This window comes from Epinephelus lanceolatus, chromosome 4, assembly GCF_041903045.1.
Source record: "Epinephelus lanceolatus isolate andai-2023 chromosome 4, ASM4190304v1, whole genome shotgun sequence".
In the NCBI taxonomy this organism is placed as follows: Eukaryota; Metazoa; Chordata; class Actinopteri; order Perciformes; family Serranidae; genus Epinephelus; species Epinephelus lanceolatus.
The window spans coordinates 28744439-28854474 of record NC_135737.1 but is presented as its reverse complement, the minus strand read 5'-3'; the positions used below and the strand labels follow the sequence as shown (position 1 = coordinate 28854474).

The following is a 110036-nucleotide window of genomic DNA, read 5'->3' as shown; positions in this document are numbered from 1 at the left end:
GCACACTTAATACTTTCATATAAACACCAGGGACCACAATAAACTTCCAAGAATATAGATATGGTTAAATTAATAACTAATTCCAGTATAATTAAAACAGTATAATTAATCATATCAAGTATGAGACATCAGTTTGTTTGTCTGTTTGCAGACAGAGAGGGATAACCACAGTGTTGTCTGCAAAATGTGGCTCATTTTTAACTACAAACCAAATTTACCTATGGGTACAAATAAATAAGTTTTTATCCCAACTCATCAAATATAGCCTCTTTGTCAGTGGGATTTCACATCTACATATGATGCACTGTAACCTGAGTCTGTTGTTGATGTTCTGGGACACTGTGTCAGTGTATGCTCGGAGCGTGCGTTGTGTCTTTTAAAAATACCCTCTGTTTTCTGCTCGTTAGATTCATACAGTCTTTTTCAAAATACACTTACAATGGTAGTAAAACCCCTGGTTTTTATGTTTATTTCCTCGTGCAACGTTAAAAGAAAACATCATGGTTTGGCTTAAAACTCACATGGGAAGCAAACAGTGGGCTCCCAGGTGAAGGTCCGGGGTTTCTTGAACCCATTCACCTCCCCACACACTTGGACTTTCTCTTTTTATTACATTGCTACTTTACAAGGTGATACACATTATATTGCTGCAAAAGTTGGCTTTGTGCGTCGGTGTCTGACTGAAATCACTGACAAAGTTATGGTATTTGACGAATTCATAGTGAGTACAGGCTGAAACAAAATAACCTTACCCCATGTTACCACAGAGCACATTCAGTGTTTCACAGTTCGGTCTCATTTCTGATTGGTGCAGTCTGAGATGTTAGAAGAGCCCCTTGTATAAAATAATTTCATATCTCCAAAATTTATCCTGGGAGAAAAACTTTGACAGGTATGAGACAGTAGTTTGTCCTTTGGCAGGCGAGGGATCACAGACCATGTGCATAATGAGTTTAGCTGTACTGTCTCATTTCTGTTTGGTGCAATTTGAGATGCTACACTTGCCCCTGGTCTCCCCTATATGGTAAAAGACATTAAAATGACAGTAAGGCATAAAAGATGAAAGCTGTTGAAATGTTAGTTTATGTGTACTGTAAGTGGTGAAATTAGTTGATTGCAGCTTAATTTGAAGTGCTGTGTGCATCTTAAAGCAGCTGAACTAATGAATAAATATCTATTTGGTTTTAAATTTAACAAATCTGTAACAAAAATTAAACCTACAGCATTAAACTGCAGCTCCATAGTGACACTGTAGTATTTCTGTGGAACAATATCATGAGCCTTCTGCTTATGTAACAACAATATAAGCTACTTCTGAAGGATGCAGATCATAGGTCACTGGTTCTCCCAGGAGAACTTCAGGGAACGGCAACATGAGTTCATTATTTCCAGCTGGCACAACAGGAACAGAGTTTACAGTCACCGCTGAGGCAAAATGCCTGCCCTTAATGTTTGTTGTCATTGCAGGAAAGAGCTCTGCCGACTCATTCACATATCGTATCATATTTTAGAATACACTAAATCTGATGGTTCCTGATTCGTTTTGCCCAGTGGAAGAAATCTTGCTGAATTGAGATGCAGCAAGACTCAAACCTGAGATACTATCGCTGTATGCAGCTCACAGCAAACTGATCTGGCAGGACACCCTAAGCCAGGTGGTTTCCATCAACACACAGGATGAACTGCTGCTGCCGCCACTCTGGAATGCACTCATATAGGAAAGAAAAATATAGGCAAGACACCAGATCTTTTAACACATTTTATTTTGTTACTGAATGAAGCAAATAATTGCTGGATTCCGGGAACAAGTCACAAGTGTGTCGTGGAAATATAAAAAGTGCAAAACCACACTGTTCCTCCTTATAAAAACAGTTTTAAATAAAGATGAAGAGTATCCCACGGCACATAAGACAAGGTCTGACCCAGCAAGGCTCAAAGACAGTTCTTACACAGCACCGAGTGAAGGAACCGTAGCCAGCAAACATCATATTAGTACAAAATACAGTACACAAATACAGAAAGAGATGGAGTCACTTGGCAACAGCGCTCATGAACCTTTGGTCAGTAAGCCTTTTTTTTTTTAAAAGCAGCTCAAGTAAATGAAGAACAATGGGAGCCTACGCATCATAAACACTCCGTCTCTCCCATCAAACAAATTATTCTGTATTGCAATTCTAAACAGTGAATAAATGCAAAAGCAAAGGATTGTTCTTGTTTTATGTTCACACATTCCTGATAACAATAAAGCTATGAGTCAAAGCATGGTGCAAAAAATCTTGAATAATCATGTAATGACAAGTTACATAAATGTAAATAACTGCTGCAATGAGACTAAACATGTGAAGCCGACTAAATCGCTCTATCGCAGACAAATAATTAAACATAACTTTGAAGTAAAAGGCAACACTGCTTTTCCCGTGGTTTTTAAACATCCTGTAATGAATGAAACACTTTTCGATTGTCTTCCGCACGCTGTTCCTCAGAGCAGAAACTGCTCTTCATACATCACAAGTTTGGCAACATTAAAAATGCTGAGAAAACTGAACTGCATAGCAACTAGAATCAGCAAAGTTGAGAGCAGATGGGTTGGCCGGAGCCCCAATTCCCGCTGCTTTATACCCAGCAGGCCTAAAAATAGCAGCAGAGAAGACGGGGAGCCAGAGACGACGCTGAGATTGGCCAGATTTCATCGGTTTTTGGACGAGCCTCGACCAACTCATGTCAGAGAGATGACAAGCTCTGCACAGCGAGGTGAGACAGTGTGGGCTGTAACACTGAGGACAGTTCACCTTGCTTTAGGATTAAAACCGTGAGGGAAATCATTCATAGGTCACATTGGCAGCCCGTGGTTCAGTCAGTCTTTCGCACAAAACACACACTCACATTCATGCACAAGAACAACACACAGTGACACAAACACACTCTTTGTATTTTAAGTAGGCTGGTGCAGCACGGGGAGTTAATGCTGATTAACTTGACCACGTTAATGGTTAAAAGCACTTTCAATAACATACGTCACATCAGAGTGTGTACAAAATTCTGGGTCGGTGGGTTTGTGTAAAAACAGACATTTAAGTCAAGTAAAAAAAAAAAAAAAAAAAACATCTTTACACGTTTTCTAATGGGGTTTGTTTGCATATAAAATGTACATTCTAGATCATGCAGTAGCACCATGGTATCTTGAGGTCACGATGGATCTCAAGAGATCCTCTACTTCCTCCTCCCACAGAATTTGCCCTGGCATCCTGCGACTCCACCTGCAGCAAACAACCAGGATTACAGTTCAGTCTCTTATAAGAACACACTGGAGATAATGCAAATTAACACGAAGTTAGAAAAAAAGTCTTTTACCTCTGTAGCCCCCTCCTCCTCCTGCACCACCAAGGAAGCCCTGCAATGGGCCGTACTTGGCTGCTTTGGCTGCAAAACAACAAAAAGCACAAACAACATCAGCTATTAAACTAAATCTCTCTTCTGCTATACAAATGTTTAATGACTTGTGTTCCACAAAACATCTCTTTATTTTGCTGGTACAGTTGAGTGAAGTTTACGACTTGTGGATATGTGGTATTTCCCACAGCATCCATCCAGCAATTATACTGTACCACCAGCCTCCCAGAGAGGCTGTTATAAGCTAAAGACAGAAGACTTACTGATGTTCACCACTAGTGAAGCAAACAGATGCTGTCAGTGAAATCACAGATGGATTTATTGATGAAGGTGGCAGGTAGGGAACAACCCACAATGGAAGTGGATGTTCAACACTGTCATACTTCCGGCTTCTGAAGTAAGCTAGGCTTATCCGTCTGGATGTGCGTGGGTGGAAATCACTTCACACGACAAGAAATCTTTCATTTCTGCACTTTACGGAACTTCAGCAGGTGAATACTGAACATACAGCCATTTACATCAGTGAAGGCAACTCAGCTAGGTTGCGGTCTCTCACTCGGGCAGAGAACAGCAAGCTAGCGCTGTCCATGCAATGAGCCACGAGCACCATTCAACCTTTACTAAATAACTCCTGCTTAAAATTGCTGTCTTCATATGTCTTGTCGTGTCAGCTAACCAATCAAAACGTTACATCTAGCAACAAGGAAACATTTGTATGGGAAGAGAGCGGCACAAACGTAACTATTGTGAACTGCCTTACAATACTCTCAGTAAAGTCACTGATATGTAAAAAAGAAACAATTATGTACTGGACAACAATGATGCCTCAGCGACTCAAAATAATGACCTGTTGATAAAATGGTATCAGATAACTCAGATACTGTGAGAGATCAAACCGATAACTGTAGTTACCTAAGAAACCAGGCATGCATTCCTTGAAATAATCCCAACAGCTATAATCTCAGCTGTTCAGGAAAATGCAGATTATCACAAGTTCATCGCACTGGTGGTGCCATGCCATCTGCGCTGACAAGCACACATAGTGCCGACCCACCCTTTTCCAATCTCATCTAAATAATCTGACATGTTGCCATCGAGCACAGAGAGAAATTGGAAAATGGGATGAGATGCAGGGGACACTTGTGTGGCTGAAACTACCTATTATCCTACTGTCCTTCGTAATGTGGTGTTTGTGGGTGCATAGAGATGTGAGGGGGGTGGGTATCTGGTACCTTGTTGAGGAGTCAGTGGAGCTGGTACATAACCACCTGGAAAAATGAAAGAGGAGATGGTACCATTAGACTAATGCTAAGATGAAACCACTTCGGAGCTGTCACAGTGGTTGATATTTTTGTCCCGGCCAGGATGTGGAGTGGAACAACTGTTGACATTAGTGGAAGGTCACATGGGAGGCACGTGGGCCTTGTTCAGACTGGCAGCACAAACCCTTTTTCTGGCATATCCAGATTGATTTTAGAAAGTCTGGACAGCAAAAAACAAACCACAGTGCAATTTCTGCTAATCTGATCCAAGCTACATTTGGAGTTAGTTGGTAGAAATGTGATTCCAATCACATTTCTACCATGGATGTTTAAAGAGACCTGGATATAGTGTTGGAGGCGGGGCCCCATTCAAAGTTGCGCAGTGGCGCATGAAGCTAAAAAAGCTACCATGGGCCCCATGGTATCATGTCTCTGACCGCAAAGTTGTAATTCCACATTTGGCAACTTGGTAAAATTGGCTTCAAAGTCCAGCGCTGTTCCCATGGACTTGACTTCCACAAACGTATCGCAGTCCAAATGCTCTGGCTCGGAATTCAAAGTTTTTTTTGGGTCAATCACAACACAACACACAATGACGACGTCAAATCCAGAATGACGGAAGTGCTTAGCAGAATCCATCCTGATTGTTTGGAGGGCGAAAATGGTGGATCTCCATTATGCTTCCGTGTTGGAAAGTGGCCACCAGCATAGCTACATAGTCACTGACCTACATCAGCAACCTGATCTAACTCCAAAGACGTCGAAATCTGGCGCTTGGGCAGTGACTTGCGGTGTCAGATACTGACGAAATAAGCCGTCCTTTAACGTTGGCATAATACACAGCCTGTCACCTTTACAGAGTGGTGGACGCGTCTCGTAAGATTATAAAGTCAAACCCTGTTCTTTTTTTCCTAAACCAAATTCCCGTTGTAGTGTGTTTATTTTAAAAGAGCCTGTATGTAGACATTAAATTTCCTGTGTAAACTGAGGTGTATTTTGAAAGAAGACAATGCATGTACTGGGCAGAACTTGACACGGTGTCCCAGAGCGTCAACAACCAACACCCAGGGTACCTTTCACTTCGTATCTGGATGTGGAAAGTCCATGATACACAAATCCAATCTGACCAACTTGCACATAACAGTGCAGACAGTCTGTCTTAAAGATCTGATTTGAGGAAAAAATCTGATTTGCCTGCAGTCTGAACGGAGCCTTAGATCTGCTGAGCTGTCTGATCCAGAGATGCTTTTAGCATATTCAAGTAACCAGACCAGCGGTGATGTTTTCCTGTCTGTGTTCTGCATTTCAACGACACGGAAAAGTATTGTTAGTTAAAGCTCGGCAGAGGGAAGGTGCTCGAGGTTTTGCGCATTTACACTGCTGAAATTTGAATAAAGTGAACTCTGACACAGTCTAATTTTCTTCTGATGTATTTTGCCAATGGTAGGAAGATTAAGATTACATTTAAACATCAATATAATTTGAATTTGCTCCTCTGTCTATAGTAATCCAATTAATTTCTTTGTAATTAGGTGCTCAGAGGAAAAAACGCAGGCCATTATTATTCAAACGCAAATTAATTCCCTTGTGCAAAGTCAGCCTCCCATGTGTGTTAGCAAGTTGTGTGTGAGACATTAGAAATAAATTATGTTAAAAGTGAAAAGCCCTTTTTGCTTCCATGAGCTGAAGAAACCAAGTGAATATGAATTGTTTCTATAATAATGTATGTATGTAATCCATATGCTATGTGTTTTCATGACCAAATTCAATAATTTCATCACAAAAATTTAGGACTTTTCAAATTTAATCAGAGATTAATTAAGGTTGCATCTCTCTACTGTGCTGAGGCTGGAGTTGCATTGTTTCTTGCGAAAGTGTCCGGCATAAAGGCTGATGACCCCTGAACTAATATTTTCAACATGTAGTATGAGAAGAATTCTAATAAATTGGAGGAGGTAAAATTTCCTGCCATTCTGCACTAGCTCTCCCCTCCCTTTCTTTATGCTCTCAGCTCTAAAGGGTAAAGTGATGAGTCAGTTCTCCTGTCCTTTCATCCATCCAGCTGTGTTACCTGGCTGTCGGCAGTTGGGCAATAATCCGCCTCCTGATCCAGAAACAAGGATGAAAAGTTAGACAATCGTCTGTGCGCTAAATCCTTGTCTATGTGGAGGCAGGTTGGCGTAATGTATCGCATGTACCCAATATTCGAGTAGCAGCAAAAACAATACTGACAAAGTACAAATAAAAAGGGTTTAAAGGAGCAGTGTGTAGGATTTAGTGGCATCTAGCAGTGAGGACTGCAGATTACAACCTGCTAAAACGTCTCTTGTGTCTCCCATTTTGGATTTGTTCAGTGTTCATTGTTCAGGAGGTTTTAACCAGGAGCTGAATTATCTGTGGAGGTCTCCTCCTCTTCAACACAAACAGACCAGGAGATTTCATGCTGCAGTTCGATGCCGCTTGTCATGGAAATGACAGTGGCTGAAATGAAAAACGTGAATGGCCCCATCTAGAGCCAGTGTTTGGTTCACCTGTTCTGGGCTACTGTAGAAACCTATCGGTGCAACAAAATGGCCTCTGTGGATGAGGACCTGCTCCCTATGCAGATGTAAACGGCTCATTGTAAGGTAATGAAAACACAGTTCTTATTTTCAGGTGATGCCAAACGTGGACTCCTGGTTAGCATTCCTTCAGTGTTCATTGTTCAGGATGTTTTTAAAGGGAGTTATATTACCTGCAGAGGTCTCTTCCTCTCCAAAACAAATGGACCAGGTGATTAAACTGGTAAAAACACTGAATAAAGCAGTCTCATGTTAAAAATCTGTGTTTTTCTGAAGCTGTTCGGCTCGTCACAAAGGGGCTGCTAACTACGATGGCTGATGCAAAAATGGCCTATGTAGAGCCAGTGTTTGGTTTGTTCATTTTGGGCTACATGGCAGTGCAACATGGTGGACTCCAAGGATGAAGACCCACTCCCTATGTAGATATAAACGGCTATAAAGGGTGCCCACTCTCACCTCTACTGTTTGCAATATTCATCAAACCATTGGCTATGGCAGTCCGTCAGAACAGCAAGATCATAGGTATCCATTCCGCCAATTCAGAGCATAAAATTAATCTATATGCCGACGACATTTTACTTTATCTACAAGAACCGAAATCGTCTTTACATGAAGTATTTAATCTCATAACACATTTTTCTAAACTTTCGGACTACTCCATCAACTGGTCTAAATCGACAATAATGCCAAAAATGGAGAACTCTTGGAATCCTGCAGACCAAAAATTTTCTCTCCCTATGGGCAACATTAGATATCTTGGCATAAATATTTCACCCAAACTATCAGACCTGGTCCACCTGAACTTTAGCCCGCTGCTAGATAAGATCTGTGGTGACCTGAAGCGCTGGAATAATCTTCCCATCTCCCTCCTGGGACGAATAGCCACAGTTAAAATGAAAATTCTACCCCAAATTAACTATTTTTTTTTCCATGATTCCATTCACACCCACATCGAAATGGTTCCTGTCATTAGATTCTGCAATTATAAAATTCTACTCAAAGAACAAAACAGCAAAAATTAGCCTAAGCACCCTTCAGAAAAACAAATTGGAAGGGGGATTGGACGCTCCTAACTTTAAACATTACTATTTAGCTAACCAGCTACAGTACCTATTGAAATGGTAATATCGTAACGAAGACTACAACTCCTGGCTCGAACTAGAACAGGCGGACTGCAACAATAGAAAACTCTCTGACCTCCCGTTTATCACCACTACACTCAGACGTCATAACTGTTTTAAGAACCCAATGATTGCTTCCACCTTATCAGCCTGGTGGAAAACACTAGAAATCACAAACTCTCCGATAGAACCTTGCTTGCTCTCTCCAATTTGGCACAACCCAGATTTTGAAATTAACAAAAGACCTCTCCATTTTAGCACATGGGAGATGAAGGGAGTAACTCATCTCCATCACCTTTTCCAAGACAATATACTTATGACATACACAAACTTATTTCAAACTTTTGAAATAAGAAATGGCAATTTTCTACAATATTTACAATTGATAAAAACAATCAAGAGGAGAATTCCAGCGCCTCAGGACACTTTGCAGCCACCAGAATTTGCTAAACATATTACAAAGCTTTCTCCGAGTAATAAGAAGAACCTTTCTAAGATTTATAAATTACTGTCAAAGACCAGTTCTATACATTTACCAATTTTAAAATGGGAAAAAGAGCTGGGTGTATCACCGGACCCTGACTTCTGGACTCAGATATGCAAAAATACATTTAAGATGACAAGACACACTAATATACAACTTATCCAATTTAAAGTACTCCACAGAACACACATCACCCAACAAAAGTTGAATAGAATGGGCTTTAGTCAATCTGACACATGCACTCAGTGTACTCAGAACACTGCAGACACCTACTTTCATGCACTCTGGTTATGTTCACCCATCCAGCACTTCTGGTCAACAGTCACTCAAAAACTCTCCTCCATTTTGGACTGCAGGATCCCATTATCTCCCAACCTGTGCTTAATTGGTGACCTGATGACAATTGACCTCCCAAACAGCCACTGCAACTCTCTTCTTGTAGCTCTCGCCATCGCCAAGAAAACAATCCTAGTCAACTGGAAAGATAAACAGACCCTCAACATCAACCATTGGCTGAATCTTCTTGTAGAACATATTTCGCTGGAGAAAATATCTGCTGGCCACAGAAACCAATTAACATACTTTACAGAAAAATGGTCACCATTTATTCACTCACTAAACGTGTCTGTATAGTGCCACTCAGCCTGTGAGCATATGCCACCTGTACATATAAATATTACAACTCAAGAAAGACTGTTGTGTAATATGTAACGTGTTTCTGTTAATGATGTAACCCCTAATCCCTCTATCTCTCTCACCACAATATACCACAGCGGTTCATCAGAACTCAAGGTCTTAAGATTGTGTTAGGTGCACCTTCTTCCCCTTGAATCCGGGCCTGCTCCCTGGCTCTGTGGGGGATCACGGGGCCGGGCGGTTTCCCCTGGGGGCGGGTGCGTCTGTGTGCCTGGGGGGGGGGCGGGGTCTCCTCGTGCTCCCTGGGCCTGGGGCGGCGTGGCCGGTCCCCCCTGGGGGACTGTTTCCGCCCCTGGTGGTGCGAGGTGGGTGGGCTCCCCCCCTCGCTCTGCTCCTGCCCTTCCCCCTGCACCACATACACTCACTCTTCGAGGTGCAGACCACGGATGGATTGGGGGGCTTCATGATGGGGCAGGCTATGGGACAGTGGTGTCCGGTAGCCCTCCATGCTGCCCCCCGGCCCATCCTTATCTGTTCTCCAATTTTAAAGCACCACATACACCTACATCTTGTGGGACAGATGGGAACAGGTTCCAGGTGCCTATGGCTGCACGGGCTGCAGGACAGCAGTGTGCTGTAGCCATCAGCCTTGCCCCCACCTGTCTCCTATGTCCCTCAATTTTAATGCACCACATCACACTTATGGGCACTCACATTCACATTCACGGTGTAGGGTTAATGTTTCTCCGTCAGGGATCGGAGAATCGTAGTAAGGGGGGGGGGTGGTGGGTTTACACACACTGTAGATACCCATGGCGTGGCTAGTGGGGCCCGGCCCTCCTGGGCTGAGGGCTGGAGCCAGGGAGCCCATTTACATCATGGTGGTGTGGCTGGCCCTGTGGTGGGTGGGCTGGGTGGCGCCATGGGGGCTCTGTAGGTTCCTGCTGGGGTTCTGCCTCCTGACTGGCTGTGGTTTATGGGCCCTCTGCCAGAGGGTCCCGATGGGGGATTGACTGCTCGTGGCGGGCCGCTCTCTCCTGTGTGTTGGTGGGGGCCCTCCTGGGGGGTTCGGGCGGGTGGCCCTTCGCGGTCCCCTGGTTCCCGATGCGCCGGGGACATATGCCTTGCAGCATCGCCTCCTTGCCTCCCGCGTCCGCCCAGGCCTGGGTGGGCTCTCACTACCGTCCGGTCCGGCGTCTGCTGGTGGCCGGCGCCCGGCCCTTCCGGTGCGGTGCTGGTTCTCTCCCCGGGGGCGGTGCCGGGCCCCCGCGCCTGGCTCCTTGGGTCGGGGGCGGTCCCTGGGTGCGTCCGTGGGTGGGGGGTGGTGGTGGGGGCGGGCGGGTGGTCGGGTGCGGGTGGTGGTTGGGGGGGGTGGGGGCGGTCCGCGTCGGGCGGTGGGTGGGCGGGCCCTCCTGCCCCGCCTGTCTGGGGTGTGTCTCTGGCTCTCTGGGGGTGCCGGCCATTGCCGCCCTGGGTCCTTGGGCCTGCGTGGTGTCCTGCGGCCTCTGCGGCTCCCTGGTCTTGGGGTCTGGGCGCTCCTGCGGTCTTGGGGTGCCATACCACCCCCCTTCCCCCGCAGGGCTGGCCCTGGACCCTGGTGATGGTTTTCATAAACACATTGGGAGGGTTCAAATACACGCATGCATGTTCGATACTTCAGCTCCGTGACGCATCGCAAAGAACCGATGGGATCACTCCAAAGGGGCCCACTTGCTTCTCAAACCTACCACACCGCGCTGGCAACTCTTCTCTGCAATCGGGCTTTCCCCCTCCACCAAGACTCTCACATTTTTGGTGTTCAGTATAGACTTCTCTTTTGTTTTTGTTTTTCAGTACAGTATAGTAGACATGTATATGTTTATTTTTCATAATCTGCATGGAGCACAACCACCTCAAGGCCACAATACATCAGCTACACTGCCTGTTTCTCCCCTGTTTTTTTTTTCGTTTGTTTGTTTATTTGTTTGTTTGTTTTTCCTCCTTCTTCTCCACATGCACTGTCACTATATAACTCAGGACTTAAGCACCTGCCCCCTCCCCCTTGCTTGTTTCCTTACTTTCCCCTTGACACACTTTGGTGTATCACGGCCCTCTCTGACTCATATTAGGAAGTTTTTCCAATAAAGGCTGTTAGGCTAGTCTCCAGGGAGGGTGGGTGACGGTCACAACCACGCATTATGGGTATAAAATATTTGACTGCAAGATTAACAGTGCATCAATCTTCACAAGAAGCTTACACCCTTTAGTGGCGCTAAGCTATGAAGACCAATGCAGACAAGTAGGGGAAAAAAAAAAAAAAAAGATATAAACAGCTCAGTCTGAGGTAACAAATACACAACGATTCTTATTTTCAGGTGATGAGTGACTAAAGAAAACATACTTTTTATATTATATTCCATTATATCCAATATATCCCTCTGAATCCTACACACTGGACCTTTAAAAACTTTTCTGTAACTATATGTAAGTAAACATGGTAGTGGGTACCTTCATGACGCAGAGAGTATGGATCATTAAATAAATAAAAATCAGTATTAAACCAATTTAAAATTATGCTGAATTTATTATGTTAAAATGTTGCTTGTCTTTTGTATTTGTCCAGTTTTCCTCGCAAGAAACAACACTTACTGTTCCTCTAAACACTCACTCTCACACACACACACTCACTCACTCACACACACACACACACACACACACACACACACCATCCCACTATTTCCTTCCTTTGCCTCCACCTTGTTAAGATAAATGGCCCTATTGCGTCGACTGTTGGGTCCTCTCCACTGATTTATGACACAACCAATGGACCGCAAAGGTCACGACACAGACTGCTGTTCGCCACCAACACAACTAACAAATATAATGTTTTGGTGTCACAAACTCATCGCACAAAGCATCCTTGTCAGCAAGTTAAAGTTTAAACATTTGTGCACAGGCACAGATATGCACAGGAAGCAGTTTAAGTACCTGGGTAATACTGTTGGGGGTAACCTCCTTGATAACCTGGAACCACACCTGTAAAATTAAAAATACAGTTACCGTGGTGACAGAAAAATGTCATCACTGTGTATGCTGACAATATAAGTTGGCTCATTTGATAGACTAATTAGTGTTGTCAGGAGACCTGGCAGCATAAAGCACCATCAGGTACACTAAACTGTGAGTAAACAACCCAGTAACAGCTCAGAGTGACTCATTAAGTACGTACAACGTGAGAACTTCACCTGTTTTACAAGATGCCAATAATTATTCACTATTTGGTAAAGTGGAGAGTTATTAAAACCATCTGTGGACACATTTCGCACAGACAAATATCTCTCTGGCCACTGGGAGAAGGATTAGGGCCATGAGTTTTAGGAGGCCGCACTGTCAGCTGTTACTGTGTGATTACACTCATCCCTCACTGATGGGCAGAGGAAGAGCAGGAGGAGGAAAGGCGGCAACAGAAGCTGCACTGCACAAAGTGTACAGTATGTGTGCCATATTAACCCCCCCAAAAAATAATACGGGAGGAAACGGAGCAGAAAGTACAAACGACCATGCAGCACTCCTCACCTGGCTGATAAACACCGCCACCTCCAAGATTGCCGTAACCTGTTCAAGTAAATAGCAAAGAAACAAATCATGATGATGCGTCTATACTTGTGCAGTGAGTATGATTTATTATCAGTTTTTTGGTTGCTATAGCTGTTGTCATTTCTCCCCCTGCAGTGGCTGGTGGCTCAGCTGAGGTCACAGTAACAACGTCATCCAAACATCCTCTGGCAGAGTTCAGCTGTCTGAGGGGAGGACTCTCCATGGGTTTGTGTTATCTTCAAACAGTCACACTTTGATGTTGCACACAGTATTTTTAACCATAATCAGACTCCATCAGGAAATGATGTGTTGTTGACTTGCTCCATTTACAAACTCCTAACGGTGCTGCAACACTACAGGGACCACTGCCTTTGGGGGAGGTGGATTTGGCGTAACTAGTTTGGTGAGTTGCTATGTTTCCATCCACGCCTTTTTATAATCTCAAAATATTTCAAAAAAGTTTTTACGCTTGAGGGAAGTGGAAAAGTTGGTGTATCACTAATGCTAATAATGGAAACAGATGTGAATACATGATCAAATAAAGTCATGACATGAGTGACGCTGAGATGGAAAAGTGGCTGACGGTATGCCACGAATGGCTCAGTGGCATATGCCGATCCCTCAGCAGCATGGGCCAATTTTTGTTTCCTAGGACAGCGAAGGCATGACCTGCCTTACTCTGCCTCTGAGCTTTCCATGACATTTATATCTTAATCCTATCCATTTTCACTCCCTGTAACTTAACCTAACCAATCCACCCAAGGAAGGCAATGAGTACTAGCTGATCAGAAGGAGAGGAGGGCTGGTCATTCCTTTGCTATCCTTCAAAAAGTGGTAAAGAGTAAAGAGTGGTATGCCGCTTGTGTTCCACTGGCACATAATGTTTCCTAATGACAGGGGCCACTTGAAAGGGGTAGGCCATCCTCAGTGATGCCTCATGATACTGTGACGCCATAAATATATACCTTTTCTTTTTCCATTGACAATGTATTGCAACATAGCGCCATAAATAAACGTATAACTTTAAGTTAAGTCTATTCTGTTGTCGGGATATGTGTGATGCTTTTGAAACGACAGTAAAGTAATTTCACATCGGCACATCTCTGCTGATGTACCCTGAAGCTAACATTAGAGCTAGCCTTAGCTAACACGGCTATTGTTGGGCTAACCACTGTAGCCAGTCTGACTGATTTATAACATAAGGTTAGCGCCAACTACCACTACTACTAATAATATTAATGACGGTAATATTTTTAATGTTAATAGCAGAATGCCATCACACTGTACATCAAATAAAATGCCATGTTGTGGAACATTAACCAGGCAGACCTATAGCATATTATTTCTTATTCACTATGAATACTTGACTTAGACTTGGTTTGAACTTCCACCCTTGTTGTTAGCTAATCCCCATTTCCCTCCTTTTGCCCATGTCGTCCTACTCTAGCTGTGTCTCGTTCTTGTGATTAGTTTTCTGTGTACTGTATATATACCTGTGTGTTTCCCTTTGTTTCTGGTCAGTTCGTCTGGGTTCATTCATTGTGCTCATCCCTGAGTTCTTGGTGTTGTTCCCTGCTCTGTTTCCTGCCTGGTGTCTTGTGTTCTGTTTAAGTTCATCCTGTTATCCTGGTTGGTTTTCAGTTTTAGTTCTGGTTCTTCTATCATTTTGACTTCCTGTGACCTGCCTGTTCTGGATGTTTTTCATCAGCTTTATTAAAGCTCACTTTCTGTTTAACCTCAAACCTGCCTGTTTCTCTGCATTTGGGTCCTTCCTGAACTGATTCCTGACACTGAAGTGACATTAAAGGGGGGACCAGGGTGGAATATTAAGTACAGATACATGAATCTTCATATAGAGTGTTTGCCAACATCTGCCCCACTCAAGGGCTTTTCCAAGCTCTAAGCTCTTTACATAAATATTATTAATGTAACTTTTACTAAAGGGGCTTGTCAGGAAAACAAGACTCAAGTTCACAACACATGATCTGTGATTTCCATGACCTGTAACTAGAACACAGGCCTGTTACTCTACCTGGTTTGGGTGGTTTAGCACCAAGACCAGCACCAGCACCTCCCAGTCCAACTCCAGAGGGATATGGCAACCCACCTGTCACAAAAAACACAAGACTGGTTTAGATGTGTTGATCCGACTCTTGTATGGTTCACCTACAGCTGCCCTGCACAGGACTGTAAGCTGGCCTCAGAAAGTCAAGAAGGACTGCAAATTCAGCCCCCACTGAAACACCAGCTGATTTCCTTCATCAGACTCTCCAGCTGGCTTCTCCTTCCTGACACTACACCCCACACAGAAACTTATCAGCATGTCGGTCAGTTTCCTGCACAGGAAGTGGGATGTGATGGCATCTCCCGACCAACTGTCACTTTGAGCACTAAGCAGAACGTTCTAGTTTCTTTTTATCTGAAGCAAGGCGGACACTGTGCAGGAGAGAAGCCAGACGTTATAAACATTCAGGGGGGGTCCAGGGGCATGCTCCCCTGAGGAGAATTTTTCCCCATTTATGGCAGCTATATGCACAAGTCTCAAGACATTTGAGATATTAAAATGCCTTAAAATTTGTACATAATTTGGAAAAACATGACAGTTGCCAAGGAAAGAGGAACATCCTGTACAGCCTACATCCTATTCTGTATCACATTGCTCTCCAACTGTCTTCATCCCTCTGAAACCACAACACAGCACATGTTCAGGATGACTAATATTCACTCCTGCCACCTAAAAGAGGCAAATTTGTTTCTATTTTCCACTTAGAATTTGGCATAATCAGCATTACTACTCAAACATATTTTTGTAATACTGTGCCGGAGCAGAGTTCACAGAATTAATGTTTAGCTGACATATAAATCCATGCCACGATGATATCGGCTGCTCAAATTACAAATCAAGGATCCCCAACAATGCCACGTAAAGGTGTTCGTCAATACTCTGAATTGAATGTAAAGCCAGCAGAGGAACTTTACACAATTATATTACATTTCTTTAGGGAATACCATTGATCTGTGGCCTCTGAGAAACATTCGGGGACACCTCTCATACATACCCTGACCATAACCATGAAGATATGGCCTGTATCCCCCTGAATCATGATGACAGAGAAAAAAAGCATTATTGTCCGGTCAAGTTATTTCCTACAGTTTGTGTCAGGGGCTGGCTCATTCAGGATATAATGGCAGTCATTTAAAAATAAATTATCACACCTTGAACAGGGGAATGAGCAGCATTTGTGCTTTGTGTTTTCCTATTAAAGACACCTGTGTCTTGTGCTCTTAGTGTTTGCAAAAAATGTAAATAGCTGTATGATGAGGAAATGAAACGTAGGTGCGTTCTGACCTCCTGCTGCCAGTGGGATTCCTGCTCCTCCTCCTGCTCCACCCACAGCTACAACAGAGCAACAATGTATGAGCCTTCACATGCAGACAGGCAAATGAAAGCATCCCAGAAACATAAATATGCAACAAGAAATCACACTTTGGGTGGAGTGGTCTGTTTAAAGCAGAAATACAAGTCTGCAAACACACCTGGAGGTTTCAAGGGCTTCGATCCAGGCAGAGTGCCGACTCCAGGTCCAGGTCCAACTCCAGTGCCGGTACCAACACCATATGGAACTAAAGCACAGAAAGGATCGAAGTAATGGTCACTGGAATTTACACTAAGTCTTTAAATGTTTATAGAAAGATAAAGGGAGCTTGCCTCCATAGGGTCCACCATAAGGATATCCACCGGGACCAAAACCTGTACCTACGGAGTAAAAGTGTTACAAGACTGGAGGTGTAAAGACAGACGATTTAAAAGGAGATTACAATCACCGATCCTGACTTCATCCTCTACAGCTACATCTTATGAGTGTTAGATTTACTCCAATGTCTTTTTCTGCTTAAAAGAGTAACGCAACGTAGATTTTAGATAGTCATTATACCTCTAGATTATTAGTTTATCCATTCAGATATAATTAAAGCCACCCTCAATAAACCTTCCTCTTCAGTTATGCTCTGCCTCGATTTACAAGTTTTATTAAATCCACGATTAAATAGACAGACGTATGACAGATTTATTGTTACATTATCTTGATAGTGTCTAATGTTTTAGCATTTATTTCACCCCACACTATAAATGTATTCTGTTTCTTGGCTTGTTTAATATGCATGCACATGCAGCTGACCAAATTTCCCTCTCAGGGACAATAAGATTGGTATTTGATTGAGTCAGACTAAATGAAATGCAGTAAAAACACCTTGGATTTGGTCTCAAGTCAATGACAGGTAAAATAGTGCAGAATAGGGAAAATGCTCCAAAACTGCAAACCTGCAGATGCATCAAAGTGATGACTGCTCAGTCTGTTGGAGGTATAATTGGTTAGAGAAAGGCCTGATACAGCATTTCTTTATATATTAACTGCTGCTTTTATTGATTCAACTTGAGTCATTAACCGTCCAGACAGAATGTGCACAGTAAGGTAAGTACAGCCCAGTGTGTGAGAGTGTGACCTATGACAGTGGATAGGATCATAAAAATGTACCGATAACATCATTTTGATTCTAAAATGATGACATAAATATAAATATATTTAAAACTTATTTAAATCTAGATATAAATATGGGCAGTTTACAGACACTGGGCTGCATGTGGAAGTTGCACTTGTGTCAAGTTCAGGGACCTTTCAGGAAAAATTAGGTTAACATTGTGCATTATTTATCAGATCGTATTCAGTCACACAACTGTGCACTTTTTCTGCTACATATACAGTAGATGCGGGGCATTTATTGAGCAGTAATACTTCATACTCAGCACATGAAAGATTGATTTAATGTTGACTGTCTATGCTGTGAACTTCTGCACCTCCCCTGATCAGTATTTTTGCACATCATGCACAAAACTGTTCAGGAAAATATGCAAAAGGCTCCACTACCTCTGCTGCATAGAAGCAAGACACACAGACCCTGTGGTGGTTTTGCCACTTTTTTTCTCTCCCAGTGCTGTTTTGCATCTCTTTGTAGTTGTTATGCATCTTTTTTTGTGGTTTTGTGTGTGTTTTAAGTGTCTTTTTTGTCGTTGTGTCTCTCTTTGTATTTATTTTGTGTCTTTTGCAGTTCAACTGCATCTTCTTGTGGTCATTTCGAGTCTCTTCCTGGTCAGTAGGTGTCAATTTGAGTGACATTTTGCAGATGAAGGTGACTTTGTGCACCTGGGCCTGTGCATGGTAGGCCTGTTCAGTAATCCAGCTATGACTGTAGCCACAAGCAAAAGACTCAGAGAAAGGAAGTTATGTTGCAACATAAACCTTATTGTACAAATCACTTCCTATTAATGCTTTATTAGCCATCTTTACCTGGTAAGAATGGTTTAGGTGGTTTGCCAGCTGTGCCAACACCAACACCTGAAAACAACAGTGTGTAGTATTATTACAGTCACTGACTGCAGCAGACACGAACGACCATGGCTGTTGTGTCTGTCTTTGTCTCCACCATGTGGCCAGATGGATGTATCACATCCTATTACATTTCAGTGACAAACATTGCTTGAGGCCTAAAAACAACATGGATTTCTTAAATTTAAAAGTATAAACATTGAACTACCTGTAGGTTGTTGGACTCCTGTTGCAACAAAAAGAAAGATGAGGCTAATAAGTTACATATCTAACATTACACATCACATAGATAGAGAAGAAACACATAAAGAGAGCAGATCTTAACTTGTGGAAAAAAGTAAAGCTTGTTAATAAACCAGAAAGAAGACAACATGAAAATACACCCAAATACAAAGACAAATGCAGTACAGCATTAACACTAAAGGATGGTTTACCTAGTGAGTGTAAAATATAAAACTCACCTGCTAGCAAATGAGTTTGATTATGATTATGAAATTAATTTAAACTTGTTGTAATAATTTGTTTAAATTTGTTCATTCAGGCTGTCTTTAAAGTCTGAAAGTCACATGACCAGCTACACAGTGAGGTCGGTGTGATATCATAACATGACTTCAGTAAAGCTCAAACACAAACAGAGATAGTTAACACTTACCAGGCTGACCGTGGCCTGTTGGACCAACTAAAACACAGGCAGGTGTTACATCATTTAACATCCTGCATAAAGTATGTTGACTGACAAAGAGAGCGCAGTCTCACTGAGAATAAACTGATGAATGACTCATGATCAATGCACATGTGAAAGAAAAAGGAAACTGCTCTTACCACCAGATGGCACTGGAACACCTGCTCCACCTGTGACATATTTACAATTGGTCACATATCAAATGTTTTAATACAAGCTGTGCAAAATAACAGAGCATGTATTCTTTGGTATATTTCAGTATGAGGAAATTGCATATTTACCAACACTTGTGCCAGCTGTAAAATAAAAAAGAATCACCATGTTTAGCTATGTAACCTATAGTAAGTTAATATTCAATTCAACAATTAATTAAAAATAATTTCATATCTACAACTTACCGCTAGGCTGAAGGATTCCACCACCAACTGTCAAAACAAACCAGGATAAAATAATATTATGACAGGTTAAGACATCCTACAGAACAGAATTTCAAAATATGGACTTATTTTGGACCCACCGCCTGCTGTCACAGAGCCGCCACAGGAGTACGAAGGACAAGAAAATAATAAAAAAGAATAAAAGAGCAAAGTCAGTCGAATTGTCTTTTAAAATGTTAAATTTCAATAATTGTGTCTGTTGGTTTGGTGACATTCATACTAATGAAATATACAGCTGCTGTTAATGATGAATCTATACAACAGAATCAAATTGTACATGTTGGAAAAAGAGAAAGGAGAAAAACAATCAGGGACAATAGGAACAACTTAAAATAATATAAAACAATAATTTAACATGAGGAGAAAATCGTGTCAAGATGAAACAACATACTATGGACAGGTAGCATTCTATAGCAGGGGATCCACACTTTATATACATTACTATGTAAAGCTGTGAATCAAATATCAAGTTATTATCTTGGCAGTGGTTTTATAAAATTGAATGAAAATCCTGGAGCTATCACAAAAGTCCCCCGCTGTAGAAAGTGAAAAGAGGAAAAAAACACACTACTGAGGGAAAAAAATGCAGGCATACATACAGTCAAAACAAACTTTAAACATTAAATGTGGAGAACAACATCCCAACATGAATGTCTGGAAGTCTACCAAACAAAAAAGTTAGATTTACCATTATCCAGAAATTACAGCTATTGTATGCATGAAAGTTATCTTTCAAGCACAGTGTTAGTATTAGTAACAAGGAAAGCAGAAAAGAGGCCACAACTGGCAGAGTGATCGGGGAGTGTCAGGGACCAGACGGGCTAAATCAACCTCTCTTTCAGCACTACAGGTCTGGTGGCAAATCCAAATTTTGCTATTAAATCATAGATCATGTGTAATGCTGAAAGAAGTGATTAAACAGAGCCTGTTCTTACAGTCCCAAAGTGAAGCAGAATAATATTACATTAAATAATGAATCTATGCTCAGGAAAGTTTTCTACAGTCTGTCCAAACAGAATTTGTGAAGATGAACAATTCTCATCAAGGTTAGAATCACAAAATGTCCCACGCTGTTATTTTTGGCCTTTGCACATTATGACTAAATTCCATATTGTATAATTAAACATGCTGCGAAACAGTAAAATATAGCTGTGGGGCCAGCTGGGACTCCAATAAGATAACAGACTGTGCTTCTCAGATTTAAATCTGTAATCATTAGGATGCTAAATTTGGATGGTGCTCAAATCATGAAGAAGATTCTTAAAGGGACACTTCACCCCAAAATCAACAGTATCTTTTTTCTCTCACATGTAGTGCTACTTATCAATCTAGATTTTTGTGGTGTGATATGCTGAGTGTTCTGTTAGATATCAGCAAGCATAGGTATCATAGAACTCGATGGCACTTGGCTCGTGGTGCTTAAAACACACACCAAAGAAAATAAAAACATTTGCAAAGCTCAACAGAAATGTCTCTTTCCAGAATTCATGAACCTGTTACTCAAGATAATCAACAGACCCTGTTGTGAGCATTTTTTTAATGTGGGAACTATTTTGAGTAACCGAAAGAGTTTCCTCTGTGGGGTGGCTGGGCTCAGCCTGAGAGATAGGGTGAGGAGCACGGACATATGGAGGGAGCTCGGAGTAGAGCCGCTGCTTCTTCGCATCGAAAGGGGCCAGTTGAGGTGGTTCAGGATGGATGGGACTATTTTTTTTCTACCAAACTACACCTGTCAGCCGTAACACTGTGCAGATGGATGCAGCAACTGCTAGCGTACCTAGCACCACTGAGCTTGCTAATGTTACAGCTCAGCCAAGGAGGTTGCCATTAAGTTTCGCGCTGTCATATACCTCTTGTCCATGAGTCAATGTACACTTCCTTCTGTGCGGTGATACAGTTGGTGAGTGTAGGTCAGTAGAAAGAAAATAGTTCCTCACACAACAAGCTTCGGGGCATGATTTTTGGCAAAAGACATTGCTGTTCAATGTTTCAAATGTATTTTTTTGGCATTTTGAGCTCCACAAGCCGAGTGTCATCTAATTCCATTATATTCAAGAGAAGACAGACATCTCTATGGCTGATATCTATAATATTCAGCAACTCATACTAAAACAATCTAGACTGATAAACAGCACTACAGGTAAGAGGAAACTGCATTTTGATTTAGCATTGAACAGTCCCTTTAAGTGCCTCTTTTGGGATAAACAAGCACATTCACAAATACTGAGTGGACTGTCTCGTACTACATCAAAGTGAAGAAAGACATCATACAACTCAACTACAATTTGAAAAATATATTAAATAACATAGATTTCACTTCAGAGGTTTCATGCGAGTCTTACTGGGCCGTGGGACCTCTGGGGTCTTGCCAATTGCGGCAATAGGCGTAGGCTCTGCCAAAAAACAACAGGTTCCATTTTCATCCACTGTACATTGAACAGCCGCAGAGTGAGAGAGACTAGACAAGGCAGAAGCTGTGAGGTGGTCTATGATACTGCCACAGCTGCTGTAAGCTAGAGGTGGTCAATAGCTTTTAGCACTAGCAGTACAAACAACATGAGTTTTGTGGGCAGAAAATGGATGAAAAACATGAAGAGGGGATAAATGATGGCACAGTACTGCTGCAGTCGCCCCAACGTTATTATATATAGGTGCTTCTTCCTTCTCCTTCCATATGCTGTATAAAGCTACTGCAAAAACATATGTGTGAATATGTGTACAATTATGTCCTGGGAAAAGCAGAGTGTTGCCATTTCACTGTACCTGGTCGAGGAGTTCCAGTAAATCCTACATCCTTTCCTGTGAAAGCAATGAAAAGATGATTCACAATGCAAAACATATACGAAGACTCATCTAAGACAATGAGAAACTATATTCCTGAGCTTTACCTGGCACAAGAACAGCAGAACCATCTGGGGCACCACTGACAGCAGTGTCTGGAGTGGCTCCTGGTACATCGAGTCCTATTCCAGTGACTCCTCCTGCAAGAGACACACATGAGGTGGGCAAACTGATGCCACTTTGATTTGCTACATTTCAAATCAAACAGCAACTTATGAAAGTTTGTCTCCAACTCAAATCCTAACAATAATGGCTCTTATGTCAACACATTCTCACTCCGACCTCAGCACATATTGACATTTTGGTCATGGACTTTCCACGTCCACATACGACGTGCAAGGTACCCTGGGTCTGTTGGTTGTTGACGATCTGGGACGCCGTGTCAAGTTCTGCCTGTTACATGCATTGTCCTCTTTCAAGACATACTTCCGTTTTCACAGGAAATTTAACATTTACACACAGTCTCTTTCAAAATAAAAGCATTACGTCAGCACAATAATGCAAACAGATCTTTCCCTCACCAACAAACACACATCGTTAAGTTAAGGACCAAAGAACAGGGTTTGTTTTAGAATCTTACGGGACGTGAACACAACGCTCCCGGGTGTAAGTTGGTGTTTGTTGGCCCATCCACCACCCCTCCCGCCCGCCCCACTCAAACTTTTGCCGCCTTAACTATAACAGCCATTAAGCTATAACGCCCATTAAACTGTAACAGCAACCGGGTGCGTATCATGCCAACGCTAAAGGACACCTTTTTTGTTGGTTTCTGACGCTGCAAGACACTGCCCAAGCGCCAGATTTCTACAACTTTGGAGTAAGACAGGGCTCCTAATGTAACTGACCCTGACAGAGCTCTGGGCTAAGCCCCAAACATAGACGTCGGAACTAGGGGTGCACCCCCTCCCATCCGCACCCCAGCCTCCCTACCCACTGCATTACGCTTTAAAAAAATAAAGCATCTGAATTTAAACTCAATTTGTCTGACTTACATTTATCTCTTTCATATCATTAATGCATAGATCTATGCTTTTGATGTGATATGCAACCTGCCTGACTACATACAGAAGCCTTGGCATCCAGGATGTTGTGTCCATCCTGCAAACCTTGCAGCCCCAAACCCGCTTCATGCTGTTGGATGGTGAGAAGCTCATTAAGCTCTGTCTGGCCCTGCCCATATCTGTCGCAGCATCCGAGCGCTCTTTCTCAGCCTTGCGCAGGCTGAAAACCTGGCTGCGCAACACCATGACGCAGGAGAGACTAACACATTTGGCCATTATGAACGCTCACAGTGACCTTATGGATGAAAGCGATGTCTCGACCCTGCTTAAAATCTTCATCAGTAGGTCAGCTGAGAGACGGTCCACTTTTGGAAATGCATGAAAGCCCTGAGTCAGGAGCGCAGACTTTTCTTTTTTTCATTCAAGGTTACAAATAATGTTATGTTCCTTAAATGGCTTGATTTAGTTATCAAAGTTTCATTTTCTTAACAATAAAGATGCCGTGTTCATCCATTCTAGTTCTCTTATAACTGCATGTTATTATAAAATAACTTCAAATCAAATCCTTAATCATTGATAAGTCTGCCTGCTTTCCCAGCCCCTCCCAACAAAAATACCCCCCCCCCTCAGAAAATAGTTCCAACGTCCATGGCCCCAAATGTACTAGAAATCCCAGAAACACCCTGCGTACACCCGACCTGTGCAGGGCTGCAACTGGATTTGCCTCTTGGCAAAGATGAGTGAGGATAGCAAATGTCGAAAGGTTGAAAACAGGTTATTGATAATGTTTGTTTAATAGCTGTCATGTTACAAAATGGTCCCCGGGCAAAGCAAGCTGATTGTCCCTGACACATGGGCTATGTTATATAACTTAGATGGAAATTGTGAGCAGATGATGAATCTTTGTTATTAGTATAATGTGACTAAATGTTTGCAAGAGTTTCCATGTTCTCCTTACCAAGTTTTGGTGGTTTCACACCGCCTGGATAGCCTGCATATAAACATACCCTCATCAATATTTTTACTGAACAATGGCACAATAATAGTACTCCTACTGTTTTCTCATGCACATACAGTACCTTCAGCCCCAACCCCTGAGGGTACAACTCCTCCAGTTCCTGCTGTCCCTCCCAGTTGTCCTGTTCCTAACCCTGCTCCAGCTCCCCCTGTAACACCAAAGAGAAGTAGAGCAGGTTGAATCACTACCCTTTAAATCAGTTTATACACAAGAACGTGAGTATGAGTATGTAGTTCATGCACTAATAAGATAAAGTACAAGATAAAATAGATTTATAATAACTGAAAATTAAAGAGGTCCGGGAAGAATCAAGTCATACATGAATGTGTGATATTTGTGTTTCTGTGCATATGTATTATACCATATTTAGCAGCTTTTGCAGCAGCAGAGTATTGTCCACCTCCTAGTCCTCCACCAGGAACTCCTACTGCTCCTCCTCCTCCCAGCTGTCCTGTTCCTAACCCTGCTCCATATCCTCCTGGTCCTGCTGCAACTCCTAATTAAGAGAAATACAGCATGTTGCATGATTAGTTTAGTTAGTGGAATGTAACAACAAGCAGGATAAGATAAAGTAAGAGAGAAAAAAGATTTATAATTATTGAAAATTGGTTACAGTTAGTTTAAACACCACTGAATGTCTCTGAATGTGTAGTATATGTGTTTGTATGCTTCTTGATTATACCGTATTTAGCTGCTTTAGCAGCAGCATAGTATTGTCCACCTCCATATCCTGGTCCAAAACCAGGAACTCCTCCTGCTCCTCCTGTCCCTCCTAGTTGTCCTGTTCCAAGCCCTGCTCCAGCTCCTCCTAAACCTCCTTTTTTTTTTTTTAAGGAAATGGAGCGGGTTGTATCATTAATAAAATCTAATGCTATGTCAGACAAGTTACAGTAATTATTGAAAACTCAACCCTACCTATCAAAATACATCTGTGTATATGTAGAATTTATGTACTTATTTCTGCTGCAATTTTCTTCTAAAACTACACCAGGTACTCCTCCTTCTGTGCCTCCCTGTCCAAATCCTGCACAAGGCCCTTGTCATGCTGACACACCTTTAACAAAATAATACTATACATAAATGGTACTGGTACATAAATTTCCATTCGCTATCTCTGCCACATGTCTAAGGTCCGAACTAGAATTACCACCTTGTGGTTGTATGCCTCCGCGCACCAGTCAAGTTGCACTTATAGTTTACCTTCATGTCTGTGAAAACATGGAAGCTTCACACACATCTTCCCCTCAGCAGCACAGATCTATACAATCAGCACAGTCTCAAAGTGGACACCTAAGTCTCCCCTTCTGTTCCTGAGATATGACACTGAGTAACGGCCACAAAAGTGTTTTTTCAGAACATTATGATGTCACAGTGAAGTTGACCTTCATCATTTTATTCTGATACACATTTGGGTGTAATTTTGTCAAAATTACATATGAATTCTTGAGTAATTTTATTTATTTATTGTATTTATTTATTTTATATACTTTATTAATCCCCCTGAGGAGAAATTCAATTTTTTCACTCTTTTATCATTAACACACAGGTCCGAAAGACACACACATGCACAAATAGGACCTATTCATGCACAAAGTGGAGAGATGTCAGAGTGAGGGGGCTGCCTTGGTCAGGTCCCCTAGCGGTTGGGGGGTTCAGTGCCTTGCTCAAGGGCACCTCGGCAGTGCCCAGGAGGTGAACTGGCACCTCTCCAGCCACCAGTCCACGCTCCATATTTGGTCCTGACTAGGGATGGGCAAACAATCAAAATTCATTATTCGATCATCAAAAAAATTAACGATCAATTATCGATTAATTGATAAGCGAGTATTTCAAAAGAGAGAAAACAAAAGAGTGCAGTGCAGACTGTCGCCGCAAGAGAGCGCAGCTGCCCCAGTTTTGAGCTTCAACCCCCCAGGCCAAAGAAGAAGAATGGCGCGCATGCGCAGTTCACCCCTGGGTGTTTACAACTGTTGCCAGCCAGAGTTACAGGCTTCAGTTTTCAGCAAAACCTCCGTCTTTCAATGGCGTAGTGTTTTCAGAGGCCTCAAGGGAAGCCGCCGAGGCTTTGGAAAGGGATGAGAGCCTCCGTCTGTTTCTGATTTTTTGCCTGGCATAGGTCCGGCGGGGGTCTCGTAGGCCTGTCGAGCTGTGGCTCGCCAGACCTATGTCAGGCATTGTAGGGGAAACACTGCGACTATTGATCAAAATTATTTGTGATCGATCAAAAGCCTTAACAATCAGTCATCGATAATCGAAAATTGATGCCAATCCCTAGTCCGGACGGGGACTTGAACAGGCGTTCAACCCAAGTACCTATGGACTGAGCTACTGCCGCCCATAATCAAGTGGTATCATCATCATAATGACCAAAAACATGTTTTGTGAGGTCACAGTGACCTTTGACCTTCGACCACCAAGTTCTAATCAGTTCATTCTTGAGTCCAAATTTGCCAAATTTGAGGAAACTCCCTCATGGCCTTCTTGAGATATTTCTTTCACAACAATGGAATGGATATAAAGTTGAAGTGACCTTTGACGACCAAAATCTAAGAAGTACATCATTGAGTTCAAGTGGATGTTGGTGCCAAATTTGAAGAAATTCCCCCAAGGTGTTTTTAAGATATTACATTTATGAGAATGAGACGAATGCAAGGTCAACCTGAGCATGGTTTTCGAATTTTCGAGTTTAAATAAATCAAATAAATAAAAAATATTCGACCACCAAAATCTAATCAGTTATCGTTGAATCCAAATGAACATTTGTGACAAATTTAAGAAATTCCCTCAAGATGTTGTTGAGATATCACTTTCATGACAATGGGATGGACAGACAGATGGACAACCCGACAACATAATGCCTACGGCCGTTGATATTGCCAGCACAGAGGCATAAAAACATCTTACCATATTTTGGGGGTTTGACTCCAGCACCAGGTCCATAACCTGCCGAGAGGCAACATAACATCTGTGACTGAGAATTCATTTGATTATATTAAATTATCATAAAGGAAACAGGAAAAACACTTTTGTTGTGCAAAATCTTTTTTTCTATACCGATGTATCAGTTTAACAACTTACCACCAAATCCACCTGCACCAGGAAATACCTGTCCTGCTCCTGGGACTCCGCCTCCTCCTAGGCCTGCTCCTGGGACTCCTGTTAGGATGTGAATAAAGAACGAATCTCTCTAATTTTCAAAATGTGTTTGTCACTTATAGCCTTTACCATCTTAGCAAACCAAATTAACTCTATTACTATTTTCAAAGTACAATTTTCCAAAACTTGTTATTGTAACACTGGATTTATGTACTAGTAAAGTCAGGCCACATGTTACGACATGGTAATCAGTACACTGTTTGAAATGGAACAGATCGCAGTCTCACCATATTGAGGTTTAGCACCGGCTGCCAAAGCTGCAACACAACATTTCCAGAAGAAGTTACATCACAAGCAGTAAAACATCTCTTATTATTATTATCATTACTCATGTAGATCAAAGTCTGTGGACCATGCTTACATCCGTATCCTGGTAAAAATGGGACTCTTCCAGGAACTCCTCCTCCACCTACACCACCACCTGGAACTCCCCCTGCACCGCCCGGACCTTAGATGCAAAAATTAATCATGTAATTATGTACACTCACTTTAATACCACTTAAAATGTGATGGCTTGGGTCTGCAATATGTTTTCCAGAGGTTGAATTCCAGTCACCATATTTAGCAGCTTTAGCAGCGGCAGAGTATCCTCCACCTCCTAGTCCTCCTCCTCCCAGTCCTCCACCTCCCAGTACTCCTGTTCCTCCAAGTCCTGCTCCTCCTAGTCCCCCTGCTCCTGTGGTAGAGAAATTTATTTCCATGTAAAGCTGGTGGTATGACCTTTATTTCACAAGCTTTGCATCTGAAAGTGTTTTCAAGCAGGCTCTAGTTAAGTTGTAATGGTAGGAACTAGGGGGCAGGTCTGAGCATTGTCAAGACTGTGGAATTGCTGGGTACTTCAAAGGTAGCAATGTCAAAGCTGTAAAATAAACCATAGACTATTGCTTGTGGTCTCAGCACCTTTTAGGTTTCTGCTATGTCCTACCACCACCTAGCCTTTGGTATATTATCTGACTCGTACGTCGCATTGCACTGTTGCTAAGAATCCAATCTACCTACAGGAAACACATGACAAGTTATGAGATTTGATAACAGTAATCTATATTACCATATTTAGCAGCTTTAGCAGCAGCATATCCTGCTGCTCCTCCCAGTCCTCCTGGTCCTCCCTGTCCTGGTGTTCCTCCAAATCCTCCTGTGCCTCCCAGTCCCCCTACTCCTGTGAAAAACAAGTTTTAACTTATGAGCCTATTGATGTGAAAGTTGCTGCATGGCTTAATTCAGTAAATTAGCAAATAGGAATAAGATGCTTTTGTGTGTACAATCACAGAACCTTGTGTGGTTGCGTTACTGTAGGCTATGAGTGCATTATATAGTTTAAGACAATTGAATACCACAAATACTTTAATCAATGCTGCTTACATGAAGATAACAATTAAACTGACGGGTCATTAAAGTGAGCCAAGACCTGACCGTGTTCACTGTTGTGATTAGTTATTGGGTAGTTGGCTTTGCCAAAGCTAAGCTGATGTCAGTAAGCTAATGCTTCACAAAGAAAGAGTCTTCATCATGCTTTTTACTAACCAGGCACCTTTATACACCATAGATAACATGTATATGCTAACACTTTTTTAGTGTCTTTGTCTTCATAAGTGAGTCATGCCAACCTTTGCTATGTCAAAAACTCTAAAATCATTCAATCTTAACTATTAATATGGTAAGTCTGATTTTAGTTACCATTTGAATTATTAATAAAAGTTAAAAATTGATAGTTTAGTATATTATATAAGACTGGGATAATTAATTGGCTGTCATTTTCCTTTCTCAAAATGTGTTGGCCCACAAGATGATTTAATACACGTTAAATCCTGTTATTTATTTAATTAATTAATTAATTAATTAATGATCATTAATTATTTCTGTAGCCATTTTAATACTTTTAGCCACAAGCGTCCAATAGATGTCTCTGATCTTAATTGAATTTTATCTTTAGCAGGCAAGAAAAATTCCCATACCATATTTAGCAGCTTTGGCAGCAGCATATCCTCCACCTCCTCCCAATCCTCCTCCTAGTCCTCCTCCCAGTCCTCCTCCTTGTCCGTCTCCAAGTCCCCCAGCCCCTAACTGTCCTCCTGCACCTCCTAGCCCTGCACACATGGCCAAGGGAAGGCAAGACAAAACATAATTACAACTAATACTTGATATAAACAGAGTAAGTATTTTGTACTTTTGTACTACCATTTATACACCATACCATATTTAGCTGCTTTGGCTGCTGGTGAATATCCACCAACCACTGGTGCACCTCCCGGTAGCAGTCCTGGTACCCCTCCTGGTACTCCCCCTGGTACCCCTCCTGGTACCCCTCCTGGTACACCCCCTGGTACTCCTCCTGGTACTCCCCCTGGTACTCCTCCTGGTACTCCTCCTGGTACTCCCCCTGGTACTCCCCCTGGTACTCCCCCTGGCACTCCTCCTGGTACTCCTCCATGCCAACATAAATGGAGAAGTTCTGATTAAACTTAATAATAATTACTGAAATTACTGTATGCTTTTCAGCTACTTACAGGATGAGTGAATAGATAATTTAAAAAAATGTGGGACAAGGTGATTTTAAATATGCTTCCATGATAGAAAAAACATTAATGTTCTTACCATATTTAGCAGCCTTGGACCCCACTCCAAATCCTGCTGCAAAATATTCAAAGATAGAGAAGCATATGAAAAACATGAATGAGAATGCAATTAACTGACAATAGAGTTTTAGTTTAGTTTGTTTTATGTCATTTATTGGATACAATACCTCCTGGCACCTGCCCTGGATACAGTCCACCAGTGCCTCCAACACCACCAATGCCTCCGACGCCGCCAACACCACCAACACCACCAACACCACCAACACCACCCAAGCCTGGAGCAAAGAACACAGACTTTAGTTAGATACAAATATGTTCATCACTGATTTTACACAACTGTTATCATGTTTTTCTTGCCAGAAAACCATAGTGTTGGTAATGAATGTGATAGATTACCATATTTAGCAGCAGCTTTAGCCTGAGCAGGTGTGAGGCCCCCCACCCCCACTCCTGCAGAATGAGAAAAACAAAATACATTTAGTCACTAAAGAGTTTAGTGAATCCCAGAGAAAGTTTGAGTTTAAGCCATGTAGCTCATTGCCACAGCAGCTTTTCATTGTGTTTGGTTACAGCTAAGTTTGCTGCAATTTTTGTACTGTGTTTTTCTGTCTCTCATGTATTATTAGTTCATCCACTTAATCACATTTGGTTGGCAGTCTACAGTATAGTTAAGAATGAGATTCAGATTCTTCAGATGCCTAATCATAAAAATAATGTAAGCCATCCTAAACATATCAAAGGTACCCTGAAAACCTTTGGTTTGAGTATGGCTAAAGACTAGGTGCAAATGTGTGGCCACTCGCTCTTTCCATTTTAAGCATCGTGCATCACCTCCTAATCATCTAATATAGGAAGAAACTGGCAATTTTGACTTTATTTTCAACCATCCAACAATTCTCTTCACTGGTGAGGCGTAACGTTTTAGTCATGAGGGCCCAAAGATGGTTATACACTTTTATATTTGTATTTTATGTATTTTCCTAAATATTATACCTCCTGGCACCTGCCCAGGATATAGTCCACCAGTGCCTCCAACACCACCAATGCCTCCGACGCCTCCAACACCTCCAACGCCACCAACGCCACCAACACCACCCAAGCCTGGAGCAGAGAATGCAGACTTTAGTTAGATACAAATATGCTCATTACTAATTTTACACAACTTTAATCATGTTTTCTTGCCAGAAAACAATTGTGTTGGTAATGAGTGTGGTAGATTACCATATTTAGCTGCAGCTTTAGCCTGAGCAGGTGTGAGGCCCCCGGGCCCCACGCCTGTAGAAAGAAAAAAAAGAATTGAGCATTCTTTGGTCTTCACTACCTTTCTACTCCATGTCAATTAACAGTACATTCATAACAACACACACCAGTTCCAACAGGATATCCAGGCCTTGTCCCAGCGCCACCATTACCATAACCGTAACCTGAAACATTGTAATGTGACACATCATTAATAAATCAACTGCTACCAGTCATACCAACTATCAAAATACCAAATATTAATTAAAAAAAAAAAATGTACCTAAAGGCAGTTTGCCACCTCCAGCTTTTGCTCCATAGGCACCTGAAAAGAAAAAATTAAACATTTGAGTGAAAGAGAGTCAGAATAAAAACACATGATTATATGCTACAAAGTACTTACATAATCTGTCATAAAAATCATCTGGGAGATTGTTCATACTTTAAGTGTTATCGTTTTGAATGCATTAATTTGACTTGATTCCTCAGTGCTTATTCATTTAAAGGTCCAGTGTGTAACATTTAGTAGCCTCTATTAGCAGGAATGGTGTGTAATATTCAAAACTATATTTTCACAAGTTTATAATCACCTGCAAATTAGAATGAGCTGTTATTATCTACATAGGGAGTGAGCCCCTTTCCCAAAGAATCCACCATGTTTTCTACAGTAGCCCAGAATGGACAAACCACACACTGGCTTTCGATAGAGCCATTCACATTTTCATATCAGCCACTGTAGGTCCCCTACATGCTCGCACACAAGAGAAGTTTCAGTTCTGCAATCACATAGCTAGATGCCACTAAATCCTACACCCTGGTCCTCTAAATTGTACAAGAACAGCTGCAATGACTACATTTAGTCATTGAGGAGACTCATGAGTCCCAGTAAAAGTTAAAGTTCAAGCAATGTAGTTTATTGCTATGGCAGAATTATGCTTTTCAGCCTGTTTGGTAACAGCAACATTTGCTGAATTATTTTTTATTACATCTTTCTATTGGATCCAGAAAGTCACATATTTATTGAGTTATTTATTATTGTTCACTCATTCATGGTTGGCAGGCACCATAGCAAAGTCAACAGTGTAGTGGGTTTATTCATTTGCCTCCTGACTGCAGTGATGATTCTGCTTCTATTACACAGTCCCTACTCAAAAATAACTGATTGGCAATCCATGTTTATATAGTAATTCTCAAATTACCACAAATAAACAGGTATACCAGATTCTTAGATGTCTACATAGAAAAATAATGTATGCCATCATAAACATATCCCACGTACCCTGAAAACCTCTAGTTTGAGTATGGCTGAAGGCTACAAGCAAACACATGGCCACTGTTTTCTACTTTTATCATTATTATCAAGAGACACGAAATAGATTTTGTCAAATACATTCAGTTCTGTAAACCTGTCGTCCTTTTATTAATGGGATTTTGTAGCACCCTAATGGACGTGGTTGAGTTGGCAAGCTTACTCTACTGCAGCAAAGTTTAGTAGTAGCATCTGGGGCTGTCTCATCCCCTGCAGGACTAGGAGCACAGTAGCATTACTGTGGGAATCTGCAAAGCAGGCACTGGAGGCAATGTTCTGCTTTTGGGGCCATCAGAAATAAGAAGAACCTTTCTGTGGCCCCAAAGACAGACTGCTGTCTTTAGAATCAACTAGCGATAAACCCACCATAGAAAACCTTAGGGCGGTACCCATAGATGTGCCCTTTGGTTATCAGGCCATAAGGCGACTGAGTATGTCTGTATGCTGGAGAAAACAGAACTCTAACATCGACAAAGTTCAAATAGTCGCTGTGAACATATCACATCATGCGAACAGAAAAATGCCATCTCTGAATAAGAGTCACTGCACAGATTTAGATCACACCTTGCAGTTTGGGTAATTTGAGGGGGTATCCATGAAACACTCCTGGCTGCATCTGCCCACCAAACCCACGGCCTCCTGTAATGAAGGGAATAAATTAAAATCTTGATCAGCAGATGCCAATGATACAGAAATAGTTGTTTGTAACACTGAAGTTACCTGGTCCTTGACCTCCTTGTCCTCCTCCTCCTCCAACTGCATAAAAAAATCACGTAATCCATTAAGATACACAGATAAAAGATCATAGTTTGAAAGAAAATACTAGAGTATTAGCAATGAACCAAATACAGTAAACTGAACACCGGCCTTGAAACTAAATATACCCTGTATCATTAATAAAATAAAAAGACAGAAGAGGTATTCAGTTGTGATGAAAGAAATTTAAAATCCAATACTTATGGGTAATAAAATAGACCTTACTTGATTTGGGACTCAGGTCAGTTCCAGTGGCCACCCCAGGCAGAACGCCACGTCCACCAAACCCTAAAGAAGCCATAAGCAAACCCCCCAAAAAGACCTTCATTAAATCCCTGTGCAGTACTTGTTTGCAAGAGCCCTGACCATTCGCATGGTGAAACACTTGACAAACAGTGCCTGACAATAAATCTATAAAAGTGGCTAACCTTGTCCTGGCACCAGTCCACCTTGGTAAAGTCCAGGTACACCCACACCTGCCACAGCCAATGAGAGGACAGTAATGCACTTCTGCATCCACATTCAAAAATGTGAGAGTGATCTGGCATGCATGAGCAGTTTTTTAGGCATTCATAACAACTTTTAAGAGAAAAAATAGAAACAACAAGACCCAGACAGGATGCAGCACATCTTGTAATCCAGGCTGCTTGTTTACTTACTTCATTTATTGTCTGTGATCTCTCTGCACTTAATGCAACTACTTAAAGTATCTACAGAGGTGCTGCTGCGTTTGGCTTCATGGGCTAATTTTTTTTATGATGTTTCACCTTGGATATCATCTATCTATCTATCTATCTATCTATCTATCTATCTATCTATCTATCTATCTATCATCTTCCTACCTACGTACCTACCTATCTATCATCCTACCTACCTACCTACCTACCTATCTTCCTATCTATTGTCCTACCTACCTACCTATCTTACTACCTACCTACCTACCTACCTACCCACCCACCCACCTACCTACCTACCTACCTACCAACCTATCTATCTTCCTACCTACGTACCTACCAATCTATCTATCTATCTATCTATCTATCTATCTATCTTGGCTTATACTGCACGAGCTGTGTGAGAGTTTGTAAACAGATGTCTTGATATAGCTTTGCTTTCCCCAGTCAATAAATAAATCAATATGTCCACTGTTTTTCATGGAGGCTTGCAAGAAAAAAGTGTTTTCACGACTTCAAGCTCACACGACATGACTTACTGATAAAGTTTATTTTAGTTTCAGTTCTGTATATGTGGGGGTTTGTTTGAAAATCTGAGTATACAGATATAAAGGAAGCTGTCTTATAATCTCACATTAACAGGGCCAATATAAACATCTGTATTTTGCCAATAATTAGCATATTTAAAAACAATTCCAAGCCCACAAACATCTGCCACATGCAATGGAAAATGAATTTGATCCGCTGCCTAGTGAACTGCATCCTGTCTGCTTTCAGCCGTTTGAGTTTATTGTTGAGTCTACGAGACCTGGGACTTTGGCAGCTTTCTTTCCGCCAGCACCAACACCTCCACCCCCTCCTGGAAGGCCTGTCTGAGGAATAACAGGTACTGAAAAAAAAAAAGATTAAATGTTAACTTGGCTCATCGAACAAACATACAGTGTGAAAAACATACATACATCTTTCTTGTGAGGCGCTGAGTCCAAACAACTATAACAGTGGTCCCTGCCTCCCAGGGATTCTCAACACTGTTAACTGCTCTTCTTAAATTTCTTACTTTATTGCATTATAAAATGAACTACGATCGGAGCCCAAAGTGGCTCTTTGTCAGATAAATCAATTCCACTTTTCCTGATGAAGAGCCAATTTGGGGAGTGAAATGTTGTACTATTCCTAAAGCATTAAAATAAAAATTTAAATGGGAATGGGAACACGGTTGCAAGTCCTTGGGAGGCAGGAATCACAGTACGACAAGCACAAACAACGCATAATGAAATAAAAAATGAGATATGGACAGAATGATGTGTTGTGTGTGTCTTGCCTCCAGCGGGCACTGCGGCTCCAGTTCCTGTGCCACCAGTGCCTCCTCCTGCCCCGAGCACAGTTCCTCCAGTCCCTGTTTGAGCACAAAGTGCACAGATTCATATAAATATACAATTTCAGCTTTGAGTTTATAGTCAATAACAATTTTGAGGACATCAGAGTAATGAAAACCTTACAAGTATTCTACAGTTGTACATCCCATGGCCACTAGAGGGCTCCGTGATACTGAAAGGATCAATGAGCAGGTGTGTGGCTTGTGCCAGACTTGACCTCTTCAGCAGGGAGCCAGATCCTTAGACACACCGTCAGTACTGACAGCAGCTAATCTGGCTCTACAAGTCTGTCATCACCCCGTGATCAAAAGCAACATGGCTGAGTTTTAATCTAATCAGGAGAGGCAGCCAGCACGCATGGCATTTGCCTTGCCTCATCAAATGCCTCATTTATTTGGCTATCCCCTCGTGCAGGAAATGAGCTGTCAGCTTCACTTGTAAGGGAGCTTGGCAGCACAATAAAACACATCGGTTTGTTTGTTTAAACTTTTCTTTCTTTTCTAACATTTTTAATCTTAAACTCCCCATACTTTGCCGGGCAGACGTTGCGCACTGCCTGTAAGTATGTGGCCTACGAGATTTGGTGAGGAAAAGTTTGGCAAGGGAATGTTTTATTTTATCTGTGCTCTTTTAGGGGAGTTCATTGTTATTTTGAGTGTCATGAAAAGAGTACAGACAGACTGATTCTAGGGACTGCAGTTTTGTCATTGCCAACCAATACTTAAGCCTAGGCTCATTGCCACAGAACAGTCCTGGCCATGATTGGGCCCTCCAGAGTCTGTGGTTAATCAGCCTGCCTAATTTCAAGCAAATCATGTGTACATACACGGTACAGACTTTGAGGTCACGCTGGGCTCTGCAGAAGTTCAAACGGTCCAAGGTTTGCAGGTACATCATAAAAATGTACGCATGCTTGCCAAACAGTGTTTCTCATGCTGAGTTACCATTAATGTGAAACATTCATTTTGGCTTTCTTATAACATGCAAGCATGCGGACCGAGTTCATGCAGCACACAGTTCGATTTCGTACAGTAGTCTGACATCTGGCCAAGAATCGACTTACCTCCATGTGGTAGCAGTGGACCTCCTGCACCTGCCATCAGGACAACCAGAATGTCAGCAGCGTTCGGCAGTGTAAGAGATTTGGTAATCAGAATAACTGTGCTGATTTGACTGATTTTAGGACAATGGTTGAACCAAGCTGAATATTTGACCAGTTGATACTCATGGTTACCTCCTAAACCAGGCAAGAGAGTAGATTACCAGCATAGCCTGAGCGAAACAAAAGTAAAGCAGTAGTATTACAGTTAATGTGGATGATAACTATATTGATGTGCCCCAGTTTGAGCCTTCAAGAGCTCCAGTTCCACACAGAAGGTTGTTCAACATAAGTAAGACATAATCTCTCTGGTTGTAAAGAATAAATTCTAAGAAGCATGCCATGTCCATCCCCCCTCTACAGAGATCTTTCACCCTAAGCCAAAAAGGGAAAATGAAATATAAAAACCAAACCTGGATACCTAGAATTTTATTTTATTACTGTCTTTTTGTTTTTTTTCCTGAAAGTCAAAACAGAGTAGAAAGCCAAGTAATATCATTGCAGCCATCGGAATAAACAACTCAAAACAAGCAACAGGATCAGTGTCTCATTCCAACAACCAATATTACATCATCATGTTTGATGACCCCCAGTTTCCAACACAGTCACTGAGCCTCCTGATGACTACAGTTTTTGAGGGAATTGTTGTTTTAAAGTCAAGGAAAAAGTGATTTCTTCACTCGTTGTTGTTTCCAATGAAAGCATCAATACAATGCAAGGATTTAAGCTTACAATAAATATTGATATAAACATCACTCTTACATAGTTAAAAACTATATGAAATAAACCAGGTGTTTCATTTCTGCTGTGTTCTGGTGTAATTCATATCTCCAGGTTTTTGTCATGGTACAAATGATATGAGGAAGGGAGCGGAAACAACATTTTTCCTTTTGTCAAAGTATAAATGCACTAAAAACAGCAATGAACTAAAGAGAATCTCTTCCATCAGAGGTAAAAGTCAGAGACTTGCGTGACTTGATTTGAGACAAAAATTTAAGAATGCGAGACTTTCTTGTATTACAATGATTAAAGACTAGACTTGACTTTGACTTAGTATTTATGACTTGAGACTTGAGGCAGATGACTCAAAAGGACTTCACCTTTTTATTGAATATTTTTATTTTTCTAGATATTGAGAATTTATATTTTGTTTTTGAAACATGATTGGGTGATTTCAGTGCAGTGCACCCAAACCTGGCAACCTACTAGGACACAGCAGACCACCAGAGGCCTACACACGAGATGGCTATCATGGAGGGGGCTAGTCCAAAAAATAATAAAGTTTGGATTCAGGAATTATATGGTCGATGACGGCAGTAAGAAGAGAACAGGGTTCAAGGTCTGCAGCTCAAAAATCAGAAACACGACCACCGCAACATCCAATTTCTTTCGTCACTACCAAATTTACAAAGAAAGGTACGTGACTGACTTTTAGCTAACTTATTAGCATATTGGCCAGAGAGCTAATATTTTTGAGGGGGGGGTGGGCTGTGGCTCAGAGGTAGAGCAGGTTGTCTACTTATCAGAAGATTGGCAGCTGGATCACTGGCTCGTCCAGTCTGCATATTGAAATATACTCGGGAAAGATATCGACCCCAAACTGCGCCCGATGGCTGTTGGCCATTGGTGTGTGAGTGTGTGTGAATGGTTACTGAGTAGTAGGTGGCACCATGTATGGTAGCCTCGGCCACCAGTGTGTGTGAATGGGTGAATGAGTGGTCAGATAACTAGAAAGGTGCTACACAAGTGAAGTCCATTTACCAGTTAATCTGATCATCAGAATATCATATGACTTGTGACTTCCTTGATCTGATCAATAACTTGACTTTCCTTGCTAGACTTACAGCAGGAACTCAACTCAACTTGCTCAATTCTCACTACAGTAACTTGGGACTTGCTTGCGACTTGCACATGTGTGACTTAATCCCACCTCCGGTACAAGTACACCAGGACAATCCAATAGAGTGGGTGATGCTAAATTCACTAACTCATTACAAAGATCATCCTGGGTCTCAAATTAGAGCTCATGAGGCCCCTCAAGTCTTTCCATCTGATTGCCATATTGTATCTTTGGGAGGAAAATGAGGCCATCATGGGTTTAAATATGAATATCAACCAATCAGTAGAAACCAGTCACTCAATTCAAGGTGCCAATAAACTGGTGCCATCACTCCCTTTACAGAAAACTAATGTCATAATTCTAGCCAGACATTTTCTTCCATCTACTGTACCTCTTTTGGCAGCCTTCTGTCCAGCTCCTGGGAAGAAGCCTCCAGCGCCTCCACCATATCCGCCATAACCACCTGAACGAAACAAAGGGGCAAAGGTGAGCAGGTTTAAAATGTTACCACTATCAACTAAATGTTACACTTACACTCGCACATAAGAAATTACCTCCTCCATAACCTCCAGCTCCCAGGCCACCACCTCCAAGACCGCCAGCTCCTAGACTGCCATAACCTGGATGGGAAAGAAAATGACAGACAAACAGTAGAGTAGAGACAAAGAGACAGATTTAGAATGGACTGACTACAAATTGTAGATGAGGACAAGGGGAGTCTTAAATGGACACAGTGTCTTAAATGACTTGCTAGTGATTTATTCAGCAGTAATTATCTTTCAATAAAAATAACCCATCACTCAATCTTTCATCAAAACATTTTCCAGGACCTGCAAGTACTGCACACTGCACATTTAAAAAACGAAGCACATGAAATATGACACAACATCATGTGTGATTAATTAAGCTTAACTCAAAACATTTATGTTTCTAGAGCCAAGGACTGTACCTTGGGCACTGGGGAAAGAGCTGACCCCCACTGACTAAGAAACACGATAGACAGAACATCAAAGATGGTTGACCATCTGGTTATGCTGTATTCTAAACACTGGAGGGAGCAGTCTGTTCTTTCCAAAACCAAACTTATCTATGGGTGGCAAAAGCTTTTGGCTTGACTTGAAGCATGAGTAAAGTCATATCCCAGCTTGGGTCCTGCTCGCTGACAAGAACAAAACATGTGAGATCAAGATACAGAAATGTGAAAAGTGTGGAGAGAGTCAAGGAACATGAAGTAAAATGCTCATCATCTGCTCATGGATTGAAAGAGACTGGAAGATCCTTAGAGACAGTTCACACAGAAAATAAAAAAAATGATTATTTTCCTCTTACCTGAAGTGCTATTTATCAGTCTAGATTGTTTTGGTATGAGTGTTGGAGATATCAGCCATAGAGATGTCTACCTTCTCTCCAGCATAATGGAGCTAGATGGCACTTGACTTGTGGTGCTCAAAGTGCCAGAAAAATACATTTTAAAATCTCAACAACAATGTCTCTTTCCACAAATCATGACCCAGTTACTCAAGATAATCAACAGACCTTGTTGTTCCTATTGTTTCACATAGGAACAATTTTTTTCCTACCAAACTACACTCGCCGACGATATCAGCTTGCAGAAGGAAGTGTGCCTCTACTAATTGTCTAGCTAATGACAGCATGAGATGTAAACATTAATGGCTTCCCCCTCAGCTGAGCTGTAATGTTAGCTAGCTCAGTGGCGCTAGGTGAGCTAGCAGTAGATGCACACTTCCTGATGCCCATGATACTGTTGCTGGGTAGAGTTCAGTTGAAAGAAAATAGTTCCTATATGAAACTGCTCACAACAAGATCTGTGGTGGGCCATGATTTCTGGAAAAGAGATATTGCTGTTGAGTTTTTCTAATGTATTGTTTTTCACTTTGTGCATCACAAGCCACCATTTAGTTGCATTATATTCAAGACAAGGCAGACATCTCTACAAGAGATTTGTTGGTGTGAGCTGTCTCTTTAAAATTAGGGGCCCAAATGGGAAAGTGGAACCCACTTTACAGCCAATAAAATTAGAGTGCCATCAGAACACTAAAAACTGAAAAATACTTTTAACTGAAGGCATGCATTGCTTTGGTCCAGTGGCTGGTATGAACTAAAAAGCAAATAAGAAATGACAACCAACAGCCGCCTTCCTACAGGACTGACATGTACAAATGTTAAATTTAAAAAAGGTAATTTAATACGTCAGGAAACCTCTGCCTAACATTGTTTTTCTTTGTATGACATTACAAAACATAAAAAATAACAATGAATCAAGTGTAATACTTTTAATGTAAATGCAGTATACGGAAAAAGTGAGCAATGGTGGATTATCCAAATCTCGATTCATTAAGTAGAACTTACCTATCTCCAGATAACTGTCAAAGTGATAGATTCCTTTTTTCTATGGCTAACATATGGGCCTCCATGTTTTAGAACATGTCCGGCACGTTATTCTCAGAACTGTCTTTCTCAGAGTTGTATTAAAAGAAGCTGAACAAGTTCCTCAATCAGAGATAAACATGTTGGCCTAATGACTGTTTTTTAAAAAAAAAAACAAGAAGAAATTTTAATGCTGCCAGCGAGCTAGTCCACCAAGGAACTTGTTTTCATTAATACTTGTAAGCCAAAAAATCTGGGGTGAGAGCAACTAAGCATGGGAAACAAGCTGAACGAGGGGATCTGGAGGGGGGGGCTGCAGATCAGAGTGGAGGGTGAGAGCTCGGAGTCCAACAAACTGCAGGGTGCAGGTAATGATACTGACAAGGAGGGAGGAATGTGCTGTGAGAGAGAGAGGGAGGGAGAGAGAGAGAGAGAGTTGGAAGTGTGGAGTTTCATGAACTAGTCAAAACAAATGTGGGCACTGGCCTTGCCAAAAGCTTGGCAAACAGACTGAGCATGCAGTGCGAGCTCAGACGCTAAGCTAAGCGTTCTTGCAATAATCCATCTCCTTCAAACCTTTCAGCTCGATTCTCCTCGATTGCTCAACCATCCCCAGACACACCTCGAAGTAATAACAACAGTAATCAATTCTTGTATAAATCAGACGGATCTAGGGCTTTCCCCTCTCCAGTGTCTCTTGCGTTGACACAAAGAATCTGTCTCATTTGTCTCATTTTTATCACTGAACTCCACTTACCATAAAAATGTTAAGGAATTGACAGGAAATGGGCGGAAAACAAGAGAATTACACGATATATGGAACACTGCTAATGCCTAAAACCTTTAAAGGGGCAGTGTGTAGGATATAGTGGCATCTAGTGGTGAGGATTGCAGATTGCAACCATCTGAAACTTCTTCCATGTGCCAAGCATGAACGCTTGGTTAGGATTCCTTCAGTGTTCATCGTTCAGGAGGTTTTTACTGGGAGTCAGATTATCTGCAGAGGTTTCTTTTTCTCCAAAACAAACAGGCCAGGGGTCTCATTTATAAACATTACGTTAGCACAAAGCGAGGCCCAAAAGAGACTAAAGCCAATTCCCACGTAAAAGTTGTGATGTATAAAAACAGACTTGATGGGAGAAACTTTGACTCATGCTTATGAATATTTTATTGAGGTGGAGGCCTGATTCTGACACACACCATTTTTGGCTTTTGTTCGTAAGTGCATTTTTAGTATGCATTGTTTTATAAATGAGACCCCAGGTGATTAAAACTGGTAAAAACACTGAATAGAGCAGTTACACGTTAAGAAACAGTGTTTTTCTGACGCTGCTCGTTGTGGTGGCACTGCTTCCTATGGTGTCCAATGCACAAACCAACACATTCTCACTCCGATCTCGTCATGTTTGATCGACCAACGCTGATTTGACATTTGGTCATGGACTTTCCACATCCATATATAATGTATAAGGTACCCTGGGTGTGTTGGTTGTTGACGTTCTGGGACACTGTGTCAAGTTCTGCCTGTCACGTACATGCATTGTCTTCTTTTAAAATACACTTCTGTTTTCACAGGAAATTTAATGTTTACATACAGTCTCTCTAAACAGTACAAAATCAGTACAACACCGCAAATTAATGTTTTTTTTTCCTTCAACAACAAATGCATGTAGTTAGGTTTAAAAAAAAAAAAAAACAGGGTTTGCCTTATGGCAAATAATTGGCCTTATAATCTTACAGGACACTGGTGAAGTCAGTGTTTGTTGGACCCATCAACCAACCCTCTTGCTGGCCCCACTCCCACTTTTGCCACCGTAACTTTTGTTCTTGTCCTGCCACATTTCCCTCTGACACCGCCGGGCCCCTGTTAAACTATAATGACCAACGACCAGACATGTATCACACTGACTTAAAGGGATGGCTTTTATCGTTGATATCTGACCCTGCAAGTCACTGTCCAAGCAGCAGATTTCAACGACTAATGAGTGAGATTGGGTTGCAAAAACCTGAATAGCCTTATCTAGAGCCAGTGTTTTTTTTTGTTTTTTTGTTGTCCTGGGCTACCGTAGAAACATGGTGGTACAACATGGTGTACTCCGTAGATGAGGGAAATAAACGATGCTTTCAAAGGTAACATAAACCCAACGATTCTTTTCAGGTTATTGTAGGCTAAAAAACCCCAAACTTTATGTATTGTATTCGATTTCTGCCAATATATCCCCCTAAATCTTAGGTGGTTCTGAGGTGTGTTTGTCATTTTGAGCGTTGGAAATACACCGCACAGTCTGCACAACAGAGATTATGGTTGTCAATGCAAGAGAAACATGGAGAGAGAGTGAAGACAGGCAGCGAGAGACTTTGGAGACTTTTAGCGTATTCATCCATCATCTGGCCCACCTGTGCTCACATGTGCATGACCGGACCTGGCTCTGGCAGTCGTGCTCAGGGTCGACCAGCACCTGCCACGTTGAGCTGATTTGAAGATCAAGGAGACAAGATGCAGACACGCAGAAGTCAGGCTGAGAGGGTGTGTGTCTGTGTGTGTAACCGTAAGAGCAGGCCTTGGGCAGACGCATGGTTTAGACAAGGAAGAAAGGAAAAAAAACTTTACAGTATGTAACTCTGACATCACCAGACATTGGGAAAAGAAAACACTCTCAAGTAACAAATACTACCCTGGAGGTTGTGTATTTTTCTGGGTCAAAGAAAGACGACGCACTGACAAAATCTGGACCATTGTTGGTTTGGCATCCATCCACTGATTGTATATTTGGGGGAGGGAGGAGGGTAGAGTTTTTGTACAAAGGCTCTCTGTTTAGCCATATTTACACCATCCTGTCAGCTCAAACAAGCATGCTTTTGTTGGACTCCTATTGTTACAGCACGTCAGCTCTCACAAATAGACCTGTCTTAGCTCAAACATTATTGGAAGTCTACACCAATGTTGTTTGTTGTCATGAACCACACACATGGAAAGTCTGCACCATGACCCTGATATCAAATCATCTCTTTGCTTTGGTGCTGCTCCCAGTATGTAGTTGATTGCTGACAAGCTGAAGGATTTCTGTGCACTAATGTAGTGGCTTATTTTCTTTGTGACCCTCAAAGCATGATAGGAAGCCAGAAAGCCAGAGAGACCACTTGACACCCTAACTACCTTCGGACCTTGGACTAAGGAACCTTACAAAAGGTCAGTGCTCTGAACACAAGATGGAGGGGACAGAAATCCAATACTACACAGGAGGGAAGACTGGGGGCCAAGGAAATTGGAAGGTAAGTGATGCAGTACGGCAATGTATCATAGTTTCCTCCATTTAGAATTAAAAAAAAAAAAAAAGTGTGACAGAAACGTGGTTCACTAGCCAGTTTCCATTCAGAAAAGAGCACTGGCTTGCACAGCTGTGCAGTGACAAGTGCACCTGCAGGTTGTTGAGGCGAAATTTGGGATGGTGTGGCAGTGAATAATTGAGCATCACCCAACAGCAGTGATTCATGTGTGGCGGCTGGTTTGAGAATGATCTCAGTCAGGGTACACAAGTAAATGCAAGTCTAGACCTTGTCTGACAAAGAAGGAGTCTTGTATTCAGAGGAATGAAAATGTGACGAGGGACAGGCTGGACTTCATTGCCTCCTGCTGTACCATGTCATGTGCATTGGAATTCAAACTGGAGACTGACATTGGAGTAAAACTGGCCAGACAACATGGCTAGTTCCTTCAGTCACCAGTCATGTTCTCAAAGTTGAGTCCAGCACAAGTGATGGATGTGAGCCAGTGTGAACAGAAATATCTGGTTTCAATCTCAAAACTGAAACGTCTCGCTCAAGCTCCGTTGGGGTTAGGTAAGGTAATCCTCTGTTTCAGAACCAGAGGAATACAAGACACATTAATCAAAACATCGTCTTCTGCTCTCAGTCTTTTTCTTTTACTCTTGTTCTCCCTGTTTCTCCATCCTTTTCTCTTTTCTCTCGCTCTCTCCTCTCCAAAAGGTGTCTAAGGGGTTGCACCGACTAGACGTGAGGTGTTAATAGCTGCAACCAGAGGAAGCCAAACGTGAGATGTAAAAGCTCGCTCCTTTCCATCTCCTCCCTTCTCCTCCCCCCCTCTCCCCTTCTCTCGACTTTGTGAACCAGCTGGGCCTGGTGAAGGGTTTAATTTAAGAGAGCAGAGAATTCCATGGCAGAGATCCACTGTAACTGACGGCAGACCCGCGGAAAGCAGACTTCGGAGCTGGAGCTCTGGAATGTCCAGGAAATTTTTGGGTCTCGTTTCTCACCATATTCTTTGTTTTAGCTCCTATTCAATCAGGCTAACAGTCAGAGAGCAAATGTTTACTGAAAAGCCAGGGGACAAGATTACAACTCATATATCTCTTTAATGCTTTGAGGTAGAAACCAGTGTCAGAGTGAAAAATGATAGGAGGGCCACAGAAGAATGATAAAATATGAGTCTTCAGTGAAACACTGGATTTGCTGCACAAGCCACAAGACACACAGAGAGTGAGGGGTAGTTGTAAGAAGCACAGAGACGTGCTGTGGCAGTGCAAGTGCAATTTTCTGTAATGTGATGGAAAATCTTCATGATAACTTCATCTTCAAAGGCTCTCTGGAGGTCTCCTTAGAATCAGCATTTTACTGTGATTGACAGGAAGATTCTGCTCTTCGGCTGTGGTCCCATATACATTTCCAATCTGAAAGCTAAGCCCATCATTATGTCCTTCACTGCCATGACACCAGATTTTTATCAGTATCAAATTATCACACTGTTCCCCTTCCAAGTTGGTGGATAGATTGCATTCTTACGTGGTGATGCAGGACAGGCTGGATGAAAGCAGAATGATGCGAGGTGCTGTAGTGATTCCAGATCGCGTGAGACAAGTGGACACACTGAAGCTCCCCTCACTTCCTCTCCCCCTCTCTCCTGTGACCTCCCCTGCTCCTTGTCACTTCCAGGTTCCCTGTGCTGTCAGTCACGGGCACTGAGCAACGAGAAGCTGGACTGGTCGCATGTTGGACTAATTAAGCATTCACACAGTCACACCGCTCCACACAAACTCTCCCCCTCCCTGGCTGGTGTGAGCCAGCCGACTTTGGCGGCAAGCCTTTTATTGTTTTCGCTTTCCTTTTCCATGGAGTCATTGACACGATCAATGAGAGGTCCCAAAGCCTCAGCCTCCCTCGCTGCCAGATGACCCCAAGTGCACAACTGTCAGAGCTCCTACAGACAAACAGTTAAGGGTCTAAGGTTGCCTCATTTGCTTCGCTTTTGGATCAGCATCCAGGCCAAAACTAGTGTAGCCATTGTTGGTATGGGTGGTCATTTTTGAATTTTTACTGGACAATTGCATCAAACTAAATCAGAGAATGTACTGTGTTTTGTTCTGTGGTGAGCACTTACAATGATGAAGCAACTTTGGATGGCCACATCAACCCACGCACCTTGGCATCAGAACACACACATCATCTCTGAGGCGTGTAACAAATGGCTCCAAATTAACGCTAACTGTAAAAGTCACCATTACACATCATGTGGATTACAAGCTCACCACCAAGCCAAACTAGGCTGCTTTGCCCAGTGACGTCTGCAGCTGTGTGACCTCACCAGCCTGAGTCCTTTTGAGTCTCTCACCTCCACAAACACATGCCTTATTTCAAACACATCTGTGCAAAGACCATTACTGCTGTCCCCTTATTCAAACTGTGTTAATTTGTACACCACGGGTTATATCCACTGAGTTTGTGATGTCATTGTTTATGCTACATGCCATACAGAGCAGAACAAGCTACGCTATAAGCTTTCAAGTCAACCAAACACTTTTCCCTTATCCCAGTTTGTGTGAGAGCTGAGACCCTCTGCTGTTCTACTTTTTATCCACTTCTAAAGGAATGTCACAGTTGCTCTGCCAACACTGAGCCCCGGAGTATGTCTAAAGAGTATCCCTACCCCAGCGCTCATACCATTGCCTGTTTTAGCTTGGCACACACACTCACAGCATGTACTGTAAAGTCATGCCGACAAGGCAGAAACACACCACAAGCATTAGAGTATGCAGCAGTAGACAGAGAGAGACAGAGTTCACTTAGAAAATCCAATTCTGAAAAACTGCTCATTTCTAATAAACATGTTCCATGTCTAGAGAAATTCAATTGTGCAATTAATGCAAAGGGCGAGAAAACCAGTCAACAAACAAAGCCGTGGCCATGGTATGTAAAGTTGGCCTAGTGTGTTTCCTCATCCAGATGGTCCACATATGCATCTAACTGCTATTCCACTGAATACTTTTCTGACAACTCAGGGTTGAGAAAAGAGACTAGTGTTTGACAGGTCGGCACGACTTAGAACATGCACATTGAAACACTGACGTTAGATTCATTGAGTCAGCCTCAAAAGCATTTTCAAGTTCCTCTGTCATTATAGAGGACGTTTACTGTGCAGCCATCTGAGGCATTTCACTGTGACAACCATATGGGGTGCTCTACAAAGGAAAAAGAAGCAAGATGTAAATTGTGTCATTGACAGTGGAAAAGCTGTTTACCATATTGTACATTACATGTATGTAGAGGTATTGTAACATGGGCAAACACATCAGGATACCTTTAAAGCCAGATCTGAAGTCATTTAAAAACCATTCATCTTCACAAGTCATTTAGTCCAGCGCTGGGTCGAGATAAGTGTTGAGAAATCCAGATATCCACAACATTTCACTGAGGTGAGATAATGTCAGTGACTCACATCATTTCAAAATACACACATTTTAAAAATGACTGAAACTGGGAACTGGGAACACGAGATTTACTACAAAAAATGAAATACAAGAATAAAAGACTTACTAAGAAGCCCTTTTAAAATCATACTGTGTTTCCATAGTATTGCTTTATGTTGCATCTCAACTTAAACCAGTACTTTACTTCTGTAATGCCCTGCATTACACTTCAGCTCAGACATAATCTCTGCCTGAATCAATCATCATAAGCCATGTCTCTGACATTGCCATTCCACGTGTGCAAATATGTCATGTTCTCCCCCTTGTGTCATGAGTGCAGTAAGGTGCACAGTCTGTAAATACTTGGCTATTTTATCATACCCATGGGCAAAGTGTCCTCGTACAAGCGTTTGCATAATTCATTCTTTCATTTTCTGTAAACCCTTATCTTGTTAAAGGGTTGTAAGGGGGCTGAAGCCTATCCCAGCTGACGTTGGGTGCGAGAGGTGGGGTACACCCTGGACAGGTTACCAGACTATCGCAGGGCTGACAACCATTCATGCTCACATTCACACCTAAGGGCAATTTAGAGTCACCAATTAACCTGTATGTCTTTGGACTGTGGGAGGAAGCTGGAGTACCCAGAGAAAACCCACGCTAACACAGGGAGAACATCTGGGTTTGAACCAGGAACCCTCTTGCTTTAAGGCGACAATGCTAACCACTGCACCACCGTGCTCCCAGGTTGTATGATATCTACTGAATTAGTGCCCCACAAATGATGTCGTCACATTACATGCTTAACATAAAGTAACATAGGTTAGGTTTAGGAAAGAAACCATATTGAAGACATGCAGAAGACGTGCATCTTTATACTGTGCAGCAAAATATGCTCCTGCACACAAGCCTCATGTTGCCCATTTTGCAATAAAAACATCTACTGTAAATAAAACTCTCAACTCCTCCAATAACTCAAACACACCATTGTTATTACTTGCTCAACCACAAATCCTCAAAACAGGCCCTCACATCTAACAAACCTCAGTCCCCATCTACCAATAACTACAACAAGGTCGTGCAACTGCTGATCTGCCTTCATGGACTCTTTCTCCATCACCACATAAACAAGATTTAGTCTGTGGTGCCAGATGGACAATGATAGTGGTCCGTGCTCCAGACCTGCTGGCAAACAGAGCAGGGGAGAGGTCGTGAGAGCATGCCAAGGGATGGCTCAACACAGTGAACATGGAAAGAAATTACATTTGTGGTAACACGCTCACTAGAGAACAATCACACAAACATGACACAGGGCAGGCTGGTGAAAGTCTGGGGAGCTGTGGTTGAGTCACAGTGAAAGTGTGTGGGGGAAATACCGCAGTCAGAGACTATAATGTGTGGCATGCGTGACTGATAAGACGCCAATACAAACTAATAAAGCTCTTATCCTTATCTTGCTTTACTTAATATCATTTTAATTCTTGAGATGAATTAGTGAGATTATTGAAGACGTTATCAGCGACATTGGGTGACATCAGCCAAGAAAAATTGTTTGGAGTGCAACGATGTGAACAAACAAGCTGTGATGGCTGTGTGTATATTGGGTGAGCTGAGTCGACTGTGAGCGTGATGAAGCTCTGACATTTAAAAAAGTCTCCTCAGCAGACAGTTTGGGTTCCAAAGTAATGAAAGCTTGACGCTGAGACTCTGTGTAGAACAGACTAAGGAGAGGGGGAGGAAAGATGAGTTTGTAAGAAGAGAGGAAAATACCATCTTTCACACAGTTCCTGTGTCTGAACGAGAGCCACTAACTTACGATGTGTGTCTCTGCTGAGAGACTTTATGTCACTAAGCCAATATTAAGACACATATTCAACATTTATGAGTCTCTGTGTGTCCGCTACACACATATGAAGTCCATAAACATATTTACATACACTCACAGTCTCACACATTCATATGCAGATGCTTCCAGTCTCTGACAGGTCTGAGCTCCAGTAATGAAAAGCATGTGTGCTCCTGGAGACTAAACCTCGTCCAAGCTCATCTTCTCTTGGCTTAACGCTTTCATCCTCACCTCAATCTATCAGTCTGCTTTTCTCCACCAAGCTCTCTGAGCATGTGTGGTTGCGCAAACAAATATGCATAGTAGTGTTGTGTGTGTGTGTGTGTGTGTGTGTTTGTGGGTGTATGACTTATACAGTATACGGTATGTTTGCAAGAGTTATTGGTCCTGTCCGTCCTCCTTGCTTCACCTTGTCTCCTCTCTGTCCTCCCTATATGCTATCTATCTTTCCATTTCTCACTCTCGTTCTGTGAAGCAGACGAGTACACTCAGACCTCTTTTCCACCAACTTAGCTCTGGTTCTTGAACCGGTTTTGTTCAGGACTCTTGGAACCTTGGTGGTATTGAGCAAACCAGCCGACATTTCCACCAGCTTTGAGTGGAACCACTGTAATCGAGGATGTGTTTGTACAGAGGGAGTTGCAAAATTCACAAAAGAAGTTAACATTAGTAGTAAGACGGTGGATTACCTGCAAACTTTTGTTATTACAGATACTTGGTGTTATCCACAAAAACAAGCATGGACCAACTATTAATGATAAGAAAACAGAAATCTACTACGTGCAAGACCTCATGCTTTCTTTGCCTTTGCCTTTCCAACCTGTAGAGTATGACACACCCACTGATGTCATCACTATTCACACTTAAAGTCAAGGAAAAACCTGCTATTTTGTGGCTCCAGTTGGAAAACAACTTTCTGGGTTCCAAACCAATTAAGTGTCGGTTGAAACACTGCAAACAGTTTAAAATTAGGTGTGCAAACTGGGACAGAAAGGACGGCAGAGGAGATACCCACACACCAATACAACTGGGCTACAAATAAAAATAAATTAAAACAGAAGCAAACGTTTCAGTCCTTGGCTATGATGATAGTCAAGGACTGAAACTGGGCTTCTGTTTTCATTCACTTTTTACTATTTTTTGCACTTTGAGCACCCTAAATTGACATTTTTTTGCATTGATCTCAGCCTGTGAACCTTTTTTGTGGCTGTCCAGCCCAGCTGTATTGGTGTGTGGGTATCTCCTCTGCCGTTCTCTCTTGGTTGTCCATTGTACCGACGCACCCAAGATAAACTTTTTTGTCATGCTAAGTAGACACAGTTTCACAGCAGCCCTAAGATCAACCTGGAACAGAACCCATTGCATGTGGGGTATCAGTGCTTTTTCAAACAACGACCCTAATAGTAACCAGAGGGTTTGAAGATAAAAGATTCATTTTGATGGGTCATGCAGTTTAAATCACATAATATTGAATATAATCCAAAATTTGTACTTTAAAGGAGCTATATGTAAGAAATCTAAAGCAAATAGTCGTAAAATCCTCCTAATGTGTGACAGAGACTAAGGAATAATGTTAATATAACATACTGATCTCACCGACAACAATAGTACAGCCAGAATATTTGCATTTAAAACATTTTTTTACGGTCTGCAAATCATGTTTATGTTTTGAATTTGTGTTTGGGCCTGTTGCGCCACCCACCGCCGTCTACCAGTCACACAGTCAGTAGAGTCTCAGCATCCGGGTTGCCAGTAGTTACAACTGAGCTACAATGGCTGACGGTGTGACTAAACCCAAACGACCTCGTTATGATTCCCAAAAACGCCAAGACAAAACTTGAGGTAAGTGAGGGTCTATATAGGAGATGCTTTTGAACGGTGGAGACGGTTGAAAGCAGAGAAGAATTTGAAATCGGATGTCGAAGTGGCTACTCTTCTCCTCGACAGGTAAGCTTTAGCCAAAGTTGGCTAACTAGCATCATAACTAGATGGGGATGGACATTTCAAATACTTTCAACTGTTGTGCAGGTGGGTCATCGACCCGACTGATGTTTTTGAGAAACAAACGTTAGCAGCACGGCAAGCAGCATTAGCAGTGTCCCACTACATAGTACTAGCAGCCGGCTCCTCCTGCGCTGTATCCCGGCAGCAACGTTAGCAGCAGAGAAGCCGGACTTGCTCGAACGGGGGGCAGACACGAATCTCGGCAGTATTTTGAATTTGAGTGCAGTAACCGCTTTGGCCACATTCTTACATATGCCGCCTTTAAAATGAGTGGGTGGGTGGTGAGCTAACAATTGTTATGGTAACTGCATATGTGAAATATTTCTAGCAACAGCCTGAAAGGGACAGTTCAACCCCAAAACAAAAGTATGTTTATATCCTTTTACCTGTAGTGCTACTTAACAGTCTAGATCCTGGGTCTTCAACAGGTTGTTACTGCAGGGTTTTTGTTTTTTAAATCAAAAATTCAAATATGTCTGAAAATAGAAATTACCATGAATCCAATGTACTATTAGCAAACATAAATTGGCCTTTTCCTAAAAACAAGACAAGACATTTAATTTACAATACACAACTCTGATGATTGACTAACTGTTACCAATAAATCCCTGTACGCTAAATTACTGTGTGGCACTTATCCATAATTGTGAGGTTAATTAGTTAGCTAACATTTACATACTATTGAAACATAGTAGCAAATTAGCTTTATTATAATTCCAAGTGTACAGACATTCTTCTTAGCCACAATGGATCATTTTGTAACTTATGGAGGAAGAGACTCTGACATATTTACCACCTTAAAAAAGCACCGGTGAAAGTGCAGAGGGGAAGGCTTGTGCACCTAGCCCTGCTGCTGACTTAGTAGCTTCAGGTAAGAGCCAGCATAAGACATGAAAATATTCTAAAAATTATTTAGGTGCAACTCATTGTTATACAGTACATGAGGTAGGGGTATCTGCTCCATCACACTTTGAGCTTAGGGGTCCTTGGCCTGAAAAACGTTTAAGACCTCTTATCTAGATTGATCAATTACACTACAGGTAAGAGGAAAATACATATTTTTGATCTGTGGTAAATTGTCCTTTAAAAGTGAGTGCCAGCTTAAAATAGAGTCAAGTGTTGGCCCCAGGCTGTGAAAGCTCAAAACCACCCACTTATTTCCTGCAGTCAGAAGCTACAACTCTCAGTTTTACTGCAGGTTGGCCTGCCATCGCAGAAGTCACAGGGTCCAAGATTTCAGAGCTCAGAGACATGTTGCAGCATTGACCAATGTAATCCATCATCTTAAATTGTATGTGTATTGCCATTATTCTGAGCATGATTTTATCTCACACTTAATTGTTGGGACCATTTTTCCATTACCTCACCTTGTTATGTTTACTCAGCGGCAGTGAAGAGCCAAAATAAAGGTGAGATAAGAAGTAAAGACTACAGTATATGCACTCAGTTTATTTGGTATACTTATCTACAGTCTAGTGCAACAGCACTGCAATAAATCCTCTCTTCATGAATGAGGCTGTGGTTTGTGGTGCTGCTGAGCTGTAGTGTTTCACGATGCACTTGGCACTTATTATCAGGCTCGCATCGTTGATTTCCCTCTTGGACCAACCGCAACAACAAACAAAACTATTACACAAACGTCTAAAAGGAACACAGTTTGGGCAGGCTGCTCGAGGGGTCTCTGCTCGAGCTTGCTGCTGATGCCAGTTTGAGGGAATCGCCCAAAAACCCACTGACCGCCAGCCTTCCATTTCTTAGTCATTCCTATTTTCTTTTACACACACCGCCCACATATTTTATGTGCCTAGACCAGGAGTAGGCAACCTGTGGCTCTGGAGCCACATGCTTCTCTTCAACCCTCCTCCTGTGGCTCCCTATAGCTTTTTATGGAAGTGAAGAGAAATTATATGGAAGTAAATAATGGTTATTTAATTTAACAATGATGTAGACCTGAAGAAATTCTTGCATTTTCCTATTGTAAAAATGTGAAGCCTGTATACAGAATAAAAAATGTTTTAACATTTCAACAACTAAAGTGTGCGTAATACATCTACTGCCTGGCAAGTTTTCCTTGAAATTTTGCCAAACCTCGAGAGCGGTGGCTAGTCTTCCTAGCTGATTAGCTGTGGATGCAAAAAAAAAAAAGTCTCAGAACAAAATAGAGAATTTAGCAGTGTGTAGATAGATTTTTTTGCTTGCACCTTATTTTTATCATTTGTGGTCTAAAATGGCTCTTATAATAGTAAAGGTTGCCGACCCCTAGCATAAACCAAGTGGCAACTTCCAGGGCTGAAAAATTAAGCCAACGTGGAGTGCCAAAAACTGCAGTTCCATTACTGGCCACTTGAGGCTGGCTCCAAAAGTGAGTCAATCCCCAGAGACCCCCACGTTGAAATGCCCAACTGAACCGCAGAAAAAAACATGTTACAGCTTGGGACAAAAACGGTTTGATCTCTATAACTTTCCCCTTCATGACGACTGTACAGTGGGTAATTTTCTTTTAAACTGACCCCCCATACAGTTTAAATTTTATTAAGGCTTAAAGTTATGCATAACTAGGGTGTGGCTGCTTTGAGTGGCAGGCTGATTTCAAGGCAGCACCACAGACCTGGGTCAGATCCAATCCTTGCACCTCCAAACATCCACCCTCTTGTCCAAATATGGTCACCTCTGGCTCCAAAAACCCACAATGGTGTTGGCCAAAATGCTGAACTTGAGACGTGAGGTGATGTCACAGCAGCTACATCCATCTTTTTTATACAGTCTATGGCCTAGACACTGATAAATAGCCTGCCATTCCCATGACAGTAATGAGAGATATTTCTTATATGTAGTCATGTAGACTGTCATTGATAACAGGGACGGACAAAATACTAGAAATACAATGGTTTCTATTTCATCTGTCTGCTGTACTAAGTGATATCTTTCATCTAGGCAGAGAAATACTAAATGAAACTGCTTACAGATTGACTGTATTTATAATTTTTCATTGCTCTAAGACTGATGTAGCGTTGTGTGATAGTGTCAGTTTTCAGACAGTGAGAGAAAGGTGGAACAGACAGGATGTTATCGTTCTATCATCGTCAATTTGTATCGCTCTCAGGGAGTCAACTGGCAAGCCAAGCATGGGCAGAGACCAGAGATTAGATATCCCACCCAGACACATCCTCTCCCAACCTAAAACAGACTGTTGTAATGATACAACAAAAGTACACCAACGGCAAAAACAGTAACCACTATGTTTCTTGTTAACTGCCTTAACACTGTCTCAAAGTGACAAGAGGCTAGCCTACGTAAGCCAAGTTTTGGCAATCACACCACGAGGATTGAATCCACCTTTCCTTGAGGGAACACAGGAAAAGAGACGGTGTCCAACAGCTGTTCATGAAGAGAAAGTTCCTCTCTCCAGCTTTCAGTGTATTGTCAAAGCTGGATGCTGACAGGCTTCACAATTAGTGTAACATTTACAAGGTCTTGCATGAGCTACGCTGCAATTCACTGCAGTCACGCTACTCACATGGCCAGCTGCTGTTCCCCATTACTGGCCAGGCAAGGTGCGTATCTGTGGAATGTAATGTCAATGCTTGGCTTCCACGTAGGAATGAATGGCAGCTCTCTTGATGTGTGTGTGAGTCTGCATCTAAGAGTAGTTTACAGTTGTTTGCATTCGTGTCTCTTTAGTAACAGAATCCTGCTGTATGTATTAAAGGTTAATAAAAATGGGTCAATGATTTTTCTTATGCTGGTAGCATATAATTTCCTCTGGCATGTTTTTTGCAACACAAGCCAAACACTGACTAACTGGCACAGATGGATTCAACCTGCCATTGTGAGAGGCTTACCTGCTGGTGAACTGTAGATGTACATTTGTAGCGTAATGGAAACTTTGGACGTATGTGAGAAGTTGTCACATCCAAATTTGGATAGCTTCATAGCAGACGGAATGGAAATTGCCAATTCTAAAAGTCACCACTGATGGAAACTATAACATTTAGAGATAACTGGACACAATTAATGACAATTACTTTGAAGCGGAACATTTTACGACCATTAAGTGGCTTCTTTCATTTAAAAAATGTGTAAAACCTTAACTGAACCCTAGTTTTGTGCCAGCGGTTTTATTATTTTTTCTGTCCAACAGATATTAGAACTTTGATCAGGCCCAAAGAATCAGGCCCGAACCTTCATGAAGCTGCTTAGTTTCTGTCCAAGCCTGACCTGAGCCGAAACCACATCAACAGTTAAGTGCCTGAGCCCCATTAAAAACCAAGTGGCAGTCTCTGGGGTTTAAAAAAATGAGGCCAACACTGCAGGGCTAAAAACTGCAGTTCCCCTCATCGTCACTTGAGGCTGGCTCCAGAAGCGAGTCAATCTCCACAGACCCCTATATTAAAATGCCCAACTTTACAGCAGAAATAAACATGTTTACAGCCTGGTACAAAAAATATGGCATGGTCTCTAAAGCTAATTTCAACATTTAAGACAACTGTACGGGTGAATGTTTATACAATTTCACTTTTATATTTCATTAAAGCTTACAATTAAGCAAATTTGAGGGCAAGACCACTTGAGTGACAGGTGTTGTAACAGTCTTTGGGTCAGATCCACCCATCGCTTCTCCACAGCTTCACCCTCTTGTCCAAACATGTTCACTTCTGGTTAAAAAATATGACCGAAATGCCAACCTTTAGGCCTGAAAACGGACATCCACAGACCAATGGGTGACGTCATGAAGGCTATGTCCATTATTTTATACTGCCATAATAATTATAAAATATCAGTGTGGTGACAAACAAACAGCACAGCCCAAAAACTGTCATATGTTATGTATATTGAATAGAGACTGTATAACATTTCTCATCACTAAAAGAGCCGGGAATCACGATGTGTTGATAGCGATACAGCCCATACATTATTCATGAAAACAAAACAAAAAACAAAAAAACACTGGGAAACTGGAACGAACCCAACCCAAATCAAGCTCGTGGGAGTTTTGAGAAATTACAGTCCTGCCCTGAACCCGGCGGGTTGAGTCGGGCCCAGTAGAGTTCAGGCAGAGAATCAAAGCTCTAACAGAGGTTTAGTATGGCAGCTACAGTATGGGTGGGAGTGCCCTGACCCAAATTGCACTGATTTCAAAAAACACAGGGAGCTGCTTTTATTATGCCATGCACTAGAGGGAGATCTTAAATCCAAACAAAAGCCAGGGCAACACTTCCCAAGTAAGTCTCCGCTGATCGCAGCCAAAATAAACCATCGAAAACTGGATATTAAGTCATTCTCACAAAATGGCTCTCCTGCAACCAGAGGGCGGGGGTGTGGCACTCCAGAGGGACCCTTCTGTAACCTGCTCCATGTGTTATCAGAACAATAAGACGATTGCTTGGTTCCTTATCTTTCTAAACACATAGAGGTAGGCTGAGATTGTATCAGCAATGCTTACGGAAATTAAATGATGGCTAAACATTGCTAAAGCACTCGTACAGTGGAGACTGTGATACAGCAAAGGAAAATATTTACTGTGTGGTATCGGAGAGAGGGGCTGTGGTAAATTTCAACACGGAGGTTTCCAGATATTGTAAGGGTCTAACATTACAATAACACTAATCAGTGCTCTGGCACCATTGTTTGGCAGGCGTTGATGGCCGTTTTCGCTCTGCCAATCATCACTCCCTAATACAGCAGAGGTGTAGGAGTTGTGGAATCTCTGTATGGTCGCACCCAGTCAGGACGCCCCAAACAGCTGCCAAGCCAGTGTAAACCGGCCCCAACGAAAAACAGGGGTGATAAGAAAAGCTTGGTGACAACCAATCAAAAGACTATTTCTCTTCAGCCTGTGCTCTGCGTCCGTGCAGGTCTCCCTATTCTGACGCTGTGTGAACATAATGTAGTCTTTATATACACCTACCTTATCCAACCCATAACAATACACTCTGTTTCCTTCCTTTTAAAGCACTTCAATGGTATATGTAGTGCGGAGGAATTTTCCATGTCCTAAATAAAACGAATGCGGTCACCTCTATTACAATACAGCTCTTACTGTACTGTACTGTACTGTACTGTGCTGTAAGTGTGACTACATCTCCAAATTATTTCACAAAACTATGCATTGTAATTTTTTTCACAAGACAAATTTGGATGGATTTTACAAACTATTTTAATTTATGTACACATATAACATAAGACCCGCCATTTTTATAAAGAATTAAATGGTCCAACTTACCTGGTTTAGGGGGCTTTCCACCTTGTCCTGTTGGGTGTCAAGTAAGTAAAAGACAAGTTAGGCTTTGCTTTTGCCCTGCAATATCAAAACATCTTCCATGTTATCAAATAGAATTTACTGTGCAACTAATTTTCATTTTGTCTCTCAGCTACAGTTGGTAACATCTATGAAAAATAACTTTTATCATATTGGCTGAAACTGTCAGAAACAGAAACAGTTGACCAAATGCTAGTCAACCAGAAAGGTTATCATTCTGCAAGATTTCATTGGAAGGACAAACCCAAGGTGTTATGTAAACTCTGCAGGCAAACATCTGCCCTTCATTCGTTGACAAACAAACACGACGGCTTGCTCAGTGTGTGACGTGCACTTGTAGATAAAATATATGCCTATATTAATGAAGGTTCATTAGTACGGTTTTGAATTTCTCTGTAATGTAGCACAGTGTTAACAATGTTACTGATACTATTCTTTCTCACACCTTCAACTCAAACCATTGTGTTGCCCCGCCCAAAATATATTATATAATGATTAAATTAATATCGTAAACATGCGGGCGACTAGTTGACTTATGACCCTAAATGATGACTATTGGTCGATTAGGAAAATTAGCTGTAAAATAAAAAAACTGGTGCGGCTGGTGGCATTGCGGGTCCATGTCATTGGTCCGACAGCCCATTGTTCCAATATGTGATTGCCACTTTCTTTTTCATTTTAACTCACACCATGATCTTTTCCTAACCCTAACCAAGTGGTTTTTGTGCCTAAACCTAACCAGACCTTAACCACAGGACATCATGATGATTTTGGAACAACGGGACTTTGGAACAATGGGTTTAATATGGTCAGAACAACGGGATGTCGTCGGACCAATAGGTTGTCGGAATAATGGGCTGTTGTACCAATGGGCAGTTCCCGGCGTTGCTTGGTTTTTCGGTCAGCTGTTTCCAACATGATGGCTAGGTCACTAACTTTCTCATTTTACAGCTAAACAGTACACTAAAATATGTTTCTAAAAACTTTTGAGGCGAGAAACAGTCAATGCAGTCACAGAATCTTGATTTAATTTAGTTTCTAACTGCAGTCCACGAGCAGTGATTGGCATGACTGACACGTGTGTTCATAATATAGTGACAATTTCAGCAAATATGACACAAACTTATAATCAGAAATCTTGCCTGCTGTATCTCATGTGATTTTATAGAGTCAAGTGTAGTCAGAGTCAAATGTAATTTCAGAAGATCTATGCAGGTGTTACAGTTTTTACACGGTTTTCAACTTTTAAAACATTGCAAAATAGAAAGCTACATTTTTTTGTCTCTCAGGCATTCATGTCTGTTTTTGATTAATGTTATTGAGATGTTGGAAAGATGGCCTCGCTATGGGTAATGACAGCAGCTGTGTGCTGATTGACTCGCTACAACAAAGGAGTGACTGCAAATATTTTTTATTTTTTACCTGCTCCCAGTCCTCCAACGCCCAATCCACCAGTCCCAACACCTCCTGGCACCAGACCACCTGGCCCAACACCACGGCCTCCAACTCCATAACCTCCTGCCGTCAGGGTCAAACACAGACAGGTGTGACAGTGATCAGTTCTGTCATTGTCATTATCATCGTTATTTAGGTCTGTCATTCCCAAGATCCTTATCATCATTACTGACCACTGAGCTTCTGCAAACCTCAAACCTCCAATGAAGTGACTAAACAACAGGGGTTAGCCGCACACACGTTATTTATTGCCACAGCAACATCCCTACAATTTCATTACCCTTAGTGGTGGTGTAACAAGGAAGCCTCACCATATGGTTCCCACCAGATCTGACCGACCCAAAGCTGAGTGCTGACAGGGAATTTGTCTTTAGAACAGTTTCTTCTTGTTTTTTTTAACAACATGTTGCAAATGTTACACTGCTGGTTGCTCAAACAGAAACAAATTACAAACATCCCACCAACACATTCAGCTCACAGAATAAGAATATCACATCAGATCTTCCTGCAGTCATGGCTTCAGTACTCCTAGCTCTAAAAAAAGGAGCAGAGGGTCAAACTTGTATAGCCAATGCGAGCTGAAGCCGTGCCAGGACACAACCTACGGTTGGTGGACTGTTGCTAAAATGGACCGTGCATGCAGAGCTGAGGATGTCTGCTATGGATGTGTGAAATGACAAACACTAGATAGAATATCTGTGGCTGTGCATTAAGCACAAAGGAGGGAACGGCCATTTGGACAAGACAATCAGGATTCTGGGAAAGCAACACTGCTTTCATGACTGACAGATCCCTATGTGGAAAAGATTTATCTGTAGTTTCAACCTGGAATAAAGTTAATTTACTGAAAGAACTATTCATTAACTATAAAGGAATAAGTTAAACATTTAATTCGAATTCGAATTTCTAAATATTCTACAATATAATTTCCTACAGAGAAGCAAACACTGAAACAGTAGTTCACCAGTTCATGATAAACCAGATGCAATTCATATAAACATATTTTATACAATAGATGGGGGAAAAAAAATCATAAATCTAATGTCTCTTCTACTCACCTGCCGCTTTAGCTGGTTTATAGCCCGCAGGGACTCCTCCAGCAGCCCCTTGTAAAACAACAATCACACAGAGTACAGAGTTATGGTATGCCTACATGTAGTGATGTAATGGACAGTTTTTTGGCCCGGCAATTTATCATTACACCAGATGACTTTCGTCTTACTTTCTCTCAGGACACCAGGGGAGCGTGCTGTGGCATCTTGTGCCATTTTACACATGTATGTACAGTACAGGCCAAAAGTTTGGACACACTTTCTCATTCAATGCGTTTTCTTTATTTTCATGACTATTTACATCGTAGATTCTCACTGAAGGCATCAAAACTATGAATGAACACATGTGGAATTATGTACTTAACAAAAAAAGGTGAAATAACTGAAAACATGTTTTATATTCTAGTTTCTTCAAAATAGCCACCCTTTGCTCTGATTACTGCTTTGCACACTCTTGGCATTCTCTCCATGAGCTTCAAGAGGTAGTCACCTGAAATGGTTTTCCAACAGTCTTGAAGGAGTTCCCAGAGGTGTTTAGCACTTGTTGGCCCCTTTGCCTTCACTCTGCGGTCCAGCTCACCCCAAACCATCTCGACTGGGTTCAGGTCTGTGACCGACTGTGGAGGCCAGGTCATCTGCCGCAGCACTCCATCACTCTCCTTCTTGGTCAAATAGCCCTTACACAGCCTGGAGGTGTGTTTGGGGTCATTGTCCTGTTGAAAAATAAATGATCGTCCAACTAAACGCAAACCGGATGGGATGGCATGTCGCTGCAGGATGCTGTGGTAGCCATGCTGGTTCAGTGTGCCTTCAATTTTGAATAAATCCCCAACAGTGTCACCAGCAAAACACCCCCACACCATCACACCTCCTCCTCCATGCTTCACAGTGGGAACCAGGCATGTGGAATCCATCCGTTCACCTTTTCTGCATCTCACAAAGACACGGCGGTTGGAACCAAAGATCTCAAATTTGGACTCATCAGACCAAAGCACAGATTTCCACTGGTCTAATGTCCATTCATTGTGTTTCTTGGCCCAAACAAATCTCTTCTGCTTGTTGCCTCTCCTTAGCAGTGGTTTCCTAGCAGCTATTTGACCATGAAGGCCTGATTGGCGCAGTCTCCTCTTAACAGTTGTTCTAGAGATGGGTCTGCTGCTAGAACTCTGTGTGGCATTCATCTGGTCTCTGATCTGAGCTGCTGTTAACTTGCCATTTCTGAGGCTGGTGACTCGGATGAACTTATCCTCAGAAGCAGAGGTGACTCTTGGTCTTCCTTTCCTGGGTCGGTCCTCATGTGTGCCAGTTTCGTTGTAGCGCTTGATGGTTTTTGCGGCTCCACTTGGGGACACATTTAAAGTTTTTGCAATTTTCCGGACTGACTGACCTTCATTTCTTAAAGTAATGATGGCCACTCGTTTTTCTTTAGTTAGCTGATTGGTTCTTGCCATAATATGAATTTTAACAGTTGTCCAATAGGGCTGTCGGCTGTGTATTAACCTGACTTCTGCACAACACAACTGACCAACCCCATTGATAAAGCAAGAAATTCCACTAATTAACCCTGATAAGGCACACCTGTGAAGTGGAAACCATTTCAGGTGACTACCTCTTGAAGCTCATGGAGAGAATGCCAAGAGTGTGCAAAGCAGTAATCAGAGCAAAGGGCGGCTATTTTGAAGAAACTAGAATATAAAACATGTTTTCAGTTATTTCACCTTTTTTTGTTAAGTACATAACTCCACATGTGTTCATTCATAGTTTTGATGCCTTCAGTGAGAATCTACAATGTAAATAGTCATGAAAATAAAGAAAACGCATTGAATGAGAAGGTGTGTCCAAACTTTTGGCCTGTACTGTATGTATGTATGTATGTTTTTATATGATGATGGAGTGAAGGTCCATACAGACGTCTGTGGGCTCCCAAATATTGTTTCTATTTCTTGAATTTGACCATACTGCAGTGAAAGTTGATATGTTTTATACTACGCATGTACATATGTATGTAGGTATACTTTGTAGTCTAAAAATATATTTGTAATTGTGCTTATTTCCATAATTATTTTTCAGAGGGTATAGGTACACGTCTATGTTTGCATTGACATTGAGAGTGCAGCATGATTAACTAAAAAGATCAACACAAACTGAGCTACAAGAAAATGCACAGTGGTCCATACTATAAACTTTGAGCCCAACAGTATTAAGACAGTGTTAAGAAAATTGAACTTTTATTTTTGTTAATCAGGAAATTGAAAAAAGACAGCTTTACACTGTTCATGCTAATGATGCTTTTTAGTTGGATAAGGATATTGGGAAGGATATATATTAAGTCAATACATATAACAAGGGTGACCATATTTTGATTTCCAAAAAAGAGGACACTCGGCCAGCCACGACATAGCCTACTTAAATGATACTCGCAGTTTACTCAAAGATGCCTTATAATTTTAATATATTTAAAATATATATGTATGGATAGAGGGCGACACAGTGGTGTGGTGGTTAGCACTGTCGCCTCACAGCAAGAGGGTTGCCGGTTTGATCCCGGGTGTGGGAGCCCTTCTGTGCGGAGTTTGCATGTTCTCCCCGTGTCAGCGTGGGTTCTCTCCGGGCACTCCGGCTTCCTCCCACAGTCCAAAGACATGCAGATTGGGGATAGATTAATTGATAACTCTAAATTGTCCGTAGGTGTGAATGTGAGGGTGAATGGTTGTCTGTCTCTGTGTGTCAACCCTGCGATAGTCTGGCGACCTGTTCAGGGTGTACCCTGCCTCTCACCCGATGTCAGCTGGGATAGGCTCCAGCCCACCCGCAACCCTCAAGAGGATGAAGCAGTTAGAAGATGAATGAATGAATGAATGTATGGATAGAAAATTCAGTTATATTACAAAATAATATCTCAGACAGAAATTCAGATAGACCCCAATAGGGGACACATACGGGCCGGGTTTGGTCAGAAATGTAGCTATAAATTGTATTCGGGCTCGGGTCGGATTCGGTCAGCTTTCAGTGAAAATATAGTGTAAAAATAAATAAAATCCTATTGTCTGTCCTGTTTATTGCTTGGGCACTGTTATTTACGTGACAACATCTGAACATAACACACACAGACACACATTGGCTGTTTGTTTCTGCCCTCGCTGGAAGTCTCGGACCTCCCGCCGCCCGCCTCTGCCTTGATTAAACGCTGAAAATAAAATAAAAGAGGGAGACAGGTTTTTCCTATTTTATCTTATTTTGTTTTATGTCTCTCTCTCCTCTCGCTAGAAGCGTCGGACCTCCCGCCTCCCGCTCCCGTCTCAAACACGGAGGTCTCCCTCTCCGCAGCTGAGCACCCACAGCGCACACCCGGCCTGTTAAATAGCCTGTAACCACTGTGTGACACAAACTCAGTGCTTTCGTCATTAAATAATGTCGGGCTTGGTTCGGGTTCGGACAGAAATATAATGCCCGTGCCGCACTCTAACACACACACACACAAACACACGGAAAACCGGACATTATCATCAGTTTATAAAAAAAAACCCCGGACGCCCCGGACAGGACGTGAAAAGTGGACATGTCCGGGCAAAAGAGGACGTTTGGTTAGCCTAAATACAACACACAGGGGCAGTCACAATATCTCAATGTGACAGTAAGCAATTCTGGAAAGCTGGCAACGAGCTGCAACCCAATTGCCAGAAGAAATGTTGGTGTCTATTTCTACAAACCACAATTATCTAACATAAGTACATAATTACGAAACAGATACACAGAAACTTTACCCTCAGCAACGCTGTAGTTGACATGTGGTCATCTTTATGCACAAAAACCTTGGTTAAGGTTAGGAAAAGATCATGTTTTGGCTTAAAGTACCTGGTTTTGGTGGCACATTTGCCTCTGGATATGGTGTTCATGTCTTGCTAAAAAGGACAATCATTTTTGATGGCTCAATCGCTGCTGGAAATGCACCTGTTTCCTTGCTAAAAAACAGCCAGTTTTGTTGTTTGTCTTGAACAGCGGCCTGCAGCTTGGCAGCCGTCTCGCTCAGCTGTCACGCCATCCACCACTCCCTCCACTTCCTGATGTCAAAGGCAGCTTATGTACATTTAATCAGAACTTTGTCTCCTTAGAAATGTTGATGTGCTCCATATGAATTATACAAACGTAATATATCCCTGATTTGCAGAAACATAAAATGTCAACATTTGCCTCCGGGTCGGCTGCTTATGAGTTTACCTTACTGTGAACATCGGGGTTTAATGTGATATGGTATTGCATGGAGACAAAGTGCACTTATGGTTTGGGTTTTGCAGAAGACTTAATAAGTACATCAGCTGTGAGTGAGCTTTTTTTGACCATTTGAAATATTAATGTCACATGATCATAAAGGCGTGCAGTTCACCCATCAAACCAGCTGTGAAATCTGTGTATCAGTTTGCAAAACTTAATCAATTACAGTTGTATATTTTTGTATTTTCATCATTTTATCTTTTAACATTGACTCTAAATTTTATGTTTAATCAGATTCCGTGAGCATTTTTACTCGCAGTTCAATTTCAGGTTCACATGCCAACAGTTATTATACTAGTGTTTCTGTTTAGGAAAACCTCTGGTCTACAGTAGTATAATATACCTCTGCTAAAGACAAACAGACCTAGTTTGTTGTGGCTGTGCTCTGGATTATTTTTGTTTAAACTGTCCTGACAGTCATTGGAGGCTCTGTTACCTGGAAAGAATCCAGTTCCTGGTCCAGTGCCTCCAGGTCCGATCCCAGCACCAGGTGGTACGTACACACCTGGAAAACACAACAGAGGAAGAAAAGGTCATCATCGATCAACAGCCATCATGTTTCTATCTGCCGTCAATGTCCTTTTTATTATTATATTTTACTGCAATGCTTGTAACAACATTTATGAACAATGACCCAGTTTATTAGACAGACATTCTCAAACACTTTTGTCATCTGTGACACAGACGTCAAAACTGAAATCTGTCCTTGGCAGGTCAGAGCGATGATGGGGTGCACAATGAAACGTGAACACAGCAGCTCCAGCCAGAGCCAAAAAAACAGAAAAACTTTCTCGGCTTGATTAGGAGTAAATTTCAATTGTTTTCATTCTGATGAGGTATTCCAGTTGGAGACCGTCTCTCAGAAAGCTGCTGCAGCACTGTGGACATCCTCAGCCCCCACCTACATCCCCTCGCCTCATTTCTCGACTGATTTCTGGCCGTAGCCCAGAGCAACTCCTGAGATGGTCGTTCTGGATCCCAGACATGGCGGCCTAATGTGTGCAAGGAACAGCTACAGGAATAAAAGAAAGGGAGGAAGAAAAAAATGCCTCAAGTTGTCCTGGGACAACTAACAGCTAAGTCCAACGGGACCAATGAGCTCAAGCAAAAAGTTATATTTTTGAGGGGAAAAACCTGGTTCATATCACTAAAAGCAAAACGCAATGGAGAGAATGGGGCTGCAGGACCACAATGATTATGTTTAATGGCTCTTACATGTGTTGGGAGGCCAATTAATTTAAACCACATGTCAAAGGCGTTCATGTGTTTATTAGCGAATACTGTGTGAACACTGTGTTTTGAGTTCTGTCCACAGAGTGCGGCCATTAGGGGAAGAACATTACAAGGTATTACTGTCCGATTTAGTTGAATGGCCATTCGTGACACATGCTATTGAAGAATGCCAAAAAGTACAAATCTATGCCGTTTAATATGTGCATATTGCTCCATTGCACTGAAGAAGGCTTTGACCTTCTCGCTAACAGGCAGTGACATATTTAATGGGTTTCTGCCACAGTAACATCAGTATTCTTTCTATTGAATTGCTGAAGTCAAGAAAATGAGCAGTCACTGCCAATCAAAGGAAGAATAAGTGAGGTGCATTATCCAGGAATATACTCTGAGGTTCAATCAACTGTTGGATGGGTTGTGAAAATATTAAAGTACATACAGGATACTGAGAACGAACAAGTGTGGGATGACTGCCTTGAAGCAGAAAATGAGCAAGGGAGTATGCCTTTATTTTGGGGAAGAAAGTGAAAGGGGTTTTCAATAAGCTTTGTACCTTAACAATGTGAGCAATATGTGTAAATGAACTATGGTAAACTTCTCTCTATCTTACCAGCACCCAGATCTCCCTGCTCATTTCTCAGCTGTTTGGCTGGGTGATCCAGCGATTTGAGCAGGCTCTACGGCTGTTGCTCGCATGGACATATAGAGAGATGCCCCTCTCTCTCAGACTAAACTCGGATTAAACCGTAACTGTTTGGCTGTAAAAATGAGAACTTGTGAACAGATAGTGGGCACTATACTCTTACAGGCTGAAAATATTGAGATCAAATGGTAAATCTAAGCAGTTCTGCTAAAATATGACCCAAGATTCTTCAACTGCATTGCCTATTTCTTGCCTCAAAGTTTTCAGTAACATATTTTAGCTTACTGTTTAACTGTAATAGAGTGGTGCAGGTTTAAGTCCTAAAAACTTGGTAATGAGTTTGCATTTTAGCACTCCTGATTCCCTTGTCTCAAAGTCAACGGGCTTTGTGAATGGGTTTTGGTCAAATGCCTGATATAAGGTCTGTGATTACCACAAGCTTAAGAGACTTTGATGTTTTGTTCTATGACAAAAAAAGGAGTCAGTAAATACCCCATACCCCATATTTCATATTCACACAGGCCTGAAATACACATAGATGCACAAACAGCATTAAATCGTGAGATGTCAGAGCGAGGGGGCTACCTTGGACAGGCATCCCGAGCAGTTGTGGGTTCGGTGCCTTGCTCAGTACCCAGAAGGCGAACTGGCACCCCCTGCTACCAGTCCACACTCCATGCTTTGTCTGTACAGGGACTTGAAGTGGTGACTCTCCAGTTTCCAAGCCAAGTCCCTATTGACTGAGCTACTGCCGCCCAAGTAGCTAAACATGTGGCTAAATGAGACTACCACTGAGCCGTTGAACACGGCTTTACAGCCTTGTTGTGGTGGCAACGTTGAAGTCTGGCAACCATAGTGTAGTTTATTTACAGCCTAACATTGGCTATTTACTTCTGGCGATTGCATTTACACTTCTGTGTTCATTTGTGAAGGTTATCTTGCTTAACAAAATGTGTAAGTATCATAAACATTTGTTTGCTACAGAGCTTATTTTCTGCAATAAATAAAAAATTGGGAACCAGGGAGATGCTAACTTCCATGTTGGCCTAAAATAAACGTCATCGCTGCAGCACTCTATTCAAGATCGTTTGTTACCAGCCATATTGTTTCCTGAGTGTAAAAGGCCAAGTTGCATTCTGGTAGTTGTAGGTTTTTACCTCTTAAGCAAAAGCAAATGTCACAGCCCTTTTTCTCTGGTTTCTCTGGTCATGTAGCACCAATTTCAAAAGTATTTGCATCTCTCTACTGTATAGTCAGCCAAGTTAAAAAGACCATCTTTCCAGCTGTGAAATACTTCTTCTACACTGCAGAATCTGAAAGTGTTGATATGACTACGAGTTGTTTATGTCAAAGTGAGCAAGGACAGCATTGCCATATTTACTTAGATACTCCAAAACTGCTCTAAAACTTGATTAAAAGGGCTAAAAACATTTGGCTGTTTATGTTTAAGAGAAAAATTCATTTCTAGAGCAAAAAGCATCACTGTCTGGGGTTAACAGAGTATGTTCATGTGGAATGAAGGTGAATTTGCCACAGTTTTTTTTTTTAGCAGCAGTGTAAATGGGAAGTGTTATTGCGGCAGCTGTGGCTTTGAAGGCAAAATTAATCCATGAATGATCAAATGGACAGATAAGAGGGAGGTTGACTTAACTCATCCTGACTCATCCAGATCTGGGAGCCGGATGATGGCAGAACTAATCAGTTTTCTCGGGTCTTGGCCTTGTTATACAGAGGACTGACTGAGGAGAACTCGAAATCCTGCAGGCTCAAATAAAAATGAGGAATAAATAACATTGTCCAGGGCTCTGCATTTGATTATCAAATGGCTAGGTCAATGCAAGAAATGTGTGTGCAAGGGTGTAGGGTTTTGTTTTTTTTTTTCTTAACATGTGGAGGGACATTTATTGAGTGAGGGGTCTGGGGGGCGTAACCCAAGAAATTTTGAGCATCAAGCACTTAATTTAATGCATTGTGGCTACTTTAAATATACCAATTTATGCCTTTTCTGCATTAATTTATGATGGAAATGTCTTGGTACTTTCTGATTCATCTGTGTAGTTGCTTCTTCTTCTTTCTTTTTTATGGCAGATTACAGCCATTGCTTACAAGACATTGTTACATCTATAAGTCACATTCTAGCAGTTCATTGAAACAGAAGTCCTCTGTTACGTCATGTTTTTATTGGGGGTGATATATTCATGTGTTCTTATATTTTGAGGAGGACATGCCCCCTGTGTCCCTCCCAAAATCTACTCCAGTGTGGGTGTGCATGTATTTGTGTTTATGTGTGTTTCCAAGGGCGTAGGTTTCGTTTCACCATGGTGGTGGTGGATGGGGGTGGGGACACATATGAAGCAAGGGGTTGGGGGTCCTCCACCAGAAATTTTTTTAACATCACACATGTAATTTCCCACAGTGTGGTGATTTTTCATGCAATTTGTGCCTTTTCAGCATCACATTTTGGTGGTAATGTCTTTAATTCTGTCAAAATAAAACTCATAGGCTACTGTCCTGTTTTTATTAGGGGGGGTCTTTATTAAGAGGAGCATGTCTCCTGCTTCCCCCTGAAATCTACACCTACGTGTGTCTCTGTCAGTTTGCCTGTGCTGTTGGTTCCATGGCAGGGGCCCCAGGTGCAGGCACCACACGACAGGGGTAGAGTGATTGTTCTCAAATCTGCTCCTTCATTTCACAATCAAAAGGAGGATTTCCTGTCTCGGCACTGCAAGCGAGGCAAGCGGGAGTTTGTGTCTGCTCCAGTTTTCCTTTTGCTTAGAATCCTATCGTGCTACTGTACCACTTCTACAGAGTGCATTAGGTTCACCGAGACCTTGCATCCAAATAAGGTGCACACTGACCTCTGCCAAGTGACCTGACCTACCTCAATAAATTTTGAAGATTTCTTCATGATTGTCCTAATTATCGTCATCATCATCTTGTGCTTACGTTCCTTGTAAACTCAGCCAGGTCATGGGAATGTGCTGGAATGTGTGTGAAGGACAAGATTGACTTGTAGAGCACAAGGGATTAGACGAGACAGAATTTATTTCACATTCGACTCCAGTCAAGAGTTTGCCCTGAGTGTCTGTGATATGATTGATGTTGGTGAATGTAAAACCCTGGGAAAGAAGATTTGCAAATGTTATATCACATAGTGACTTTTATTAGTGATCTGATCTTGCCGAAACAATGGCTTATCTATTAAGAGATAAGCCACGCAACCTAGAGGATGACAAGTTGGAAGCTGTTTCTTCTAACTATATTATTCAGTTTGGGGCAGATTCATCACACTGGAACATAGCAGGAAATGTAAGAGAATATTATAAGATACATGATGTCAAAATGGAAAGACAGGGAAACATCAGTAAATTACAGCAGCAAGCATTCACCATCTTGCTATCAGTTACATACTATGACTGTCTCTTTTGCAGTTTGAGCCCAGAGTCCTTCTGAGCGCATTAAAAGCGTGATGATGTACATGCTCTCACAGGAATCCTGACAGTGATTTGACTTTATCATCACTCCACTTTGGACTTGAACGTGGTCCAACTGTAAGACTCACAGTGGACAGGGTGTCAGTAAGCCAGGAATGCAGCTAGTCATTAGCAACAGGAAAAATAAGTCAAACGGATATGAAAGGTAACATAGTCCAGGAGTGAGATACTGACACTTCCTGCAATGTTTCTCTTTCAATCACTCTGTGTATTTAGAACAAGTCTTGGGACTACTGAATAAATTATTTCTCTGTCAAAATATCCATATGGGTTTCACATGGATTATTGACAGGCTGGAATTTGTGTCTCCTTTTTGGCAACACAAATGCGTTGTCATGTGGGCTGTAAAGTGGGGTCCATATGGGAAACCCTCAGTCAAATGTACAATATCTGTTGCCATGTGGGATCAGCATGGGTTAAAATAGGCTAGTTGCCTGATATCAGGAAGAACTGTTAACTCATTACACTCTGTTTCCATCTTCAGTCTGACCTTGCATCAACTCTAATTGATTTCCATGGGGGAGGCAGATTCGATTATCCCTAACCAGTCATTAGAGACCCACGTATCCACCTGAATCTAATGTCATTTCAAGTCCACACTGATGCATAATCATGACAAACAAATCCTCATTCAATGGTTATGTGATATCTATCAAATTAGTGACCCAAGAATAGGGTCGATATTACGTTTTTCAGTTATGTGCTTAATGTAAAGTTATATAGGTTAAGTCAAGGACATGAAACAGGGTGACAACATATCTTACAATAACTCAGAGTTTGCTTGGTTTCACACAGTCCCGAAAACTGGTTTCCTGGGGAACAGTCCTGTGTTTGGTTGACCCATCCATTACCCCAACCTCTTCTAATGTGGACCTTGACTCTTTATACTACTTCCTTTTACATTCCTGTCATCGCATAGGTCACCTGATTGCAGCCTTTATGATTACGTGGGTTATATACAGTGCAAATTGTAGAGAATTTCTTTTAGTGGGTATACGTATAAACAGTGCATGAGACACACCTGTTTTGCCGGGGTTTTAGGGGGGAGCAGAGCGAAGTGAAAACAAACTGTGATGCTGGGTGATATTGAGAAGACATGTCAATCTAGAACAGCCTTGATAGCAGCATCTATCTTGTCCCTGGCACTTGCCATTGTTGTGATTACTTCTCATTAGTTCTGGTGTTATTGTTATATTACTCAACAATGCTCAACAACAGCATTCGTCCCACCCTTGGCGCTGATTGGCTAATGGTTAGTCCCCACACGTCACTCAGTGGATCATTGTTTTTGTTCATTGTTTCAACCAAGGAACTCTGTTTCATGCAGGTTTGTACATTATCCTGCAAATGTTATGAGCCAAAATTTGTACATATTCCATGTAATCATGAGCCAGTAATTACTGTATAACCTAAGGATTTTGGAAGGCTGCGATCACGTGACCAATGCGCTGATGGGAGTAAAGAAGGAAGCGGCCCCAATCGGTCCAGTAAGGAGGCAGGTTGGGTTGGTGGATACCACTGGACATTTCCCAGGAGACTGATGTTCAGAACCGTGTGAACTCCCTATACCGAAACAGAGTAACTTAAATTGCCTAGACCTTAGGATGCCCAAACATGTTCCGTTTCCTTAACTTAACCTACCTAACTTTACTTGGCAAAAGCTCATGTCCACAACTTTACGTTAATGGTGTAACTTTAAGTTAAGGACACAGTGTCATTAATGGGGCGCTAATTCAAAGAAAATCACACAAACTGTTGTGTTAACGCTTTTGTAAGATATCAAATGATCTGTTGCATGAGAATACGTTGTTACATGTCAAGATGCCAAATTAATCAGTTAACCTGGATGGGGTGGGTGGATAGGCCCCACCTTTTGTCCTCCTTTTAAGGGCAGTGTGATTGCACACAAAGCTGACACACGAAACAAGAGAGGCATGTTTTGAGCACTGACTTTAAAACTATAAATAAAATTATACATAAAATTATAAATAAACTAAGCAAAGACAAGGAAAGAAAGATCAGTCAACTTTCATATGTTCTGAAGTGACCTTGGCAGGTCTAAATGCTCTTCATATTTAAAACTGGTGGACAAATTCTATGGTTTGCACTTGGGTTGCACAAATCTCAACCTAAGTGGAAGCCCACAGGGACATGACAGCTGGGTTAACACATATTATGGATTGCGTGTTGTTTTTTTTTGACTGGATTTGTTATAACTTTAAGATACGCCCATTTTCAGCCTGTCTTGTCTTGTGATGTTGCGGTGATTCCAAACATTTCTTTGAATCTCTCAGCAAACCCCAGTAGTATTTTTTAATATCACAGAAGTGATTCATGGTGATTTTTTCCTTTAGGAGGAAGATCCTGTCACTGCTTCACACTTTCACATGATTATTAAATCCCAAGTATAACAAAGTAACACAACTGTTGAGAAATTTAATAATCAGAATTCACTTTCCAGAGGATTCAAATGTGTATTTCTACAACACAAAAAGAACAACGTGTGAAAAGCTCAAAGGCTTAGATAAAAATCATTTTCATACACAACATATGTGTATGCCAGTGTTATGGTCTCCCCAATTCCCTTGTTTTGAATTTTGATAAAATGACGTAGTCCACCAGACACAAGCTAACAGGTGGAAGGGACCGTATCCAGCGCCTTTTATGTTGAGTTTTGTATTGTGTCATGTTCTCAGTGTCGGCCTAGAAAGTAGGAAGTGACACGTTTTATAACTATTCCACTGGTAAGATATTTTGTCTGAGCATAAATACAGCAACAGAAAGAAAATCAATGCAATTCAAACAAACAAAAATACTTCATTTTATTGGGGGATACATGTTAAGAGGCTCACAATTAATGACAGAATAGAGAAGAAATTAGGTAATTCGTAAGTTAGAACTTGTTTTGTTATTGAATCAAACCAAAGCCAATGACGTGTTTTTCCATAGTACCTCCCACGTTAATGACAGTTTTTACAATGGCTGATTTTAACTTTACTTCATTTACACCGAGCCAGTGAGTAATGTGACATTTCTACGACCCTGCTGTGTGGCTGCTTAATTATTGGTCTTTTACTAAATAATTAAATGCCAAAGAGTTGATGGAATAATTTGCAAGAAAAACAAACTCATATGACATATACTCAACACTCACATATGCAACCTCACAAAAGTTTATTACGACATTCCCCGTCCTTTACAAAACGCTTACAGGACCATTACCAGACATGATCGAGGTGCTGCGTTCAACATAGTTTGGGAAGTTCTGAGGAAAACTACTCTGTCATGTGTTTACACCACTTCACCCACCTGACATTTACACAAATCTGCACCACTATTTCCATCACTTTCGATAAAATGAAAAAAATGCTTTGGCAAACTAGCAAGTGTTTGCTGTGTTCAGATGTATCCAAAACCACTGTCCCAGAAGAGGGTTGGTTCATGGAAAGCACTCATACTGCAACCCAGAGCAACAGTGCAGCGAAGCAAACACTGCGGTTACTGGCATCTTCACATCTGCCGTTATCAGACATGTGACAGCTGGCCCACTCACCCTTCACATTGTGTATTTTCCACAGCATGTTGGAGGGAGGAGGAAGAGAGTGTGAGGAACATCAAATAAAGAAAAAATTCAAATAGGTATGTCCACCTTTTTCTTTCACCCACCTCAATCTGCTGCCACCTTTGCTTTCTACACTTGCCCAACCTTGAGTCAGTGATACTTCTCTGAAGTGGAACATCAGTTTGAGGTATGCACTAGCAAACAAACTCACGGCCCACAGATGGCAATATTTTAACGACTAAAAAGACCTGACTCCAATCTTGTCATTGTTGAATTACTGGCCTCTGGGTGTCTTGGGTGAAGTCATTCCACTGGAAGCTGACAGGAAATCATTATCAGGAAAGACATGCCTTTGAAACTAAAAAAGGGGTTTTGAAACAGCTGTGGACTCTCCTGTAGAAGTATTTGAGAGCTAAACATGATGAAAGAATAAGCCATGGTCGAAGATAACCATCAGCTATGTGAAATCGCAAAATCGTAGTGGAACAAACAATTTACCGAATGACTGCATTCCAGAAATGATTTATGTGACCATATCACACAGTAGAACTGATACCGCCACAGGGTGCAGTGTCAAAGATCCCATTACACCTCGCATTAAAATGTGTCTCCTAATCAGATATGATTTAATCTGATTGCATTCACACCTGATATTATTATGTCTCCAGTTTCCACATTGAGATCTGACTGAAATCCAATTGCTCTGTGCAGCTCAAACAACTGAACAGTTGTAGCAGTTCTTCATCACCTGTCATACCTAAAGCAGAGAATGGGTTGATTTTCATTGCTTTCCACAAAGACTTACATGACCCGCGCCAAAACAGTTCTAAACACGTCCTCTATGTCATGTAACAGTCGCAGTTCTGCTCCAAAACTATCTGGTTAGATTTAGGACAAACTTCATGGTTGTGCATGAACCCTGTAAAACCCACTGTTGCAAATTTACAACATCACTTTTAACAATTCTAAAAAAAGGCCTGCAAATGTTTTTTTTTTTTTTCTCAAGACCACATTTACATAGTTAAAGGTCCTATTGTTTGTCCTCACAATGCTATTGGATAGAACAAGTGTTTATAGGTCTGGTCATTTGGCCATGAACTCACTCTACCTGCAAACTTCCTGTTGAGCTCATCTCCTTTTTTTGCATGACTGGATTTGTCAGGATTAAAGTAAGTAAAATTCCTTAAATATTTTTTTTGTGTTTATTACAATGTCTAGAACATGTACATATTTAGTTATTTTGGAAAACATTCATTAAATTTGATTTATGGCTTGTTATGTCTATGTTGTAATTCTACAACGTTGGGTCAGTGTGGTAGTCAAAATAGCCTGTGCTTCCTTACACATTACATAAGGTCACTGCACTTCTCACATGGTCACAAATTGAAAAAAAATGTAGTAGAAATTTAAACTATTAGATGATTCATTGTAACGAAGCTCTAAATGTGCTTTTCTGTTAAATTTTTACTTAGTTTAGCTTAGACCATAATTAAACACATGAATAAATTGTATGGGGTATTTGAAACTTCAGCATCTATAGCAATATTTGAAACTCCCTGTATCTTTGTAGTTTTTTGTTTGTTTTTTAACTTCTAAATGATCCTGAGCTATTTTTCTCAGTGTTGCCCAAGCAGCAGTTTGTAGCATTAGGAGATAGAAAAATGGGTTCTGAATGTTCTGGATTTGTTGGGGGGATGCCTGTTGCATTGTTCAGGGACAGGTGCGAATGGTCTTGAATGTGAACCTGTAAGTGCTCTGGGGGGATGCATGTGTTCCTTTAGTGATTCAGCAACATCTAAAGAACTGCTTTGCCCATCACTACACCAAAGTGTAACAACATCAGCTGGTTCAAACTAACTGATGAACAGAGGCTAATACAAAAGTGGTAAAGTGAGCTCAGCAGTGTGACATCATGTGGTATATAATATATATTTAAACAAGAGTTTAAACTGGAGAAGGATCTGTGGCATGAAAACAAAAAAGGCTGTTTGTAACTTTAGAGTAAATAACACCAGAAGTCCTGAAGTCAGTGAAGATGTGACGGGCTGGACAGAAACCAGAGGATCTGTAACCTCTGTGATGGTGATGATGATGATGATGATGATGATGATGATGATGATGGTGTGGGACATGAGTTTCATATTCAGTTTGAATGTCAGAATGAAGCTTAATGACTTTCAGAGAAAGGTATTAGCCAAAGTATTATTTGAACCGTCCATCTAAAGTCATCTGTTAACTGGGTGTTTTGTCTAAAGAACGTTCTTCCTCTGTTTGAGTAACATTGGTTGTACTTTGGCCACGCCGTGTGTCATCCTTCTGTTATTGTATGTAATGTGATATGGTCTTGAAAATGAAAATAAGAAACTGAATGTATTTGCCATCATCCAAAGGTTTTATCACCTAAACTGGGATCAGTGGACCAACAGTATCTCTTTAGCCCATGAATTTAACAATGCAATGCCTGTTGCATTGTTCAGGGACAGGTGCGAATGGTCTTGAATGTGAACCTGTAAGTGCTCTGGGGGGATGCATGTGTTCCTTTTAAGTAGAGAGCATAATAGGCCAGCCAGACAGTATTGTTTGAATGTAGTAAACCACATTGAAAGTGACAGAGGAAAAAGTTTTGTAAATATATTTTCTTCCAATATTTTTATTTATAAATGCTTATTCATAAAACTATGATTGTTGTGTGATTATTACTTATGATATATACTGTTATGGGGCTAAGTAAGCAATCAACCCTGCAAATGAATACTTAAATGTTCTGTATATCTGTTCAGACAAAGTGAGTACAAACACAGAAGTTCTGCTCCCAACTATGCCCAACGTTGCAAATTTACAACATTTCCCTAAAAACTTACTAAAATGTAAAAAAAATTGAAAACTCTTTGATTTCTACATCAGAGGCCTCCTAAAACAATATCTGAGAGGTCAAAAAAAATTTGCTCATTTTTTTCTATATCTGGGTCTTACAGGGTTAAATAAGTACTTTTGTCACTAACGTAAGGTATGTCACATGACATATGTCACCTATGATATGTCACATATATTACTAGTGTGGCAACACATACTACCATACTATGCTACATTGGTATTAAAAGAAGTCAATCTTGACTTTGGGACACAAACACCATTTTCTTGGGTGAAAGTCCTGTGTTTCACCACACGCTATAGGTACCTCTTCAGTATGTGTAGCCTTCAACATTATGCAGACTATATTTCTTTTTATGCTATGTCACATCACTTCCTCCTCTGCTCCTGTAATAATTACTACAGCCACTAGAGGGCCACTGCCTTACAATAAATATAAGTACAGGTTGCAGTAAGTTGTAAAGTTGACCTATATGATTGTTTATCCTGTGACAGCGTGCTGACCGTGTCCTTAGATACTGCTTCATAAATGGCTCGGTTGCAATATGAACTGCCAAGTTTGGCTTGTGTAGCCTATTTTTGGTGGAAGTATACACTTGGTCTTGTCTTGACTCAATCTATGAGTGTCTTTAAAATCTCTAACTTTTCTTGCTGTTTACTTGCAAGTCGCTTAGCTCCCTAACTGACGGCCGCGTCACTGGTTTGGAACGGTTTCACACAGTTTCGATTTTTTGTGCATTAAAAACACAATAGCATTTACACTTGTGCTGAATGTGGTCACAATAATCCCTGTAATGTATCCAGATAAAATGGTTTGCATGATCTCTAATTAATTAGCGCCCCACATATGATGTTGAGTACGGGTTGCATAAGTTATGGTTAGGCAGTAAAGTTATGTAAGTTAGGTTTGGGAAAAGAAACATGGTGACAAAGTATCTTAAAATAACTCAAAGTTCACTTGGTTTCTCACTGTCACTGTCCCGGACACTAGTCTCCTGCGGAAAAGTCCTGTGGTGTTCAACCTCCCAGTTTCCCCAAGCTGCCTCCTTACACCATCAGTGTACATCAGTGTATTGTTCAAGTGATTGCGGCCTTCATAATTTTGTAAGTTATACACAGATTACTGGCTCATGATTACGTGGGTTACATACATATTATGGTGCATTACTTTTTTATAGGTATATGTACAAACAGTGCATGAGAACAGGCTGGTCCCTGACCTCCTCTGCAGGTGGTTTAGCCAGTCGAGTGCATTTACACCTGAACGTTTGTGTAGTCAAGCTGTATCTGATTGTGTCATTCAAATGGCATCATTAGGACCATAAATAGCTATATTTGCTGTTGTGGGAGATGTAAAATGTCAAACTAACCACAATGTGCTGTCTCATTTTTTCACCCTAACCCTAATCATCTAAGCTCTGTCAACAATATATATATCTTAAACGAACTGATGAAACACCCGAAAATAGCAGCAATATGACTGAGTTGTATGCACGGCCCAAACAAAGCATTTTTTTCCCTCAAATCTGACATTGCAGAACAAATTTTTTGGAATGGAATACTTATGACAAAGAGCACAACTGACTGAGGTCTCATCACTCAGATTTATGAACAAGATATTGAAAGTTCCATTTTTATCCTGGCAAGGACAAAAGCAGTTTGCATAGTTGAACAGAGAAAACATAAAATCTATGATTAATGTGAAAGGAAGCAAAAGCCCCGATCATCCAGTCTAAGAAGAGTAAGTTGGAACTGGACATGATCTCCGGTAGTTGTGTTGCTAAAACTCAACAAAACAAAACACTGACAGAAATGCTGTTTTTGTTTGGTTTAGACCAGCCTACTGATGCCAAGGCCTGAAGGTGCCATGTTTATCCCAACCCTCTCCCACACACACACACACACACAAAAGTGCGCTGACTCTGATACAACGCGGCGTACATTGTTTTCATGCCAGAGGATTTTGATTATATTGACGTAATCTGTTTAATCAGAATTTCCTTTTATTACCGTATTTTCTCATCAGTTCATCGTCAGTTATTGCTTTTTTATAAGAAAAATATTTTTCATACTAATGTTGTCCTGATGTTGTCATGTTGTTTGTAAGAAGTTGGACATCGACAGTGGCAGGCTGAGATGAAAACATTCCTGACAGGAGCCATTTCAGATTGCTGGCACAGTGAGACTGCTCCCAGCAGCTCACAGCCTGGTGAGGGCTGCTTGCAGAGTGGCTGGAATGAATCATCTGAGTTAATGTGCTTCTTTGTTGAACACTTGGCAGAGGCTGATTGCAGACCAAACATCTGACTGGGAGATGCTAGGACTGACATCCACAACCAAAGAGAAGGAGCTAAATAAATTACAAACTGATAAGTCGTTTCTAGCATTAATGTGGACCTATTTCTGTGTGAATATCCTCACAGTAACATGCCGTATACCCACATATGTCAAAGTGATGCCTTCATGAGAAAACTGTAGGCGTTTGCCTCGCTGATTTGTAATCCAACATTCTTAAAACTCAGCCATCCATTTATGAAGGTATTGGACTGCACCAAACACTCCATCAGCTCTACAAAGGTAAGACTACTGATTGTAAAAAATGATGAGTGTAGTGCAAGTTAGTCGCACCCTAGACATTTACAGCGCAGTCCGTTTGAATTACATGTCTATTAAAACAATCCATCCATACCAAACCTCTGCTCTGATCCCTACAATACTCTGAACAGTAGTTACAGTAAAAATGGTGATAGGAAAAATGTTAGTAATCACTTCTGGCTGGGCGCTATGATGCAGAAAGCGACTGCCCAGCCAGCCAACATGCTTTCATGTAAAACTGCAAACTGTGGATGGAATTGTCCAATCTCCTAACACTTTCCCATGGACGTGTGCCAGAGTGCGACATGAATACATGGAATAACAGTTCTTTCACTACAGCAAACCTTGGTCAGTCATTGCTTGTAACCAATAGGCTCCTTCCCAAATGAGTTCTCAATGAGGTCACCTCACTACAAATTACACCAAACTGCTCAGAGTCAACAAATTAAAATGCCTGTGTGGGTCCAGCATTAAAGGGTAACTTCTGTATTTTTCAACCTGGACCCTATTTTTCTGTGTTTTTGCCTCTAAGTGACTAATGGGAAAAACAATTTTTTAAATTGGTCCATTGTTGAGGGGGCTGTTGCAGCTGGCAGCAAAACAGCTGCAGTTCATGTACGTCCACTAAAGGTGCCACTGACAGCATCTGTCTGACAACATTATGGAAAGGATCCCTCCAGAGATAGACATTTTTGCTAAAGACAAAGATCCAAAGCCCCGAAATGGCCATCACTATCCTCACCTAACTCCATTTAAATAAACAGTAATTGTAGCATGCATAGAGCCAGATAAGAGATTAACCAAGATGTTTTTGTGAGCATTGCTTAGTTTCTGTTCACTCTGAATGAAGTTACTGTTCATTTTAAAGGAGTAAAGTCAGGTTTTGTCTAAGTCAGGACAGCCTATTAGTCTAGTAGCCAACTAGGTGAAGCCGGAAATGTTGAGTACACCAAAGTTTTATTGCAGAAATGTGAAGTATGAGTCCCCAGTATACAGAATCTGCTGGATGCTAATTTGCATATGTTGAGCAATTTGCATAATTAGCATAATTAGCATTATTAGCTTAATCGTCCATTTTGACCACATATTTTGCACTGTATGGCCAATTTCTACAATATGTGAGTGGCTTTAGAGGATGCTGATTTCATTTCTGGCATTTTTGGATTTCAAAGAGCTAATTTTATTATATATTTTGATGTATTTAGGCAAATTGTGATTACTTTCAGGCATAATTTTAGGTTATTTTTACGGTAAACACAATAATCTTACATTTCAGAATCATGAGTGCTCTTGTGAATGTTGATGCATTGTTTTCAGGATGTAGTGAAGCTGAAATTGCTTCTTTGAATCTTTGTTAGACTGAATGTTATGCATTTCTGGAGGAAAAAGCAATGCAGGTATTTGACATAACTTGGATCCTGCAACTGTACAATACATATTAATGGGGTATTAATGGGGTAGCTCTTTAAAACACCCAATGAGATGACATTACCTAAGCCCATCAACATGTGTGATCAACGAACTATGTACAAATATACACTATATATATGCCATACAAGACAGGCCCCGCAAGTCGCTAGGGCCAGGCCCGAATGGCAGAAAGGCTGCCCAGGTTGGTCCGCAAGTCGCAAGATCCAGCAAGGACCCAGTTAAAACTCTGCGAAACGCAAGAGTTAAAACTGAGTCTGGGCAACCCGGGTCACCTTCAGGCAAACTGCTATGCCTCACAATTAATTAACAAAAGGCAGCCTCATCATCTTCACTATCCTCGTCTGTTCTGTCATCATCTTCTCCGGACCCATCATCCCTCTCTTTGTGTTCTTGGTGTTGTGAGTATGTTGCAGCATATACCATCATTGCCTTTGCAGGAACAATAACTGGTACAGGCCAGACCTGCAGCTGCACAGCTGCACTTTGCTGATGTGCAAGGTTTCAACCCGGCTTTGCAACCACAGCTGACAACATCTAACAAAGCAGGAGGAGCAGCTGGACTTGAATTCTGGGTGGGCATAATCAGTTCCTCTCCTTCCTTTAGGCCCATCTTCTTGTCCCATCCAAGCAAGGTGATATCCACAGCCGGTGGATCAGGCTGGTCTGCTGCTTTCCATAGCAGCACCTGTAGGTGGGCACGTCTTCCATGAAGGCGCATATTGCGCTCTGTAGGAGGTAGTGTCTTCAGTGCTGGGGACCTTTTGCGCTTTCAGTAAATTTCATCCTGGGCTGCATCCAAGGTTACAGAGTTCCTCTGATTGTACAGAGCCAGAAAGAAAGCCCTCGTTGCTTTTGTGATCTGTAAATCTGTGGCTTCTGCCTCTCCAATACAGTGGAGAAGCTTACCAGGTACGACTCTTATGGCCTTGAGTGCACCTTCCCCTTCCCAACAGGATATGAGGTGGTATCACATCCTGAAAGAGCATGCATGGCCAGAATGGTACCACATTGGTCACCCAGGTTGACAATGTCAAAACTTGTTTAGAGAGGCGTTGGTAAACTAGCCGTCCTAGACTAGCAATCCAGGCTTTTAGGATACTGGCTAGTGTAATGGATGCCAACTGATGCCAGCTAGGATCCTAGTTGCACTAGTGCATGTTGGTAAACCTCACTCACTTAACCAACTTTGCTAACTACTGAGTTGGGAGCCTGGGTCAGCTCAGCGTTGGTATTACCAATCTGGTGTTGCTGGGAGGTCACAGGTTTGAAACCCAGGGCAGGCAGACTATATGAGAAGACTGCTGATATTTTGGTGCCGTGACACAAATGAGAGTGAGTTTAAGGGGGGTGAGTGTCACAGAAGGCGTAACTGAGGCTAGGTAGGTATAATAACATTGATAAACCTCACCCCAGAAGTAGACGTGTATTCAGGGATTTTAAGATAAGCACTGTCAATTCCCAATCTGCCGTTGTTGGGTGGTTGCAGGTTCGACCTAGGGCCTGTTCTACTAGGTAAACCTCCCTCCCAGTGTTATAGCGGAACGCCGGCGTTACTGAACTCATAACCCTATCATGCAAGCTTGTTACTAGTAACCGAAATGTGCAGCAACGGGAAAATTTGGTAATACGTAGCACGAGTTCTGTACCCAGCTGCTAAAGCGCACTGAACCAGGCATTTTTGAAATGAAACCGAAACTGCAAAAATGCCCTGTTAGGTTAGCTCTACTGCCAAGCGCACAACTTAAGTTATGTTGTACCAAATATTCTCATTCCTTAACGTTTCAGTTGTTTGTGATTAGCTTGTTCGTTAGAGCTATGAGTTCAATAACGCCGGCGTTCCGCTTTAAGGAAGACTTGCTAGTTGGTGAAACTGCTCCCTTTATGATTAAGTTTTCCATACATTTTTTAAATGTTTCAAGTACTTAAAACTAGACTATGCTCCCTTGCTTTACAACATACTTATTACAACTACAACAGCTAGCTGCAACAGCTTATTTGCATAAAAACATGACCGGACCTCAAGAAATGTAAACAAATTTAGGTTATCAACATTCACATCAAAGAGCAAGAGCTCTTGTGATTCTGAAATGTGAGATTATTGTGTTTACCATGAAAATAACCTAAAATTTTGTCCAAAATTAATAAAAAATGTGTCTAAATTTATCCAAATTTGTTATAGAATTACCACTTTGAAGTCTGAAAGTGCCAGAATTGAATTCAGCATCCTCTAAAACCTCTTAAACCACTCCAATATTGTAGAAACTGGTCACACAGTACAAAATCTATTGTCAATCTGGACGATTCTGCTAATTATGCTAATTGTGCTAATTATGCAAATTGCTCAACATATGAAAATTTGCATCCGGCAGTTTCTGTATGCTAGGGACCCATACTTCACATTTCTGCAATAAAACTTTGGTGTACTCAACATTTCCGGGTTCACAATGGGGCTCTATGGGCTGGCTACTAGACTATATTATCACACAGCATGCTTCAAAGGGCTGTACACACAATGATTTCAATCAATTTCAGTTTTAATTTTAGTCTGGTGGCTCTGGTGATAGCAGTTTGTCTGGTTCAACAAAAATAATCTTACTGTTAATAAAAAGGTTTATCTCCATCAGGACTCTTTCCATGATGTTGTCAGACACTTATAATAACAACCTGAGCCTTGCAGCGGCAAAAACAGGTATTTTTAGTGGAGGTAAAGTGATGGTGCACAAATGCCCCTAGTGGTTACATTGCAGCCTTTTCTGCGGCTGCAGTGCTGTCGCTCAGTATTGGACCAGTTTCAAAAATTGTTGTTCCCATTAGCCACTTAGATGCAAAAACATGGGAAAATTAGGTTCAGGGTAAAAAATACCAAACTTCCCTTCAAAGAAGTTATAGAAATTGAACAAAAACTTCACTGAAGAAAAACCTCCACGTCTTGCTCAGACGGTACTTTAAATGGTCTATTTCCTTAATTACAGAGTAGAGTTGTTGAGCACTGGGATGCCTACTGTATGTGTCACATTAATCCAGTATGCTGTGGTTGGCACTCAGCCTCGCCACAGGACAGATTAGAGCCAGAGAGGTGTCCACAACACAACCAATAAAGCCTGAGGCACTTGCTGGGGGAATCAGGACAATCAGTTTGGGTGTCTACCAACAATGCTGGGGTAATGCTGCAATTCATCACTGGTGTTTTGTGACAACTGCAGCATGCCATCCAACCTGCACTGTTTTCATTTAACTCCACCTACTGCCAGGCGACTGTCACTGATTAATGTATTAAATTCCTCTGAAGTCTCAGGGCTGAACTTAGCCAAAGCCAAATGAGGCAAACTGGCTTCCAGCAGCAATAAAGAAAACATCTTCTCTAATTCTTATGAGACTGCGAAGGAACAGAGCAGCTATTTTTTTCCCTTTTCATCTCCCACTGGCCCGTCACAACTGTGCTATTAACTGTGTCCGTCATAAAAGCCAAACTAATGACTCTGGCACAGGTCCCCCAGCTGGTTGTTGAGGTCGTCTGGAGGCATACAACATATGTCGAGACACCAGATATTTGATACACTCTGGGCATTTACAGTGTGACAGTAAATATAAAGTAGGATGATGGTATCATTTCACAAAGAATTTACAAATACCTTATGAGCTCTTGACCTGCTTGATTAAATTCCTAAGTTGAGGAATCTATTCAAAGAATTTTATCAACTGTCTCAGTTTGATTCAGTTATCAAATGGAGCAATAAAATGCAGAGGCCACTGGGCCCAGACTGCGTCAACATAAATTTATTTTGATAAGAATAACATCCAGCTCACTGTATCCATGTGACAGATGTTGTTTGTTTGGAGAATGTAAGGTAAGTCTGCCTCCTCCATCGTACACAGGAGAACCAACAAACAGTACCTGCGCAAGGCTATACATGACAGGGGGCATATTTATTAACATACAGTACTCCTTCCCAGATGTTTCCTCTTGGGCCATAACTCATTTACATGTGTCGATGGAAAACATTCAGACAAGCCTCGCACTACATCATCATTTAAGGGGCGAATTTCACAAGAAGTGTTTTCTGTGCAGAGGCATTAAAGGAGTGGACTGGGTGTTAATGAGGTTCATGTTACTCACAGATAATTGACCCTTGGACCATGGCAAGAACATTTTTTTTTCTCAGTTAGACTGCACAGACACAGATGGAACTGGTTTGGGCACCACAGAAATGTTTGATATGGATGGATTCAATAGAATAGATCAAAGTTGTGCTGCAAAGCCAGTATTGATATTTGTTGGCTCCTTTACCTGCTCCATAATTTGCCCGAATGCATCTCAAAATCTCAGCTGAAATGTGGCTGGCACAAACAAGAAAGGACACATGTGCTATGAGGCAGAGAAAGAAGGGCAAATACACTTTTAGATTACCTATGACGTGACAAAAACAGCCTTGGTGGACTTCATCAACATGATCGAATCAGAGGAGGCCAATAAAACAACTAAAAAAACAGGAGAGTTTATATGGACAAAATGTTTCTTTCAGGAATTCAACCATCTAAACAAAATGCATCTGAAAGGACACTGCGAGATAAGGAACATAAACAGCTGTGACTTTTAAGCAAATAAATACAACAAAAAATTGACTTGACTCCAGCATACCCAGCCCCAGATGCTAAACATGTTTTCCAGTTGGGGGCTGAATAACTGAGAGAGTCTCAGCCAAAACACAGACCAAGAACCAAATCAAAGCAATGCAAGAAGGGGAGCAAACTCGCAGGTTGAATGATAGTAGGAGGAAAGGTATGCTCACAACCTCTCTCTCTGTCTGAAACAGATAAGCTGTAACTTTAACCCCTTGAAACCGCAATCGACATCAGTTTTCTCGAGCTGCGTTCAGACATCTTTCATTAGCATTTAAACTTCTGAAAACTGCACAAATTAGTTTGACTTCTATCAGTTACATGAAAAAGGGCAACGTGGCAAAATATGTCCTGAAAACTGCAAGAAGTTAGTATAAAAAAAATCTAAAAATTAGCAAATAGAAAGCGAAGGACAGAGAAACTTATTTGAAAATAATAAAAAACTTAGAGAAAAATGGCCAGAAAACCGTGTTTATAATTATTATTTAACTATATTCAAATAGTTAGACAAACTTTGATCTAAAATAAGGTTATTTTATGGCTTTTTTGCCTTTAATAGATAGGACAGGTTGAAAGGAGGAGGAAAAAAGAGGCAACATGCTGCAAAAGGCCACAGGTCAGAATCGAACCCACGGGCGATGCGGCAAGGACACAGCCTTTGTACTTGGGGCACCCACTCTACCAGATGAGCTACTGGGCGCCCCTGTATGCTTTATTAAGTACTTTTTCCAGGTATAATTTCCTTTTCACCTTTTAGTAATTTCTTGCTAATTTTTGGGTCATTTCTTGTTAAGTTTCCCATCGCCTTCTTCCCCTGCTCAGTTGCCAGAAGAAAATGCTGGTATTGTACATTTCTGCAAGCCATGAATACATCACATATGTATGTTTCCTACGTATCACATCACGTTTCTAAAGTGATCTAGTATATGAGCTGACTTTGTCATCTGGAGGTGCAGGGGATGGTGGATGATGGGACACCTAGGTGACGTGCCTGCAAAGCTGCAGACCACTGCAGAGCACTGTTTGAGACCGACAAACAATGAAATCAGTTGTGAGTAGTGAGTCATTGCTGTGTTTCCTGTCGGGAAAATATGAGCCAAAACATGACCTTTCCATAACCATAACCAAGTGGTTTTTGTGCCCAAAGATAACCCAAATAATGTTGTTGGAACAAATCTGCTACATAATAATGTAATCTAACATATCTGTGGTTCACAGTAATGTATCATGCCAACATTTATTCTTGCAGTTGGGTTGGTCTTAATGTTTTTGAAAGAAATCAATTTGCTCAGGCTTTAAAGGGTTAAACTGCACTTGTAGCTAAACCCTCAAATCTGCAGGTCTCTGCAGAACTTCAAGAGAAGACCAGGTCAAAGCTGTAAAGGTGACACTTACATACACTGTCTGTCCACCTGTGAGTTCATCAGGGGTGAATTTAAACCAAGTGGTTTTGCTAAGAGGGAAGAGGGACCAGCTGGAGAGCCTTCTCTTCCTGACATGTTATAGGATGGAGTCTCTGGCCATGTAAACATACACGAGGTGCATGTGTAAGATGCGAATAAACTCTCTGAAAGATACATATGCATGACAAACTAGTATAGAGAACCACACAAATGAATGGTTGATATGAATGGTAAGAATTTGTATACAGTTATGTTGCAGGGTTGTCTTATTGTTAAACCCAAGAGAAATTAAAAGCCATGATAGGACACAAATATCTAGTCAAACTGTGGACAGTGCTGAACCTCACCTCTAACTTTGCAGACATGTAAATATGATGCAAAGAGCAACTTCCTTTCTATTTATTTCAGTGCCATCTTCAGCAGCTGTGTGATGGAACAACACAGCGTGCAGAGGATCAACCAGACTAAACACTCTTCAATTTTCATGACTGCAGCATGGAGCTTTGTATTACTGATGTAGTAACAAAATAGCAATGCAACTGCAGAGCTCTCTTTTTCAAGATACAACTGAGATAAAGCCAAAACAATAAAACAATTGAATTTAACACAAAAGATATATTATAAAAAATGTTTCAAGGAAAATAAGTGAAAGTGCTCATTGATACCTCACAGCTGATAAGCATCTGCAAAACTTTTAATCACTTAAGATATTTAGTTTTATGTCTCTAGGAGACAAAAAGGCACAGATTAAAAAAAATTGCACCTGTTGCCAGTCTGTGATTGATGCAGCAAAGATAATGGCTCGGTTCACCTGTAGCACACACTTACCTCCTTGCAGAGAGGGCTGAATCACTGCTAAGAGGAAGAGTCCACAGAAGAGCAACAGAATGTTTCTGTTAGCCATCTCGCTCCAAAATGCACCACCCCTCTCCCGATCAGCTGGTTTTATTCTCTTCTAACTAATTACCACGAGCCCAACGTCTTAAAGAGTGCAGGAAAAAGGTGGAAAAAAAAGGGGAAAGATATGGGACTCGACGTAATTAAGAGAGGGTAAAGACTCTGGTTCAATGGATCACTTTGCTTTTTTTCCTCCTCTATGTCTGGTGTTGCTGTTTTTATTCTGGTCACTCCTGCCAACAGTACAGACGCTGCTGCCAGCGAGGAAAGGGAGAGAGAGAGGGAAAGAGACACACACACAGACAGAGAGAGAGAGACACCCCCCCTCTCATCCAGAAGGAACTGAACTGTCTGCCAAGCATTTGCATGGATACTGAGCGTACTTATCTATAAGAGTCAAGACAGAAACTGAGGAAGAGCAAACCACATACCCAGATAATTACCTGTTCTCTGTGGCTCTAATTTTCAGCTGGTTGGTTTTCAACACAAGCACTAACATCAGTTTTTGTTGTTTCTCTCAGGCAAGTGATCCAGAAAACTTTGAGGCAGAGGGGAAAAGAACACAGCAACTATCAGCATGTGTCTACAAAATATCAGAACAAGACATTACAAAGTCACTGGCTGCAGGAATAAGCTGGGAACTGCAGCGCAATGCGTCTGGCTGTCCATGTGTGGAAGCCAGTCACAGTGGTTCTAGTAACGAAATGAGAAAACTGTCGGCATCACACATAGATGACAAGAGAGCAAAGAACCCAAGAAACCTCAGCCTGCTGGTCTGTGCAGTCTCTCAGTGGATTCATCAGGATAATTGTCATTGTCAGTCCTGAAACTGAGATCAGAGGTAGAACGAGGACCAACCTCAGTTCATTCGCAACTTCAGAGGGTTTAAGTGACTGCTAGAACTGTACTTTTTGTGAACAAAAGTACAGAGGACTTGACCCCTGGACCATCACATATGGCTTGTGCATATTTCTTTTATGGGTTTCCAAAGTCAGAGCTCAACATACTGTGCTGAATTAGTCTTGGCAGGATTCTCTTCTTCCCTGGAAGTACCTGTACATACGGGATCACCTGTATCATCACGCCAACAATGGCCAACCCTGTCTTTTAGAACAGTGGTTCCCAAGTGGTGGGTCGCAGGTCCATTACAAAAAGACCGCAAGTGACTCGCAAACATGTCAAGTTTGTAAAAAACACTTTATTTTAAGTACAGTGAGTTTCTGGCACAGAGGTTTAATTTTGAAGTGCCCTTTCCTGCCGCAGAGTGAGTGACTAATGGAAAACTATTTAACAAGGACAGCAAACTGACTGGACGACATGGTCAAATGCAAGTATGACACTGAATGTATTAGACTGTGTGGACCTTCAACTAATGACTAAGTAGAAATCTGGACCCCATGGCTGGGTCAGTTGGGACCCACTGTTTTAGAAAATCCGTTTGTGAGTTACTAAACTGTTTTCTTAATTACGTTGTTGTGGCAACGTAATCACTGGCTGGAATATGTTGAGAGAAGTGTCTTTCAAGTAACGAAACATGACATTCATGTAGGCTTCTAGAGGAGATAGCTGAGGAGTACAAAGTGCAAGACCTTGACACCAGAACTCTGGGTTTGCATCCATACTCCTTGCTTAGGTATACGCAACAACGTCACTTTGGTGAAGGACAGAGAAAGATCGTGATTTTGGTTAAATGTAACAAAAGGACAATAATAACAAAAAATATGCTTTGGGAACTACAAGTGGATACTGCATCGCAAGGTTTCCTATTATGGTGACAAACAATTGCAACGATTAATGGACATTGTGGTGCATGGTGGTGCAGTGGTTAGCATTGCCACCTCACAGCAAGAAGGTTCCTAGTTCCAATCTGGGGCGGGGGGTTTGAACCCCTGGGTGGGGGAGCCCCTCTGTGCGGAATTTGCATGTTCTCACCATGTCAGCGTGGGTTTCCTCCCACAGTCCAAAGACATGCAGGTTAATTGGTGACTCTAAATTGCCCGTAGGTGTGAATGTGAGCGTGAATGGTTTTCTGTCTCTATGTTTTAGCCCTGTGATAGGCGAAGTCTGGAGATGTTCTTCAGGTGAAAAAAGGCTGTTTTAGTGATGTTTTTGATATGAGTATTTTGAGGTTGGGCAAATTTAAGTGGAGACTTTGCGCAGTGTGGCTGGTGAGGCAATGAGGATAGCCTCAGACTTATCCTGCTTAAGTTTAGGGTAATTGCATACATCCAAGTATTGCAAGAGGGTTCATGGTTTGAACCCTGGGGTGGAGGATTCAAATTCCAGGGTGGGGTAGCCCTTCTGTGTGGAGTCTGCAAGTTCACCCTGTGTCAGCGTGGGTTTTCTCTGGGTACTCCGGCTTCCTCCCACAGTCCAAAGACATGCAGGTTAATTGGTGACTCTAAATTACCCGTAGGTGTGAATGTGAGCGTGAATGGTTGTCTGTCTCTATGTGTCAGCCCTGTGGTAGTCTGGCGACCTGTCCAGGGTGTACCTTGCCTCTCGCCCAGTGTCAGCTGGAACAGGCTCCAGCCCATCCGCCACCCCCAACAGGATAAGTGGTTACAGAAAATGAATGAATTGTGCTCAAAATTTCAGTATCAACATTTTTTCAACTTACCAGATACGTTAGTTAGCAACATTTTTTAGCAACATAATTCCCACTTAGTTGGGAAGGCTGTGGTTATGTGACTGATCCACTGACTGGAGTAAAGAAAGAAACAGTCATCTTAAGGAGTTAAGTTGGGGCGGTAAATGGGTCACAACACACAGGACTTTCCTCCAGAACTCCTCCAGGATACCAGTGTTCCGAACCCTTAGAACTCTGAGGTATTTTAAGGTACATCATCACCATGTTTCTTTCCCTCAACCTTACCGCAGTCACTTACTGCTTAAACCTAACCTTTATAACTTTACGATAAGTATGTAACATGATTCGCGGGGCACTTATTTGTCAGATATCAGACAAATATTTAGGATTTAGGATAGGATACGTTATGTTAACTGAAAACATAATTTGCTCAGAATAAGGTTTACCTTAAAACGTAATTCAAGTTAATTGTATGTTAATGTAATTTCTGGGAGACAGGGCTGCACAGGCTGTTGGACCTTTATATTTACAAGGCTGAACATTTTGGGCAGAGTATGATCTCATATTGGCAAATACCTTTTAAATGCACTGAAGAGAAAAAAGGAATGGTATGAAAAGAAAGCACACTGTATTTTACAGCTTACCATTATTTACCAAATATAACATCAATAAATCACTATAAAATAACTGTGTAAACTCCTGACGGATTAATCATTTCACAGATCTTTTGTCGATAACAGATTTGCATTGAAGTTTAATCACAAACAGGACACATCCTCTCCAGGCACCTGTGTGCAGATTCATCTTGGCTTAACATGTCCAGCCATTACTTAGGAAACACCTCAGCGGAGACAAGGCTGTCGTTGTCCATCTTTTGTTCTGCCCTGGGACGCATTTTTGGGATTTTAAGTAGAAGAGGTTGAGCAGAGGTACTTTTTACTGGCAAGAGCTGCAGCCAAAGTTATTACTCTCTCAGACACAAACCTGACAGACCGGGCTGTTGCACGCATGCTAATGGGTTCTGCTTTCCAAGACACACAGTATCCTTCATAGTAGTGACGTCCACCATTAATGTTCATATTCCCTCATGCTGATTTCCTTAAAGTTAGGTCAGGCTTCCTTACAACATCAGCTGTTAAAAGTTTGTTCAGGCTGAATTCAAAGCATATTTTCTCTTGAATAATGAAGCTGAGTCGTACAGCTGGTTATACATTTGCATTTTTCACTCAAGTAGTAACCAGTTCTGTTAAAGATGAAGCATCTTCTCCACAGTTTGTGCAGCATAAAGCAAATCTGATTCTGCTGTAATGTGCATTTGTCACGACACTGATTTTCTCTTTACATTTATTGTAAACCCATCCTTATGTACAGCACATAAGCATCATTTTCCCAGTTATTTAAGGGTTCAGTTTGGCATTTATTGACAGAAATGGTAATCAATATTCAGAGCTATGTTTTCATAAGTTTATTATTACTTGAAAGTATTGTGTTTATGTTGCCTTAGAATGAGACATTTATATCTACATAAGAAGCAGGTCCTCTTCCACCGTGGATGTATAAAGGAACATGGATACAGTGCAGTGGCCCCACTCATTCCTATGAAAGTTGCTCAGTGGAGCAAGAACATAGGTTCCCCATGAGTTCCCCATGAGTTCCTGCTTGGCTCATAGATTTTGCATTGTAATGATGTTGCCTTTCTCAGTTTGAGGAAAGTTTTACAAACATAAAACCTCCATGGATCAAGAATTCATAATAGAAAGAGTCATATATGAAATTGTTCGCCGTTTGAGGTGTTCTGTCAACAGTTTTACAGACGTCTCTTTTATAATGGTGGCCTATGGAGAAAATGCTTTTGGGGTTTTTTTGGGATTGTTTTATTTTCTGCAATACCGCAAGTAACCACTGTGAAAAATGTTCAACTGCTGCATATAGAATTACTCAGATGATTGAGAGAGAGCAGGCACACAAAAGACTTCTGCCATCTGAGCCTGCTACGTCCTGTTTAGTGCTCTGCTAATTTGAATGGGGATAAATGATTTAATTGTGCGGCTCTTCTAGACTTTCCAAAAGATATGAGGCTGTTGTGACGCTCAAAATGCTTGACGCTTATTTATCCACTGTATACAGATGTCTCATTCGTAATGTGGGTTAATGGGAAAAATTCTTTTTGGGCCACGGGGCATCATGTGATGGCGTAGTTACACTGTCTGGCCACAACAAAAATTAGCTTCAAAGTCTGACTGGCTCTAGATAGGGCCATTTGCGGTTTCACATCAGCAACCCTAGTTCTCTTACACACTTGGTATACGTGAGAAGTTTAGCTCAGTAACCTCCCCGCTAGATGCCACTAAATCCCACACACCAGACCTTTAAGCAAAAATAGTAACAGTGGGAAATCTCTTCGTTTCTATCACATACTGTAAAAAACAAAGCCAAACATTATTATTGGACTGAACCGAAATAATGGAGAATACAAGATTACATTAAAATGGGGATTAATAAAGAACTAAAAACTAAAAAAGTTCTTGTCATCAGGTACACATAGGTGATCGGCATACAAAGAATGAAGTGAGGTAAATACAATGAGCTGCCAGACTTGGTTATTAACTCAGCATCACAACAGGTTTGTATATGAGCTCATGGAATTGTTTAGGTATGAACAAACAATTTAATGTTGTGTTGCTTTTCTCAGGGCACACCTGAGATCCTGTTTCACTAGTGTGCCCTACCACGTCATTCAAAGCCAATGGCAACTTATTACTGCTTACAATATTCCTATAAATCACACATACTGAAATGATGATTTCAGCGAGTGAAACATCTGTTTCTCTCTGTGAACTCATCAGACACATGACAAAAAAACACACTGAATAAGTCCAAAAAATCTATTAGAGTCAATAACACCGAAACATTTGAACTGCTCGCAGCTCTTATGATTACAGTAAATCATTAGTTACAATCCAAACATCAGCAGGACACTGACCTAATGCTGTATCCTGCATGGTACTATTCTTTCCACGTTTGATTTAGGACCAAGAGCCCCAGCTGACTAGTCTGTTTGGGAAGCAAAAGTGTATTCTGGATGAGAGCAGTGTTTTTCTCCATTTATTTGCGAGTCTGAACGTCTATTTTAGCTCATGTCTAGCACTCCTCCTTTGGGCTAAGTTGAATGGTGTTTTTGCCAAAAAGGCTGAGACTGAACATAGACTTTGGTGAGGGATGATGAGGGGTCACGCTGAACTTGCTGCTATTAATTATCAGCCTAGTCACCAGACTGAAATGTTAACATTGTGTGTCTGCAAAACACGGATACGTTACATTTGTACATTTCATAGGTATCATAGCAACATTTCTAAGGTGACGTAGTTCAGATTACATGTTTATGGGCTGGCTCTGTCATCGGGAGGTGGAAGGGATGCTGGTTGGTGAGACACCTTGGGGAGATGGCTGCCAAGCTGTCTGCACACTACCACCAACAAAAAACAATAGCAGTTGTTTCTTAGCGAGACATCTTTTCCTGACCATAACCAAGTGTTGTTTGTGCCTAAACATAACCACGGTTACCACATCATTGTTTCACCATATCTATGACATAATATAAACATATTATGTATCCAAGATTTCAGCCCGTTCTCATTTCAAAGTCTTTGAACACCGCCACTTTTTCAGTGATTTAAGCGTTAGGCATCAGACGCCAAAAGCCTCCTTTCACTGCGGTATGATACCCGCCAGGCGGCGTCAGTATGTAACATGGCTGGATGTAACCTTTCGTAATGTTATGACAAGCTGCTGGGCGGCTAGACAGCACTTGTTGCTGTGGTATGATATGCCACTGCACAGCATCAGATTGAAACATTGCCGGTAATGATGTAATATATGTAGCTGGAAAGTCCCTAAGGGCAGGTGGGTGAGGTGGTGGATGGGTTCAACAAACCTTGGACTTTCATCTGTGTTTGCTTGCCATATGAATGTGCAGCCAAACCATGATGGTTCGCTCTAAAACTAACCATGACCTGTTATTGATATCCCGGTGTTGGTAGAAGCATCCTGGAATATCAACAGCAGACGCAGAAGGACACCTAGCACATAGTATGTAGATGTGAAAGGCCACTGACAAAGTAGTGATATGTGACGACTTGGGATGAGAACATGCTGGAGATGTGCAGAAACAAACAATGCCAACATTTATTCTGGCAACTGGGTTGTAATTATACAACCTATCCTCATACAATAGCTCATGTGATATCCTAGAAATTAGCACCCTACAAATGACGTTACGTCCTTCACATAAAATGACATAATTAGCGTAAAGTTAAGGCGGTTAGGTTTAGGAAACGAAATATGGTAGGGTATCTTTAGGTTTAGGCAAGCAAAGTTAGTGTGGTTATGATAAGTAAAAGAAACACGGTGATGACATACTTTAAAATTACTCAAAGTTCACACATTTCCGAACACCGGTCTCTTGAAGAATCTTTTGCTTTGTGACCTATCCATCACCGCAACTTGCCTCCTAACTCATCTGCTTGGGACCACTTTAATCCCGTCAGCACGATCACAGCCCTTCAAAATAAGTGAGTTATACGTTAAACATATAAATGCTTATAATAGTGTAGGCCACTTACATAGGTGAATAGAACCTATGTACAACAGTAATTCAGCCTTTAGTAGAGACTAGTAGGTCATAAACTTTATTGTTTAACCAGAGAATTATACAGTAACACTGGGCTTCATGATCAAAGAAAACTTATTGTTTGGTAGACACCAGGGAAGGCTGCAATACATGTGAAGAAGGTGGAAGAGCAATCGCAGTGTTGAAATATTCTCTTTTGCACCATTTAATTAAACATAGAGAACCTAGAGGCATTTAAACAAAGTTGAGTTTGTGTTATTCTGGAATTTGTCTCTTCAATTTTTGTATTCACTGCAAATGTATATTGGTCCCAAATATCTGTTATCAGTCTCCTTGATTACTAATCATTGGTATCGGAATTGACCCTGTAAAAACATATTGGTTGATCCCTAGCAATCTCTCAAAAAGTATTGTTTTCACTTTTTCAAGAAAAGAAACTAATATAGAATTTATCATTTGTGGTATAATCATCAAGCATATTCTTAGTTAACTAGTGAATTTTCACCACTGAAAGATGTTTTAAGTCATTTGTTTTACCTTTATTTTTTGTCATTAATTTAATTGTGTACAGAAACATAATTTATCCAAATTCAGTCAGGAAGATGATACTTCCCATGCTTAGTCTGCAATTTTTCTTTCTCACCCTGCCATTCACTCCTTGCATTCATGCTCACTCACTATCTCTAGCTATCATTGTCTGGGGCTGTCAGTTTAGTCATCAGTGGTGCTACAGCTTGTTCACAACCAGCCAATAACACAGCGACACACCTTCTCCGCCAGCCTCCATTTTTCATCTAACTGCTTCTCATTTTATATATGGTTAATTTTCTGCCTGTAGTTCCTCATGCTACAGCCATGCACACTCTGCACCTCTCCATCACCACCCAGTGTTCTCAGATTCATCATACAACCAGTGACTGGACTTAATGGGGGGATTTATCTTGCTGCTGACCAGATGTCCCTGATCACAAAAATCTTCTTCTGGTGTCCAAGCGCCAAAGACAAAGACCAAAGATTGTTGAATCTTAATCAGCTCAGATCATCTGTTAATCTGTACACTCATATTCTACATCAAATATTATCTTTACTTCATTCTTCTGTCTCTCCTGATTAAACTGTAGCTTTTGTTTTTAAATTAAGATTGGTGGTATTTCATCACAGTGGTGGTGTTACTGCTGGTTTAACTTTTTTCATAAAGAAGCAGATGTATCTGGGCTAATGTGTGGTTACAAGCTAGTAGACAAGCGCTAATGAAATCAAGCTTGTGCCTTCACCAGTCCCAAGCCACTGGCCAGTCATATCCACTGATTATAACCTGATAACATTGAAATCAAGAAGATTTGCTTCATGCACCGAAATCTCTATGAGCGTTTGGACCCTCTTTGTGTCTGTGCCACATTACATTGCCCAACATGCCGCAACACGCAGGCATACTTGGGTCTCTCTTGGAGACAGCAGAGGCTTACAAAAGACCCTTGCTTTAATGGCTCTGCATCTGCAGGCACAGTTGGCAGAGCATCACAACATAATCCACGCCAACCTTCCAAGTACTTTTGGCTTCGGTGGAAGGGAAATTAAGTCTGTAAAGACAACTTTTAAGGTCACCGCCAGAATCCATGTCAACTCACTGAGGTAGAAGAATATTAAATTCCAAGGGACTGGAGGCTTTATTTACTAACAGACATACTGAGTTTTTCTCCTTTAAAACTTAATGATCTTCCCTGTTCAGCAACCAGTTTTACAGTGGTAAAACCAGCCATGCAACTAAAATCAAATGTAATATTGTAATGAAAACAATCTGGTCCCAAAGACAACAGTGTTGCTCTAAAAATGAATTTGAGACAACAGACAGATTTGGGTTTATCTGCTGAGTCTCGGAAAGCTGTCAATGCATTTATGGCAAAACCCCTCTGAGTCTGAATTACTGGTTTGGTTTTAAATGAGGAATAAATCCAAATATGTCTAATTACTTCACTTTATGTTTACTGACATGAAGTAATGATCAAACAGGATGTTCTCTCTGTAACTGTGTGTTGTCACATCACACATTAGCCCTGGTGACACCAGGAAGTACAGCAGGATGTGCTTCAGTATCGAGCACAGGAGGAGGTACTTCTTGTCAGTGTAACTAATGTGTTTTGGTGAAATAAACCAGACAGAGTTTGGAATGATTTTGAGTGAGAGACATTTAAATACTGGGTTGCTACAACCAGTCAATTTACATATAGGATTTAGCTGCATGTAGCTTATCATGACTCAATGCTTAATTAATGCACAGAGGTGGGATGGTAATTTTGAACTATTGACAGAACAGAAAATCAGATGGTGACTTTTTAAAATGATGTGTATTTTTATACACCAGGATTTATAACCAGGATTTCTGTCACACTGAATACATTTTTTGAAGCTGTTAATTAAACAAATTCTGTTTGATTACTAAATGGTACAATGGGGTTGGGGTCATAACTGTTTTCATGAGTGTATGGTCAGAACTGTTGTATTTTCATTGTGATGTTGCTCTACAGTCACATAGAACAGACAACCAAAATACTGGCTCTAGATAGGGCTATTGACACTTCTGTTTCACTTCTGCAACCTCAATGCTAGATGCCACTCAGTTCTTCATACTGGACCTTTAACGTAAAGTTACATGGATCGGGTTTATGCAAGTAAATTTATTACGTAGGTTCAACCCAGTCTTTGAAATCCGGCACTTGGACAGTGACTTCTGGTGTCAAACACCAACAAAAAAAGCCATCATTTACATTGGCATGATACGCGGCTGATTGCTGATATACTTTAACGGCGGCTGGTGGCATCAGGGTGAAGTGCGGCAGGACAACAACAAAAGTTAAGGTGGCAAAAATCTGAGTAGGGTGTGAGGGAGAGGTGGTGGATAGGTCCAACAAACCCTGACCTTCACCCGAGACAGTGGTGTTCATGTCCGTAAGATTATAAACCCAAACCCTGCTCTTATTTCCTAAAACTAACCACATTCTTTTGTTACTTTTGTTTGCTGAAGGACAAAAAAAAGTCAATTTTGAAAGAGACTGTATGTAACCGGTAAATTTCCTGTGAAAACTGTAAAACTGTAAAGTATATTTTGAAAGAAGACAATGCATGTAACAGACGTCCCAGAACGTCAACACCCAATGCCCCCAGGGTACCTTGCATGTCGGATCTGGAAATCCATTACCAAACATCAATATGTGAAAAGGTCGGAGTGAGAATGTGTTGGAAGGTTAGGTTTAGGAAAGTAAAGTTTTGTAGATTAGGTTTAAGCAAGTAAAGTTTAGTGGCTTATATGGTGACAACATAGACGACCTTCGAATAACTCAAAGTCCTCTGGGTTTCATACAGGATATGGTCACCAGTCCCCTGGGGTCCTCTGTTGTTTGACCCATCTACCACCCTAAACTACCTCCTGATGTGTACTCCTTACTTCCGTCAGTGCATTGGTCACTTGATTGCAACTTCCCCAATTACGTGGGTGAGACACAAATTTCTGTGCATTACTTTTTGTGGGTATACCTACAAACAGTTGATGAGAACAGCCTACTCTGTTGGAGCAGAAATTGTGGAGGAGGGGGTATTGTAACTGTATCTTTGATTTATTGCATTTTGTATGACTTTAAATACAATATATATATATATATTTTTTTTTTTAAAGAAAAGAACATGACGTGTATTTACATCATTCAGATGCTGAAACAATGGGTAAATTATGACTGAGAGTAGCTGGCACTTCTGCATAGAGAGGGTGATTTCAATTTTAACATGTTTATACCATGCAACTTCATTCAATTATATGTAAATTGTATAGACTATCGCTCTCAGTCTCCCTTTCCAATCCACTTAGACTGTATGGACATGATGTCACATGTGATAAATTCAACATGTGCTCCCTGAGAAGAAACATATTACCTTTATTGGTGGCAACCACGGTAAAATGATTTTGCTGCCTGTGATGGTCTCAGGTTCAAACATCTAGCATGCTGATACAGATGGTGTTATTGTCTTGTGTATTTTTTGTAGCAGCAGGGGAAATTACTGTTTAACACTCCACACATGGACTACTATTGGTACAATGAAGCTTTGTTCACTGGGTAAGTGTTCACATCTTGCTGTGGGTGCTGCACTGGATCAGCTCTGAGATCGTTATCATGCAATAATCACAGAGTGAAGCTGGCCAGCGGTGTTGAGTAGTTCATCACAGCACGCCAAAGATTTTTAAATCTTCTTTTAATGTAAAGCTGACACTGTACAGAGTGATTTGAGGTCCATCTACACTGTATTTGTTTTCAGTGACCAGAGAACATGCAAAAAGTCAACCACAATGGTCAGACCACAGATGGAGGCACTCTGTCAGCCCATGTCTACTGTCTTCATCTTTTCGCAGTGGGACCGTGCAGAGTGAAAACCATCACAGCCCTGGTGCAGCACAAACGTCATTCCTTTAATGGCCTGTGGTGTCACCAACACACACAGACAAGTAGGCTGGCCTGCCTCCAAAGTGCGATACACACATCCAGACCACACGCCAGATGTGGTTTCTCCGCAGTTAACATTGCTCCATATACAAAGCAGGTTCCAGTGAACATCAGACCCAAGCCCAGGCACCCAGGGAAAACTGATGAGTTCTGGTAAGAGCCAGACCAGGCAGCACAGTGACTCACGTTTGGCATTAAAATGCTCGAGGCTCCGACTTTAAGAGAGCTTTGCATGCACACAAGTAGAACATCCAAGTCTCTATCCATCCATTCTCCTTCAACCTTTGCAGTGATCATTATATTCACTTCATGGTTTTTTAATTACATCCACAGTGAAGCCAGGATAAGGGTTTGGTTTAGTTAGGTGTAAAATACAGCACAGATTAGGAACTTTGTTATAATGACCATTATTACACAGTTTATCTTTGTGTAGCTTCTCACTCATTGTAGGTCTTACAAGATAAATGGGGGTTTCAGTTTAAAAATTAAATATTAGGATCAAAAATAAACACCAATTCATCACACCAACATTTGAACGAGACTAGTGTACCAAGACAGTCATTTCCATTGTTAGTTGTTTGGAGGAACATCACTACGAAATGTGTTTATGTGTTCTTTGTTGGTTCATGTACAAAGCTCTTGGCTTTGCACAGTGCTTAGGAGGGTTACACTCAGTTTAGACCATACCGAGGGTTTAGAGCTTGGGTTAGTCAATGCGGTGGTACAGGCTCTTAACTGAAAGTGGCGTGGTCAATTCTATCTGTACTAGAAGGGTTAATGCCAAATATTTGGTCAATAACTCCAACAGTGCCAAAGTGACTTGACAAGAAATACTTTTATAACTATGACCCAGATCAGTTTCTAACGGGATATCAGCAACTATAATATCCTTTGTTTCACCGAGACTTGGTTGGATCCTGAACAGTGCCATTAGGCCAGGTGACTCTTTTCTATATGCTGATCTGACAGAGGAGAAGACACTGATGAGAGGAGCCTAAGAGGCGTGTGCTTTGCGGTGAATACGGACGGTTGCTTCCTACTCTGAATGACTGCAGAGACAGTTACAGAAGTGGCTGCAAAGTGACGCTGCCCGTATTTGGAAGGAGCAACCACGCGGCTGTCTTGTCGGGGTCAGGATGTTTCAAACTGACTATGACACATCCTCCAATGACGCGAGAGATGGAGCCCATCACAGTCTGGAGCACAATCTAGGACACCACTATCAGCGTCACCAGTGACATCAATGAAATGAATGAGTCTGTGGTGGATTTAATTTGTACAACAACAGAAGCAACTGTTCCAAAAACTACAGTTCAATTGTTCCACAATCAGAAATCATGGAAATCAGAACCATCCAGAAACATGGACAATGAAGCAGCAGCCTACAATGCAAGAGGCAAAAGGGACTAAATGCACAAGTTGAGGGAGCTGATGGGATCGCTTTTCCCAGGAGTTGTACCTTGTATTATTCCATGTGACAAATAAATGATTGACTGATTGATATAAAAGAATACTTTTATAGCAGTACATGAATAAGACCCCAAAATAAAAGACATTTGGAAAACATTCCCCTTGCTACAAGCGAGTGATTTAAAGGTTTTAGTGAAAAAAAAGGTTACAGAACATATTTGGAAAAAATAACTAAACCATCATAATTATTGTATCGAGGGCAATTTTCTGAATCTGCGCAATGGTTTCCATCACATCAGTCAATTACAAAATTAGTGACGCATGCACCACCCAAAGGGTCTCACTTTTGCCCCTTTTATATCTATAAAAAAAGCAGTGCTGGCAGGGTGAAGCGGTGACATAATTTACAGTGAAAAGTGATGCTTAAATATTTGTAGAATGTTTGATTTTTCAGCTTATCAGAGCGTTTCTCAGGCTTTCTTTGGGACTCAGGGGCAGGAAAGTTGGGCAATGTGCCACTAAAGAGTGAGAGAGAGTGTAGGGAGCAGGATTCATGTGCAATATAAAACGCTGATGAAATAACTTTTCATCATGTCAGATGGCGTCCAGAAAAAGACATGCTTAGGGTACCGCAACCATTAGGAGAGATGTGAACAACATGCTGTTGTGGTTGTACCTAAGACATGGGAAAACTGCTCAAGTGAAGTCAAAATCAAGGGCATTCCCATGCATTTCACCAGCGTTTCCCAACTTAAAAAGATCGTAAAGGAACAACACAACTGGAATTTCCTGCTTCTGCAGATTAAAGTGACGTATAAAAAATCCCTCTAAGTGAAATTCGATTGTAGTTGGTTTAACCCCATTTCACAGGGCTCAGTTAAGTGCAGTGACACTCATTTCCGACAGGCACACTAACACACTTCCTTGACATTGTTATGACTTCCTTATGTCCCCCGTAACAGAACTCTTAGGGCCAATTCCGCAGCCAACAGAAGGGAGTTCACCACATGTGATAAGTACCTTAGTTTACTCAGTGTGTGTTCTTAGTGGGTGAACATGAATCAACGGCAGACTGGAGAGAGACTGTGACAAAATGACCCAATCCAGAGATAAGCTGGCGAGTTCTCACACCAAGTAAAAGTGGGTCACACCCTCAAGGAGACACTTTCCAAAAATGTGCTTGTTCAAAACAGTCTAAAGGAACCATGATCTCTGTTTCAGACACTTACTGAGGCCCTAATCATTCAAGAACAACTTCTGTGATCAGATGCAGCTCCCTCTCTGTTTCTGTCTCTCATTCTCTGCACTGTCCTCATCTGGCACCATCTTAAGTGCTTAGAGAAACAAAGAATACAAAAGGTCAACAAGAACAAGAACATAATGTGCATGTGTGCCTGCATTTGCCTTTGTGTGTGTGTGTGCGCATGTACAGAACAACAGACAATAGCTTGGAATTGCTGTGTCACTTGGATCTACATGCAAAGCAGTTTCAGTTCCAAAAATTCCCAAGAAACAGTCATTACAGGAAATTATTTGACCACTAGAGGGAAGAAATAATTCAATTCAAAACAAAGCCACAGCAAAGGAGCATCATGTGGATAATGGGTGCATCCTCGACTTCTCTATCCTTGATAAATTGACACGGAAATCGATCAATCTTGAAGGACGTCCTAATTCCTTAAATGTTCTCTGAGGCGTCAGGAACAAGGAGTGATCTCCGAGGAATCATAAGCGAGGACACATGACAGAAGCCTTCACGGAAGTCATTTATTGACCAACATGCCTCCTTTGCAGATGTCAGTCATTGTTTGGATGCTGCAGCTGATTAAACTCAAGTGTAGCACTCCCAAGTTTTATGTTTTTATTTGTTTTGTGATTGCCCATCTAATTAAAAATCTGAAAAACAAAAGGACCATAAACAACTTTCCTGATTTAATAGGACGATTTTTCTTTTCACGATCTGTTATTTCCCCCATTAAATTTTATTATGGACACAATTAAAGTCAAGGAGGGTGTGTCTTTGTCAGCAAGAAACACTTTTCACATTATTTGTCGTCGTGTTCATGCAGTCACATGTGAGGCTGATAATTACTGAGGGCTGGGTTTGATGAGTTTCAGAATTTCAATTTTCTCTGAAACATTTAGGCTCATAAATAAATTCCAGTGTTCATAACCTGGGCGATTAAATAATGAATTCACAGTCATAACATTAATAAATACAGATGCAAATAATGAATAAATAATCTAAATTTTATAAATAACACATTCTGCTTGTAGAAATGGTTTGTGTGCGTCTGAGCAGGACACAGCAATGTATAATTACAGAACCCAGGTTGTTTTTCACGTGCAGGTGTTTGTTATACAGAGAGAAAACCCTGCTGCTCTGGCAGTGATAACTGTGTGCCTTTATTAGTATGCATGTGCAGTTACAAACTCTATCAAAAGTCACTACAGCTGTTAAAGCCAAATAAAAGCTGATCCAGCTGTGATCAGAATTGGACGTACTTCATTTGATGCTTCAGAATGAAAGACTCATTTCCCTAAAAACAGATTTTCTTGCTTCCTCTCTGCTCGAATGGTTTCCTTGCATGTCTACTTGCATCCCTGGAGGACGGGACTAAGACACAAGGAAAAGAGGAATTGGGATAAACCCACTGTGTTAGCAAACACCTTACTACTTGCACATCCAGCAGAAACCCATGAAATCCCATTATCCCCTTTCTGTCCAATGTAAATCCACTGTTCAATGTAGCCAACTCTGATTCTTCTCTGGTGTGGTACAATTCCCAACAACATATCTAAGTCTATTTGACTTGCTACTGTCAATGTATTACTATAACCAGTCACTCCTTTAGTTCAGATCGCAACCATTTCATGCTGGACAGGTACGCTACAACCAGCTTGTCAGGTGTGCTCAGCGGCATCCTCAGTTCTTTTCACGCTGCAGAAAGTAGTTTTATTTAATGATAGTATTTCAAATATTTGTTAAATAAGCGACTAAGTATTGTGACGATGACAAATTAGTGGCATTTTTATTACACAGAAAATATATTTTCAAATAAACCCACAATACCATGTTAGTGCACATTAAAGATATTGCTCTTCACTATGTTTTTCCACAAGTCCTTATCACAGCAATCCAAGCACAAATAGCTCAAACTTAATGGCACTTAATGAGAGATAACAGAATACTGAATCACTGTAATTCCAGTATCAACACAGCCCATTATGGCCATCACCCTTAAACAAGTCATAGATAATAGGAAAATAATGTTTTGAAAAGGGAAAATCAACTAAAATATTGCCTCCTTTTATGGTATGTGAAATAACGGAAAGGTTAAGACGTGTCATCAGTATCGAATGAAAAGACCCTACTATCTGAATTCACTTAAATATTTTACATAATTTTCTTCAATGATTGATTTGAGAGAGGAACAATCAAGTGGCTTACAAGCTTAGAAAGTTACCGTTCTCCCCACCAACACAAGGCGTCAGCCATTAGGTTCAGTTTATTCATCTGAGCATTTATGTCCTTCACTTAGAGTGCATACAAGGAAACATCTTGTCTTCAAGTATAATGAAATAATCAGAAAAAGTAAAAAGTAAAAAGCTACTTGTCCTGTATAATTTAGGAAAATCAGGTGTATACTCTTTAAGAATGTAAAGGTCCTGCCTGATTAACATTGAGAAAAGACTTACACATTGGTGACACAGCACTAGGCAGGCCGTGCCTCTGAAAAACAAACTGGCCAACAGTGAAAGGCGATGGTAAGGGAGCATGGCTCTGGACTTAGTCTTGGCTCAAAGCATCAATCTCACAGAGCAACATAAATATCAGCTTCAGTTGATGAGGGTTCTTTAAACTGTCAGAAAGCCCCATGAGACGTAAAATAACTGCCGCAATAACTAGTGTCATTAAATAATTATGTAACTGATACACCTCTGTCTGACATGTTTTGTGCCAGCAATTGAATTCTACCATTATGAGTAGAGGGAGAGTAAGTCCCTAAGCATAAGACCTTTCTAGTGTCACTGACTACATCTACAGTTCATCTACATAAATGCTGTGTTTTAGAATGCTGAATCTCCCGTCTGCACAACGAATTCATCCTTGGGTATTCATGACCTGAAAAAACCTTGAACCTTGAGGAAGCTGCAGCGGTTGCGGTTGCTGCAGTGAACACGCAAACAAGCCGGCAGATATTTTAAGCGACAATGGTGGTCAAAGGTTGGCTGTAGTTTTTCGTTCAGGTGCAATTTGCCATTAAGAAGAAGAAGAAGAAGAAATGTTTAGATCCTCATTTCTAGTAAGTGTACAACAGCCATGTTCGATTTGAGACAACCCTACCTTGTCAAAATTCATGTACTATGCAAGTAAGTGTATAGTGTACACAGTAAACTACATGTAAATGTACAGCAACCTTTTATATTAAAGAACAAGACTTTACGGCCACGTTAGCAACTGAACTTAGGCACAGTGGTGCTTTGAGCTAAATGCTAATGCTAGCAAGGCAATATGACAATGTAAATATGCAACTCTCACCATCCATCCATCCATTTTCATCCGCTTATCTGGGGGGCAGCAGGCCAAGCAAAGACGTCCCTCTCCCCAGCAATGCTTTCCAGCTCCTCCTGGGGGACCTTGAGGCGTTCCCAGTCCAGATGAGATTTGTAATCCCTCCAGCGTGTCCTGGGTCTACCCCGGGCCTCCTACCAGTGGGACATGCCCAGAACACCTCCAAGAGGAAACGACCAATAGTCATGAAAACCGAAACTTATTCGATAGAACATTAATCGATATTGTAACTAGTTTTATCCAGCATTTCTACATCTAGCTGATGGGTACGTGTAAGTGTGAAAATACTATCTATCTAAACTCTCATACCCAGTTACACACCATGGATGCTTTTGGTCAAACAAAAAGCCACTGTCTGATTGTGCAACGCAGAGTGGGTCAGTTATGAGATAAAAAACAATTACAGAAAGACAGTAACAAAACAGAAAGATGGAGCCATATGAAAGAGCACGCAAGAGGTTTGGAGCAGATTGCTTAAAATAAAGACAGGAGAGCAAAATGAATAACAGGAGCAGCTGTTTTGCTTAACGTATTCTGACCACACAGTCAGACACATTGTGCCGTGCTGGTCAGAGACAAAACACGTTCTTCAGGAACTCTGAGGTCGAGCAAAGAGAAAATGTATGTTGGATTATATGCAAGTAGCCTTTTCTGACTTCTCTGGTTTGTTTAACAACATTATGCCCTAAGGCATTATGTCCTTAAGGTAAAATAATATATTAATACAAAATTAGTATCAACACCTGGTAGCTTTGTTGCGGTGCAAAGTTGCTTATTGGTTCCACAGTCAACAAATTGTACTCTTTAGTCATAAAGGCACATAGGCCTGCTCCGTAAGCAGTGTACGTATGTTCAGTTGAAAAGTCATTACATTCCCTGTGCAGCTGCTAAAAATTGCATGCCAGGTCGGATGTTTACCTAGAATGAGATCACATCAGATAAATCCCCAGCACTCCCAATGTCACAGAGTCAAGTATCACTACAATAGCACAATAATGTAAAAGTGTAAATGTAGATTTTGACACACATCAAGCGTCAATGACAATTCCAAAATGAAACCCAAATTGATCACCCTCCAACTTCTAGGTAGTAATGTTTTTCTTTGTCTTCTAAAGTTACAAATTTGAGCAACAGTCGTCCAAAAGCTGACCAATATAATAGCAATGTGTTGTTGGGAGAGAGGGCCATGTATGTTTCATCTGTATGGGCATATAAAATAGCTAGGTTACATACATACAGTACTGCAGTGAGGTCAACGGGTGTGTTATGAAATCTGTCAGTAAGACTTATGGTTTGAAGCAGTTACATTGAAAACTTCAATCAAGGAAAAATAAATAACTTTTTTTTTAGGTTAAACTTTTTCTATAATTACAGTTTCATTTTTTTAACCCCATAAATGTAATAGGTAATAGAAAAACATTTAGTACCTACAGTATATTGAGTCCCATTCTAATAAACGGTGCAGTAGACCTATAAATTATATCTCGAATTTGAGAATAAAGTTTGACATTTATAAGAACTAGGTCTATTACATGATTGAATTTGTATGAGGTAATGCTTACTAGAACACAGATGCAATAACTGACTAAAAAGGCACTAAAATGTAAATACAAATCTTCTTATATATTTAACCAACCTGAACATAAACTGCCGTACACGGTTGCGTTTGTTGATGCAGTCACTCAACTGATGACTCTTCCAGATAAAATGGTTGTTGTCTGCATTGTACTCCCCCATGTAATGATCCAACCAGCTGCAACAAACAAACAAAGTATAGAAGCTTTTGCCTCAGGCACACCATACCACTATGCCCTGTGCAACCCAATCACCAGAAAACGTGCTGGCATTGTTAGTTTGTGCAAACCACAGATAGGTTACATTTGTATGTTATTATGTAGCAGATATGTTGAAACTTTATTTTTCAACAATGATGTGGTCATCATGTGGATAAATTTAGGCACAAAACCCAATTGGTTATGGTTCGGAAAGGGTCATGTTTGGGCTTTAAAAGATGGTTTTGGTGGCACTATCCCAGCAGGAAACGCAGCAACATCCTGGTAGAAAACACTTGTTGTGGCACTATCCTCGATGAAAAAACAGCGGTGGGTAGCCCAAACCACCCATGTTTGGCTGCTTAAAAGCCACCAGAAACACAGCCCTGACTATCTAAAAAACAACCGGTGTTGTTGTTTGCAGCAGACTGTGTTGCATCCACTGTCCCATCAACCTCCCGATGACTAATTTAGCTCCTATACTATGAAACGTTGATATGATACCATATAAAGTGTACAAAATCTATTTGAGGTTTGCAGAAACATTAAATGCCAGCATTTCCTTCTGGCGATGGGCTGCCCCATATGCAACCTTGACTGGTCAACATTCAGCAGAACTGCTCATGAAGCCACTCAATTACTTAAAAAAATTTTATTCTTTCATACAGTAAGCCATTTTGAGAACCCAGTCCCTAGTTTACTCTGCAGTCTTATATGGCTAGAACTGTACACAATGCAGCTGTGATACATGGAAATTATCTACAGCTCTCTTAAACTGCCATCTATTACAGAGATCAGACAGTATATGCCTGAACAGACGTGCGGAACAGTGGTGGCCTAAGATGTGTAGAAGCTGGCTTGTGATACTGAGGGCGCCAACACAGGCATACAGTAGTTAACTTGAATTTGAGCCACACCACCCATCAAAATATTCACAGTTTACAACAACTGCAATTCAGAGCAGGCATATTAAAGGGATTGCTTGGACTTGTTCAAGTTTATCCTAATATGTTACTCTCGTGGGGCACAAAATCCACAGGACTTGTTTTGTGGAAATCCACATTCTTAATTTTATCCAATATGAAGATTCAGCAGTCTGAGTTAGCCAAATCAAATCATTTTCTTCGTCATAGTACTTAAGTGTGGGTTTATTGCTGATTTTTTGCCTGTCAATGCAACTTTCAGGAAATAAAGCTAGTTTTTCCTGAATCTAGAGAGAGGTCCGGTGTCATGGCGGCGGCGTAGGTAACTCGGCGTCCACTCTCCTTAAACTTTTGAAAGAAATACACGACTGCACGGCTATTTTTGGAACATTTGATGATCCAGATTAACGCACAAACTTTGCTTAAGTAAATGCCGGGTACAATACAACAAACTGCCGCTAAACAAGACAGGATGGCTCATTTATACAAAGAGCTTGGCGAGGAGAACTCGGCCCTGACAAAACTCATGGAGGACCTCCTGACAAAACACTTCACAGAGGCCGAGAAGAGGTCAGAAGCTCGTGCCAATAGACTTGAAAAACGCATTGATGGCATGAATGCTATCTTGTCACGACACACCGAAGAAATCAAAGTTATTTGCTCTGAAACAGCGAGCCTCCAGGAGCGTGTCACTAACGCTGAAAAGTCTGCAGCTCTGTGCCAGAGAAACCTGCAAGTCTACGAAGCCAAGCTCACGGACATGCAAGACAGGGCGCGTTGAGACAATCTTCTCATTTTCAACCTCAAAGAAGGTACCGAGGGCCCAAACCTTCTAGCTTACCTGACCGAGAATATCCCAAAGTGGTTTGCAGTCTTCGGGTCTGCCTCACCGGAGCTGATGAGAGCCCACCGCCTTGGTCATCTAACCAAACCGGACTCACGGAACACACAACGCACACGACCGCTAATTGTGAAATGTCTTCGCTACACGGATAGAGATCGTTTGCTTGGCGAGGCAAGGAAAGACCCTCCGGAGGTGGCTGACATTCATCTGAAGTTCGCCGCGGACTATAGCGAGGCTACCACCAGATGCCGCAAACCTTGCTATAAAGTGATGCACGAGGCTCACATAAAAGGCTTCCAGGCTTTCCTGCTATACCTGGCGATAATCAAGCTTTCTCGGGGAAGCAGCACTTAGACCTTTGCCGAGTCGGGCGAACAGTTTATAGCTTCACTAGACAAGGAGTGAAAGCTCCGGTGAGGGGGCGTATAAGTCTGCTCCTTCATGGATACTGGTGTATTTTTTTGTTTTGGGGGTATGGGACTGTTCTCCCTCTGAACGAAGTTGGTTTTAGGAATAGGTGGACGCGATGATGGTCGTATTACTTTTTGCAAAATAGTTTTAAATGGCATTAAAATAGCTCTAATATGTGTCTATGCCCCTAACTCTTTTGACCAGCATTTTTATGATTCTATGGCCTCCACATTACTAGACCTTCCAGAATACCAAATTTTGATAGGCGGCAATTTTAATGCAGTATGGCTTCATGACATTGACCGGACAGGTTTAAGAGGAAGTGCAGAGCAACAGCGAGCATCTACTGCCTTGCAGAAATTAGCTAATGATGATGGAGTAATCGATGTTTGGGGAACGATGAATCCTTCCGTTAAGGAATTTTCTTTTTTTTCTGCCAGACATACAGTCAGGTCCCTAATTTTTTGGACAATGATACAGTTGTCGTCATTTTGGCTCTGTACACCACCACAATGGGTTTTAAATGAAACAATGAATACCTGCTTAAAGTGCAGACTCTCAGCTTTCATTTAAGGCTTTTTTCAAAAATGTAGTATGAACCGTGTAGGAATGACAACCATTTCTTCACACAGTCCCCCAACTTTAAGGGCTCATAAGTATTTGGACAAACTAACATAATCATCAATTAAACAGTCAGTTTTAATACTTGGTTGCAAATCCTTTACAGTCAATGACTGCCTGAAGTGTTGGACACATAGACATCACCAGATGCTGGGTTTCTTCCCTGGTGATGCTCTGCCAGCCCTTTACTGCAGCCGTCTGCACTTCCTGCTTGTGTTTTGGGTGTTTTGCCCTCAGTTTTGGCTTCAGCAAGAGAAACGCATGCTCAGTTGGATTCAGGTCAGATGATATGACTTGGCCATTGCAGAACATTCCACTTCTTTGCCTTAAAAATGTCTTTGGTTGCTTTTGCAATATGCTTCAGGTCAATGTCCATCTGCACTGTGAAGCATCGTCCAATGAGTTTTGAAGCATTTGGTTGAATCTGAGCAGATAATGGTGCCCCAAACACTTCAGCTTTCATCCTGCTGCTCTTGTCAGCAGTCACATCATCAATAAATACAAGAGAACCAGTTCCACTGGCAGCCATACATGGCCATGACATAACAGTACCTCCACCATGCTTCACTGATGAGGTGGTGTGCTTTGGATCATGAGCAGTTCCTTCCCTTCTTCCTTCTCTTGTCTTCCC

At 41.3% G+C, this 110036-nt stretch overlaps 1 protein-coding gene across 9 annotated transcripts; it reads right to left on the bottom strand.

The window, feature by feature from the left end:
• Window positions 1-19375: 19375 nt before the first annotated feature.
• elna (elastin a) lies at window positions 19376-87390 on the bottom strand. Of its 9 annotated transcripts, XM_078167115.1 has the most exons (38): window positions 87070-87390; window positions 64829-64897; window positions 60128-60174; window positions 59036-59135; window positions 57578-57604; window positions 38973-39038; window positions 38810-38881; window positions 36543-36572; window positions 35425-35499; window positions 34912-34992; window positions 33858-33905; window positions 33655-33717; window positions 33394-33429; window positions 33238-33312; window positions 31648-31689; window positions 31493-31549; window positions 31347-31400; window positions 31119-31226; window positions 30522-30575; window positions 30293-30400; window positions 30145-30177; window positions 29744-29962; window positions 29505-29636; window positions 28598-28708; window positions 28106-28225; window positions 27911-27997; window positions 27777-27806; window positions 27472-27549; window positions 27298-27336; window positions 25076-25210; window positions 24755-24889; window positions 24455-24541; window positions 24334-24366; window positions 22422-22514; window positions 22297-22332; window positions 19614-21926; window positions 19495-19521; window positions 19376-19392 (listed from the first exon to the last, which is right to left on the bottom strand). In XM_078167115.1, exons 1-36 carry the CDS (start codon window positions 87143-87145, stop codon window positions 21847-21849), a joined length of 2736 nt encoding a protein of 911 aa, XP_078023241.1. In that variant the 5' UTR covers window positions 87146-87390; the 3' UTR covers window positions 19376-19392; window positions 19495-19521; window positions 19614-21846. The 9 variants fall into 9 exon arrangements, with proteins under 9 accessions (XP_078023241.1, XP_078023242.1, XP_078023237.1 ...); XM_078167116.1 differs by lacking the exon at window positions 25076-25210 and having other exon boundaries at window positions 29744-29974; window positions 30145-30180; XM_078167111.1 differs by lacking the exon at window positions 19376-19392 and having other exon boundaries at window positions 28598-28705; window positions 29744-29974; window positions 30145-30180.
• Between the last annotated feature and the right edge of the window lie 22646 nt (window positions 87391-110036).

Coding starts and splice junctions, on each gene's coding strand:
- elna (XM_078167109.1), bottom strand. CDS start 87,145: ATGGCTAACAGAAACATTCTGTTGCTCTTCTGTGGACTCTTCCTCTTA. Junction 35,500..36,542: donor TCCACTGCTACCACATGGAG/GTAAGTCGATTC, acceptor GTGCTCAAACAG/GGACTGGAGGAACTGTGCTC. Junction 34,993..35,424: donor AGCCGCAGTGCCCGCTGGAG/GCAAGACACACA, acceptor TTTTTTTTTCAG/TACCTGTTATTCCTCAGACA.